Source organism: Alosa sapidissima, chromosome 21 (genome assembly GCF_018492685.1).
Source record: "Alosa sapidissima isolate fAloSap1 chromosome 21, fAloSap1.pri, whole genome shotgun sequence".
NCBI classification, from domain to species: Eukaryota; Metazoa; Chordata; class Actinopteri; order Clupeiformes; family Clupeidae; genus Alosa; species Alosa sapidissima.
In genome coordinates, this window is record NC_055977.1 from 7071401 (window position 1) to 7214297 (window position 142897).

General features: G+C 43.4%; 8 protein-coding genes and 3 long non-coding RNA genes across 24 annotated transcripts in view; 5 read left to right on the forward strand and 6 right to left on the reverse strand.

Annotated features, from left to right (window-relative positions):
• Positions 1-2609: 2609 nt before the first annotated feature.
• LOC121696057 (mucin-1-like) lies at positions 2610-4765 on the reverse strand. Its single transcript, XM_042077371.1, has 6 exons — positions 4691-4765; positions 4444-4522; positions 3889-4034; positions 3523-3596; positions 3164-3300; positions 2610-3052 (listed from the first exon to the last, which is right to left on the reverse strand). The coding sequence occupies exons 2-6, from the start codon at positions 4511-4513 to the stop codon at positions 3021-3023; spliced, it is 459 nt and encodes a 152-aa protein (XP_041933305.1). The 5' UTR covers positions 4514-4522; positions 4691-4765; the 3' UTR covers positions 2610-3020.
• Positions 4766-21022: 16257 nt separating this feature from the next.
• LOC121695913 lies at positions 21023-21304 on the forward strand. Its single transcript, XR_006026201.1, has 2 exons — positions 21023-21095; positions 21184-21304. It is a non-coding gene; the product is annotated as an uncharacterized LOC121695913 (long non-coding RNA).
• Positions 21305-30368: 9064 nt separating this feature from the next.
• LOC121695914 lies at positions 30369-35170 on the forward strand. Its single transcript, XR_006026202.1, has 2 exons — positions 30369-31037; positions 34131-35170. It is a non-coding gene; the product is annotated as an uncharacterized LOC121695914 (long non-coding RNA).
• A 15852-nt stretch (positions 35171-51022) lies between these two features.
• Positions 51023-53661, reverse strand: LOC121695915. Its single transcript, XR_006026203.1, has 2 exons — positions 53547-53661; positions 51023-51630 (listed from the first exon to the last, which is right to left on the reverse strand). It is a non-coding gene; the product is annotated as an uncharacterized LOC121695915 (long non-coding RNA).
• Positions 53662-60375: 6714 nt separating this feature from the next.
• txnipa (thioredoxin interacting protein a) lies at positions 60376-64646 on the reverse strand. The gene is made up of 6 exons (XM_042076595.1): positions 64139-64646; positions 63622-63697; positions 63360-63507; positions 62565-62924; positions 62033-62341; positions 60376-61847 (listed from the first exon to the last, which is right to left on the reverse strand). Exons 1-6 carry the CDS (start codon positions 64392-64394, stop codon positions 61800-61802), a joined length of 1197 nt encoding a protein of 398 aa, XP_041932529.1. The 5' UTR covers positions 64395-64646; the 3' UTR covers positions 60376-61799.
• Positions 64647-67419: 2773 nt separating this feature from the next.
• mtx1b (metaxin 1b) lies at positions 67420-83249 on the forward strand. The gene is made up of 8 exons (XM_042077336.1): positions 67420-67556; positions 72293-72362; positions 73240-73319; positions 75545-75637; positions 80070-80252; positions 81586-81662; positions 81838-81995; positions 82481-83249. Exons 1-8 carry the CDS (start codon positions 67476-67478, stop codon positions 82720-82722), a joined length of 984 nt encoding a protein of 327 aa, XP_041933270.1. The 5' UTR covers positions 67420-67475; the 3' UTR covers positions 82723-83249.
• A 1393-nt stretch (positions 83250-84642) lies between these two features.
• LOC121695503 (thrombospondin-3b-like) lies at positions 84643-102109 on the forward strand. The gene is made up of 23 exons (XM_042076401.1): positions 84643-85090; positions 88347-88553; positions 89160-89413; positions 91494-91596; positions 91737-91763; positions 91890-91972; positions 92082-92133; positions 92342-92490; positions 92858-92998; positions 93671-93745; positions 94116-94268; positions 94873-94983; positions 95230-95337; positions 95914-96073; positions 96463-96581; positions 97049-97101; positions 97232-97425; positions 97886-98064; positions 98189-98237; positions 98628-98824; positions 99536-99708; positions 100938-101077; positions 101944-102109. The coding sequence occupies exons 1-23, from the start codon at positions 84985-84987 to the stop codon at positions 102003-102005; spliced, it is 2895 nt and encodes a 964-aa protein (XP_041932335.1). The 5' UTR covers positions 84643-84984; the 3' UTR covers positions 102006-102109.
• Positions 102110-104288: 2179 nt separating this feature from the next.
• Positions 104289-120914, forward strand: znf687b (zinc finger protein 687b). Of its 3 annotated transcripts, none has more exons than XM_042076215.1 (10): positions 104289-104359; positions 105710-108197; positions 109390-109703; positions 110424-110608; positions 113661-113837; positions 115154-115316; positions 116196-116552; positions 117570-117682; positions 118264-118366; positions 120123-120914. In XM_042076215.1, exons 2-10 carry the CDS (start codon positions 105731-105733, stop codon positions 120813-120815), a joined length of 4572 nt encoding a protein of 1523 aa, XP_041932149.1. In that variant the 5' UTR covers positions 104289-104359; positions 105710-105730; the 3' UTR covers positions 120816-120914. The 3 variants fall into 3 exon arrangements, with proteins under 3 accessions (XP_041932149.1, XP_041932151.1, XP_041932152.1); XM_042076217.1 differs by having other exon boundaries at positions 104316-104435; XM_042076218.1 differs by lacking the exon at positions 104289-104359 and adding an exon at positions 104826-104922.
• Positions 120915-123113: 2199 nt separating this feature from the next.
• aqp10b (aquaporin 10b) lies at positions 123114-130081 on the reverse strand. The gene is made up of 6 exons (XM_042076219.1): positions 129514-130081; positions 126878-127004; positions 125951-126088; positions 125362-125474; positions 124817-125034; positions 123114-124519 (listed from the first exon to the last, which is right to left on the reverse strand). The coding sequence occupies exons 1-6, from the start codon at positions 129598-129600 to the stop codon at positions 124300-124302; spliced, it is 903 nt and encodes a 300-aa protein (XP_041932153.1). The 5' UTR covers positions 129601-130081; the 3' UTR covers positions 123114-124299.
• A 2617-nt stretch (positions 130082-132698) lies between these two features.
• hax1 (HCLS1 associated protein X-1) lies at positions 132699-137793 on the reverse strand. Its single transcript, XM_042075945.1, has 7 exons — positions 137620-137793; positions 136741-136991; positions 136064-136272; positions 135348-135411; positions 134022-134143; positions 133302-133407; positions 132699-133188 (listed from the first exon to the last, which is right to left on the reverse strand). Exons 1-7 carry the CDS (start codon positions 137688-137690, stop codon positions 133112-133114), a joined length of 900 nt encoding a protein of 299 aa, XP_041931879.1. The 5' UTR covers positions 137691-137793; the 3' UTR covers positions 132699-133111.
• A 1136-nt stretch (positions 137794-138929) lies between these two features.
• Positions 138930-142897, reverse strand: part of ubap2l (ubiquitin associated protein 2-like) — a 39493-nt gene continuing 35525 nt past the window's right edge. For 8 of the 12 annotated variants that reach the window (XM_042075933.1, XM_042075944.1, XM_042075939.1 and 5 more), the window contains 2 exons: positions 142652-142849; positions 138930-140553 (listed from right to left, as the gene is read on the reverse strand). In XM_042075933.1, coding sequence (XP_041931867.1) covers positions 140458-140553; positions 142652-142849 — 294 coding nt within the window. In that variant the 3' untranslated portion in view covers positions 138930-140457. The remainder of the gene's footprint in view (positions 140554-142651; positions 142850-142897) is intronic. The other 4 variants (XM_042075943.1, XM_042075942.1, XM_042075941.1 and 1 more) reach the window with 1 other exon arrangement.

Consider the following 142897-nt stretch of genomic DNA (forward strand, 5'->3'; position numbering starts at 1 on the left):
CTTAAGTCTAGATTTAAAACTGGCTACAGTTGGGGCCTTTTTAATGTCATCCGAAAGTTGGTTCCACAGCTGAGCCGCATAGCAGCTAAAAGCTGCTTCACCATGTTTAGTTCTAACTGTAGGTTTTACTAGCAGGTTTTTCACCTGGGACCTGAGAGGACGAGAAGGTGTGTACACTGCTGAAGCATGTCTGACAAGTATTTAGGTCCTGCTCCATTTACTGATTTATAAACAAGCAATAGTGCTTTAAAGTCAATTCTGTGACTTACTGGAAGCCAGTGCAAGGACTTAAGAATTGGAGTAATGTGGTCAGTTCTTTTAGTTTTTGTTAGAGTCCTAGCTGCAGCATTTTGTATCACCTGAAGCTGTTTAATAGTCTTTTTAGGAAGGCCTGTGAACAGTCCATTGCAGTAATCAACCCTGCTGGAGATAAATGCATGAATGAGTTTTTCTAAGTCATGTTTTGACATCAGCCCTCTGAGTTTGACAATATTTTTGAGGTGGTAAAAAGCTGATTTAGTTATCGCTTTCATGTGGCTGTTGAAATTTAGATCACTGTCAATTAATACACCAAGGTTTTTAACAGTATCCTTTGCCTTCAACCCTTTTGTGTCAAGGAGAGTGGCAACCCTAAGTCTTTCCTCATTTTTACCAAATATAATTACTTCAGTTTTTTCTTTGTTCAGCTGAAGAAATTTTGAGACATCCAGGTGTTGATTTGTTCTATACACTGACACATAGATTCAAGAGGACCATAGTTGTTTGGTGATAGAGCTAAGTAAATTTGTGTGTCATCTGCATAGCTATGATATGAAATCAAATTATTTTGAATGATTTGTCCAAGTGGGAGCATATAGAGGTTGAATAATAGTGGCCCCAAGATCGACCCCTGGGGAACACCACAGGTCAAGGACGTTGGTGTTGAGGTACAGTTTCCGATGGCAACAAAGAAGCTCCTTTCTTGTAGATATGATTTTAGCCAGCTGATAACTATGCCTGTAAATCCAACCCAGTGTTCTAGTCTGTGTAGTAAAATATTGTGATCAACAGTGTCAAATGCTGCACTAAGGTCCAGTAGCACTAGGACTGATGTTTTACCTGAATCTGTGTTGAGGCGTATGTCATTGGAAACTTTAATGAGAGCTGTTTCAGTGCTGTGATTTGCCCGAAAACCAGACTGAAAGTAATCAAAATAAAAAAAAAAACTACAGGCTAGTAACTAGCCTGGCTAATAACTAGCCTGGCTTATGCCAGACCTTTAGTTATTTATTTCTCTTTTTTTTCACTTATTTATTGCTTTTAACTTTGTTGGGTTTTTTTTGTTTGTTTGTTTTCCTGCTTACTCTATTTTACCTGTTTTACTCCATTTATTTTATGTTCTTATTTTATATTTATTTTTAACTTTATGTATTCTACTGATCTAATTATTATTATTATTATTTATTTTATTTTTTTAAAAATGTACTACTTCTTAATTCTACTCATGTAATATTGTTTTTCTTTTACTTATTTTTTACATTACTTTAGTCAGACCTGTGTATCCCTGGGTCCCTTTTTATGTTTCAGCTGTTTGCCTAACCTCTCATTGCCATGTAAAGCACTTTGGGTCAACTCCTGTTGTTTTTAAATCTGAGTCTGGGAACTACACATTAATTTTTTCATATTTGAGACATGGTTTACGAATGCCCAGAGCCGCTTATTGGGCGCTACGAATGTCTATCAAATGCGTCTGTATGTAGCTCATAACCACTTCGGTGTGTCATCATCGTCTTGCTGTCCCCCCTCCGTTCTGTGATTGGTTCCTTCGTTGCGGTGAAAATTGGGTCCATGGAATCCAGGCTGCCTACCAGCACGCATAAGGCAGCATGGGGGAACCCAGGCTAGCTAATAACGTGCTAACAACTATGATGGCCTAACATGCAGGTGATTATATGCAGGTTTAGACTACTGAAAATTAGATGAGCAGCCGGGACATGTTTTAAAAAGCCCCAGTAATATTTAACATCCCACTCCGCCCCTGTGCATCAGAACAAAATTCTGTTGATGCCTTGCCCAGTTGACCTCTGACCTCACAAGCCAATGAGACAGGCAAAAGACTTTTTGACAACACTTTATTATTTTGCCGGAGAAACCCTGCCAAATCACAACAGTAATGTGTACAATGCCTTCCTCTTTTCATGCTCCCATGGGTAGGATTGGTTGGTCACCAGGGAAGACTCATTTAAAGACCAGGAAGTAACCTGCTTTTTACATGTATTCATTTGGCAGACACTTTTATCCAAAGCAACTTACAGTAATAGAATAACAGGTAACACTTTACGGTAACACTTTACTTGACAGTATCGACATAAGAGTGACATGACACTGTCATGAACACATAACACTGTCATGACACATGAACCCTAACCCTAACCCTGATCCTAACCTCTAACCCTAACTTGTTATGACAAAAACGAATGACACTTAATGACAGAAGCGTTATGTCATAAATGTTTATGACTTGTTTATGACACGTTCATGACAGTGTCATGTCACTCTTGTATCGATACTGTCAAGTAAAGTGTAATAGGAATAGGAATAACATTTAAGATACAGTGGAGAGGTGACCTAGGAATTACCACTGCTTCAGTCAATAGTAATAGTACAAGAGGATATAGTGCCTACATTGTGGTGGCAAGGTTTTGGTTATAGCCATTATGATACTGGATCACGTGTACGTTCAATATAGGGGTTACATTCGGCCTTTATAGTTGCCAGTTGTAAAAAGGGGTTTAAAGAGGCTTTCAGGGAAAGACATGCTATATATTACATTACAATGGTCAGATATTTTTATCAATCAATTCATTATTTATCTATCTACCTATCAATCTATAAGTCCATGCATATATCTATTGCTAAACAACAACTTAATGGATCCAGTTCTAGAAACACACCATACAGAACCCTCTAGTTTGGTTTGAGTACAGCACACTCGGCTGGTTTGAATGTGTGGCTGTTGCTGGCATCAGGGAAGTCCATGATTAGGCTGTTGGGCTCTGGTCCACACGCTCAACTGTCAGAACAAAACACTTTTCAGAACTAAGCTGTTTCAATGGTCTTGGCAGTGGCAGTCACAACAAATTCTAGATGTAAGAAATTAGATGATTGTCTTAGAAATACTCACCTCTTATGTTCTGAATGTTAGGTTTCTTTGGAGACTGTACAAAGGCATCAATGAAGACGAATTTGACCAGAATGCTATTTATGGTTTGTGTGCGAAATCCAAGCGTCATTCTAACAACTGTTGACAACCCAGATTTGCTGCAAGAGAGGATATTACATATAGCACATCCACTTTCATCTAATATACATTTAGTGCATTACGTATACACATTATAGCATTATGAATGTTACCTGGATATAGCCTCTGATCTTTGGTGTCAATAGATACTCTAGCTGAGGAACTGATATGATCCGTGTTTAAAGTTGGATTGTAACCATATGGTTTAGATTAGAATGACGTAGATAATGAAAAATTGATACCTGAAGGTAACGTCTGTGGCTCCGCCATAGAAAGATTTTGTGGGACAATCAGGGCACCAGTATACATCTTCCATCTAAATAGGAGAATAATAGAGTATTAGCCTCTCTTACCTGTGGCTCCTCTCCAGAAAATCTCTCGCTCTTATGTTACGTTAAGATCTTTGAGTGAGGACCTCTGACCAAAGCAACAAAGGTGTATTGTAGCTAATACATCCTTATCAGTACTTGCACATTGCGCTATATACATAAAATACTTTCATACTTACTTATGTCAGGTCAAGAATGTGAACAGCCCACTATGCTGACCACTGAAACTTAATTTCTTCATATATAGGACGGGCATACGTTTCACCATAAATTACTCACCAACTGCACAAAATCAGACTTCAGGCTTTTATAGTAGTCTGAAGAAGGATCAAGGAGTGATTCTTCAAAAGGTGGGGTGTTGAACTCCATGTAGATGTAAAAGTCATGTGAGATGGCAGACTGTTGAATGTTAGCTGAAATGCCTGCTGAGTAAAGGGGTAGGAAGGATAGAAGATTCATGATTCTGCTCTCATTTCATATCCTCATGAATCATGATATTTGGTGTGTGTGCAAAATGTCTAACAGAAAAGCTTCACTATCTGAAATTAATAACACGATTTTAACATTCAGCCCATTTTTACGCTCAGTAAGTGGAGGAAGCCCGTCATAGATCTGGATAGTTTGACACTTTGGTTCCACTCAAGACCATACAAGCATGATTTCGCTCAGGGATTAGGTAAGTTTAGGGCTTTTGATTATGTGTTGACCGCTAGCCCAGCTCCTTAACCACTGCACTACCACCGCCTCCATCTACCCGACTGTCAAAAGCCGGAACAGACCATTGACTGTATATATAAGGAACAGACATTATGAACATGAATGAGAGGAACTCGCCTGAGACCTGAAATGGGGCAGCAAACACAACGCCAACAACACACAGGATCAGACTTGTAGGCTGCGCCATCTTCCTCACCTTCAGAGAGACTTACAGGTAGATCAAAACCACACAAAATAATCTTTCTAGCCCAATGCTATATATACAAATGGGAGCTTCAGCGTAAGTTGCCACGTCACTCATTCATTCATTAACCTCGAACAATCACTGGCTTTCAATAGCTTTATAATGACTTGTCTAACATACCTGCTTTGCTGCCTCAAGTACCGTACCGCCCAGATGTCTCCACCTTCTTCCCCAACACCACCAGTTTGGTCTGTCAACCTGCTTTCAACAGGCAGGATTTGCCGGGTCAAGTGAAGCCACTTCAAGACCTGGACTAAATATACTCCTATACTAAATATTGTACATTCATGTTATGTAAATAAACCTGTTGGTTATTTTCAACGCATTTTGTGTAACACATAAAAAAGGAAACAACACAAACTGTTGAAACAACACTATTGAAAACAACACAACGGACATTGTGTTGTTTAACACATTCATTTTAAGAGTGTGGTGAAAACGAAACACTAATGTTTCTTGTGTGTGGTACAGCCTCTTTTATGTCAAAGATTGAATACATGTGCTTTAGCACCATTGTGAATGGGAGCAGGTATTGGTGAGATAAGATAAGAACACTTTAGCTTAGAGGGATTTGGGAACCTTATCTTTAGACAGATAACTTTGGATTAATATCTTATTGTAGATATCTAAAGGATAAAGGATATATAAATAGGTATGCAGTAAATACCTTTGGGACAATAGCATACTGTAGATCAATGTTTCTTAACTGGTCTGGCCTTAGGACCCTTCATTTCCCATGGTCATTAAGGCGCAACCCATATTTTAGTGTTCAAACCTACTGATACGGGTCTTTGTCCAAGCATGTTTGTCACATTTCCAGATGATTAGAACCATAGGCGCCGATTTATGTTTCCGTCGGTGGGTGCTCAAACAATTAAATGCCCGATACCAACGCCCATGTGTATTGTTACGGTTTTTGAGAAGTAATGTACTGTATACACTTCAACAGGAAATCTTTCAGGAAATCAACAGAGGCCGACAGTAAACCTTTTAATCATTGTTTTAACTGTAAATATAGGCATTTTCATTTTACCTAGTTTTCATAGACATTCTCTGACTTACAAATGTCAGCACACTTTCTTTTTATTTAAGTTTAGTGTATTATCTTGTCTTTCCAATGTTGAAAAATGACTAGAGGATTTAGCCTCTGTGTGACTTTATTTTCATACCATAGTGAAAAAGAAAGCCATGAACTTCTAAAAGTTCACAGACACTCTAATTAACTTGAATAAATTGAAATTAGATAGGAAAATGCTTCTGTTAGGTTTTGTATATACTGTAAGATTTTTTAGGGGTGCCTATAATTGTGAGCAATGTGTTTTTGTTAAAAAATATTTATTTCTTGAAGAGATTTTCCTTGTGAACTCTGGTCGAGCACATAGAGTGCCTATGCGCTGCTGTTAAGCCACGAGACAGACAATAACACTTGCGATACCATGAAATTCTTCTAGGGCCTAGGCTATATATTTTTTCAACATAGATATTTAACACAAATAATGACACATATTGGTCTGCTTAAGTAAACTGTTTTATATGCTGGCAATAGGTCTAGGTTTTTGCTGAAGGCAAATTAATCACTTTTAATTTAAATTACAAAAATGTCAACATAGGCTGTGGCAGAGAATTTCTAGGGGGTGGGGTATTACACGTTACCACTGTTTCCACCAATGATATCGCTGCATCATCAACAACGTTGTTTGAACTAGGGTTTTCAAACACCGGAGGTAGCAAATTGCGACACAGGTACGATGCTTTCTGTGTACCTCGTGTATATCTCGAGAACCATAGGGTTTAGGAGGACCACCTTTTTTTGTATGTTGATCTTAGTGCCACCTAGTTAAAAATTAAAAATTAAAAATGAGGTGTTGTAATCGCAGGTATGTGACCTGACATGATCAAAACTGCATAAAATTGGAAGTGTAGGATCGTTATGACACCCTCTGAATGCATGCCAAGTTTCGTGGACTTTCGTCCATGGGGGGCCATACAATAAATTAATTTATGTTACTGTACACCAACTGGCCTGTAGGTGGCCGGACACAGTTTTCTGTTAATATCTCGAGAACCGTAGGGCCTAGGAAGTCCACCTTTTTTTTGTATGTTGGTCTTAAAGAAGCCCTATGCAACAATTTTAGCAAAAATGACCTGACCTTGATTATGCAGGTTGAGAGTCGTTCTGATGGTTCTACAACACTTTTTGGGTCGTTTGTTGGGTGCTTTGTCTCCCCCTAGTGCTTCTCCGCGGAAAAACCGAATATGCAACTTTCTGGTCGTGGTCCGAATACATCCGGATGTGACTCAGCGGAAGTATCCAATCGCGCCTCGAAAATGTATCAGATTGTAGTTTCTAAGAAGACTGCAAAACGGACTCCAACTTGACTTTGTTGCTGTTGAAATTGTAAGTAGCCTACCCTTGGGTGAACTTCGTTTTTGTAATGTGATTTGATAGTCTCTTGAACAATGTGTTTGCTCGACCGTTTTATTGTGAGCCCTGTATGTGTTTAGCTTGGTTTCTTGATGGCTAGCTCGCTAGCTAGTGGGGGTTTGGCGTAGCAGTCACTTCTACTGAAGCTGCAGGGGGAGCTATGTTGTGAAAAATGCGAGCCCAAATCAGGCGAAAACCCAGAAACAGCGAAGGAATAACCAGACCTGCATAGGGCTTCTTTAAGGGGCCATGTCAACCCATCCCATAACCACTCATTTCATGTATAGCGCCACCTAGTTAAAAATGAAAAAGCAAACAATTAGATGTTGTAATCACAATATCTCTGGCTGACATGGTCAAAACTGCACAAAATTGAAAGTGTAGGATCATTATGACACCCTCTGAATGCATACCAAGTTTTGTGGACTTTCGTACATGGGGGGGCCATACAATAAATTAATTTATGTGTACATTTAGTGACTAACAGAGTTTTCTGTGAATATCTTGAGAACCGTAGGGCCTTGGATGACCATTTTTTTGCGTATGTTTGCCTCCATGTGCATAAACAGATACATACGCACACACATACATTCACAGTAATCATACATATGACACATACACACACAGTAGACATATGTATGCATGCATGCACAATGCACACACAAAGACACACACACAAGCACATGCACGCACACACACATACATGCAGAGATGCAAACAATTCAAGTATTTTTCAGAATTATGAACAGGCAAGATGGGGATGGGGTTGTATAAAATGTATTTTACATGTGAAATCTATGAACTAAACATGTTTTGTTACTTTGGTCTAGCAGATTCCAGTGAGAATTGAGTGTGCATAATGCAATTCAGTGAGACAGTTAGAATCATATATGCCTTTCACCTTTTGTTTTAGCCAGCAGCCAGACCAGCAGATAACCTGACTTTGCTGAATTACTGAAGCTAAGCAGGCCTAGTTAGTACTTGCATAAGAAACCTCCTTGGAAGAGTAGGTTCCTGCTGGATGTGGTGTTGGTGACTGGCCAGTAGGTGGCACTCTTTCCTCTGGCCAAAAGCCACCAAACAAATATCAATCCCTATTGCAGTAACAGGGACACTGTACTGCAGGAGATGTTTTCCTTTGCATGAATGTTAAATTGAGGACCTGACTCACCATGGTTGTTAAAGATCCCATGGCACTTATCGCAAAAGGTTCCCTGATTTGCTGGCTAAAATATTCAATTTGTCCTTGTAATCATCCCCCCAGTGTGTAATTGGTTCATTCACTCCTTCACTCTCCACCTGAAACTAGTGTGTGGTGAACATTCTGGCACATAATGGCTGTTGTGCATCACTCAGATGGGTGCTACACATTGGTGGTGCTTAGTGAGATTCCGCCTCTCCTGTGAAGCACTTTGAGTGTCAAGAAAAGTGCTATAACTGTAATATGTTGTTGTTACATTAACCCTTCTCACCCCACCCTGGTTATGGTGATGCACTAGTCCCCTACAGTATTTTGAAGGAAGGAAACAGTTTTGTATGCATTATTGTAACAGATGGGCTAGGTTATTGGTAAAATGGTTTAATAGCACACTACATGCACTATGGGGCGCCAAATGTAACATGCCTTATTTCGTGGACAAAATGACTTTCGTGTGACGAAATACATATATTCATTACGAAACCATGTTACATCGTAACGCCTTTTGTCCACGGAATGCACAAATTGCATTGTGTCCACGAAACACTGAAGAGAGCACATCATTTCGTGGACGAAATTGACTGGTGGCCTTTTCCTTTCGTGGACATAATGCTGAATGCAGTATTCACTGTCGTAGACGAAATGTTTGGTCAAAAGTAATTCTGTCTACGTAAATACGGAATGCACCTACACGCATCATTCTGTGCATCCTATTTTAATTTCGTCCACATAATTATTGTGTTGTGTTACAGAAGGCATTCCGTCCACGCAATAGTAACTTAACAACTTACGAAATGCATTCAGTGACATATGCTTTCATTCTGTGGACGAAATGCATAAAAGAATCACGAAATCAGTTTTGTGACCTGCTACAATACATTTCGTGAGTCAGCAGTTTACGTAATGAATTATGTGTCACGATACTTTCATTACGTGGATGAAATGCATAAGAGAATCACAAAATCAGTTTTGTGACCTGCTACAATACATTTCGTGAGTCAGCAGTTTACGGAATGAATTATGTGTCACGTAATAGTAACTTGATAACTTACGAAATGCATTCAGTGGACGAAATGCTTTACTGAATCACGACATAAGTTTCATGACCTGCTGCAATACATTTCGTGAGTCAGCAATTTACGGAATTAATTATGTGTCACGTAATAGTAATTTGGTAACTTACGAAATGCATTCAGTGACATTGCTTGCATTTCGTGGACGAAAGGCTTTTTATAGAATCACAAAATCAGTTTCGTTACTTTGTGACCCAAGAAATTCAACTTCGCATTGGCATATTTTCAATGACCAGTAGGTGGCACTGTGACACAAAGGACGGTCCGTGTAACAGAATTCACATGAAAAATATAAAAATAGGCTTAAAAATCCGTTATCTATTCTTTAGGACGGCACAGTAAATGGGTTATTGTTGCTTATTTTGATTTTCAATTGAGCACAGTTACGGTTTTCTGTTCAGAAGTTAAAAATTGAAATGATGCGTCAATTTTCTAATTTTTCCTTTTTTGTGCTTGTGGTTGGAGTGAACCACGAGCCGGGGGGAGAAAACCATCTAGCTAAGCCAGGCTTCATGGTGGAGCGCCGCCTGAAGTTGTTCGTGATTTTGACTCATTACTTTAGAGATTAATAACTAAAACTTCGCCGATTTTTGGGAGATGGCACGTTAAACATAACTTTCAGCCTATGTTGAACATATCTACAGTAGGCCTATATTTGAAAACCATGCCATGCCATATCATACCAAATAATTCCCCAAGCACTGTTTGACATGGTACATGTCTGCTTATTTAACACTTTACGCTAGACTAGGTTTCGGCTAAACAAAGACACAACAGTAGGCCTAATTTATCAGTTTATCCATTTATTAATTTCAACAGCAAATAGCCTACATTGCTGTAGGTTACTATGGCTCAAGTCCATTGGTAATGCTCATGTAGGTCTCCAAAGCCTCCCAGAACATAGGCCTAGAACACGTAGGGTACTCATACGTTTTAGGATGCAGCAATGTCTCCCTCTGCATCTGAAGTTCTGATCTCGAGCTGACATAATCAATCTTGATACAAGGTGAACTGTGTTTGATAGCCCTCAAAACGCGCGCCAATATGTATCAGGTCACCCCCCCCTACGATTGTAGTTCAGCCCAACAAAAACAGTAAAAAAAAGGCAAAAATCCAATATTAACTGAATTTTACTTTTGTTTCCAGTCCAGTTTCTGTTTTTTTCTTTATCTTGAGTGACTAATGACACATTTACAAAATAGCAGCAATGATCTATTTGCTGACCAGTTAAAAAAATTGAAAATTGGATTATTGAACACATTTTTTATTTGGATCAGATGGATGGAGCAAATAAAACAAAGCACTGCAAAGCGTTACACGGACCCAGTCCACAAAGCTTTTCCCTTTCATTGCTGTATTGGCTGTACAAATGTGCTAATGTTCTGTAGACTTTACTGGATTGCATATGTTACAAATAAACACGTGAACTATTTCTTAGGAAATTGATTATGAATATTATATTGAATATTAATTATGTAATTGTTGAATGTATAATTTAGGCTATTATTGTGAACGCATCAAAGGTCATAGTTCACCCATTGGCACCAAATATTTTACTATATAGGTGGGGTGCGCATGTAGTGTGCTATAGTGTGGCATGGCAAGCCATGTTGCTCCCAACATCGCTATCCAGCAAGTCATTGCTAACCTCAATGTCTTGCTGGAGTCATTGAACAGCAGTGGCGTTGCCGCAAGTGGTGGTGACGTTACTACAGACCCATCGCCCGCACCATTATCTCCATTGGGTCGGCAGCTGCGGAATGACGACGTTAACGTTAACGTTAATCCCGGACCCAGTGGTCAGCATGCTATGATAAGTTACACTTTTGTTGCAATCAAATGTAATAGTGCTGTGTTGTATTTTAGTTATTTGGATAAGTATAACAATATATTAATACAAATGAATGTATTTAAAATGGATTTTTACATCAAAGTTCAGACGCACAATTAACGTTATTTATTTTAGGCTAGCAGCTAACACTCCTCTAACGTTAACGTTACACAACTCATTAGAGACCACATAGTCTGGAATTGTATTTGTGAATAATAATAATAATAGGCTAATAATGGCAATTACAAAAAAAGCTGCATTGCATACACTTGGGGGAAAATTAAAGTAACGTTACAAATGTATTCACACCAAGAACGATAACGATAACTATAAATAAATATCGTTCTCGTTGATATGAATGACGACGTTCACACATAAACTATAACGATAACGACATGAAGAACGATATCGTTGGGGGTCACTTTCAGAGCGATTTTCACAACGATAAAATGCTAATAGCCAATCAGAACCCATCGAATTTTAGCCTCACATTCATTAACACAAGGAGAGACTTTATCGTTGTTCAGTGTGAATGCTTTTATCGTTATGGATATAGTTATCGTTATCGTTCTTGGTGTGAATGGGCCTTAAGTTCGGTGTGATATTGACCTAAAGTGTGTTGAAACATGATACCGAGTGTGAACTTTCGTCTCATAGCTCATCTCGGCTTGTCCCCTGCACTCCGAAATCTGGCGCTAGTTAGCCAATGCTACCAACAGGTTTTCGATGGGGGTGCCTCCTGCATCGGCCTAGCCATGCAAATAAATCACTGTTTTACACCATTTACGAGGCTCAAAGTAGCTCCACACTTCATTGGTAGACTTCCGAGGGCCCCGACATTTAAAACGAGACATTGAGAACTGGTAGTTTATTTACAAGACGATTTATACAGACAGTACCTTAAGGAAGTTTACCATTCGCTGCCATCTTGAATTTAGTCACGATAAGTCGAGTGACGAGCAGGAGCGAAACTACAGCTGATAAGTCACGTGAATAGTTTTGGACTGGAGTTAGTGCAAACAGTTGGCAACTATTGCAAGGATGTCAGATGATGAAGCTACAGAGTTTTATGAAGACTTTGAAGACGAGGAGGAAACATTTGAGTTTGATGGGCGTCCTTATTTATTTGAGCCTGACTATACACAAATCCGCCGCAAACTCTATGGGCGCTGCCATCTTGCCTGCCACCATTACTGCGTGCCTGCGGAGTGTCGGTGTAACGATCCTGTGTTCCCTGTCCCTCCTTTGTTTAACTCCTGTGCCATGTGCTCCTGTGTTTACTTCCTGTCCCTGTGTTTTAGTTCCTGTCAGCCATGTGCTCCTGTGTTTACTTCCTGTCCCTGTGTTTTAGTTCCTGTCAGCCATGTGCTCCTTTGTTTGTCTTGCCATGTCTCAGTTCCCTGTGTCTCCGCCCCTCACCTGTTCCTCATTATTAGTCTGCTAGTTTAATTATAATTTCCAGCCCTGTGTTCACCTGTCTCTTGTTTCTTGTCCACTTGTGCCTTGTTAGCCTTGTGTAAATACACCCCTGTGTATTTAAACCCTCTGTCTCCCTCAGTCCCCTGTCGGTCATTGATGTTGTTTTGTGGTTGTAGTGTGCATTCGCATTAAAGATTCCTGGTTTCAAGTTTAAGTGTGCCTCGTTCTCAACTTGCCCTGCGCCTCGGTCCAGCTCTCCATACTGCAACCCTGACAGTCGGTGTGACACTTGCCTGTGCCTTCTAATGAAGGTGAAAGGGAATATTGAGTACATGTAGATGATGTCAGGCAGTGGCCAAAATTTACCGATGAAGGTCATTTATTGACAACATAATGTATTAAGACGTATATTAATTAATGACAGCAATAAAAACGCTGTCATTACTAGCTGTGTTGCTAATATGTTCACAAGCTTCAGAAGTTGCAAATAACTATTAGCCACGGCCAGCTGTAGCAGTAAAATACATGTTCTTACAGGTATTCAGGATTATTTTATTAATCGTATGTATTTCATCCACTTGATGCATATCTTGGTCCTCCGCTCGACCAGGAACTCTGCAATCCGTAAGGCCGTAAACATGGTCAATGTGCAACAAAGGTTTGTGAATTTCACAAACGATTTAATTCTAGGCCTATATTTTCGTACTGTTGTTAAAACAGCCGACCACACAACATGCTCTTCCCGGCATCACTGAACAGCAAATGTACTAAAAAAAACTAAAGAAAAAGAAGAAAATTTTGCTACTACAGCTAACGTCTGCTACAGCCGCCTACGGGACCAACATGTTACTTCGCTACTTCCTTAGCAGCGAGGCAACGCAGTAATGGCGGCGCTGCTTTACTTCCGTGTTTTCGCCGGATTTGTGTATACGGAGGAAGAGCTGCGTGAGCGCCGTGAAAGGAGAGAGATTGAGAGACAGCGTGCGGAGAAAGCAGCTGCAAGCACAGCCACAACACAGCCGGTGCTGTGAGACAATGCCTACTGACGTGGAGTGTTTTTGTTGCAAAGAGTGGGACCTTTTGCACCATCGCACTCAAGACGCACGCTGCGTGACATTAGCGCAAGGCTTTTCTTCCGTTCTGGACTCGGGGGTTCCAGGAGGCAGAAGACGCCTCCAGGATCATCTAGTTACCAATTACTAAAATTTGTTACTTTGTTGATATTATTTGTATTGCGATGTGAAAGGGTAATATAAATATTGTTCATACTCATTTGAAATAACAATATAAAATCAACACATTTTGTTTGTTTTCATTCCAAACTACAATATTTATTTATAGACAAACAACAAAGACGTAGACCACACATAGAATATGAAATCAACACAAAAGGAAAAACAAACTATGTACATTATAAATAAAAAAAATACAAAGAAAACTATATACAAAAAAGAACAAAAGAAATGTCACTACAAAGTCAGAGTTGCTTGAACCGCGACAGCCTTTGGGCCACCAACTCAGACGGGTCTGGCCTCGGCACTGGTGCGATGTTTTGCAGCAACCTTCTTGGGCGAGGAGGAGGACGGGGCCAAGGTTCCAGGCTTTTCTCCTCCCTCAACTTCAAGACGTCCTCCATCAGGTCTTTTCGAAAGTCCTGAGAGGTGGCCTCATACACCGGCTTAGCCACCCACTGCTGTGTCGTCTTTGAGTACATGTACTTCTACTGCGGATTTCCTATCCCACAGACAAAAGTAAAAATAAGTCGTTGATTATGTAGGCTACTATAACTATGTTTAGCTATGTGTGTCATGGTAAAATAAGTCCGAAATCAAGTTTGTTATTCTACTAATTACTGTACTGTTCAGAACACACAAAATTTGGAGGCAAAGCCGTTTCCTTACCCTCAAGCGTTGTTTTTTGTTCCCTTCCTATATTCATATTGTGATCTATGACGGCCAACTCTGTGCAGGCTCTCATCGAGTCGTATGTAAAGTGAAGTCGCTTTGGAGCGTACTTCAGGGTGACGTTATGAAAGACTTCAAGAGATCCTGCAAAATATATCAATCAATATCAGTCATGTAAAGTGATAATAGCTGGTGTTGAAAAGTTTAGATGTATCAGGAATGCTGACAGTCTTATGCTGTCTGAGGTTACAAATGACAACAGTGTGACTAGATAATAAACAGCTGTTCGCTTCCTCTTTTTAATAACAAAGATAATGCAATTCTAAGAAACTCATTTCAATGACTGTGAAGGCATACCAGTGTGCTTGAAGAGAGCCATCTGTCTCAGGTCACGCAGGAGAGTTTTTTCCTCAACCAACTCTGTGAGAGCACGGAAAGCTGGGGAGTCATGTTCCAGCCACCTTTTTTTCTCCTGATAGAGGTGGATGAGCACATTGGTACTCCCGCCCATTCTCTTCCCATCTGTGGATGCCACAAATATGGTGAAGTACAGATGTCCACCGTCGCACACACTCCTAAAAAACGATATAACATACAACCCTTAGAAATTATGGAGAATATACTTTTGTGAAAGTCCATGTGTCAACCATGTCTTGGCTCTTGGGCCATACATTTTTAAACTGTAAAATATTCTTCCTAATGTAGGTCATAAAATAATGATTCATAACTTCATGGTTACCTGTTCATCACCGTGGCTGGAACTGCATGCCCAGTATAAGTGATTGCGGATAGACCTCAGCCATGGTCGAAGCTCTCTGTAATTTATTTTGTTATAGAGACAGACACCAATTTCTTCTTAAGACCTATGGAGAGTCCAAAAACAACATGAGCTTCCATTTCACCAGCAACAACCAGTCACACACGGATATGTGGATATCTAGTAAATATGATGCATACTCTTGTTCACATGCCATGGATCATATTCGTGACGAATGTTGCCATAGCTTTCCCTCATTAGTTTTCTTATTGATGGCGATCTGTCGGTCACCATCACCCCAATGTCCAGTCCGAGATCGAGGAGGTGATTTAGGCCTCTCTGAAAGCCCATTGCCTCCATTGCCACGGAACTCGATGCTTCTGTAACCTAGTAACATAGTAAGAGTACCAGGGCATGTGCATGTACATAGTCCTAACTCATTGCCTTGACAGCAATTGTACACTTATTTCACATAATAATAACAGGTATCTATGCTTGTTTACCTGTACTAGTTCAAAATGAAGAATCTCTTTTGTTGCATCATCTTGAAAAGAACAGATAAACATAATTGTGTTCACAGTATTATTGTCTATAATCATGTATGATACCAATGAATCATTCTTTAGGACATGATATGAATAATTTAATTAGTCATGTGAACTGAGCTAGCTAGCTAGCTAACGCTAGCTTAAAATGCTATACAAGTGGATGGGAGTAGCTATGGCAATACAGCTATGCGCTAACAAGTGACTAGTAGTTGAAGGACTTCGCTTAAACTTAATATACTGTTGCAAATTCACTTGAGTATAAACTATCCACTTAACTAATGTCAGTAATGTTATTAAGCTAGTTGTCATTTCAAAGAAATTACACTTCTCCGTTTAAAATGTTACCTTAGCTAAGAGGCTAGCTAGCATGCTAACAACCGGACAGTAACTGGCAGCAGCATGGTCTGATATTAAGTTATTTTATTACAAATCCGAACGCTAAAACTTGCAGCTCTGGACCCTTTCAAGAGAGTTCCATTATCAGCATCATAGTTGGCCCCACAAGACTTCCGTTTTAACATTCCATATGTTATCTTAATGCAGAGGAAGTAGATTGGGGCCCAAATAGAACGTTCAAGCATTGTTTTTGTTTACCTTGTTGAAAGGGTCCATAGCCTTTTGGAAAAACAAACATGTCTGTGATTTTGAAAAAAAAAAAGAATTGTGTATATTTGAAAGTCAACCAAAATCTGATGAATAACAGTGCTTACCAGGGCTATCACACCTCGCACCACCACACATTTCCAGTTTTTGCCCTGAAGCAGAAAGTTGAGAAATCCTCTCCAGAATTTTTTGTTGTTGTCCCTTGTATGTGTGATTTATCACAGGGATGAAGTATTTGGATTGAATGGTGTAAAACTGAGTCTTGTTTGGTAGCTGCAGGTTGATTAGTTCTGCCCATTCTTTGATGTCCGAGTAGGTGGCTCCGGTGAAAAATGTTGCACCACATGCCAAGAGGTTATTGCGGCCCATATTCCTTTGATCGGTGCATGATGCCCATTCCCCAGTGTGTCCCTTCAAACACGTCCAGTGTATTCTGATCTGGCTCGCACATTTTACAGAAAATGTCTTTTGTCTCCAAAGAATGTATGAAGATTATATGATTAAAAATGTTTTAACTTCACATGCGTGTAGTTCTAGGAATCGTGCTACTCTGCGTCACTTATGTTCGGTGGTGGTGTAACGTGCAGCGAGACGGATGAATTACATTCTTGCGTGTTCGCAGGTTCGCTTCCCATAAGTATTAAGGCTACATTGTGTATCACCTTGATAATGACATATGTCTACTGCTGATAAAGGGTCATGCACATTTGGTAGGCTGTTCAGTGACAGCTTTGCCAGTGGGCTATATTATATCTGATGCAAGCCAAAGGATAATTATTCTGTAGCCTAGGCAGCTAATAATTAAAACTGCTTCATGTGTCGACGATTGTTCATGAATGTCAAATCGACTGTGTGCTACACAGATCAAAAACTAGGCATAAATTGAATTGAAAGCCATTGCATTTCAGCATTTCAAACATTTTGGGACTTATGGGAGACAATAGGCTATGTTGATACTAATTTATTTTATGACCACCTACACCTAGACAATCATTTGGAGTGAACTCTTTTAATATAAGAACGTAGGCTGTTTGAATATTTGGCAAAGTTGTTTTTGAGTTACTATTTATTCATTCACTCGTTTTGTTCAAGCATAGACTGTAGGCTATAGTCTATGTGTTCAAGAGTGAAGCCAATCAAACTCGCAATTGATTTCAAACCATTAGCATTGTTGTTTTAAATGTGTGCTTTCATTATTCTCCAATTTCTGTAGGCAATCTATTTTTTTCTCTCGATGTTAAATTTGATGACTTTCGATGAAAATCCTGTAGATGGCGCTTGCCTATCAAACAGAAATCATCTAGTATTGTCTTAATTTTACGACATATATCGTCTTTTCGTCAATCTACTGTTTTGGTCTACTTTTCTACCTCGTGCACGAGCAGAGATGAAGCTGAACTAAACCTCGCTTGAATAAACGAGGCCAAGATGCCGCTAACTTGAGTTAATGGAACGGCTTCAGCTAGTTCAAGCCAGGCTATTTCTGTTAAGCGCCGCCTTCATTAGCGAGGTTGCCACCCGGAGCCACCCCTCTGGCTCCGCCCCTGAACGTCACATATTACCAACCGTCCCGTATGTCCAACCTCTTACGTGTGTCACTTAATATTCATTTCTATACAAACCAAGACGGCGGATTCCTAAAGAAACGCAAGCACCCACACCATAAGTGTATCTAAATTAGCTATGTACCAAAAATTACATTTTACCGTGACTCGAAGAGCTGTAAACAGTCTTGCAAGGCTGCGTGTAGCCTACAAATCCGCTTGGAACTTCAGTGGAATTTTGAATTGCGACCGAGTTTATTTTTAACCTATCAATTTTCTATCATTGTTATAACGCACCCATCCTTGTAACCTGTATGCAAAATAGGTTAGTAGCCGTGTTGTTGATTAGCCTAGGCCTATATATATTTTTTTTTTTTTTTTTTAAATTTAGCAACCTTTATAGGTTTATCAAAAAGCAGGGGTGGAGACAGAGGGGTGGCTCCGTGTGGCACAGGCCACCCTTAAGATTCGATTGGCCACCCCAGGTGCCACCCCCAAATCTTAGTCTACGATTGGGCATTAACATGGTCTAAGGCAGGACCTTTCTTGATGCTCTTGCAGCAGTTTTAAGTATCAGACTTCAGAAATGTAAGTGGCAAACACGCTTGCCTTTATTGGCCTACAGGCTACTGCTTGTGCTAACACGCAAAGCTATCACACACTTAAGTCGCCGACATTTGCTAGGTCATTAAGTGTTAACTGTAGGCTAGGCCTATACTTTTGTAAAAGTGTTTAATGGCAATAATGTCCTAATGTAATGTTAAAGGAGAATTCCGGTGTGATATTGACCTAAAGTGTATCGAAACATGATACCGAGTGTGAACGTATGTCTCATAGCCCATCTCGGCTTGTCCCCTGCACTCCAAAATCTGGCGCTAGTTAGCCGATGCTACCAACATCTTTTTCAATAGTGGTGCTTCGGCATCGGGCTAGCCATGCAAATAAATCACTGTTTTACACCCATTTACGAGGCTCAATGTATCTCCACACTTCATTGGTAGACTTCCGAGGGCCCTGACATTTAAAACGAGACATTGAGAACTTTGAAAAAGCACTGGTAGTTTACTTACAAGACGATTTATACAGACAGTATCTTCACGAAGTTTGGCGTTTGCAGCCATCTTGAATTTAGTCACGATAAGTCGAGCAACGAGTAAGAATGAACAGCTATGATAAGGGATCAGATTCCAAAAATAATTCAGTGGAAATGCATGGATTCCAGTTGCTGCTACTGGAAGAAACTGGAATCCATGCACCACTACTGAAAAAGTTGTTGGTAGCATCGGCTAACTAGCGCCAGATTTTGGAGTGCAGGGGACAAGTCGAGATGGGCTATGAGACATACGTTCACACTCGGTATCATGTTTCAATACACTTTAGGTCAATATCACACCGGAATTCTCCTTTAAGAAAACTTTTCATTTATGGTTCACCAAGCTTAGGCCTACTCACAAAACACTTGTCGCATCTTGTCACATAGCTTAGGCTAAACTGTATGTTTCTTTCGTCCCCCATGCCTGTTTTATTCGTCCCGATCAGGAGGGATAAATAAACATTGTGCACGTTCCACTTTTGCTTAAATAATTCCTGAACGCAGGGCTGGACTGGCCATCTGGCACACTTTTTTTCTTCTTTTTTTTTTTGGCCGAGCCGGTCTTTATAAAGTTAATTTTCCATAGTAGCGTGTGACAACAAAATCATACGCCTGCGTTCTGTTCCCAGAGCTTTCTCTGTCTATGATCTGCAGCGTTTCTCAAATTATGAGCCTCCTCGACGAGTAGATTGCTGGTCTACGGAGCCATGAATTTAAATTACGCCCCACTTCTGTCTGTTCATTTGCGGCACAATTGAATTATATTATAGAACCACGGACCGAAAGGTTTCCCCGATCAGGAAATACTCCTTAATTCGCAACTTTTTGTAGGCCTAACAGAGGTAGCCTAAATATTGTGCCTATGGCGATGCCCGCTTAAAAAAACCCCATTTATTTCACTTCTCTCGCTGAATTGAACGCAGAATGTGGGCTGTTGCGCAAATAGATGAATGAGGGAGGGAGATTCCGTTAACAAAAACCTAAAGTTTTGCTAACATTTTCTAGGCTAGGCTACTATATTTGGGTGGGCTGGTAGAAATTTTGGGTGGGCAACATAGCAAAGCTGTCAAATTGGATCAAAATAAACATAAACACAAAACAATCAGTACTACCTAGCTTGAGTTGCTGCAGCCAACAGCCAGGTACAGACATGTCTGATACATGTATTTAAAATACAAAATAGTATGTTGTCATTTGTATTTTATTTAGTTGTAAAAATTGCATCATATTTTGTATCAAAATACTTTATAGGTTTGTAGTTTAAAAATACTGTCGAATACTTTTGATAAAACCAATAACCTAGTTTTGGTGATTATAAAAGTGCAAAACAATGAATGCAGCACTGGTGCTGACTTGTAATTTGCCCAGAGTTGTGATCAGAATATTGAGATTCAGGCAGATAAGTAACATGTAGGTTACTCACACACACAATACTCTCCCTCATACCAACCTCAAGTTTCTTGAGAACTTTAGTCATCCCATTCGAACACATGGAACCGGTTATGTGTTTGCCCTGCAACAAGCTGACCCATGTGCAACGTGAACAATATTTGCTTACATACACAATACACACCTTCATACCAACCTCAAGTTTCTTGAGAACTTTAAAGTTCACAGTAATCACAGACATCTTGGAGACTATTTTTTCTTTTCATTTTTAGGTGGATAACATATATGCATGCCCTGATTGCTTGACAAAGTCTTTCTACAGTGGAGCCTCAGACATTGCCTTTGGGTATTAATCCTTGCCACACAGCCTTGTTCCATCAACATTAAGCCATTCCAAACTGTGTGACTGATTACAATCCAACAGTAGATATGTTCTTGTATATCATTTACTGTAGCCAAATAAGTAGGATGAGGAATTTATCAAGTAGGATAAGGAATGTATAAATAACTCTTGAATTTCCCCTTGGGGATCAATAAAGTATCTATCTATCTATCTATCTATAAGGAGACAACCAAAGAAAGCCTCATATTTGTACTTAAAAGTTCATCTGTATTATCCTGTTACTTTGGATGGCTGTGTGTCTGTTGTATGTAAATGCCCAGTTGTGGTTAAAGATATCTTCAGCCGCAGATATTCTCAACATCTAACACAACTTAAAGTTGACATTCCCAAAACAAGAGGTGAGAATTTAAAAGTCTCATCCTGCCACTGTCCTAATTCAATACAGAATGCACTGTTACATTGACAAGACAATATTTTTTTTCACAGTTATACCTATGGAGGACAGGACAGTCTAACGGTCGACTTCTGATGACAGCATGACATAACCGTGTCACTAGAGGGCGCTGCATCAACACAACTGAATGTATCAACTGGATATTTGATGGACCAATTTTTTTTTTATTGTACAGGATATATTAGTGCAACTAATATTACTAAACACAGCCAATAAATTGCAGATAGTAATTTCCTGTGTATTATCTGTATTGTGTATAAACCGCAGGAAAGTGTTTGGCCAGCAGCCAGACCAATGGATACCTTCTCTTAGCTGAATTACTGAAGCTAAGCATGTGTGGGCCTGGTTAGTACTTGGATGGGAGACCTCCTTGGAAAACTAGGTTGCTGCTGGAAGTGGTGTTGGTGGGTGGCCAGTAGGTGGCACTCTTCCCTCTGGCCAAAAAAGATCGATCCCAGTGCCGTGACGGGGACACTGCACTGTAGGAGATGCCGTCCTTTGAATGAGACGTTAAACCGAGGTCCTGACTCACTGTGGTCATTAAAGATCCCATGGCACTTATCGCAAAGAGTAGGGGTTTCCCTGGTGTCCTGGCTAAATTCCCAATCTGGCCCCCTAATCATCCTCCACTGTAATTGGCTCATTCACTCCCTCACTCTCCACCTCAAGCTGGTGTGTGGTGAGCGTTCTGGCGCATAATGGCTGTCGTGCATCACCCAGGTGGGTGCTACACATTGGTGGTGGTTACTAGTGAGGTCCCCCCATCCATGTGATGCGCTTTGAGTATCGAGAAAAGTGCTATATAAATGTAATGTGTTGTTGTTGTTCAAGCAAAATAACTCTGTATTAACCACACATAGGCTATATTAACCGCAGTACTTAATAGCCCAAATACAAGACTCAGAATCCGATTGTGCTTTTATCATAAAGAAGAATGAAGAAAATAAATGCATCCCCATGTACAGGCCGCCCCCATTGACCTCATATCTGAAATAATTTAGCAAAATCAATGTATAAATCTCAGGTAATAGTTGGGAAATTACGGGTAAATTTGATTTGATTGATTTTTTCACTGTGCAAAGGATTATGGGAATCCATTTCAGTTGCTCTAAATGACATTCGGCTACACTGTCCTTGTACAAAACAAAAGAGTGCAGGGTACACACATCCAAAGATTTTTTCAGGTGCTCGATCAAAACTAAACTTGAAGATAAAAATCTAAAGAATAATCTGCACACTGTGCAATGCTTCCATAAAATGTATTAGGCAATGTTTCTATCAGCACACTGTTGCACACAATGCCTGACGAAGATCTGTGATTGAAACATTGCATAATAACTTGTATGGGAGCCTTGAACAGTGTGCAGACCTTTCTTTGATTTGATTTTTTTTACACACATCCTTTTGCATTATCTAAATAGATTAATGGCTTTATCATTGAATCACTTGGTCAGATAACTGGTTAAATGGAATGTCTCGTATCTGGTTTAAAAGGTTTGCACAGCCCGCAGTGGTGTGGAGGGTGGGGCTATGGCAGTTCTAAGAATTTTGCTTATTTTCAATGAAGAAAGTTTAAACTGTAAAGGTGTACACTGTTTGGTATGACATGAAACGTCTTGATTATTTTAATGAGGTTATAACTTTGGTGGATTTGGGCATTTTATTTATCTAGCTGTTGGTGACATTACATAAAAAATGCTATTTTTTGACTTCAAACTTGAAAAATGCCATGTAGCCCTTTAAACAAAGTAAATATTTATTGTTGTGACCTAACATAATGTAGAAGATGTAGAAGAGTTGTATTGCTCATGTATTGCCTCATCACCACTAGATGGCATGCTAGGACCTAGACCACACCAATGTATAGCTCTCAAATTCAGACAATCAGGACGTTTTCATGCCGGGAATAAACTGTTTTGAATCAGTTTATTGCCCAAATTCCGTCAATATTCTGTTTTCTGTTAACAAGCAAGCAATGAATGTCACATTTTGAGCATATTCTTGTTTACATAGCAATCAACATTATTCCGAATAAGTCAGCAATGCAGGCTACAAATAGGCTCCCAACGTCATGACATAAATCTCCACTGGTGGAATTCCCTCTTTGGGCTGAATAATACAACGTCTTCAGGGTCTTCCACCTGTATTTCACTTGTTCAGGCGTATACCGATAGCCAGTTTTTCACAAATCTTTTTAAAAACGTTGCTATTGCGACATTTTCCATTTGCGTTGTTTCGCCATGATTAGGAAAGTGTGTGAGAGACAATTGGTTCCTTTTATCCTAATTCTGTGCGAATTGAGCATGCATAGGCCTATAACACTCTTCTCCTCTGGGAGCATATGCTAGGGTGTGCAAATGGTTTATTAGTAAACTGAATATGGCCTTTTTTGGATAATTTCAATCAGAATGAGGTGTTTACAAGACACACAGAGATTTGTTTTATTCCCAGTAAACTGATTCGAAACTGTTTATTGGCTGCAACTGTGCTGACTTGTCCAACATCAGTTCACTAGTTCGCCCTTCTATATGATTGCTTCAGCTAGACTAGAATGTATGGGAGAAGTGCGTGTTTGGCAAGGTAGCTGTCCGTGGTCCTGGAGTGCCTGGAGCGGACATCGCGATAGAGCGATGACCGCTTGCACCCCCCTGTGTAAGGAGGATGAGTAACAGGGCAATTGGTGAAATGGAGGAGTAGGGGGAGGAGGGGGGATGATTTCTCTAACGTCGGAGCGTGTGACGTATGGAAAAGGAGGTTGGCTTCAATAGGCCTACCCTGCGGCGGCAGTGGGTGAGTTAATTGCTGTCAATCATCCCGAAGGCTCCACCCGAACTTTGTTTATAAAACATAATTTCACTAGTTCGCCCTTCTATATGATTGCTTCAGCTAGACTAGAATGTATGGGAGAAGTGCGTGTTTGGCAAGGTAGCTGTCCGTGGTCCTGGAGTGCCTGGAGCGGACATCGCGATAGAGCGATGACCGCTTGCACCCCAAAAGATCACAGAGAAAGGCCGCTACCAACTACATAAGTGCTTGCTGAGCGAGTCGTAAATCCGCTAGATTGGAGCGGATGTAAGACTGGTAGGCATCCGAGGACCAACGGCCCAGTATTTTAATTTGTTGCTCCGATAAGCCGTTGAGCGCAGCTGTTGTGGCAGCTCCTATCCTGAAGGAGTGTGCGGAGTAGCGATCCGCGGGAAAACCAGATTCGACTAGAATGTTTTTTAAGAGAGTCTGGAATCTGTGGCGAGTGATGGGTAGCCCTTCGTCTGACACGAAGAGCGGGCTAGTAGACGAAGCTTGAGCTGACCGGTATGAGATGTAGTGAGACAGGTATTGGAAAGGCTGAAGATCTGAGGCGGAGTTAAAAATGAATATGGAGTGTCCTTTTCGGAACTGATCGGTTTTACTCTGTTTGATGGTAAATCGAATGGTGTCTTGGTCTAGCTGCTCTAGATCTGCGATGCACGGGTGGACATCGGGGATGAAGAGAGACGAAGGGCATGTAAACTCGCTACATCTCAGCAGCCCAAAAAAGGCCAGTATAAACATAACGGAGATGGTGAAATCGGAATGTGGTGATATGAACCCTTTGCGAAGGGTAGCAAGGCAGGTGGCGAGAATGCTTGAGGTAATGGGAAGGCGGGAGTCTTGGGGGACTGGCTGTTGCCTACGGATACCTTTGATTAACAAGCCTATCCTGGTGTCGGAGAAGGAAGGGCATTCGGAGCCGTGGAGGAGTTTGTAGAAGAAATGAATGCCAGCTAGGTAGACTCTAATGGAAGAGACTTTGATCCCGAGTGAAGTGTGGGCGTAGGTGATAAATGATGATATGGTGACTGCATCGAAACTGGGAAATTGTAGTGAGTGCTTTGCATGGAACTGTTTGAAGCACGACCAAGCAGTCCAGTAGGACTGCATGGTCCTGGGTGCGAGGGCTTGGAGGGCTAGGTCGGCCGTGATGGGCTGAAGATAACTGAGGGGGTGGTTTATAGGAAGATGGTCTCCGAAAAGCTGGGGCGTGGAGTAGGGTACGGGTCCGCCTCTGGAGCCAAGCTTCTGAATCTCTGGAAATTAAGACGAGAAAGAGAGTCAGCAATTTCATTGTGGCAACCGGGGACGTGCGCGGCTCTTATAATGAACTGGTAGCTGGCTGCTATCCAGATTAGACGCCTAATAAGAGGGGAAAGCGCAGGCGATTTTGAGCGCGAGTTATTTATGACGTGCACTACGGCTTCGTTGTCGCTGTGGATTAGCACGCTCTTGGAGGTCCACTCCTTCCCCCAGAGTAGGGCCGCAATGACTACGGGGTAGAGTTCGAACACGGCTGACGATTCGTTTTCCGTTATTAGCTCTCTGAACTCTAGTGGCCAAGGGGATGCAAACCAGCGCCCTTTGAAAAAGCCTCCGAAGCCTATTGAGGGGGCTGCGTCTGTGTACAACTGGAGGTCTTCTGGAGATGATTGGCAGTCGTCGTAGAACATGCACAGACCATTCCATTCGTCTAAAAACATCCTCCAGAGGTTGAGATCGGCCAGGAACTGGGCATCTAGATATACTACGTCTTCGAGAGATGGGGTTGCTGAGGCGCAGTTTAGGAGATGCGAGATGAAAGGGCGGCCCTGGGGAATGATTCGCATGGCGAAATTGAGGTGGCCTAGAAGGGAGAGAACTTCTTGTTTGGTGTGAGATGGTGAGGTTATAAACTCGTTCAACAGTAAAGAGATTCTGTCTTTTTTCTCTTTGGGGAGAGATGAAGAGAATTCTTCGGTATCTAAAATGATGCCGAGGAATTCGAGTCTGGATAAGGGACCGCACGTCTTCTCTTCTGAGAGTGGGACTCCCAGTTTGTAGAATACGTCAATTAGCGTAGAGATGCCTAGGGCCGGTGGGTAGGAATGGGGGATAACTACTAGAAAGTCGTCCAGAAGATGAACGAGAAATGGGAGCTTATAGTTATTTAGGAGAATCCAGCACAGGGCTTCTGATAGCGTATCGAAAATTTTGGGACTGCTGCGGCAGCCGAAGGTGAGGCGAACTGCAAAATAGTATCTCCTATGCCATTTGACTCCGAAGAGGTGCCAGAATTCGAGATCAATGGGCATGACTTTGAAGGCTGAGGTGATGTCCGCTTTAGCTAGCCAGCAACGTCTACCTGCCTTTTTGATCAGAGCGATAGCGTCGTCGACAGAGTGGTAGTGCAGCGAGAACTCTTCTAGTGGAATCAGACTGTTAATGCTGGGAGTGGTACTATTGTGTGGAGCTGAGAGGTCGATGATAAGTCTCTTTTTCCCTGAGTATTTGCGCGTAACTACGCCTATGGGGTTGATCCTGTAGACTGGGAATGGAGGCTTGGTGAACGGACCGATCATAAAACCAGATTCGACCTCTTTGCTTAGGAGTGAGGTGACTACCTCCGGATCTTTGACGGCAGATTGTAGGTTTTTACAAACGAAAGACTCTGTAGGTCTTGCTAAAACACCTGGATGGAACCCGTGCTTCAACCCCAAAGTCAAATAGTCGCAAAATTCCCTATTTGGATTGGACTGAAGTTCTGAATGGAGAGCAGAAACAATGATTGGAGAGATACTTTTTAAACTTTTTATTTATGTTCTTGAGTGCGGAACAGACTGACTTGGCATGGGCGCCTGCGCAGTAGCTGCAAACGTGGAGGTAACGGCAGGAGGATTGGCGACACTGAGCGAAGTTAAATTTTCGGCAGATCTCTCGACCTTTCCAGGAACGCTCGTCCTCTTCCCTGGCTTCTCTTGCCGTAGCATCGGGGATGCGGGGAACATAGGATGAGGATTTAGGGGCTGTGGAGCTGGTGCTGGGGAGTTGATGGTCGGGGTTGACTAGAGGACACTCGGCCGCGCCGTGACTGGGGCTATTGCAGAGGGGACAAGATGGCTTAAGTCCTAGAAAAACGCGGTTATGGAGCTCCATATCGAGCGCGCCCCAGTAGGGGTTTTGGTTCCAGAGGCCGACTCTGGCAGCGCATTTAGCTGAAAACAGGCGGTGATAAGTGTAGAAATGAGCTCCCCCGTAGGATACGGCTAGACCGGCGATGATGGCCAGGTAGTCGTTCAGCTCTTTGCGTCGGCTGGGGAACGCGAAACAGATGACTTCCGTGTAGTAAGTAAACGCTACGGTGAACTCGGGAAATGACAGGGTTTTTGATGCTGGGCCAGAATTTTTAAGAGAAAAAACCAGTTCGCCGCAGACTAGATCCCGGTTATGAGAGGGAATAGGAAGGGAGGGAAGAATGGTAGAAAGGTCTACGTCTGCACCTGACAAGATGAGGTTCCTGGTGGACGCTGTGACGGGTGGTGGTTCGAATGCTGCAGCGTGAGGAGGCGGTGGCAGGGCCTGTGCTGTGGCTAAAGAATAGTTATGCAGCCGGAACGGGACGTCGTGGTCCGGAGCACTCGCTGAGTGCTGATGATGACCCGCTGCTGCGGGCTGGTCTAGCGCGGGGCTGGGGAAGAAATGGGAAGGGAGAAAAGGAGGGAGGGAGGGAGCGGTCGCTGACGCGACCGGAAGTGGAGCAACCTGGGACAGGGTCGTGGGAAGTGGGACGGGGAGGGAGAGAGGGTTAGGGGGAATAGTGACGCTGTCGCTATCGGCGCCGGCTGAGACCAGGTGCTCGCTAACTCGTAAGGGAGATGGGGAGCTAGCGAGGTGAATCTTCTAACTGACGCTTGGTGAGTTGGGGCGTGCAGTACAGACGTGGCTCCCGGAATGGAAAGGGAAGGGGGGAGGGAGGGAGCAGTTGTCGGAACGACTGGAGGTGGGGCAGCCCTGGACCGAGTCCTGGCTAGGGGAGGTGGATGGGGGAGGGAAAGAAGGGGTGGGGGGAGTAGCGACGCTGTCGCTACCGGGGCCGTCTGGAGAAGTGGGGTTGGCCCCGGAACTACGGCGGAGATGCGGCGGGAAGAAAGTCGGCGGGAATGGGCCTGAGCCGCTGACGTGGCAGTGGCTGTGGCTGAAGCAGCGGAATGGTGCGCTCTGAAGCGTGTGGTGCCGGAAGGTTCTGTCGGCGGGCCCGGTTCGCGGGGTGGCTGGTGGTGTGTGCTTCGTCCAGCTGAATGGCCGGCGGAAAGAACCGCGCCGGGATGCCAGAAAGAGCAGCCTGCTTCCTGGTCCGGGGAGGAAAACAAAGTGAGGGAGCGGGAGGGCGAAAGGACCGGGCTATCCGACTGCGTTAGAAGGCGGAGGAGATGGAACTTCCTATCCAACCTACGGAACGCGATGCCGCGGGAATGGAGGGTGCTGCGGATGCGAGCCACTGTCCAGTGGGTAGGGTCGTCGCCTTGCTGGCGCTGGGTCCTGGTGCTGCCGCGAGTTGAGGCTGCTGAGCGGGAAATACTGCCCCGCACGGGGGCAGGAGAGGAGCACCTTCTGCGACCCTGTGTCCTGGGTTCCCTACGCTGGCGGCGAGGGGAACGATAAGGATTATTTTCGCCCGGTGGAGGGCCCTGGGTGTCGGGTGTTGGCGGGACGAAGTTGTCCTCCAGATCGCTGGAAGAGGCGTGGATTTCTAGTTCCATGTTTGTCTTTGGCAAACGATACGCGGACAGGTTGATTTCTCTAACGTCGGAGCGTGTGACGTATGGAAAAGGAGGTCGGCTTAAATAGGCCTACCCTGCGGCGGCAGTGGGTGAGTTAATTGCTGTCAATCATCCCGAAGGCTCCACCCGAACTTTGTTTATAAAACATCATTTAATTCCATGATTATAACGGTTATATAAAGCATTACACCACAGTCAAATCTCCATCTGTCTGTGTCCAGGGGAATGCTTTGTTTTATTGCCAGGTTGATGTGATAAGGACCTATAACCTGGATGTAGTTAGCCTGGGTGCCAGCCGAACTTAGCCCTGACCACAACATTTGAGGCCGGGAAGTTCAGTCTGGCATTGCTCTGTTGTGCAGCAACTATGCTTGAACCAGAGCTGTTAGGACCAATCAAATTGGGCTTTACGATGATGGACAGGTGAGCAGCAGTGCCTCGTCTATCTCGTCATCTGAACACCTTAGGTTGATTTTGTTTGAGACAAAAACACTGTGGCTAGAAGGACATAGATGGCTTCTAAGACCCCACATGGAAAAATGTATATTATTTCCATGAGGTTTCCTCATCGAAAACGATTACGGTATTTCTGAAAACTTTGGTCAAAGTTGAAATGTGGGAAAACTCATGTTTCACTTTCATTAAGGGAAGGCATGTTTGCAATTGTGACATGTTGTTCTCTCGTTTGTTTGAAATCTCTGATTGGCCACCTATTTGCTCGAGGGGTTTGCGACACCAGTCGCCAGCTGTTTTATACTGTAACATGTTTGTAGCATCAGTGTTCAACTGAATCATTTTTAAAACGAAGGAGGGGAAATATCCGTTTTTCCTAATAGCCTATACCCTGCTACATATTTAGTTGTCTTAGATTTCGCTATCGGGTGTCGTAGGAGATATTGACAGCACAAGGACTTTTACAAAAGACCAGAAAACAATGTTAATTAGGCATTTGTGGAGAAGAAGGATGGTTTGTGTGTTCTTCCTACAGCTCACAGTAAGCTATTTCATTGCTCTGATTGGTTAAGGTCTATTCAATTGAGTGTAGAGCCATTCACCGCTGAAACAAGCCCCATAATTACGTCCCAATGGAGCAATATCGGACTCATATTCTGACTAGAATCTGAGTATGACGGGCGTCAAGCTAGGGTGTAGTTACTCTGTTGTAGTATCTCTAAAACTGATTGACTTTGCTGTTGTCAATTCTGGCCATACACTAGCTGCACTGTCTGGCTGCTGTAAGTCAAGTCTCTCTCTCTCTCTCTCTCTCTTTCTCTCTCTCTTGTGCATGAGCTTGTTCGCTCCAGATTTAGGGATATTGCATCTTATTTGTAGGAGCTGCTAAACCTGGGAGACTTGGGATGTTTGCTTTACCTTCAGCCTGTGTGTGTGTGTGTGCCTTTTAAGGATCGTAGAGCATTCCAGCAATGCTTCTCAATGTTTGAAATATAGGGAGTGTTTTCTCTGATGGTTTGCCTGACTAGTTTGACATCTTCACACTTCACACGTGAATGTCATTGCATCTTACGTAAACTGCTTCAGCTACATCTTCCTCACCACAGGATGCGCAGGTACACCACAGTTCTCAGTGTTCACTCAGTTTTGATGGCTTATGGTGTGAGAAGCTTGTCCACAAGACCTGCTTTTTTAAAAAGTATATTGCATCCACCCAAGGAGCTATGCTTGCAGAATCGGAAAAAACGGAAAGAGCACAACTGAAATCACAAATAAAAAAAGGGTAGTATACTGTCCCTCAAATACTTGCAACCTGCATCCCCACCCAAGGAACCATCACACTTAATGAATTGGAGATTTCTCTGTATGCACATATCAGTGTGTATTATGATCGTGCAAAAAGTCGCAGAGTGCCTTATACCTCACACTCTCTATAGTAGACAAAACTCTTGGTGTCAAACAGAAATTAACTCAGTTGTACACCACACACTGTTGAATGTATCTTACTGTAATGTTTCACATAAGCAATGACTACATTAAACCTGTTCCACATTAAACATTATGTAGTCTGCATACTAGTGTTTATCTGAATACGAGAAGCTAGTGACATAAAGTGGAAAAAAACTGTGACTAAGGACACTTAGATGATGAATGGAATTGTAACTCTGTACTGTTTGTGCCATAACATATTTGTGTGTGTGTGTGTGCGTGCGTGCGTGTGTGTATGTGTGTGTGCTGCAGCAGGCGGAATGCAGGCAGCATGCATACAGCACGGTACATTTCTGTCTCTAGTGAGAAAACAAGTTACACAACAGCCATGTGCCACTAAGGAAAAGTTGTATGAAGGTGACTAAACAAACAAGGTGAACGCATGCGGAGGAACACGTAGGCTATGGTACAGGGTTGTATGTGTGTGTTATTGTGAATTGGAAAGTGCACCTATGGCTATTATTGTTCACTCGCAATAAAACCATAGTCATGTTGTGAAAGTTCCTGCAATGGATGCCAGATAGTCAACAGAAAACAAAATAAATTTTGAGTCAGTGAATTTATGGATCTCGACAACCAACACATTAAAAGGATGTTAGTAATGTGTGCAAGCCTTTTCTGGTGTAGATGCCGTACATTTCTAACATGTTCTCAAACAACATGAGAGGTTTTTAATAAATCACAGTACATTCTTCAGTGAGACAATATTTACAAAAGCCTGTGTAAAGGTATGATGAATCCTCTGATTTGTGCTGTTATTCAGTGATTTACCACAAGGTGGCAGTGTGCATCGCAAAAGACCAGTTACGGCTCTGCAAAAGACCAGTGACATACTGTAAAAGGAGATAAGAAATCGGGTAAACGTCCCGTCCGCTTGTTTACCTCTTTCCCGCCCCAAAGAGGAACAACAACATTACGTAATCATCTTGGTGCCTCTGCTTTTTTAAACTTTGTGTTATGGCTGCGTGTATAGCCTATGTACTGCAGTTTCTCTTATAGCATACACTAACAGAGATCTAAAGGAAGCAACAGAATATTATAAATGCTTTTATTCAAGAACGATTAGGTCTAACTAGCCTTTCTTTATCATATTGCATCAACTCCACAGCTGTCTCTATTGCAAAAACTAGGCTACAGACTCAAAAATGTGGAGTGGCCTTCACACAGATAATAATAACTATAGGATTATAGTTGTTTTCTTTTAACTATGATCCAGGTAATTTAAGGAAATGTTAACATCCAAATCTTTTGACAAATACTGCTGTGCATGCCAAACATGATAGCTTTTCCTAAGTTTACGGAACACCGCTGTATATTATGCATATTGGCTCAGCACGTCTTACAAACATTTACATGTTTGCCAACAATGTAACTTGAGTGTAAATTGTATAGGCCGACAACAGGAAAGGTTATGCTTGGTATTTGTAGGTGACTTCTATGGTTTTCTGGATAGTAGCCTACACCAGGTGCACAACTGAAGCGTTCCATTAGCTGAGTGTAAAAATAGTTTTAGAAGACTAGTCTATTTATTTTTTCAAAAAGCCTCTTTCACATCTGGTGAAGCCACATCCATTGATGATAGTGGAAGCTAATTGTTGCAGCACACGCTGTCTGTGCATGCACAGAGCGCATCAGTTTACTGTCTGGTGTGGCCTGCCTGTCGGCCTCTTCTTTCAAAGCTGCCTCTTTCATGTCAAATGCATGTTACAGTCACTACAGTGGAATGAAAGGGTGAAGTGATGACTATGCATCCCATAATAGTAGAAAAAGTAGTGCTATGGTGGTTGCTAGGTTGACATAGTGGTGGTTGCTAGGTTGTTGCTAGGGTAATTAAGATGGCTGCTAGGGTGTTGCTAATAGTAGAGAAAGTAGAGAGGATAGAGTAAGAGTAGAGAGAGAAGAGTAAGAGTGAATACACCAAGGTTAAAGGTCAGATTAAAAGCAAGGTCAAAGGTCACACATCATTTCCACCATGTCAGAGTTGTGATGGGATTGCTATGACGACTTGGTCCACACAGCGTTGGTGTGTGCCTGGGCGCCCTGTGTGCTGACGTCATCACCTGCACTCAGCCAATCATGTCTCTCCTATCAGTGGCAGGGCACCCAATCCCTTGAGGCGGCCATTGGAGGTTAATCACTAGCCTGGAAAGGGTGTGTGTGTGTGTGTGTGGGTGGAGGGAGGGATAAGCGTGATGGAAATGTGTTGTGTCATGTCGCTCCAGCCCACCTGAAGTCAGCACATTCTAAGCAGCCGGCACCCCGAGCTCACACCCACCGTGCCACACAGAGTTCCGGCTCCACGCCAGAACGAGCACACGAGCGCTTAATGAGCCAGGGAAGAGGATGAGAGAGGGATAGCTCTTTCTTGTGCTTGTGTGTGTGTGTGTGTGTGTGCTTGTGTGTGTGTGTGTGTGCGTGTGTGTGTGTGTGTGTGTGTGTGTGTGTGAGTAATCCAGACAGAGGATTTCAGCCCAAATGGAATAAAGGAAAGTATTGAGGTGAGACCAGAGTGCCACGTGCAGTACGGAGCGCCAGCCAGGTTAAAGATCAGAGAGAGGGTGAGAGAGGGGAGAAGAGAGGGATAGAGAGTCAATCATCGGAGGATAAAGAGAGTAAGAGCCTAATCCCCAGGAGAGCAACTGACAGCTTTGAGACACTACAGGTGGCGATGGACAGAGAAAGAGAGAGAGAAAGAGAGTGGAGGAGAGAGAAACTTGAGAGAGAGAAAGAGAGTGGAGGAGAGAGAAACTTGAGAGAGAGAAAGAGAGTGGAGGAGAGAGAAACTTGTTGGTTCATAATCCGAGGGGGGCTAATGCAGCTCTCTGACGCCACTGTAGGGTCTGTTGATAACAGATCTAAGTCAGTGCATCTGTCAGATGTATGGTCCCATGCTGATCTTCTGGTTATCCAGCTGTAACCTGGCGTCACAACGCTAATCACCAATTAGTCGTGATTCGTCATGCGCATTAAAGATCCACATTCGATCAGAAAAATATGATTTGCAGAAAAATTTCGATCAGAAAAATATGATTTGCCACTATATGTAAATATTTCATATTTGATCATAAGTGCTTCATTTCTCAGGAGATGGTGGCTGAAGGCTGGAAGAGTGACAGTGCAAACTCTATGTATAATCCCCTTAACACCTTTAGGCTGTGACTCCCATGTGCTTTTCACAGCACTGACTGCATGTGGGGACTATTCCTTTAGTCAGCATTCTCAGTAGCCTGACCTCTGGGAGGAACGCCGGAGGCAGCACACCCCACACAGTTATGGGCCGACACCCTAATGCTCAGAGTCAGAGTCCATCGCGGGAAAAGGCCAGGTCAGCCATTTTGAGCACACCAGCCTTGAGCAGAAGTGACCTGAAAGGTTTAAGGGTTTGACTTCTGGGAACCCAGGGAAATAAAATCTCAGGAATGTTTTTTGGGAATGAGTAGGTGTCACATTGTTTGTTGATCTGGCAGGAGTTGAGATGTGGACCCAGCCAGTGGTGAGTGATTCAGAGCCTCAGAACTCCATAAGTGGTTAGATTTGGTAGCACGAGGAGGAGGATGCTGAAATCCTGTTGAAAACACTGCTGCTCTTGCAAAACTACTGTCTCTTTCCCTGAGCTCAACATGCCACTGATGCGTGTCATGTGATGACTTCTAAGTTGAAGATGTATGAAATTTAATTTTTGCTGAGCCTTATTGCTGTAATTACTGTACTCTACCGTTTTTAAATTGTTCTACAACAAGTAGAACTTTAAAACTTAAACTTGTACCATGTTGTTAGTCGCTTTGGTTAAAAATACGTCAGCCAAATGTAATGTAATGTAATTAGCTCCATGCTACTGGCAGTGTAATCTCTGTTGTCTCTGCTGTCTTAGACATTGGTTGGATGTGACCTTGTTGACTAGAGACAAGGCCTTTGGCACAGTGAAATCTGATTATCTCCCAGTATGCTTCATGCTTCACAACATTACAACCACAAAACATCACTGGTTATTAGTGGTGTGAAGAAAATCCAAAAGAGAACCAAACAAAACAACATTGGGCACAATTTATCTTATTTTATCAGTTTATCTTATTTTATTTTATTGTTATCCTCTGCTGACTTTATAATTCTCAGACCCCTCCATGCTAATTCGCCGCCAACAACTTTCCAGCGTGACACCCACAAGACACACCACTTCCTCCCAGCCAGCTAAGAAGAGAGCTCTGTATTCAGAGTTTCCTCTGCAAAGAGGCTCTCGGCCGTGGGAGGAGTTCACTCTGCACATCCTCTGTTTGTTCCATTTTACAGCTTTCACTTCCTGTCCACTCCCAGTCTCAAGCCGAGGGCCTGCGTAGTTGTATTATCTCAGTAAACACCTAGGGGGTCTCTATAACACCAATACAAAATTCAGTTTCCCTCCATCAACAAACAGTGATGTGATATCCAGTGTGCTTTTGTCAAAGCCATTGTGCCTTTGAGAGGCTTACTCTAGATGGTATCAGTTCATTATAAAGACTTTATTTGATTATACCATTGTCTGCTTTTTATTAGAAATGGTGTTTGTTCCTGTTTGTTTTCTATAAGCGGTTTTGTTTTCTGTATTCTTAGACAAACCAGACCAGAATTGAGAATGGGTTTGTTTTCCTTGCAGTTTGTTTGAGATCCTTTGTGTCTGTGTCACAACTTACAACATTCAGATGTTTATGGCCCTTCAGAGATTTTTGTCTGTAAACTCACCTATGGATACAAAGGGCTCTTGAGTCAAACGCCGCATTTATGTTCCCATAACTGGGGTAGTTTTATTACTGTATTGTGTTATCCATGGGGTGGTGTTGTGTGCTTTAGACCGTGTGTGTGTGTATGTGTATGTGTGTGTGTGCATGTTTGTGTGTGTGTGTGTGTGTGTGTGTGTGTGTGTGTGCGTGTGTGCATGTGTGTATTTCTGTGTGTGTGTGTGCATGTTTGTGTTTGTGTGTGTGTGTGTGTGTATTTCTGTGTGTGTGTGCATGTTTGTGTGTGTTTGTGTATGTGTGTATGTGTGTGCATGTTTGTGTGTGTGTGTGTGTATGTGTGTGCATGTTTGTGCATGTTTGTGTGTGTGTGTGTGTGTGTATGTTTGTGTGTGTGTGTATGTTTGTGTGTGTGTGTATTTGTGTGTGTGTGTGTATTTGTGAGTGTGTATGTTTGTGAGTGTGTGTATTTGTTTGTGTGTGAGTGTGTGTGTCTGTGTGTATTTGTGTGAGTGTGTGTGTGTAGGTGTTTGCTCCCTCTCATGTCCTCTCTTTTTCGCAACGTTTCGGTATTGTTCCTCGTAGACTTAGTCATATGATAGGAGTCAAAGGAGTGGTCTGTTTTTGAGACAGTGCAAACATGCAGCTGCTATGATTGAGGCCCTAAAAAAGGAAAGGTCCTGCAGGCTGTAAACAAGGTACTGAAGCTTCAGCACGTAGCCAAGATCAAGTAAATCCCATTCATATACATTGTATTCATATACATTGTATTCATATACATTGTATTTGTTGTATTCATACATTGTATTCATATACTGCAACACTGTTTTAATTCCTGTCCACCCCGAGATCCTTGACTCTTGTCCCTTATCCACCGTGTCACCCTCAGCACTGTGAGAGCCAGTCTTGGGAACGTCTGAGACGTACATGTAGGCGCCTCACTGCAGCAGGCAGCTGGGCTCTGCATGCTACCTGAGAGTGTAGAGAGAGAGGACACCCCAAGGCCAGTGTTTGTGTTGACGACCTTGGTGACGTATTGGTCTTCATTATGAGGTGCCTAAAATACTCCTGCAGTCCCCAGAGACTGTTGGTCCTGGTTTGTTATATATATATATATGGTTATATATATTGCTTCCCACCCTCTGCAACCTCCGACACCGTTTCCCATGGGGTTCCTCGAGTATGGAGAGGTGCCATGTCTCCATACCGCACAACAGCCAGCGTGCTGTCAGTACATAATCAGGGGCCCGTCCTGTCAGTGCCCGGAATGTGAAGGAGAGGAAGAGGGCGAGAGACGGGGCCAGAGGACCGCCGGGGGCAGTGCCAGCTCACCTCAGCAGGTCATAACTTATAGACGCTACGCTACCAGTATACCCGTTACTCAGTATAGCACATTGTGAATGAAGAGAACGTACTGTGTCAGCTGTCTGCCGCCAACACAGCACTTGCAGGCCGGGCAATAGGTTTGAACCCACCACAGTTCACTTCAAAGCGCACTCGCAACATGACAAATTGCAGGTTTGTTTTGTTTACTTGCTGTGTGACAGTGAGTCAAATGAAGGTTGATTCCTATAGCATATCAGTTGCCTCATCATACTTCTGTGGTAAAAATAAATCTGGATCATGACTAAGACTTAATGTTTGTGCCAGGTAGCTCAGGGTGTTTGCGACATTCATAGAGACATGTGCGTGTTTATCAATAAAAAATGACATATAGCCACAATTTGCACCACTGATATAATCTATCATTTGTTACAAAATTGGTAGCTTCACAAAGCTCCGAGATCCAAAATAAAGTATTCTGCTGTGGTCTGACAAGGTTGTAAACACAGACCTGTCCTTGCCAATTGTTTTTGTACAGGCCAGCAGTTGGTTACAGTGTAAGCAGGTCAGAGGCAGGAGGTAGTCAAAGGCGTGTTTACTTCCTCTGTTTTTGGAGAAGTGGCGAGAGGCACATTCTGATCTCGAGCGGCAGTGAGGAGGCGGAGTAGGGCCCTGTTGTTTACCCAGCAGCCTGTGCAAGACTCCACTCGCGCTCTAGAGGAGAAGGCGGGTGGAGACACAAAAAAGCTCCCACTCTACACCCAACCCACTGGCTCGCTTGCGCTGTGCATTCCTGCACGTTGCGCACCGCTTCAGGTTGTTTTGGTTTTCTCTCACACTGCGGGAGAGTAAGGTGAACTGAATGGGGTGACCTTCTACAGTAGGTGAACAACAAGACATGAGGCAATCGGAAGCAATACACACATGATAAGGGCTTCCAATAGAAAACAGATCATTTTCATTTTGATAAGAGGGGCATGTCATTAAAAAAAATGTTTATTGGCTCCAGAGTGAAGTAGTAGTATGTGGTTGGACGTTGTGCATGTGACTTCAGACAGGATTATATGAGAGTAAACATGTTATGCTCAACTCACACAGCAGGAAATTTCCATGCATGGTTATGTAGATTTCCAGTGTGCTGCATCAAAAGACCATAACCATCTTTTGCTTTATTCACATTGTACATAGTTTATGCGTTTGTTATTATTTATCTATTTATTTATTTGTCACAAAATATCTGGTCTGAATATTAGTAACACTTTATTTAGATGACATTAGATGACATACCTGTACAGTGTGCTTTCTTTCCAGGCTAGGTACTTTGACATCATAGATTCAGTAGCTATTGCAAAGAGAAATGTGAGGCAATGCGTGAGAAGATTCAATACATTTTACTCGTGCTCTTACAAAACCTGAGACATTTATGCAACGTTCTCTCACACATGGTCTGTCTCATGTAAATGTCCAAACTGTCCTGAGTGTCATGTTGAGGCTTATGACACGCTTGCATGACAGGGTTACTTACGGCCTGAGACGTGATCTGTCAGGTGCGTAAGTTTCATGTCAGATGTGGGTCAGAGACACATTCCTATAGACCGAGGGGGGGGGTGTAATGACCTACAAAGATTCAGACAGACCTCCGTTTCATAAGGAGTATGTTTTGGGGTGTGAGGGCAAATTGAGGGGAAGTGGGGTCTAGACGCTAAAATCATTATATCCTAGCACTACACAGGGACACTGGAATATCCCTGACTTTAGACATTTTTGACATTTACACTTCTCGACATTAAAAGCCAGTTTGCTGTGCATGGATTAAATCTAGTCCTGCACTAAAAGAGAACTTCAATGGACATTCAATGGACATAAAAAAGCTTTTAAACCTAGTCTAGTATTAGTTTTAATCCACGTAAGGGAAACTGGCCCTTAGAGTTTTCAGGATTAAAGTAACAGTTAGAGCTAGGCTAACCATTTCTACAGACTCTTCTGAAAGTGCTAATAGGCTACATATAAAGTATGTGTCATCAATGAACTCTCCAGGACAATGTGTGCCCTCTAAAGGCTGTCCAGCTTAATGTTAGCATCTATTGAGGGCTACACATGGCGAGGGAGGAAAAGCAGCCGTGAGCATTTGTCCTCAGAAACTCCCTGAAACACTCCTCTCAAGTAAGTCACATCAAGTCCCAGACCAGCCCACGGAGTGTGTGTGTGTGTGTGTGTGTGTGTGTGAGCCAGACTTGTTCATGCATCCAGTGAGTGCTCACCTCATGCACAGGCCCAGCTAGCCAATCAGGCGCCAAGCTGCCTCTCTTACAGCCAATCGCATCGCGGTGCTGTTGTGGAGACAGGATGTTCAGATATGAGAGGGAAAAGAAGTGGAGACTGGCGCTGCTCTTATGTGGGATGGATGGGGAGGAATGTTCCGGCGTTCTCAGAAAACGTATGAAAGGAAAACGGCAGGATGAGTCACCCAGGACGAGACTGGACCTCCGGGGCCCATTGGAAACGTGAAGAGCTCCCGAGGAGCAAGTATAAGTATATATACTCTTTTGATCCCGTGAGGGAAATTTGGTCTCTGCATTTATCCCAGTCCATGAATTAGTGAAACACACTCAGCACTCAGTGAACACACAGTGAGGTGAAGTACACACTAATCCCGGCGCAGTGAGCTGTCTGCAACAACAGCGGCGCTCGGGGAGCAGTGAGGGGTTAGGTGCCTTGCTCAAGGGCACTTCAGCCGTGCCTACTGATCGGGGTTTGAACCGGCAACCCTCCGGTTACAAGTCCGAAGCGCTAACCAGTAGGCCACGGCAACCCTCCGGTCACAAGTCCGAAGCGCTAACCAGTAGGCCACGGCTGCCCCAAGCAGGGGACCTTTCCTGAGTCGACGTATATAAGAAATTGTTTATTCATGAAAGGTCTCCCTTGAGGTTGTCTATAAATAGGCTCAATTAAATAGGCTCTATATACGGCTGTGTTCTTTTTTTTTTTAATTTGCCGATGCCCTTGACATAATTTAGCCTCTGGAATTAAAGCGGACAGCCCAATCTCTCAAATCTCAGCTCTGTTAAAGGAGAGAGCTAATGGTGTTTCAATAAATGAATAAAGAATGACTGACTACTCTGTGATTATATTCCACTCCAGCTATACATACACATATTTTGATCTTATTTATTGTAAAGGCCTATTGGAAAGGCCTATATCATATGACTTATTACAAATTATGCCCACCTCATGGTTCACAACTGATCTCAGTCAGGTTCTGTCAGTGGTAAGAGAGAAAACATTTAGACTCCCTCAGGGTAACCTGTTCAACCTCCAGAAATTAGTCTGCAATCTCCTATACCTGACAGACTGGTTGCCTTGGAGCAACAACAGCCTGACATGTTATTGAGTCAATCGGTCCTCCTCGTGGGAACTTCATGTAATGTTATCTTATATGATCAAGGTCAGGCACTGGTGTGACTCGGTGATGTAATGTTAGTGCTATTTAATCATTTAGATGATACACCTGCGTCCCAACCAGTATCAGAGTACCCACTTGAGCAACAGAGTGGCTCAGACTCAGTGAGTGCCAGAAATTCTCATCACATTCACACAAATTGTGAAAATCAATTCAGAAAGTGAGACTCATACTGTATATCAGACTTGATCAAACTCTTAATTCTGAGTCCTGAAAGTACAACATGCCCTTCTATGGCACACCCCTTTTCTCTCTTTAAGGGCATGTAGTACAGCATAGCCAGGGCATGAGAAAGAGAGAGAGAGAGAGAGAGAGAGAGAGAGAGAGAGAGAGAGACGAAGGGAGAACGTTCCAACTAGAGGAAAGGCGAGTGAATGGGAGCAGTGTGCACGCGGTGGATGAATGTGAGCTCTCGTGGAACACTGGCTGGACCAATCACGGCGCGCGTGATCACGCTTGCAAGCCAATCAGACGGCACTCTGCACTGGTTGTCAGCCAAGGCGCAGGTTTCATGTTTGGAAAATGAGAATGAGGTAATGCTAGGGTTTTTCAGTGTGTCAGAGCAACCAACTGACAGATAAGTCAGACAAGTGGGGACTTTTTCCAGCACGCTGTTCGCTTAGATGGCTACATTACTGGAAGCTCTGAAAATGTGAAACAGAAAGTAAAAGAGAAAAATGTACACAGAAACTTTAGCCGTGTCTTTCGCTGTTGAAGTGATCCTTCAGAAAAATGCAAACAGAAGTGGTGATACGGTACTGTCAAAAGTTGCCGTCTATGATAGGAGCATTTGAGTGTAGTGCTTCTTGTAGACAAGGAGAGGGAGTGTTTGCTGTCAGAAATCTGACATTGCTGCGGTTTGTCATAAAATGAGGATGATGCTGATTAGAGAGAGAGAGAGAGAGAGAGGCAGATAGAGAGAATCAAGAGAAAGAAAAGAGAGGTATAGCATGCAAACCCAGAGGACATAAGACAGAGAGAGAGAATACACAAGAGAGAAAGAAAGGAAGACAGAGAGAGGGATGGTCAGAGAGAAAGAAAGAGAGATGAAGAAAGAGACAGACAGAGACGGGGATGGTCAGAGAGAGAGAAAGGAGATAGCCTACAAACCCAGGGGACAAGAGAAAGAGGGAGAGCGAGATTATTAGGGAGAAAGAAAGGGAGACAGAGAGAGGGGATAGTCAGAGAGAGAGAGGAAGAGACAGACAGACAAAGGAAGAGAGAGAGAGAGAAAGAAATGAGGACAGCGAGAGGGAAGGGCTGAGAAAGAGAGAGAGACAGACAGACAGAGAGAGAGAGAAAGAGAAAGAAAGATAGAGGGAGAGAGAGAGAAAGAACGGGGGACAGAGAGAGGGATGGTCAGAGAGAGAGGAAGAGAGACAGACAGAGGAAGAGAGAGAGAAAGGGGGACAGAGAGAGGGATGGTGGTCTGAGAAAGAGAGAGACAGAGGGAGAGACAGACAGACAGAGAGAGGGAGAGACAGACAGAGAGAGAGAGAGAGAGAGAGAAAGGGGGACAGAGAGAGGGATGGTCCGAGAAAGGGAGAGACAGACAGAGAGAGAAAGAGAGAGAGAAAGACTGCAAGCCAAGAGACCTGAGAGCCCACATACCAAGGCCTTACTGAGAGTAGAGGGTCACAGAACGCAAACGCCTTGTTTGGTCAGGAAGGGCTGTCTGAGAAAACAGGGTCTGTTCTTCAAAAGCCTCCCATCCCCCATCACTCTACATCTGCGTCTATGCTCTCTTGCTCTACATGCTCATTGCTCTGCACTGCAGTGCTTCGATCTGTCAATCAAGCTCCATAGCTTGATTGACAGATTGAAGCGTTGATAAGCAGTGACAAGACCAATTAACATTATACAGATATATTGAATGTGATTTCACTTCATTTTTAAGTGAATCAGCCCACTATTGTTTCTGATTGAAGAGTGTTTACTTGTTCTCAATACAGTGCTGTTAAACGTGCTACGCAGTACGCTGCTTTTAATGGCTTTTGTAGGTAAAGCTGTTTTGGTATATGGAGCTGGGAACAAAATCTAGATGCAGAAATGCTGAACTTTTACATTTAAGACGGAAGCTGTAGTATAGAGTCAGGCGTCTTTTGTTGGAAAAATCGACTCAGTCATTGTGTAACAGCCTGCCATTACAATGAGAGTTAACCAACCGCTGCCTTTAGTCATCACCAGACTTCCTCTTTTGATGCTGACACATGCCCTTTCTCATTGGTCCCCAGCTGTGATCACTCACAATCTGATTGGTGGACGGTGGTGTTCATACAGCTGTACATGCACTCTCTGCATGTGTAGAGCAGTGTCATTGTTTCTGGTGAACTGTGCTAGTGATCATGGCATTTTTCATGTGGTCATCCATCATTAGTCATGGGTCGAGGAAGAACTCTTCGCAACAACTGACATCCCACCGTGGTTGTGGCACACACAGCAGTAACAAAATAATGGCTAAGTCGAGCTTTCATAATCAGCATAATTTAGTAATAATAAGTAATTTCATATGAGAATGTTTCGATATGTAGATTTTCTGAACTCTGACTCACATTTGTGATGCCGGGTAGTAATGTTCTCTTTTATATCTAACAAAAACAAGGACGTTTCCCTGAATCCTTGTTTTGAAAAACACTGGCAAAAAAACAATGTTGTTTTCAATGAATGAACATTGAGGATAAACAACGATAGAGAGAGAGGACAATGTGAGACGAGCGTTTCTGGCGGCCAGGTTTCTAAGAAAGCTTCGGAATCTCCTATCTGCCAAGTTTGATGCCAGGACAAGAGCTGGCACAAAGGTGCTTTTAGGACAAGTCACCAAGAGCCCCATGAAGTAAAGCCTACACGTGTGTCTCGTGTTGTGTGTCTGCTCGCATGTTCTGTCCGCATAGTCTGTCTGCCTCTTCACCACCTCCATGTCTTGAACTGTCTGTCCACTAGCCACTTTACCATTGTCTTCTGTCTCACTGTTTGCGTGCTTTATTAGCACATATGCACAACCCCTCCCTCCATGCCACAGCCGAACTGTGACCACACTTATACCCTTCTGAATATAGTTATTTATATATAGACTTTATTCTTGCACTGTTGCACTGTTTGACTTACTCGTTTGACTTACTCATTTGCACCATCACCATGACACTCATTCACAAAGAGCACCTTACCTTACCTAATGCACAGAGGACCACAGGCTCAGTCCCTGCTTCAGTCATTGCAAGCGCACCTGATTGATTAATCACCCACTATGTGGATACTGTTTTTAAGAATTGATTTAGATTAAGTTTTATTTAGTATAATTTGTATTTTAGTATATTTAGTATATTCTTTATCTTCTACAGTCCTTATTGCTTAGTTGTGTTTTTTTATATTATATACTTTTAATTACTTTTTCTGCTGTTAGTGAATGTGTGTGTGTATGTTGTCTGTATGCTACTGTGACCTTGAATTTCCCCTAGGGATCAATAAAGTATCTATCTATCTATCTATCTATCTATCTATCTATGTTCCCCTCTGTCTCTCTGCACATGAAGTCAGTTACGATGAGACTTAATCACGAACAGAATGAGTGATCAAGGCATGACAGCCAATAGGAACGTTCATGCACACAGGGCTGTAGCCAATCAGATTTGAGGAAAGGCACATGAGAAGAGTGCATTCTTGGGTGAGTGCAATAGTGGAATGACATTGCCGTTTATAGAGGCAAGTCTGAACATTTACAGTACGTAGTGAAGCTGTGATACAGATCAGGAAGAGGTATGTGTATGTGCATGCCATAATTTGTCTTATATGTCACTATGCCTGCATAGAGAAAATTGCAGTTTTTTTAATTGAATTGAATTTAATTGAATTGAATTGAATTGACTACACCCTAAAGGGACGTATATACAGATCTGTGTCTGATATACAGGTCTGTGTATGATTCATTCATTTGATATTCAATTGAGATTCCAAAATGAAAAAAATACAAGTTATTTCATTATGTATTTATGAATGTGATACAAACAAACAAATAATGCTTTGTCAGACTTTTGATTTTAACATTAAAAAGAATGTTTAAAAAAAACGGCCTCAGGGCCAAAAATGATTTTGATATTTAATTTTTTCCGATTTCTGTGACCTGGAAGTCCATCCGAAGTCACTTTCTTGGTCTTTTAGGCCTGTCAGTGCTCAGTGTTGCCAATTTAGTGACTTTGTTGCAAGATTTAGCAACTTTTGGCAATCCCTAGCGACAGACAATATTGTCTAGCAACTAACGAGAAATAGGGTGACTTGCCCAACAATGGCAAACTCGGCTTAGTTGTTGAATAGTCAGAAAATCATCTCCCTTCTCATGCCTGTTTCATTTAAGAACATTGCGTTCTCCCAAAGCGTTGCCCCATGATTATAGAAGTAATAACTTGCCTTTGTCAGCCCATGTTATTGCACAGAAGATGTTCTATAGATCTCAGGTCAGATCTGTTGTCGACAACGTCATTGGAAGGCAGCTAGCTGCAGTAGCCTTACTTCTGGTGAGATTACACCAGAGGTATGGCATGACAGGGAAACTAGGGACACGCTTGCCAGCATCGTTCAACAAGTACATTGATCAAAGGAAGTAATTTTTTTATGTTTTCATTTTGGATTCTCAATTGAATATCAAATGGACGAATCACAGACCATATCTACCCATGTAGACACAGAGATGTGAACAATTCAATAGACACAGACACACAAACCTACTTTATGAAACAGTTATTTTTAAGTAATGTCACACACACACAGACACACACACACACACACACACACACACACATACACACACACACACACACACACACGCACACACTACTATTACTACTATATGTACATACAGGATAAGTGGGAAAACTAGAACAAGTTTAGTTGTTGCTGTGTAGCGTAGAGTTCTCTCTCTTTCTCTATCTCTCTCTCTCTCTCTCTCTCTCTCTCTTTGCTGACTCGAGTCTTTAGTCCAACGTTCCTCAAAATTAGGCCTCTAATCCAGGGATTTCAGAGGCTTACTCTCCTCGGCTCCTCTGGGAAGCACACACACATTTCCATGGTGTTAAAGACCAGCACACAAATGGCAGATCAGACACTCAGGAGTTAAAGTCAAATTTAACTTGACTTCAAATAAAGTTGAGTTAAATATAGACTGAAGAATAGAAATAGAAAGAAAGAAGCCTTACATAATTATGTCCAGCTAACTTTCTGTTGCTGTTTCTTCTGATGGTATTTTGCATTTTTACAGTTTGTAAAGGCCTCTTATAGCCTGGGCTCAGTGCCTCATCGGTCAAGTAGGGCGACTGTCTACATACATACATACGTACATACATCTCACAATAGCCCTTTTCAAATGAAAAGTCCCCATAAAGAATATAGCCCAACGTGTAACCAGGTAATTTACATGTTATAAGGGGTTATTTGCAGTGAGCTACCCCTGCCTTTCCTACAGACTAGAGGTAAAACAGGCCTGACAGTGTTGCTTTGTTTAGGCTATAAACTATTTCCCTACTCAGTAAATGTCATGTTAAGGTGAGTTTAACAGCTGTGACCTTTACCTTAATGTAGTAGCCTATGTGATTAGATCAAACTTCCAATAGACTTGCTTAAAATCAGTTGAATATATAACAACCTGTGTAGGTTTTTATAGACCGTATTATGCTTTCAATGCATGTAATATATTTCAAGTCAATTTATCAATTTTTGTTTCCCCAAAATTCACCAGAAGTCATCATTTAAGGGGTTATTTTTCAACGTTTTCGTCACGGGGGAGCATGCCCCCGAACCCCCCTAGCATGTGGGAGGCCCAAAAGTATTTTACCGGTATGTTTGGCCAAATTCTCCAGCAGCAAATAATTAGCATTTTTGTAAATTGTGACCACCTATTTTATTTTTGAATGACAAAGTATGTGAGACAGCAAGGGACAAATTGTGTATGTGCGTGTGTACTGTGTATGGAAATGGGCCTATTTGGAAGAAAGTCCAGGGCATTTTTTTAGTCCCAGTCCGTCTGTGGCTACAGCCATATTTCACAACCATCTTTTTGGTCTTTTCACTGGCTCTGCTGAACATCTAAAAAAAATGAAGCCATCTAATAGCTAGCCAGCATGGGGGGCATGTGTATGTCCAGAGAATTTTAAGCATTTTGTTTTTCTCGCTCATTGTTTTTCTCGCTTCTCACGGGAGTTCCTGATTCAGACACTGCCGGGACGCTAGTGCAGATCTTGCAAGGCTGGTTTTCCGTTATAGGACACAGTAGGGGGAGCAGGGAAAGCCACCATTCTTGCCACAGCAGGTCATTTAACCATCACAATGATTTCTAAACTGTTTTATTAAGTTGAAAATGTTGCATAGGGGGCCTTTTAAAATAATGTTTACAAAATTACATTGATGGCACATCAAACTCGTAATACATACTGTACACATCACGGTTGTTCCAAAGTTCTAACATAAACAGGTCTTATGAGTGTGGGTGAGCAAGTAGCATGTGTTTGAGTGAGTGGGTTGGTGTAAGAGAGGGAATGTATTGTGTGTGTCAAGGGCATAGGTTTGCATATGAACCATAGAGTCATGACCATACCAATATTTTGGGATGACAAAATTGTTCAGACCAATATTTTAGCAAACTAAGTAAGTAATATTATTTTGTTGTGAAGTCGTATTCATTCGAACGTGTCCTCATGTGTGCATCTCCAGGACAACTGGTTTATGTCTCTACCAAACTTGAGATCCAACCTACACCCTTGGGCCCCAGCCTGCACCATACGCCGGCGACCCGGGTTCGATTCCCGCCCCGTGGTCCTTTCTGGATCCCACCCCGACTCTCTCTCCCAATCACTTCTTGTCATTCTCTATTATCCTGTCAATTAAAGGCATAAAAGGCCAAAAAATATCTTAATTTTTTTTTTTTTAAAAACTACGCCCTTGGTGTATGTGAGCAACACGTTACTCACCTTGCACTGGATCATCTTCCTGAATCTCAATATTCTGATCACAACAAGTCTGGACAAATTAGCACCTGTCAGAGGCTACATTAAACTACAATAATACACGCCTAAAGTATTTTGATATAAAATATGCATCCATTTTCTTCAACCCAATAAAATACAAATGACAAAATACTATTTTGTATTTGAAATACGTATTTGAAATATCATAAATATTGCCCATCCCTGCCTGTTCTGCTAGCTTTAAATTAACTGACATTATTTTGAAAAGGTGTCAAATGTTTTTTGAAGTTAATTGACTAGACTGACGTATGGTTTGCCACTTAATTGTGTGGGAACTTGAATTTGAAACATGGTCGGCACACAAAAAAGCCTACTGTTGATTACTGCATGCATTCAGTACATTTGGTACACATCTAGCCTAACGTCTTGCACCTAAACGGTTCAGTATGAATAAGTGTACCTTTGCATCCCTACAGTGGCGATTCTAGACATTTTTAACAAGGGTGGCACTGGTGAGGCACTGATTAATTCAAGGGTGGCATGAGGCAAAAAAAATGTATTTGTATTTGAATAAAATAATACAATAATAGGGCAACCACATAACCGGTTCCATGTCTTCCTATTGGATGATTAATGATCAGTTTCTTGAGAACTTTAAAGTTCTCTCCATCTTGAATTTAGTCATCTTGAATAAGTCGAGCAACGAGTAAGAATGAACAGGTATGATAAGGGATCAGATTCCAAAAATAATTCCGTGGAAATGCATGGATTCCAGTTGCTGCTACTGGAAGTGTGTAAGAGCATTACATCAACTTTAACATGACCAACACAGTACATATGCAAAAAAATACATGTCATCTCATCTCAACTATGGGCGCAGCCAGGTTTGTTTTAAGGTCGTACGTCCACCTCGGGGTACCCTCAAGTGGGCGTGCCTGCCCAAAATGCCGCAAGAAAGCTGGGTAATTTACACTTTCCAACTCGGGCGGCGGATTTACGAGACATTTACGAGATATCTCGAAAGCAGCCTAAGGCTCTGTTTTCGGTCAAATATCCCCAGGCAGTACTACATTTCCCATGACCACTGTGCCGTAATGCTACGTCGGCTGCACGCAGTTTGCAGTAAAACCAACACGAGAGACCATGGAAACGAACGGAGCATCTACCAGAAAACACAAGGAATTAGAAGAACGAACGGAGCCAGAGCAGGGAGCATAGACTGAAAGAGGAGGGAGTTAGCCAGTAAAGTAAAGTAAAAAGTACCTAACACATGTACATAACACAAATGCATAATGCATTACGAAATATTAACGCAATTAACACATTTTGTTTACGCATTTCCTTTGTGGGGGGCTGATGTCATGTAGCCTAACGGAGGCCGCAAAACCTGAAGCAGCAAGATCGTATATTTTATTGTCTATGGAGTTAGCTGAAGATGTAACGTGAGGAGATTGTAGGTGAAAATGTTCAGTTTTAAAAAGGTAGCCTGATCAGTTATCACCACCACCACACGCATCACGCACTGTGCATATAGGGCACCAAGAGAGAGGATCGGGACCAACATTTAGCCAATAAATAGTAGCTGTACTGCAAACTGTTTTTTACTCTTGTTAGAGAAAGTATACAATGTCAACATGCACCAACAGCATGTTACAGAAAGATGATAGTTTTCGGGTCCTCTCTATAAAGATCCAACTTGAACATAGGCCCTATGCTACTTCATTTAATTGAGAGTGTCTGAGTCTAAGTGTGCAGGAGAGGGAGAGAAAACGAGTGGCAGGTTCTAGCTGGCTTTTCATTGTTGATGATGATTGATATCTCCTTTTTATTAAGTTAAGATTAAACTAAATGCGGCAGTGGTTGGGACAGACTTATGGGGGCGAGAATAGGAATGAAGCAGGGGATGAGGATATCGACAGAGAAATAGATAGATAGAGATCCCAAACATGAAATGAAGTGAAGTGCACTTTCTGTGTATATTTTGTGGTATGTATTCATGCCAACAATGTTAATACAATGACCAAATGCATTCAGTGACACTCATCTCATAAACTCATAATTCTCTTATTTTCACCGGAAAAAATGGCTAATAGAAATTCTGATTGGCTAGTAACTTTAGAAAGTTACCAGCCACATTGGCTAGTGATCAAAAAAGTTAATTTAGAACCCTGTAACTAATTCTGAATGTACAGTGATCACATACATTCTGCACATTCCCTTCAAAACACTGCATTGTATTACAAACATTGAAAGCTATTTTTAACTGGACATAAATGATCCTTTTATTATTAAACAGACTAATCCTAAACTAATACAAGAACACCACCAGTACAGAATGTTCTCCTGAGCTCTCCTGTAGTTTTTCCTTAACTAAGCATGATAAAACAATTCTGTCCCGAGACCTGTACAAGTCAGGTATCTGACCTGTTCTACTGCTGCCATTCTGGTACATGCAGAAACGGTTAATGTACGTGTGTGTACGTGTGTGTGTATGTGTGTGTGTGTGTGTGTGTGTGTGTGTGTGTATGGGTGTGTGTGTAGGTGTGTGTGTGTGTGTGTGTGTGTGTGTGTGTGTGTATGGGTGTGTGTGTAGGTGTGTGTGTATGTGTACAGGGTAATAGTTTGACCTTGTTTGTGTCACAAACTCCTCTGAAAGTTCCAAAACAAAATGTGCTCAAGTACCAGCACCCGTAAGCATTCCCCTCTGACAGCTGTGCGGGTGAGGGCGCTTAATGCCCACTTCCTGACACTGGGTGCCCGGTGCCCGGCACCTGGGGCGGCATTACCTAACGGCACCGTAAAACGTCCTGCCGGTCATTCTGTGCCCTGCAGTGTGGAGATGGAAACTAGATAACGAACCTCCTCCCACCACCTTTGTCCTACATGGGTCATGCTTATGTAAGGCAGCACCAGTGTGGGTCCACTGAGACATCTATTACTGGGCTAATGTTTCCACAGACAATATATCAGAGCCGTCGCTGCATTTCCATGGTAGTCCGCTGTATTTTGGTGTAAATTATGTATTATTGTGTAAATTATGTATTTACCCCTACATACCTTAAGCATTTAATATATTAGCACAGGTAATTAGGTCACACCACTTAGAAAATTGCTACATCATGTTCGGTATGCGATGGACAGATTTTTGGCTGGCATCAGGTCTCATGGAATATCATAAAATGAATGACAGTGTGAGAGTAGCCATGTTGTAGAGATTAAGATTAATAGCCAGTTGATTGTCTGGCCAGAACAAACTCAACAAACTGTTGAGCTGGTCTAAATCGATCAGCTCAGAGATTTCAGGTAATGTGCCAAAATAACAAGCATGATCACCTCTCCGCTACCGCCATCTATTTTAGGGGCAACACAAGCAAACATGGTCGCTATAGCAACATCTGGGCACGGCGTGTGTGGAACAGTGTGGAGTGGAGGGGTATGCAGAAAGAGGAACCATGAAGACAAACATGGCAACGCGGCACATGTAGAGGAGCGAGACGCAGAGAGGAACCGTGAGACAAACATGGCAACGCGGCACATGTAGCGGAGTGAGACGCAGAGAGGAACCGTGAGACAAACATGGCAACGCGGCACATGTAGCGGAGGAGGAGAGACACGCCGGACAGAGAAGGGACTGACCTGAGCACACTTGGCAGCCTACCTCGCGCACCCATCCTCTTCTCTGGTTTCCTGTCACCAGTCACTTGAGCCATGACATGGAGGATGCCGTGGAGATAGAGAAGGGGACTCTCTCTCTCTTCTCTCTCTCTCTCTCTTCTCCTCTCTCTCTCTCTCTCTCTCTCTGTATTTTCACTCTCTTTTTTATTATTTCTGTCTAATTCATGTGCACTCCCGGTGGCCATATGTCTATTTTATTTCCTCTTTTCCACATCTCTCTCAAATTCTCTCTTCACTCTAGATAGATAGATAGACTACTTTATTCATCCCCAAAGGAAAATGATGGTGTTATATAAAGTAATCAGCAATCAGCAGTCAAAAATAAATAGCATTTAGAATGTTAAGTCTCTGTGCAATTGCATGTAAACTGAGCATTGTCTCTCAGAATATCATTATCCTATCCCTGCACATAGGGGAGTCATTGTAAACTGTTAGACTGTAGAGAGAGGGAATTACTTTCTATAACGGTCCTTGTCACAGCGAAGTTGAAACAGCATCCAGCTAAAAACACTCTGTTGTCTGACATCCATGGTGGTGAATGTGAGGTGTTGTCCACAACATCCCTCTCTCAACCACAACTCCAAGGGCTCCAGTGCACTTCCAAGCACAGAGCCAGCTCTTCTATCAGTGTCTATATTTTCTCCCCCCCTCTGTGGTTGGTCCCAGCTGTTGCAGCACAAATAAACACCAGTATTAGGTTTCTGACAGTGGGCTCCGGGCGCATTAGAATGATCACCCGTGATCTCTAGGACCAGGGATACATACAGGACGACGCTCGACATGCCAAAAAGGGGGAACTGGCCGCAAGGGAGGTCTGTGTTTAGCTGTGGCAGCTGCCATCGTTTCCTTCCTAAAAAAAACAAACAGCTGAATGTGCCATTGTTAACTCAAAAAAGTTATTTTCCCCCTTTACGTTTTTACATGCATTAGGAAGTGTTAAAAATGGAGTTTGTACACCCGGGAATTTGCGAACAAAACATTTGCGACGTTTTCTTGTTTCTGTGGAATCCAAAACAAAATGGTGAAGTTCCTGGTATCAATTATTGGGTCTGTTTACTCCACTGAACACTTCAAATGAAACAACACAGCGGAAAGGAGATCAGGAGGAGCTGTTTTGTCACTGCGAGACTTACAGTAAGAATAAAAAATAGGGCCTAAGAATAGAGCAGTGTCCTTAGGAGGCTGATGTCACACAACCCAGAGAGAGATAGAGAGACAAAGAGAGAGAGAGAGAGAGAGAGTTGGGGTTGTGTGAAAGAAAGAGAGAGGAGGGGGGGTGGGAGAGAGAGAGACAGAGAGAGAGAGGTGGGTGTGTGTGGGGGTGTGAGGCCTTCAAAGTCACCCTCTCTATATTTCTAACAGGCTATGGCACTGGTCAGATAAAGAGTGGAAAATCTTCCTATAACTTTCTCTCAGCTCTCAGTAGTAGTCACATTGCTATGTCATCCCTGCAGGCCTGAATTTATAGTCATACAATCTACTTCAAAGTCAGCCAGCATGCAGGTATTCGGATGCCCTGAGGGGAAAAATCACACAGTTGTGGTGCCCTAACATAAGATATGCAGTACATGTTATGTTCGAGAGCTGTGTTGTCATGTATACAGGGCAGGCATGTACGCACAGATTTGTATGTTATGCCAACACCCTGAACCTAAACATAGATTGTTATCATGTGCAGTCCACATAAGGCCATCACATGTTGCATAACATGCTGACTGGTCCCCGTTTGACCTGACAGAACGTTTACGACTGCGACACCCCTTCTTCACCAAACTCTATTGTATAACACACACACACACACACTCACAGACACATGCAGACACACACACATGCACACACACACGAACACATACACATTGACACACACACATGCACACACACATACACACACAGACACACACACACACAGACACACACTCTTTTCTTTCTGAGTATACATGGAACAAATGTGTAAATGTTTCGATTTCACCAAACTGTTACTTTTGCCTTCTTTGGGATGGCTGAACGTCTTATAGGGACAGGGGTCATCCCTCCCTGTAATTCACACCATGCCGACTGCCCTGTCCCCATTTTTCCACTTCAAATCCACACGTAGCCAGCCACACATAGCCATGGAATACCTCCAGTGCGTGCCACTGCTACTGTAACTCCATGTGAAGCCCCCTCACCATCACCAAACACTAGACAGCTCGCCATCTGGCCAATCGGCTTGAGGTAAACAAGCTTGGCCCCGCTGGCCTGTGGCAGTATGGGTCACCATTCCTATGGTCTTACTTCATGACACCCAACGTAATGACATTTCTGTTGTGCAAAACACATACTCATAAATCTTGCCTTGATGGGGCACAAAACATTTCCATTGGTTATGGGTATGGGCGTGTTTGCTGCCCTGAGAGAAGTCCTGAGCTAAGTCTGTTAGCATGCTTGCCTCTATACACACTCAGATTTAGTGATAGCTATTTAGTTTTTCCATCGCAGGTTTTTTTTTTGCAGGTAGCAAGCAAAAGCGTTATACTGCACCACTCATGCATACCTCAAAGTGATGTATAGGCCCCAGCCGTGGCGCAACTGGCTGAGGCACCTGCACCGTACGCCGGTGACTCAGGTTCGATTCCCGCCCTTTCCGGCTCCCACCCCGACTCTCTCTCCCACTCACTTCCTGTCATTCTCCACTGTCCTGTCAATTAAAGGCATAAAAGCCCAAAACATATACTGTTGTATTCATACAAAAACACTGAAACATAAAACAATTTATATCAAACATACTCTCCATTTGTAAATCCCTCCTGATCCATATCGATATGCCCAGGCTCCCCTGGACCCCTCTGGAGGACTGTGATAACAAACTCATGAGTCCTCTCCTGACTGATGGCATCGGAAAGAAATAGCTGTGAAATGAGTCCTACGGTAGGGCATCTTCAACAGCATGCCTCATGGCATCCAGGGGGATTACGGCTTCAGTTGCGTTCCATCAACGCATGCCAGTGGGTGCTCCCGACGGTAGCTATGCAAAATAATGACTTGAAGTATAACTGTAATTTGATTGGTTGGTGCTGTCCATCGATTGGCTTGATTGGCCGGTGCCCACTGTCGGTGCAGCAACAGCTGAACTTCTCAACGCGAGCGATGGGAGAAACGCGACGCAACGGACCCACAATTCAGTTCGGCAACGGATGACGTGAGCCCATGTAAAGTGAATGGGCACTCCAGCACGGCAACGCACGCAACTGTGTGTAGGAGCCGTTAGTCATGGCAGTTAGTCATTTACTGTAGCAGACGATTCCTCATCAGTGTATTACCACCCTGCGGGCATTCTGTTGGGCACTGGTGAGTTCACAATGGTGAACCATGACAAACCACAGGTTCTGCCAAATCATGCCACCGCAGCATCACTCATCTGCTTCTGGGCAGATTGGTGTGCCAATCTTTTCCACACCTCAAATGTAACGTCACAAAATAGACTGAACAACAGAAAACGTCAGCATTGCAACACACGCATGTTCTTACTCATAAAAAGGACTCTGTTAAGCATTCGTTCATCAAAGACTTTGCATAAGTATTAAAAAAAAGATTCAGTTTCAAAACATTCAAACTAAGAAATCTCTGGATTTATAGAATTTATTAGGACTTAGAACCTAGTATCATTTTGATCAGATCTATAGGTGTGTTTGTTTACATGATGACATTCAGTTCAATATCGCTGGCAGCATAATTTCCGGGATTTCCTAACACACCCAGACAGGCTGAGACAAGCAAGACTTTCACTGAGACAAACACACCTAAATTTTGATCTCTGCTAGACATATTTTCCTTCCTTTATGACATTTAATGTGGAAACCAAAGATTGTTTTGCTCATTGGTTGAATTGTATGGCTGCTCCAAAACCCAATCCCAGGCAAAATCTTACTTGGATAGTCCAACCACAGAGACTTAACAGATCATCTGTTAAGATTCAGAGTCTGTATGTAAAATTGTTGTTGAACAATTACTAAACATTAAATCCAACCCCTGACCTTAACCTTAAACATAAATTGCAGTAAACAATCAACAAGTTTGTTGATAATCTGAGCATCTGATAGTGTGTGACTCAGTCCCCTTTTCTCTCTTGTTTCTAATGGATTTGAGGCAGCATAAAGAAGTAGGCTAAATCATCTGGTTCCCTAAACTATCCACAGCTGTTCAGATTTTAACAAACTATTTGTTGAAACGGGGAACTGCAATTTATTGGGTTAGAGATTGGGTTTTAAGGTAACGTTCAGTGAACAAACTCTTGTATAGATAACCAACTACCAATACGGTTCCAGCATTCGCTAATTGGAAACACTTAAGGCCTATGTTTTACCTGCCATAATATTCCAATCTCTGAAGTCAGTTTACTTTCACTTCAGAAAGTAAAGGGTTATTGATTACTGTGGGACTTTTTGGGCTCAACAAGTAGATCAAGTACTGAATTAGTTAGCCGATTAATTGGTTACCTGATTAATTAATTAGCTGCTGTATAGATTTATCATAAATATAGGTGTCGATTGTAAATCCTGAAAGTTGCTGGACCAGCCACTCTCTTCAGTTTCCAGGGTTGTCCATATTCAGCCCTGCTCATATGGGGTTGTCTCATGTCACACGCTGGGGATCTGGTCAGCTATTTGTGGGGAAGGAGGTCAGGGCCCTTTCCTGAAATCTGCCTATGTGTGTTTGGTGTGGTAATAACAAACCATTATCGATTACTGTGGGACTGGTTATTGATTACTGTGGGACTTTTTGGGCTCCTCAGTAGCCAAGCTCTCAGTGGTTTAGAGTAGTGTGTCAGTGGTCATCTCATGCACAAGGGCTCAGCTCTGGGCCAAGACATTCCAGGCTTCTGAGAGGTCAAAGGTCAGAGTTGTGTTCAAAATTGGCAAACATTGGTGAATGTTTGTGGTGAAATTGTTCCATTCATTCATTTTGAACGATTTTGAACATTCCATTGTAACGGTATTGCATTGTTACCTTTGTCAAGCCCATGTCCAGGTCCACTGTCCACATGTTCGTGGAGAACAACCTCAGAATGTTCGCGAATTTTAACGCACCTCAGGTCAGAGTTGAATATCACAGCATAGTCCGACCAGGGAACACATGTTTATTTTGCAGCTCAGGATCATGACTTTTTTTTTTACTTTAGCTTGGACAAACAGCACAATACATCAGTCAGTGATATAATTATAATAGCAACATAATAGCAACTATAATAGCAACAGGGATATAATTATAATTCATTATCAAAGTCAAGCAGTTGTGTCTCCAAGGCAACAGAGATAAGATAAGTTTATTAAGCTACTGTTGGAAAGAAGATCTAGAGGGGGAGAAGCAAGAAACTCAAACAATTGTGACCTGGTGATATTGTATGAACAACGATTACCACCCATTGCATTATTTTTAATGACTAATGAAAGTTAAATAAACCATCAATGACCTAAATGGAAAATATGTGAGACTTCTGTGGGTCAATCTGATCTGTCTAACAATCAGCTATCTCTGTTTCTCTGTTTACAACAAGGAGTGTGTCCTAATCTCTCCATCAAAAAAGTAAACAATCAAATCACTTAAAAAGCATCTAAAACATAAAATGGTGTCCACTCATTCATGTATACTGTGGGACTCACTATCAGCCTCAAAGTCGAAACAACTGTTACAAGCCTTGTAACTGTTAACATGCTACAAGTTGCAACAAACTCTTGGCAGAGCTTCGCAGAGCTGATTTTAAATGTTGTGGGGGAAAAATACTTATAACAATGTAGACCTTTCTTGTCTACATGTTGGCATTCCCTCACAGAGGAAATGCTGGGAAAACACAGATTTCCCATGCAGTCTTGTTTTTGTCAACTAAACAGTGTAAAAAAAACAAAACACCTACCGTAACTACATATTATCCAGACAATAGGAAGATTAGGGCATGCAACCTCTAACACTGTCTTAAGCATGGGATTCACACTTATTGTCAGAATGACTTGAGCAGATCCTCTCACAAGCTGGTGATATAATGAGGCCTACAATCTTTCAAATCTTTAGGCGTCTTATGGGAAAGAGAGGAGCACAATAATCCATTTGCATCTGTTGCAAATCAGTTTGATAGAAATAGTGCTGCTTTAAAGGAGAAATCCTGTAAACAATCGGTTTTAGCTTGAGTTGCTAGTTCCAACAGCTAAAGCTGCCAGGCAGCTAGCGCTACGCTCTGGGAGCATGTCCGTGAGCCCCCATGTTCATGCCCCCAGGGTAGCACTGTAGCTGCTTGGCTGCTTTAGTTACTAGCAACTAAAGCTTGGTAAAATTCGATTGTTTTTAGTTTTTTTTCCCCACCAACAGTTCAGTTCTCTGTGACTTCGAGAGATGGATATCTATATGTGAAAAATCGCCAGATTTATCCTTTAACAGTGCAAATGTATTGACAAAAAGCATCCTGTTGTGTCTTGATCATAAACTCTCTGGTTAAATTTCCCTGTGTTCCATGCTCACTGTTTTTCTGATAACCCTTTACCTTTGCCATCTCTTTTCAGTCATGGTTGTTGACATTCACCTTCCACTCTTTACAGAATTACTACTCTGCTGGCATTGTGCTGCAATGATGTGTTACAAAAAGGTCAGACAGACTTGGAAACTACACCTTAATGGAGTGGAACAACCCTAGAGAAAGAGTCATTAGATAAGCTTGGAGAGTCATGAGTGCTTAGTTCTGCATTTGCAGCACTTCTGGGTTGTTCATTAACCCAAAGAGGCTGTAGCTAGTATATGCAAGGCTATGGAGAGAGAGATAGAACGTTCCCTTCTAAAAAAAAAGAACATATCTGTACGGCAAAGGAGAGCTGGTTTGCCTGTCTGGACAACTATAAAGTAATATAAAGTATATACAAAATATAAAGTTTATTGCAAGTACTCTCAGATGTGAATGCAATATGCCTGCAGACCTACTTTAGTCTTTTCTATAGGGCAGATTGAAAGAATTTTAAAGAGGGGATGAGTAATTCAGAGTGTGTCTGGTAGTCATCCACAAGCAATGGTCATCCACAAGCAAGTGCTGCATTTATGTAGACACTGATGGATTATACAAATCTTTGGAAAGTCCATAACTTTTCAAGGTCCATAACTGAGCAGAGCATATTTTACACAGCAGAGGTAATGCAGCTTAAGTCTTATACTTTGTGGCTCAACAAGTAGATCAAGTACTGAATTAGTTAGCCGATTAATTGGTAATTAGCGGCTGTATAGATTTATCATCAATATAGGTGTCGATTGTAAATCCTGAAAGTTCATAGGCTGTCCATATTCAGCCCTGCTCATATGGGGTTGTCTCATGTCACACGCTGGGGATCTGGTCAGCTATTTGTGGGGAAGGAGGCCAAGGCCCTTTCCTGAAATCTGCCTATGTGTGTTTGGTGTGGTAATAACAAACCATTATCTCTCTGGTTAGATTAAGGAGGTTTCCCGTTCACCTGTAGAAATGTCTGTGGTAGGTAAGTGATGAATGATTCCGTTATGCATTTCTGTTTGGTCAGGTCTGGAGAGTTAACTTCCAGTTTCTCCTTTTTCTCTTTTTCTCTGTGTTCTTTTTTCTCCGAAAAATGAATACTGAAGCTGTGAAAAGAGAGATGGTCTGATGTGTCAAGAGAAAAACAACAAAAGTTCCCTTGATAAGCCTCCAACTCTTCAGCATAACTAAAGAAAAATGAGTAAGAAATATACAATAAATTCATACTTGGGTTCACACATGGAAGTGAGTGTTGTATCTGTCCTTGTGTGTGTGTGTGTGTGTGTGTGTGTGTGTGTGTGTGTGTGTGTTTGTTTTAGTGTCCTCTGTCTCACTTGTGTCAGCATCTGTTCACCCAGTTCAGCTGCTAATCTTATAACCTCTCTGTTGAGAGGGACAGTGAGAGACAAAGCATTGGGACCCTGGCAGAGAAGGGGTGTAACATTTGCCAGGGGAAGGCGCAGCTACAGATGGAGAGAGGGAAAGAAGCTCCACTCACGTCATCACACATGAGAACGGTGCAGAGGAGCCAAGCTAACAGTGCCCGGTATGAGAGGGGAATGGGCGTGGAATGTTCCGGTCTGTTTCAGGACAGATAAACAATTTACGGCCTTATCAGCACATAAGGCACGTCCACAGGATGTTCAACTCTCAAATCAGTTTCTGCGTAGATGTAGAGAGCAACGACATGAAGTTAAGGATGGCTTCAGTTCTGAGGTCTGGGTTGAGGTGTCAAGCAATGCCAATTTTGCTAAAGACTAAAAATGTGAAGGTCTTCTGGTCTGCTGACTGGACCAAGACAAACTGATCACACAGATACAGAAATAGACCCTTAGTCATGGGCCTGACCTACTGTAGAAACAGCTCCATTACCATAGACTATCCAACAACTTCGATGGATTTGTATTCCTGAATAATCTACCAGCCCTTTTGCATCTTCATCAGATGGCAAAACAAAGTCCCTGAGAATGAATAGTCAAATCCCACCAATCTTAGATATTGAATATTTTGACATGCATACAGGTGCAAAAATTTGAATATTGAAAGTTTAATATTTTCCTGTAATTTATTTCAAAAAATGAAACTGACATACAATCTACATTCATGACACATAAAGGGAAATATTTCAATCATTTTGTTTGTTTGTTTTAATCTTGATCATTCTAATGTTGATGATAACGGTTTACAACTCATGGAAATCAAAAATCCAGAATCTCAAAATTTTAGAATAAATAGTTTATAATGTCGACTTGAGAAAAGCTCTAATCAATTCAATTATGTCAAAACATTGACAATGGTTTCCTGAACCTTTAATCTCTAAGTCTGGACTGAAATGGACTTTTCCACAATATTCCAATTATTTTAAATGCACTTATATAGATCCTATGAGCTAACAATTATAACTGTCCTGTCCTATGTTGATCAATCGAGCAAATAATCTTTTGAGATAAGGCTATCTGAAGTCGATAGCTACCAGCGATTATCTTTATTTAAACGGTCTGACTATGTTCTCACTTACTAAGTGGAGACTGGCAAATGGCCATCGATTTTCCTGGATTGAATGTGGTAGAAAGATACGATTGATGATCTTGACTTTGAGGAGACCAAATGCACTGACCATAACTCACACTTCATGATCAACTAGAGGAAAATCAGATGGGCATATTTTCCATATCCCCTTTTTACACATCCTGCAAATGACCAAGTACCAAGTACTGTTGAAGTGCACAATCTGTTTTGGGGTGCAGGCAGCATACCGTACATGCATCCTTCCTGCTGCCTTCAACTAAAGATTCTTTGGACGTCTCTGGTTCAACTCCCACTGATTAAAGTCAGCTGTCGGTATCCTAGCAATTGCGCTCTGTATTGTTATCTTGCTAGGCCATCCAAAACAAATAGGTGCTACCTTGATGCCTGCTATATACGGCAAGTGACTTGTTAGTTAACGCAGCGAGGCAGCTGCCTTCTGTTTTAGACACAACTAATATTTTCTTCATCTTTCATCTCTTGGTTATTTTAGCTAAGTCTATAAGGATCACAAGCATTTATGTACCGTAGAAATATCGTTAAACATAAAAGTCAACAAACAAAGTCAAGTGCATTTGAAACTTTTTATTTATTTTATACAAAACTAACCCATAGGGTCTCAAATACAAAAAACACTTTCCAAGACACGTATACAAAAACATGTGCATTTCACAGATCAGTCTTTGAAAGCTTTTCAAGCAGTTAAGTTTGAAGAAAACGTAGCACAAGTAAATAAACTTAACATTCACCATCAGAATACATGATGGTGTCCTGAGTGAAATGATACATTTGTTTTCCCCACAAATTACATTTCTTTTTATTGTGGAGGCGTCATTCCGAATTTATCACCATTTACACCACCACCAGACACTTTGGCACTTCGTAGTGTCAACTTTTTTCTTTTGGCCTAGTGATTCAGCCCTTGTTCAGAACCAGATACAACCACTTGTTTTAGCCCTTGCAAATAAGAGGTTTCTGCCCACCATACAGTGACAGGTCATGGGGTAGATCACAACAATGTGCTTTTTGCTTCGACTAATCTACGCATACAGTGTATGGAAAGAAATAAAATGGAAGACTGGTGGGTCAAACATAGAAGATGAACTAAAACATTTACAGAAAATCCTCTCTATAGGCGACAAGAGAATCCAAAGTACATTACAAAAAAAAAGTGCATCATGATCATGAAGGAAAATAAGAGCTTATTGAAGACAACACTGGTCTGCCATATAATGTGGTCTAAAATCTGCATTATTTTCCCCTTCGTTATAGGCAGGGGACTCACATCACCTTATGGAGTATATGTCATAATTGCAACCAATGTTCCACAATGTTCCATTAAAATACAGAAAAGAATTGAACAAAGGAGGTGCTAAGATGGTTCCTCAAAATGAAATGCCCCATAATATTACAAATGGAATGACAACAAAGGCTATGAAGGACGGACACAAGTCCCAAACGAAGAGAAAGTCATGGAGTGTCGATGTCATCAACAACTATTACAGACAAGACATGCTTCTGATTCTCAGCAGTACACTTGGACTCATCCAAATTCTGAAAGTTCACAGGGGTAGCAGCGTAAGAACAGCGAACTTTAGCGCTCCGCTCGACTGTTGCAGGGCCTCCGTTCAAGCACTGACACCTTAACAGCAATATAAGGTTGGAAATGGGAGTGCTAGTGTTCAGCTCAGATGGCGTTGCGAAAATAATAACTAACTTGCTGACAGTGCAGGCACAGGGTAGCACCGACTTCCTTTTTCTCTCTGTGCTCTTTGCGAAAAAAAAAACTTTCTTGTTCCCCTTCTCGACTGGTCTCCAGGACCCTGGTGACCACGAACAATCACACCTCCAACAGCTCTTTTTCCAAAGGCCTCAAAATGGGCTCTTTGAGCCTATTTCTTTCCTGAGTTCGTTCTGGTGAACTAGTTCAAGTGCCATGAGTGGAAGGAAAGCGACCCCCACCACGAATCCAGTGGGGGGTTTTAGAAGGCAGTTCAGCAGACTTGTAGCATACGGACATTGCCATTGAACTCCTCATCCACCTGCAGGACACAGCAAAGGGAGAAGGGAAGCATGTTAGAAAACCCATTGACCTGCTCATCCAGAACAAATATGACTCAATTATACTATATTTATTGCAGAACAGTAAACCATTGGTCCCATTCCCTTGATTACCCCTTGTGACTTAGTGATTTGAGAGGTCAAAGGCCTTTGTGTGGAGTCTCACCTCTGTGTAAGCAGGTGGGGGGAAGGTGAACTGGGGCATGTTCATGAAGATCGGGCTGTCGTCGCCGTCGTAGTCGTCCAGCAGGGGCGTGAGCGGCTGGTCGAGGCGCACGTCGCGGGTCACGTCGCAGTAGCTGGGGGGCGCGCTGGGCATGCGCAGGGACACCCAGCTGTTGGAGGCGTTGCTCACCGAGCCGTCCTGGCTGCTCATGCTGTTGGTGCGGCTGCCGAAGCCGTTGTAGGGCACGGTTCCGATGACCAGGGGCAGCTCAAGGATCAGTTTGTCACTGCCAGGGATGTGCATGTAGATCTGGATGAGGAGGGAGGGAAGGAAGGAAGGTAGAGTTAGGCAGGGTTGGGCGGCACTAGCAGTGGTTTAACTGTAGTGATGGAAGTAGCGCATCAGCATCCACATTGGGAATGCCAATTCATTTACCCAGCACATTGGCACTGAGACCTGAGGCCTCTAGGGCTTACATCTATGTTTAGAGGTGTTTAATGGAGAGGTGTCAAGCTCAATTACAGACACTTACCATGAGAGCATACTCCACGCGGATGATGTTACAGCCCAGCATGGAGGGCTTGATCTTGGGCACGCGAATGGTCTTGCCCTGCCAGGCGTCGCACATGCCCGAGATGATGTGATTGCCGCGGACGGACGAGAGCTTCTGGCGGAAGACCTTGGTGCGGCCGTTGGCCTGGTAGGTCTGCTTGGCCACGATGGCTGCCTTGGGCACCACGATGCGCGAGCAGGTGTTCTCGAACTTGGCGTTGATGCTGATCTCCTCGCCCTCACAGTAGCCTCGCCTGTCGATCTTGGCATTCAGGGACACCTGGCCGTCGGGGATGAACATGCAGGTGACCTTCTTCTCCTTCATGCCGCCAGTGGGTGACTGCCCAGGGAAGAGGGGGAAGATGGAGGTTACTCACACATCAATTCACACAGTTTTCCCCCCATTAAAGCCCATCTATTGACAGCTAGCTATCACAATTAGAGAGGATTATTGCTAGACATCAAGGAGACATTCACCATTCACTTTACATAATCTTTCCAGTGAGGCTGCCATCTCCACTAATTGTAGCTAGGGATCATGGCAGTGCCATTTTTATCCAGGCCCATTCAGTTTTTCCCGAGAGCTCTGCTGAGCAGGATGTGACACAGCTAAAACTCACTGCAGCCTCCTGTGTAATCCCACTAAAGCCATCTAGGCTGATAACCCCAAGGGCAGTCAAGTGCATTTCTACTACCAACTGCACTAATGCCATTGCCACTGTCACTACTAAAGACCATGCTGCCTGCCTGACCATGTAGCAGTGTAGATGCTCACCAGCAAGTCAGGAGTGTTGACATCCAGGGGCTCCTCCACCTCAAAGCTCTTCCTGCACTCCTGAGGAGGCTGAGAGGGCCTCTCCATCACAGCCTTCACATAGTACTGCACAAAGCCAAACTTGCCCTTGTAGGAGGACACGATTTGCCTGAAAAACAAAAAGTAGCACAAAGGTTATTCCACTGAAGCTGCATGTTGTAGTCTACGTAGTAAAGAGCTCACTGTAGGTCACTGTTTGCTGCTGATGTTAGGGGACACTTACCCTTGCTGGGGAAGCTCGAAGCCAAACATGTACTCGTACTTGTTCCCAGGTCTCAGGATAACTGATCCATCAGTATCTATACATAGAAAAGGATCATAACATCAATGAGGATTCAGTCATTAGCATCTTCAACTGCAATACAAGCAGGGTTAAGAATGTTCTGCCTCCAAGTTCTGGTGTTAGGCACCAAGTTCAACAATTCTTCACTACCAAGTAAGGCATTTTCAATCAACTGTTCCTGATGAGGTCAATCATCTGAGGCAAATCATCTTTACAAGTGAGATTAATGTAAACGTTGGATGTCATCCACTACACTGTCCACAATGATTTCTTACTGCTTAGAGAATAGATTTACTCATTAATGTTTCAAAATAGCTAACAAGCTAACAGCTAACGTGAGCCATACTAATTGTATGCATTGGCTAGCAGCTAACACCAGAAAAAAAACAGGATGCAGTAGCATTTGTAGCCCCTCGTGACCCCTCAACTTTTACACAATTTGAATCCTGAATCTTACCAGCTGGCTGGTCATCAAGATGAACCACCTCTTCATACTTCAGATAATCAATTTCCTCTCGGCATCTCTGCTTTCCTTTGGCATATTCCACTTTTGCGCTTCCGACTCCGCACACTTTCATAGCCGAGACTCTTGTTACTTCGTTGACCTCAACCACGATCCTCCCGGCTACTTTGTCCCCACCACTGTAGAAAGCCTTGCTAGGATCGTTGAAGATGATTTCGAAGGTCTTCACTCTCTTGGTCATAGCAACCATGTTTGCTAATTGATGGATATCCAAGTCAAGATAACAAAAATACTTTTCCGATGTGTTAGCGAGCAACGAAGCTGGCTAAATTGTTGAATGATCAACGTTAGTGCATTCAACAAGTAAAAGCAATAATATCGATTGTCTTGTGAAGACAGTAATCAAAAGAGGCTATGAGCAACCGTGTGCTAAAAGCACTAAATTAGGTTGTCAGTTTAAGCGTATCCTTGTATCATTTCAGCTTGGAGTAGTTTCCTCCGCAATAGCTACACACAGTATATATATGCCGAGCCCCCAGCCAGTGATTCACGGGACATGTTTATCAGTTCCACTGTGCATGTGGTAGAGGAATGAACAGCATGGCTCAGCGCGTGTACAACGCTCCCATTGGTCGAAATCCCCTGTTTTTGCTAGGTTCAACCAATCGCCGTTGAGAAGCTGCGCGTGGACACCTCATGGCTTGTAGCACTAAGCGAGTGTGCAGCTGCTGTCGAGAGAGGAGGGGGAGTCAAAGGAGTGGCTTCTCGCGTAGTCTGGAGACTGGAACAAAGGCAGTGGGGAACACCCGTTCACCAATCACATTATTGCTTTCAATTACGTTTACCCCAACATAAACGAGCCTAGGACACACTGTACCGGAATCCCCCTATGAACCTGGGTGAAATAGGCTACCGGTCATACATTTATATTATATTGTTGTTCTTTGTGTTGGTCAGTTGATATTATTCATAGAGCAACATCTCTCATTCTCTAATTTCCATTAGACATTTACATTTTCATAGCTGGGAAATTACAGTAGGCCTATTACCATATGAATAAGTAAAAACCCAGGCATGCCCCTGTAACCTATTCATCAATAAATTCACCAAATTTCAGTTGGTTCTTTCTTTAACATGACATCTAAAAGGATGCATTTAAATAGTATTGTATTGTAATTTTATTTTATTTTAATTTCACTTCTTTTTGAAGTTTCTCTTCAAAGTAGAAGTAGTCCATTCAAGTAATGACGGGAAACTCCCGACAAACCACACCATTCTGTAGCCTGTATACCACTGATCATCTTATAGAAACATCCCATGTGTTCAGGGCATGTCTTTGCTATGTTCACATCTTGTAGTGATCTTTGTTCATAGAAGACCACATGGTCACAGACAGTAAATTTGTTATATTACATTATGTTACCCAGATCTAGCCATGGAAAGCATGTTAGAGTACAATGTGTCCAACAATTGATGCATTGACCTTGTGTGCACACAGACAATTTTGTCTGGGATAGATTCTAAAATTTCAAATCACATGTTAAATCATATATTAAATCCATAAACTGTATAAAATCAACACAATAATTACTGTATTCCTAACCACTTAATCCTAAGATGTAACACTGAATTAAGAGACAGATAAGCAAGAGACTAGCTCCCTGTCCTCAGAATGAGCATGGTCTGCCAATGCTCTAGTCTATCATGAATGCTGCAGCCTACATGAACAATATCATGGCTTGAGGTGAAAAGATGAGAGGGTGTATCCCCACACAGCTCAAAAGGCCTATGGTTAAGTAAAATATTTTATCAAAAGGTTCATCAACAGCTGACACAGCTGAACAGCTAGGCTTGGCTCCAATCAGCAGCAGGTGTGTCTCAGTAATATACTTACAGAATCAATTGTTTGATCAAGGTGGTGTTTGCCATAGATATTATAGAGCTTTATAATATCCATGGTGTTTACAAGCCTTCATATGCAGTAAACAAAACTAAGCAACTTGTTTATTTCTCCCCCCACATTTGTCCCTGTTGGATGAAGAGAGGTTTATCACCGCCTCTACCATGGTGTTAGATAGTACTTAATTCATGGTGTTACTTGTCACCTCTGTGTCTCGTAATGTTGTCTATGTTCAATATTACACCAGTGAAATTATAAACTAGGGAAAGAAATTCACACGCGACCACTGAATTTTCTAACCAGCAAACTTCCAACTAGGCCTCATGGCCTCAGCTCTGCTAGGCCCATCTCATTTGCGCCACCTAGTGGTATCAATGGAGGCCAACTAGTGAAAAAAAGAGGGAAGGATGCCTGAACTAGGAAAACATGTTTTGGTGATGTTGCATGTATTGCATTGTGTGAGATATGAAAATTACATAAGAAAAGCAAGAAAAGCCATACACATTTAATATTTTTAATAATCATTTCCCAAAAGGCTGTAACATGTTGTTTATGTAATTGTTGACACAGACAAACACAGACAAAGGTTCCTTATAATAAAACTACCCCAATAGATAACCTTATAAATACTTATTTACATATTTAAAGGTATAGGCCTAGAGCTAGAATTTTTTTCCACGGTCTTTTATGGGAGTGTCGCCACTCTATTTTTTCTACCGCTCTGGGCCTACCCATTCATCACTCTAGTGCTCAAATTAAGACAGAATGTCATATGAAGCTCATGTTGTAGTCTCTTTTCTCAAATCAGAGCCATAAATAAAACAGTTTGAGGCCATGCATAGACATATCCATTGTACTATGAATGAATACATAGGCCACACCATTGCAACTGCACACAAATGCATGAGCACACACACACACCATCACCATCATCATTGTTATCACCATCATTATCATCATCATCATCATCATCATCTTCAATCTCATCATCATCATCTTTGCCATCTTTACATTGTGCATGTATAGGCCTACTGTGTTTATTGCTATTGTTATGCTTTGGCAACTAAAAAAAATGTAATTCCCATAGACTATATACAGGGTCATTCCATAGCCCTCCTCAACTGAATTGAATTGCCTAGTCTAGTGTTTTGGCGCTACCCAGCGGCCGGAGTATGTGCATGGTAAAAACATGGTTCCTGTGTTGAACCTCCTGTTCTCGGCTGCCTGGGTGTTTAAAAACAAATCTTCATGCACGCTGACTTTCCCCCTACTGCTCTGACAGACATTTGTCCTGATCCATACAGTCAAAGATACCTAAACTGTTCTGATACAGTAGCACAGGTACAGAAATTGACAGAAACCATAGCAACAGCAACAGTGTGACTTCAGTGTGAAGTACTTCCGAGTGAAAAGTCATTCTGTCACTAAAACATGGCTGCCCCCTTGGAGTTGTACATTTGGAAAGGCGACTGGGGTTTACCCTCTGTAGACGCTGACTGTTTAACTGTCCTGGTAAGATCCACGGTCTGTGGTAATAATAATGGATCAGCGGTAGAATTGCTAAGCTTGGAAGCTAGTTTTGTCTTGAAGTACGCCAGATATATGAATTAGCTGTCTCGGTGAGGTGACCCACCCATCGTGTCATAGAAAAGCTGTCATAGCTAGGTGTGTTTTACGCTATGTGGAACACTTGTTATATTAGTGCTATTTTCTGTGACAACCTGAACGACAGTAGCAAGGAACAACACATACATCAGGCATTAGCATAAAAGCAACAGTGGATAAGTTAAGATAAGAGTTGCTAGTGTGGTTGAAATGTCAAATACATTATAATTGCCTAAGGGGATGTCATTCCCTATTTCAGGTCACTTTGTAAAGCGAAGGGCTCACTGGCTGCATCTATTGGGATTGGGATTTTTTTTTTTAAATTAATGTCATATATCGGACTTGGTCTCTGTAGATGCAGTTGTGCCAGGACGTGTTTAGAAGGTATTGATAAACACCTCTAAGGGCCCTAATTAATTTAGCCTTAGTCAAATAATTCAGAAGCAACCCAGAACTTCTTAAAAGTAATGCCTTTTCCAGCAGTATGGTAAACATGTTGTCAGCTGACTAATGATCTTGATAAATCAAACAGAGTTGCCTTATGCCATGGGGTCAAGTAACCAAAGGCCTAGTAACATTCCATCCTGCTCATGTATTAAAGCAACACCAAAGCACTTTCCCTCTGTCGCACGCACGCTATTTGTTCATCCAGCACCGGCTTTGCAAATAACGATGTCCACAGACAAGGTACAATATTTTGCATGACTTATAAAAGTACGATGTATTGCGACATCAGATGCAAGTCAAATTTGTAGTTTCTTATGTCTCATTCCATCGAACTACAGATCCGCTACCCGATCTGGCAAACTTACATAGTGCGGTTATAGCCGATAGAGTGCCGCGAATGCAGAATTGCCGTTCACCCTGTTACGAGTTGATGAACCACTGAAACGATTTTGAAAACATTATTTTAAGGTATAAAAAAACCTTTAAAACATTTCATCAAGGCAGGACACCTGTTTTGCAGCCAGTCTGTTCCTCATCTTTTGGGGTAAATATATTTAGTTTGGGTACTATTACATTTGAAGCATAAATAATATATAGCCCAACATTAACATTAAATTAATTGATATATTTATACATTGTAAGCATACATTACTGGAGCCAGTCAGTGAAGTCGGGTACTTGGATAATTGCTTTGCTGTTTTTGTAGAAATTGACCTGTTTTTAAATCATTTAGCTGTGTCGTTTGCTCCTGGGTGCCTGTTGTCTGAGAGAGGAGATTATCCAGCTTTCTGTCACAGCTGCCTAAATAGCAGCACTCCATTTCTAAGATAAAGATAAAGGAGCAACAAACAGAGGGAGGGGGCAACAAACAGGGAAAACAATGTAAATATACAAAGACCCATCCCCTCCTCCCAAAAATGTCTAGGCGTGCCTGGCTTCCTATGAACAATCCATCACTCAGGGGCACTGTTGAGTTTGAATGTTGATTTTACTGCTATTGTGTGTGTGTGTGTGTGTGTGTGTGTCTGTCTGTGTGTCTCTGGGTGTCTGTCTGTCTCTCACTCTCTCTCTCTCTCTCTTTCTGTGTGTGTGTGTGTGTGTCTCTCTCTCTCTCTCTCTCTCTCTCTCTCTCTCTCTCTGCATGTTACATCTGTTACTTCATGAGTTAATAGGCAGGATATAGGCCTAGCTTAGAGGTCCCCTCTCCAGAAATGTTAGCACTGTGACAGACGGCGGTGACGTAATCCCAGCCTGGGGCGAGAAGTGAGATTTCTTCTCCTGCCTCCCTTGTCCACTCAGAGTCTTCTGCTTTTACTGGACCAGATTAGCAGAGCAGTGGGTCAGTAGAACAACAGCTGTATGCAGCTGGCCTCGTGTTGCCATTAGGAGGGGATCACATTGGCAAGCGGCAGCGCACACAACGCTCAGACCATAACAAGTTCTATCTCGTTCCTAAGCAACACAAACGGCTTGCCTAAACTGACAATTGAATACGCTTGCGTTGCGCTTTGAAAAGTTGAACCAAGTTCAACGCTCAGCTTGTTCAACGCTAGCGCTGCCACCGTTCCGCTGCCAAACAATAGAGAACAATAGGAAACCTGCCGCTTGCCGCTGGTCAGTATGATCCCCGCCTTAGAGTTGCCTCAGTCCCTTAGGGTCACTTGAAAGGTGACCCTAAAAGGTTTTTACCCCTATTCTAGCTGAATAAACATATTCAATAAACCCCCCCCCCCTCCCTCCCCACTTCCCTCCTGCTGCCTTCACCAGACATGGGTAATCCTTGAGTTAATGGTAGGAAAATATTTAAACTTATTTCTTCACCCCAGCCTCTCTAATCTTTCTTTTACGCTGAGACATTTCCTGTCTCGGGAGTCGACCAGCAGAGAGGGAGCGACGGTTTACGGTTACCAAGCGCACTCAGGAGACTTGGGAGAGCAGGATACGGTGTCCCCTTACCATGGCTATACTTTTGGAAGGAGACACTGTCTTTGAGGGTGGTTTGGCGGGGGCGGGGGGGGGGGGGGGGGGGGGGGTTGGGAGTTGACTGACCTCTAATTATGAGAGCTAGACCCCATGTTGTATGCTGTCAGTGGTCCGTCTAAAGAGTGGTGGGCTTTTATCTCAGTGTTTGTATAGGGTAGCAGTACTATGTGCTGGGAGAAAGAATGTAGAGGTGCTTTGAAAAAATATAGAAAAGGTCACCTTGCAAAACTTAGGCCTACTTTTTGTTATGCTTTGCTTTGCATTGAACTCCAGGCTACACAAAACGTAAATAGTGGCAGGTCTCTTTAGTGCTATTGCTGTTCGAATGCCTCAAGGTGTTAGAGGCTAGCACTGCTGTGAAGTCTCTTAAATCCACAGAGAAGCGGCTGGGGGCTCCTGGCTGTGCAGCCATGTCATACGATCTCCCACTACAGCTCACACGACCACAAAATGTACCGCCATCATCTGGCTCTTTATGTGTTTGCTTATGTTTAGTGTGGAGAGTCGCTGAGGGCCCCACCATTACTCAACACATACACACACACACACACACACATATCTCTGTCTCTGTCTCTGTCACTCTCTCTCTCTCTGTCTCTCTATCTCTGTCTTTCACTCTCTCCGTTTTCATACTGCCTCGTCTGATGTCCAACTTTGTTGGCTTCTGGAGCTCTGGTTGCTCAGGCTCAGAGATTGGCATCCAGGGCCTCTTTTTACAGGCTCTACTGGAGTGTCCGCCTGAGTTTAAAACCTTGTTTGTGTCTTGAGTAATTTATCATTGGCTTGCCATCAAGTGAAATTTACCCTTTGTTTTCATATTGCCAGATAAACAAAAGCAATTAATACAAGATGGGTGCGGGGGCGCTGAGGGCTAGACAGACCTCAGAGACGCACTGGAATGTGCCAATGGGGATATTTTCATTTGATGTTTTTAATAGTGGTTTCCTGACTGTTAGGCAAACAGGGGTTGTACCTCAGACAAGCCTCATAAGATCCTTCAGCATCCTTCTCTGTTCTCTTTCACACACACACACACATGCATGCACACACACACACACATACACACACACTTTATTCTCTCTCTTTGTCATGCTCTCTTTTATATTATTTCTTATGTGTGTTCTCATTCTCTCTTTCTATTTCTCTCTATCGATCTATCTCCTTCTCTCTCTCTTTCTCCCTATCTCTCTCTCTCTCTGTTTAGTCTTCCTGCCACCCATGGAGGGGTAGCCAGCCTGTGCTGCTGTCAGATGATGCTGTTTCAGCCCCTATGGTTATGGATGTTGGTGCATTTTAATGAAATGCAGCTGTGATGCAGACTTAAACTTGTTTACAAATCTGACAAGCTTGGAGCTGGTCCAGACGCACCATTTTCCACTAAATGGCCTTCAGTTGTGTCTGCTGGTTGTTGTAGAAGAAAAGCAGGTCTTTTGTCCAGGCTACACTGACAATGCAAACTGAAGTGGACCATTCACTGAGTGCCTGTGCTGCACCAAAATAGAAATAGATAACTGGTCTACTTTCTTTCGAATGTCCAATGTGGTAAAAATCATAATCATGACTATTTTTGGTCAATATTGAGATCACAATTATTTAACACGATTATTCAGTGATTTTGGAAACAACAGCATTCAACAGCAAATAATCGTTATATTTCAACTACCGGTATGTTGTTTTCATATTCGAAAGTCATAACTGATCATTAATCAATGCTTTTGATTAATTGCAAAGCCCTAGTCCGCAGCTCATCCTCGCTGCTCTCGCGTCTGGTGTAGCCAGTTCCATTGATTATAGTGGAAGTTAATTGCAGTGCACACGGCGTACACACTGCTACAGTTGTACTTTCAGCCTAGCCCAGACCTTAGTCTTTAGCGAAGCCCAGACCTTAGTCTTCAGCATGGCTGCTGCTGCAGGGTTTTCTGGCGTGGTCTGCCTCACTCAGAATCGGACTAGCCTAATCCTCCGTTAATCTTCACTCGTCTTCTGATGAGATTAAACATTCTTTGATCACTCAGCATCAGCGGGATGGCGTGGGGTTTTGATGCTAAAAGGTTTAAAAAGATCTGAAAAGTGTTTGATCAGATGTGTTCAAGTTCAAGCATTTTCTTCCTCAGCAGCTCATCTCTTCTCACTCTCCTTCCTTCATTTTCTCTCCATCCCTTCTCTTTCTCTCTCTCTCTCTCTTTCTCTCTCTCTCTCTCATTCTCTCTCAGGCCTATGCCAAGTTTGCTGGGGCGCCACTCAAAGTTCACAAAATCACCAACCCTTGGAGGAGTCCCACCGGTGAGTCTGCATTGCACTAATACTGACAGTCTGGTGAGAGAAAGAGAACTTGATGAGTGGAAGTGGAAGTGGAAGTGGGGGGGGGGGGGGGGGGGGGCAATTGAAAGAGGTGAAAAACATTTCAACACTTTCCCCCTGACAGAGTAATGCGAGGGTCAAAGGTCACGGGATCATTACTGGGGAGGCCAGCGGGCGATGGAACCACTTGACTCCACTTTGAGTGAAACCTCAATAACCTACATACTTATCCGCGACCCCACCCCCAAAAAACCTACATACTTACTTTCCAGCGATCCCACCCCCCAAAAAAACCAGCGACGTCCCCGCCCCCCAAAAAAGGAAGTTGTGGTTGAGAGGAGATGCATGATATACGATGAGTGGAGGTCTTGCACCCCCACTCTCACTTTCACTGGGCCACAGGTCGTAGAGTCAAAAGGTCAAAAGAGGTCAAAAGGTCATTGATCACCTGACTTCCTCCACACTAGCTAACTAGTCCCTTGCTGTTTCTCACCCGCGTTTGTATTCTCCTTCTTTTCTTCTATGCTTTTCTATCACTCACTTTCTCTCTCATGAAAGCCATGAAAACTGTTAACTACTATAAGATCCCTCTACAGCATTACATTACATTACATTTAGCAGACACTTCTTGACCAAAGTGACTTACAAATGTCAGCTATATTACAAGGGATCACATTGTCCCTGGAGCAACTTGGGGTTAAGTGCCTTGCTCAAGGGCACAACGGTGGAAGCTGGGAATTGAACCGACAACTTTCAGGCTACTGCACGCTAGCCCAGCTCCTTAACCACTACACTACCACCGCCCTGCACATTATGTCTGGGTCCGTACTTTTCGTTTATGTGCTGTTCTCTTCATTAGGTATTCTTCCTGCTCTGAAGACCAGAGAAAATGGTAGTGTTTCACAGCCCAGTAAGATCATCATTAACCTCCGGAAACAGGTGAGTGACCTGAAGTCCTAAATGTCTAAGCCCTCCACCAGAAAATTGAACAGGTGAAGGCTCTGCTTGACTTCACTGCACACACACACACACACACACACACACACACACACAAATGCAGATAGAGGGAGAGAAAACAGGTGAAGAGGATAGTCAGTGTAAAATAAAAATAAGCGTACATTTCGAGTTCTGCTTTCCTGGAAACGGGGGATTGTTCCCCAGTTTATTCAAATGATGACTTAACCAAAACAGAAAGCTTACAAATAGAAATGCACAAAAGCCATGAAAAGAGCTGTGTTAGATACACGCATATGGATACTCGCTTGCTTGCACACGCACATAAGAACACGCACGCACGCACGCACGCACACGCGAACGCACGGACACTGTTAAATACAGGCATATGGACACAGACACACACACACACACACACACACAAGCAGGCACGTGCACACACACGCACGAACACGAACACACGGACACTGTTAAATACAGGCATATGGACACGCATAAACACACACATAAACAAACAGACACTATTAAATACAGGCATATGGACACACACACACACACACACACACACAGACACTGTTAAGTAAATGCATGCACACACACAGATACACATGCATATGGACACAGCAATTACAGCATGTATAGAACAGTGCAACTTTGACATCTGGAGGCATTTGATGGTCTCGTAGAGTCATCGTGGAACAGGATGTTACAGGGGCCTTCTGTCTCTGAGGTTGAAATTAACATGGTATGCCGTCAGCAAGGCTCCTGCAGACACCCTGTGTTCAGTGTGTGTGTGTGTGTGTGTACACGTGTGTTTAACCGAGACATGATCACAGTCTTAAAGCACAGAGGGCTTAGTGCAGCAGAAGCCAAACATTTTCATAATAAGGTACACTACTGTTTTATGACTTCTCGAGGAATCTCATAAACAGCGTTAGCGTCAGCGAAAACACACCTTGTGTTCCATGTCTGTATATGACACACGTGCTTCACCACCGTCAGATGTGGTCCGTTACGTAAGATGTAGTGAAGATATTGGGGACATTTAGGGGCTCTGTAAACTGTTATGTTTACTTATAATCGTTCACATCCACATTTCTATCACACAGCAATATGCTGTATAGAGGGAGGTGGGGGATGTGGTTGACACCATGCATGGTAGAAGGAAAAATTCAATTCCTCCACCACATTTATGTTATCTTTTAATATTGATATAAAATCTAAACACGTATAATTGACACCTTACCTTACCAGTCATTCCCAAAAGCATCATTAGCAATCAGAGAGACCACAGTTTGCCGTGTGTGTGTGTGTGTGTGTGTGTGTGTGTGTGTGTGTGTGTGTGTGTGTGTGTGTGTGTGTGTGTCTTCCTACTGGATTGAACACCTGTTGCTCTGAGAGGGCGCTTTACCTAAAGCCAGAGCTTGTCCTCTCACCTGCCCTTCTCCAAGCCCGTCCACCCCAATCCAATCCAATCCGCCACGTGTGACGCCCAGCTGGAAGGCATTACCCGCATTAGAAGCAGTTAGCACCCCTCTGTTTGGCATGAGACCACAACTAAGCGCAGTGCCTGGCCAACACGGGAGCCTGGCAGAGTTTGGACTGAGCCTTGATTGGCCTGCTTATTCGTAAATAAGGAAGCAGCGTGTTAATGAGGTGTGAAAAGGGCTCTTTTAGGTCTCTTTGTAAGTCGGGATCTGAGTCGTAGTGAGTTTAGTGTCTTTGCTTTTACATGCAGAGAGTAATGGCACTCGTTGCTGGCAGTATCAAACAGAGCAGAGCGGTGAGTACACGTCTGTGCCCGCTGTGGGCCTTGGCACATGGTTTTTATGGGTAGTGGGTACTACTGGCACAGACGTGTATGGGCCCCCGGGTCTCGTGGAGAGATGGTAGGCTTTGATACACAGCTGGTGTTTTTAAAAATGTCTTGCATTTTTGTTCTGTTCAAAAGTTTTGCTCTTTGCCTACCTAGCATGAAATGTAAAAATTAAGAACATGGTCTGATATGGAATTATGGATAATTAGAGCAGCTGATTGAAAGGGTAAACAATAACATTAATAATACATCAACATAAATTACAATATTTGCTAGAGCCAGAAACCATTATGTAATTTACAAGAAGACAAAGATAATATTTACTCACTTTTATATGTGATTGTGACTTAACACAAGGAGACTGAGTGCCATTTGGATCTTTCCCTCTTTGCAGAAGTATAATGCAGACTACGACCTTTCAGCCAAGGAAGGAGCCGACACACTGGCCTTCGTCTCGCTGCTGGAAGAAAAACTGCTCCCTGCACTGGTATGAGTAAAAAAGAAAAAAAAAGATAAAACAACCATTTTAATGGAGCTGTAATTTACTTACTTATGCATTCGGCACATGCTTTTATCCAAAGCGACTTATAGGGAGCCAGTCTTCCTGGAGCAACTTGGGGTTAAGTACCTTGAACCCATTAGCTTCTGAGACTACTGCATGCTAGCCAAGTCCCCTAGAACAGAGATTGCATCAGCTAAGGCCTCCATTAGTTATGCATCATATACTGTTATAAAGTTTAGTTCTTTGATGAAGATTTGAACTCAAAATGATGAAGAAATGTTCAAAGCAGTCCATTGTAAAGGTGATTTAAAGACCCCCCCCCCCCCCCCCATACTTACTCTATTGGCAAGTAAGCAATTTAAAGGTGCTCTAAGTGATGGCACGTGTTTTTTTAGGCTAAAACATTTTATGTCACTTACTGCAAACATCACCAAACCAACCGCTAGCTGTCTGTGTTCTGAATACAGTGTAAAAAAACCGCAATCTCTGTGGACAGCCTAGGCTCCAAAAACGGCAACAAAAACAACCTGGGCAAACCTAGCCCTTAAAAATTTAACAAACTGTTCCAGCAAATCACAGACGAAATGCGCGATTAGGAGAGTTTCAATTGCACGGGAGCAGCACAGGAGGGAGGGGGAGGAAGTAGCGAGCTAGCTCTCTGTTTTGTTTGAAAGTCAACAGAAGAGACATTACCCAGCATCGCTTAGAGCACCTTTAATATAGATTTGAATTCAACACATGGAAGAAATGTTCAAAGACAATTTAGTCAAGGGGTGCAATTAACTTATTTTCATAGTCGATTAACCTTAAATATTTTCTCCATTAGTCATTTAGTTGATTAGTTGTTTATTGATAACATGTCAGAAAATGGTGCAAGCCTTTTTCAAAAAGCGTAAGATTATGTTTTAAAATGCTTTGTTTTGTCCACATGCCAAAGATATTTGGTTTTCTGTTATGGAAGAATAAGTAAAGCTGAAAATATTAAAGTTTAGAAGGCTGCAATCAGAGAATTGTGAGGCATTTTCCTTAAAAAAAAATTACGAACCTTAAATTAACCAATTAACCGTTTACCAAGATAGTTGGAAATTGATTTAATAGGTGAAATGTTAAAAGCGAGTGACAGAAGCGTTATGTCATAAACGTTTATGACTTCTTTATAATGTTTATGATACGTTCATGACAGTGTCATGTCACTCTTATGTAGATACCTTCAGAGCCTTATAGATAGATCTCTCTCTATGGCTCTGGATACCTTCAAGTGAAGTGTAACCTAACGTTCTCTGTCCTCATCTCCTTCATGTCTTCCTCGTTGTCCTCAGCATCTGCCTCTCATTACCGGGCTACCTGCCCCCTAGACACACACAGTAGTCTGTCAGTGTTTCATAAAAGCTGTCCTGCCATGCCTTTTGATTGCTATCTAAATGTGAAAAGGCTGTTTGACTTTTAGGCTGTGCCAGAGATGGTGGAACCCTGAGGATTTAGGTACATTGGGCATCTTTAAAAATGAACCAAATGAACAATTCCCGACAAGCCAATCGGTAGGAGATATTGCTACTTCTGAGAAGTTGTCCCGACGTGACCTTTGAAGCTTGCTGTCTCATCGTACTCAGTCGAGTAGAACTGAACAGTGGGAAAATGCCTGGTAGCAGATGTATTTTCTCACTTTTTCACGAATTGTATCCTTATTTTTTTTTATGCAAAATCAAGTCATTTTCATAGATGCCGACTAACACATGTTTCTGTTGATGTATAAGAAGATAGCCGATCCGATTTCTCCACACTTACAAGGTTAGCCAGAATTGAAACCCAAACGGACATGCTAACAAAATTAGCCAGATCTTCAGTCTTCCCCATTATTTTATCTGAACCACCCTTGTATTTCGTATTAGCAATTTAAATTTGGCAAATTCCAACAGAGCTCATACCAGATTGAAGAAGTGATTAGGATTTAGGTCTTTCTCCTTGTGTTAATGACACCCACTGCCTGTATTGAAGCTTCCATTTCCTCTATAAAAGGAGACATAGTCATGTTGACACAGCAGGTAGAGGATGTCTAGTCAGAAGAGATGATGGCCTTGCAGCGGTTTGTCTCACTGGGTCTCGTCCTTGGCCTCACTGACTTGTCAGTGGGTTGAGGCTCTCCAAACTCTCGTGTCCCTGCAGAGTATGGAAGAGTAAGGCACTGAGCATCATCAGAAATGTTTTTTTTATGTTTTAAGTAGCCTCCATAATAAAGACCCTTTTCTTACAACAGCAGCAGAGCAGGTGTAATCTATTTTCTTGTGATGCAACTTTTTATTGGGGGATTGGGGTGGTAGAGGAAGGACAGTTGTAAACATTTATATGAACCATGTGTTAAGACCGGAACATTCAGTCCACAGATGAGGGTGAAGATGTAAAAGCGGAGCGTTCTACAATCTTTGCTTCAGGAAGAAGGGGGCAGTGAGATATAACATATGATTAGATATAGAAATGTACATATGTGCAAATGCAAAAGTATGATATACTTAAGCATACATATAGGGCTGAATTATCCCATTCGCTCGTAAATCGTGCGCTTCCAGTTATGCATTTTTCAGTTATGTGCATTCTCCCATTCCCGCATCTGTCACACCCAACAAGTTTGAAATCAAGGTGGCCTTATGAAAGAAGCGTGATTTATTTAAAATAGAACCAGAGTGATCCCCCCCACCTCGTTACTTTAGGCTGATATGAAAATGTGGAACATGGGCTTTCTTATTGACCTTCTGAATGGCATTTAATTCCAGAAAGAGCACAAACCAGTCTTTGAATAGCAAACAGCCTACAGCAAAATGATGAATGTCACTTTTGCTCTGAGGTTTGTTTATAAAGAGTCAAGATGTGCTTGAGGTGTGTAGATTCAAAATTTAAAACTCACTGTTGAGAAAGAAAGTTTCAATGGCAGCTGCTTCTTACAATTTTCGATGATAACGAAGCTGTAGACGGAGATCTGCCGTTACAAATACAGTAGAGAGGCTGGCAAAACAATACCAGCCACCCATAGAAACGAATCAGACAGGAGAATATAAACGATAATTGCTGCTCGACAGGCGTCGTAGTGCAGTTGTGTATGTACTGTATGGATGACTTTGGTCAAGTTGGAAAGAAATGGACAGATTCGAACGAAATAGGCCATGGAATGATGACTTCACGTCAAGTTAAAACTGAAGGTGCACAGTCGGTAAGCTCCAGTATCCAAACGGGGTGATTATGATAGGGTTTTCACTAAAAATATGCCACCTGTGTGACACTGTAATGGGGAAAAAACATAAAGGCATATCCAAAGTTCTGCGTAACCTACATGTATTTAGAACTAGGCCTACTGGCGACATCAAGCAGTATGCTGCTTCTCCTTGCAGCATCCAGCGCGAATGGGTTAATGCAGCCTTCAAAAGAGCTGAAGTCAGTGGCAGAATGCGCGTAAGAGTTGTATATAAAGAAATGCCGAGATTTTGGAGTAGCTCCTCCCAAAACGTGTAACTGGCTTCATGGCGCGTAAATGACAGACTTAAGTGAAGGGCAGAATGCATGAGGCAGGAAAAAAACTTAGTTGCGCGCTTTGACTTGCGCACCCTTACACATATGGGAGAAATTGTCCCATACTGTACAAGCCTGTAGAAAGATGAACGTGTTATATCTTTATGATACTCCAAGGCATCTCCCACCAGGACATGCACAAGGAATGCATCTCCGTTGACAGCGATGTAACTCTCTGTTTTAAACTCCAACACCTGACCTGGCCACTGACTGGTTGCGACCTTAGACCCCCAGCCCCTTTGACCTACATCCCTAACCGTGACCGATCGTAATTTATGTCCATGACCTTGCCATGTCCCTTTCCCAGCCTATTCTGTGTTTGTACACCAGTACAGTCCTACTGAATTCTAGCTCCTCAAACCTAATCTAAAACTGAAATGCTAACTGGTATTATACTAAAACCTAACTGCTGTTAACTATTTGTTGTTACCCTCAGAATGAATAGTATTTATTTCTGCCTTTGCTTGTCCTTTTATTTCCCTCTTGCTGACCCTTACAGGCCTGAGAGGTCTCAAGTTGGGACAAGTCAACCCTAACCTTTTAAACGCCTGCATGCCTGTAATGTTTTCTTCTTCAACATAATGTCCATTTAAATCCAAAACATGAGCGTTAATGAATAAATTCGAATGAAAGAATGACTGAATGTGTAAACAAGCATAAGTTGAGGAGCAATCACTCATTAAGAGCATAATTACTTGTTCTCTCCTTTTACCTTTCTCCTAACCCTCCATCTCTTCACACCTTTCTGCTTCTTTTCTCTTCCACCAGTACCCTTTGTTTTTCTTGGGTTCAGTATATGATTATGATTGTTGTGTTTGTTTGTTTTGTTTGTTTGTTTGTTTTGTATGATCCTCGTCAGATCTACACCCTGTGGGTGGATGCTAAGAACTACGTGGATGTGACGCGTCGCTGGTATGCGGAGAACATCACCTTCCCCCTCAACTTCCTGCTGCCCAACCGCATGCACAACCAGCAGATGGAGAGACTGCGGCTGGTCAGGGGAGACCCTTTCCTAGAGCCGGGAGAGGAGCTGGAGAAAGAGGTGAGGTTAGAGAGAGGGGGACCGCAGCAGTGATCGAGGAGAGGAGGAAAAGAAAGAATGAAAAAAAAAAAAGAATGGAAAAAGAAAAGCAAGGAAGGTAAGAAAGAAAGAGAAAAGAAAGAATGGAAGTAAAGGAGGAAAGAAAGACAAAAAAATGATAAATGAAAAGTAAGAAAGAAAGAATGAAAGAGAAGAAAAAGAGGAAAGAAAGGAAGAATTATAGAATGAAATAAATAAATAAAGAAAGCATAAAAAGGAAGGGGGGGGGGGGGTGGAGATTGCGGATGGTCATGACGGAGCCCACTGCAGGAGCCAGAGGAGCATCTGGAGAGAGAGGCGAGGCAGCGGTTGGAGAGCGCAGATCTCTGCCAGGACCAAATGCCACATCGTACAATTTTAGCGAAAGAGAAACAAAATCTGTTGAGGCTGCCCCATAAGTCAGGGCCACTTCAAAACAAACGTCAGTGGAGCCATAACCTTTCTGATGGAGGGAGAGACAAAGAGGAAGACAGATGGAGGGAGAGACAAAGAGGAAGACAGATGGAGGGAGAGACAAAGAGGAAGACAGATGGAGGGAGAGACAAAGAGGAAGACAGATGGAGGGAGAGAAAGTAACCGCAGATCGAAGATGATTATGATGTGACGTGAGAGAGAGGTCAAGTAAAGTGGTGGAGAAAGCAATGGCAAGAAAGGGGGAAGAAAAACAAGAAGAAAGAGAGAGAAAAAGAGGTCAGTCAAGGAGGAAAAGAAGAGGGGATAGAGAGGGGTAGGAAATGAATGATAGAATAATGGCGATAATGAAGCCGTGGAGATAGCTGCTATGATACGCCACGACTGCCTTACCAGGTGCTTCAGGACATCACTCATGGCCTGCTACTATAAACGGTCTCGACTTGATGAAAGGATCTTCTTCCATTCATAGTCCAATTTGGATGACCCTGGAGGTCAAGCAGGCTTCATAAAAAGTAGCCTAAGCACGGCCACTGTTTACAAAACACAGAGGTAATGGGGTTAACCGTTGGGTTACTGTGGCAACCACCCAACTGCATGAGTGTTTCTGGAACTGAAGGAGGGTAATGAAAAGATGAGAGGGAGCAAATAGCGGGCTTATTCACGTAACTTAACTAATGTCACGTAATTGCACATAACTACACTGCTTACATTGGTGCATTGGATCATCATGGTTATAGGGCTTTAAACGTTTTCAGTTTTAGCCATGATGTAGTGCTTGTACTGTATAAGCTAGATAAATAGATGGATGTATGTAAGCAGAAGATAGAAAGAGTGCATACTAATTGGTCAGCTTTGTAACCAAACTTCCATCTGTCTGTAGCTCTACCAGGATGCTCTGGAGTGCATGACTCTTCTCTCGCAGCGCCTGGGGTCACACAAGTTTTTCTTCGGAGATTCGTAAGTGACCTTCGATGGAGGGAAATACCCCGTTCCCACGTGTAATAAAAAAAAAACATTTATCAAATGTTGTTATAATGACCTATGGGAACGCAAGCTAAATGTTTAAGTGTGAACGTTTACTGAGAGACAGAGAGACGATGTGAATTGATGTCCATCTGGTGCGTGTCTCCAGGCCGTCGTCCCTGGACGCGTACGTCTTCGGCCACCTGGCTCCTCTGCTGAAGATCAAACTACCTAACGGAAAACTCCAGAACCATCTCACCTCTCTTGACAACCTGCGGCAATTCTGCACCAACATCCTCGTCCTCTACTTCCCCTCCGATGTCCGAGGTTAGTGACTGTTTTCACTTGCAACGCTTAGAGAATGTTAATGTTATGTTAAAAGTTAAAAGTTGACTGGACCTAAGCGGAACATTTTTATCCTAAGCGACATGGGCTCGTTATTCATTCCTGTATAGACGTTATTCAGTATATTTGTACTCTTCATTTTGTATTTACTTTGGAATAACAGTTTTATGTGTCATCCAAAACATATGCAAACTGACTTTCACACTCAAATGTAACAGCACTGTTGGCCAAATGCTTCAGTTCTCCACACCGTACACATCATGCACCACCTGTCCCTGTCAGAGCGAATTCGTTCTAGTTCCAGCTCGTCCTCAAAACAGGTCAATGCTACTCAATGCTACTAACACAATGCTACAGGCCTAATGTGACTCAAAAGTTACTCCAGTTCCTGTGTCTGACCTTCTGCATGTCTCGACAATATCAACTGACCCCCAACACCACCCCAAACCACCCTCTGTCCATTTCAGAGCCACCCACTCGCAAGATGTCCGTCCAGCCCGACGGCGGAGACTTTGACAACGAGCCCCACAAGAGACGCAACCAGTTCCTGTCTGCGCTGGTGGCCATCGGTGCTATGCTGGGCTACGCCATCCTGACAGGCATCGTCTCCCTCAAGGACATCCGCCCCCAGGGGGCGATAGAGAGCAGTCCTCTGAGAGAGGAAGAGGAGGAGGAGGAGGAGGAGGAGGAGGGCGAGGAAGATGAGTAGCGGAACCAGGAAGATGAAGATGGTGGAGACCGTAGGGGACGGCACAGTTAGAGGGGAACAGGTGCTTGTGTGACAGACTTTGACTCGAAGGGTGGGGACTGCAACTCTCTTCTCCCATTCCTTTTTTTTTTGTGTGTTTTTGTTTTTTAAGTTACTCTGCCAAAGAGCACCAATAACCTCACACATGAGTAATCACTGGTTAAACACTATGCCACATGTAGAACATGCCCTTTGTTAACTTAATATTAATGTTATTCATTTTTTATTTGTTAAATATTTTGCCATTATGGCTTCATTGCTACGCTGAAATAGGGAAACACTGATGTGATTGTGTATTGTACCAAGACGCTCCTCCAGATCTTCAAACCGTAATGGTACTGTATACCTCTTTTTCAGAGTTTATGTGATTATTTTTCGGTTCAGGTCTCAAAACACATTGACTTATGTTTTGTCCGGTTTTTACTCAGGCAAACAGAATTGATTGACTTGATTTCAGGTCATTAAAAATGAAGTCATCTTTCACAGACTGAAGGCTCCTGACTCAGTGTTTAGTGTGTTTAATCTCTGAACCCGTTGTTACTCCCTCCAGACCTTCAACCACAACAGACTGTGAGTGGTGGTAGCATAGTGTTTAAGGAGCTGGGCTAGCATGCAGTAGTCTGAAAACTTGTGGGTTCAATTCCCGGATCCCACTGTTGTGCCCTTGAGCCAGGCACTTAACCCCGAGTTGCTCCAGGGACAGTGTAGTCCCTTGTAATATAGTTGACATACTGTATGTAAGTCACTTTGGATGAAAAGTGTCTGCTAAATGAATACATGTAAATTAATAATGTATATGTAAAGATTTTCTGTATCTAACAAAATATTAAAAGGACATTGGAGGTTGTTTTAGACAAGCTCCACCTACCTCTATAACTTGGAAATTGAATATAAGTACGAGTCACAAGCAAGAAATAAACTAGGAACATTACAACATTATAATGTGCATTCAATGGTTTAAGTTTAGCAAAACTAGCCGCCTTTTACTTAAGGCCACGGTCGGACGTTTGACTAGAATTGTGGTTTGTGTGTCACCATGGTCCCATGTACTAAGAGTCTCTAAAAATGGGATATGGACAGAGCTACATGTTGGTAGTGTCCTAGTCCAAAGGCACTTACAAAAAAAAAGTGCATAAAAAAAGCCATTTGGTGCGGTTCATGGTCCCTGTCTTCTTTCCAGTAACAGCTTTCTGAGCGATTGGCTGCCTTGGTGATGCACTGAATGAGCTAAGGCAGACAGTAATTTGTATATGCGAGCCATAACATGTTATCGTTATGTCCATAAATTAGGAATAAATGTTTATCTGAGGGGTGAGCTGTACAGGCCTCAGAACTGATGTCCAGCTTGCGGCCATGCATCTCCCCTGTGATGATACTGTGTGTCTAGCCACAGTGAAAGAAAGAACAGAGTATATAAATGATAAGAAATGAATTCTTAAAAGCAATTAAACTAGACAAATGTGCTTTATCAGACGAGAGTGAAAGCTATTTTGTGAATAAACTTGGCCAGAGAACTGAACGATCATATATTTTTGTTTGGCCTACTGCATTAACATAGTGCTCTAAACAAAACAAAAAAAGTTAATCAAACAAATAACTGAAACCGCACTGTTAAATACATGGATGTTTGAGGTTATAGGAGACGTGTTGCAAAGGAGAAATAAGTAGTGGAGGAAGGGACTGAATCTAGGCTGAATCATCCAGTATAATTGTATCTATCAGCAATTTGTTAGTAATTTTACGGTACATCATCAAACAATGAGATCTGCTTGACAAACGTCCATTAGGCTATTGTAAGAAAGACGCGTGCTTTAAAGAGGGGGTATCGAGTTTCACAGAAGTGTGGTTCAGAGACGGATCGTAGGACGGACAGCAGCTGGATTTTCAATTTCCAAGATTTCCAATAGCCTGATGATAGATCTCTCTTCTCCTCCTACACAGTAATTGTCGCCTGCGGTCCAACTGTTTCTCATTAGCACGAGGAACGTGTTCGGCGCTGGGTACCCCAAGCGGAGTGAATCGGCGTCAAGACATCCGTTGAACATTCTTCAGCCAAGCGCGCAGGTCAGCGCACTAACTCAGCCGGCCAACTGTGTAGAAGCCCGCATTATCACGAGCGCACATTGCAGACGTCTACAGCAAACACGCAAACCATTTTTTTGTAAAGCATTTTTAAGGGTTTTTCCCCCACTGCGCGTAAAGGTGTCTAGGATAGCACTATCAATGGGAGAAGGAACGCGCAGAGTGGAGTTTCGCGGACTGCAGGAAAAATTGCTTATTCTGCTCGTGGCACTGCAATGCCATCTCACCTACTCATCAGAAATGCAAGGTAATCAAAATAAGCTATTTATATAGGATGCTGTTGACCAATTAATGTCCCTAGTAGCCTACATTGTATTCTTGTGATTTGATATTCCTCATTTTTTCACATAACTCACGCGATTAGTCCCAAGTTTGGAGTGACATTCCAAGAGAGTTTTGTGTAGGTTAATATTTAACCCCATTGTCTCTTTGTGGACACGTCTTCTCGCTTAACTTCTTCAATGTTTACAAGAAATGGGTATGCAAATGTAGCGTGAGTTTCTAGAGTTCACGAAGGTGTGTGTGTGTGTGTATGTTTAACTTTTTAAAAATGTTTTGCATGTCATGAGATGTTATTCATTTTCACTCAGTGACAAGACGTACATAATATTCTATTTAAGTATTTAGTTGATGCCTTTGCTCTTGGAAGAACCACTACAGTGCCATCCAGCAACTAAAGTTCCCAAACGTCTTTTCTAAGTAGCCTTCACTCACCTCAGTCAGTGGTATGTGACAATCGACTTTATTTTGTATAATTGGAGAATTTGGGTGTCTCCAGTCCAGATAGAAAAAAAACTGCCACAGGTAGTTAATGACACAGTCAAATAGGCTGATAGTTATGACAAAGTGTCAGCACTGAAAAAGAGTTGTTATAGAGTCACACATTCACTAGCCTATATATAGTGCCCATAAGGGCACCATGACTAAAGCACTAGGACAGTTGAGTGACGGGAGTTCATTGAATGGGTGTGGAAAGTGATGGGCGGCAGCAATCTTTACAAAACTCAGGAGGGATAAAAGGATCCTAAAAGAGAAGTGAAAAGAGTGTGTGTGTGTTTGTGAGAGAGAGTGAGTAAGAGGGAATGTGTGAGTGTGTGTGTGAGAGAGAGAGAGAGAGAGAGAGAGAGAGAGTAAGAGGGAGTGTGAGAGATTATGAGAGTGTGTGAGAGAGAGACAAAGAGAGTGTGTGTGAGTGTAAAAGAGAGAGCAAGAGGAAGTGTGTGAGAGAATAAGAGAGTGTAAGAGAGTGTGTGTGTGTGTGTGGGTGAGAGAGAGAGAGAGAGAGAGAGAGAGGGAGAGCATCGGACAAAGCCATGTTTTCCTTTGGGCGAGACAGCGGCGACGAGGTGGTTGCCCCCAGGAGTGTTGATCTTTCCCCCTGGCCTGACGCTGCCACCCTGCGCTTTGATTTTCTGCCATGTGTCAGAGCGAATGAATATGACCTGCCCAGGAGCTGGGCAGGGCGACCCACAGAACACGCCGGGGCACATTGGAGAGGGGCAGTTAAAGCTGAAGGGTAGCAGAGAGGGTACATTGGAGAGGGGCAGTTAAAGCTGAAGGGTAGCAGAGAGGGTACATTGGAGAGGGGCAGTTAAAGCTGAAGGGTAGCAGAGAGGGTACATTGGAGAGGGGCAGAGAGGAAGAGGGAGAGACACTTGGGTTTATTGTGTACTTATCAGCTGTGAGAGGGTCAGAATCACATAATTAAAAACATCCAGATATATGTAGTGGTGTTGTATATAAAAAAAAACAGCCAGAGAAAGAGAGAGAAGGAGAGGGAGTGAGAGAGAGAGAGAGAGAGAGAGAGAGAGGGAGAGAGAGATGGAGAGGGAGAAGGAGGTGAGTAAAGCAAGAGATGTAATGAGTGAAGCAAGGGATGTAAGGGACTTCTGAACTAATGGAGTGGGGCAAAGGGGGAAGGTGGTGGGGGGGGTAAATCCAGACTTGTAAAGCCAGAAACTGCTTATTGCCAGCTGAGCTGAGAGAGCTTTCAGTGAGGTGTGTGTGTGTGTGTGTGTGTGTGTGTGTGTGTGTGTGTGTGTGTGTGTGTGTGTGTGTGTGTGTGTGTGTGAGAGAGAGAGAGAGAGAGAGAGACAGGAGCTCTGCATGCTGCAGCCAGACTGCAGGGGCGGGGATGGATTTCACAAAGGTGCGGACAGACCACCAGCATATCTGGGACATTCACAACCTCTCCATTTTAACCTCAGAGAACCTACTGCATACTATACACAATCTAGCAGCTTTAAAGTACAGTATTTCATAATGTATTTCATATAATTTATAGCATTTTCATTATGATGTAGTGAATAGCATTCATATTTTTGGAAGAAACGTAAACTAGGCAGACAGAAACAAATAATGTGTTGCTATGGACCCTTTCAACAAGGTAAACACAAACAATGCTTGAACATTTTATTTGGGCCCCAAGTCTTGTGGGGCCAACTATGATGCTGATAATGTAACTCTCCTGAAAGGGTCCATAGCTATAGTTATTGTTATGATTATGAGACTTGGCAGACACTTTTGTCCAAAGCTACATACAAATAACAAATGCTATAATATACAAGGCTTAAGAAACACTTATAGTGACCAGAGATAACTTTTTCATTTTTATGTCTAGTGTATACACGTCCAATTGATTAAAAAACAGAAAATAAGTTGCCTGGGTGAGCCCAGACAAACCTGTTAGCAAATTTAAATTTGCTCTGCGGGTTGGTCTGGAAAAGAGCCCATTGACGTCCGTTTCCAAATCACCATAAACCCAGTAAGATATAATCCTTTTTTACTCAATATTTAAAACCTTTCTTTGCGAGAAAGATGTTTGCCGCCTTTCTGAAACGATTTGGTACATTTTTAATGCACAAATTTAATTTCGCTTCTGGTTGTGGAAACAGTAAAAGCCCAAGTTCAGAAATGGGTGTCAATGGGCTTCTTTCCAGGTGGACCTGCAGAACAAATTCAAATGTGCTAACAGGTTCCTCTGGGTTCACCCAGACTACATAATAGTGATTTGGCTAATGCTATCTTTATTAGGCCATTATTGTTGGCTCATATATTATTTAATTTATAAACAAGGCTGTTTTAGGTGACACTTTAGGTGTAGAGGATCTGAGTGAGTCTGCTACTTGAGGAGTCACAGGGTGACAGTAAAGGGTTGAATATAGGGTTGTCTTTGAGCCGTTTTATATGGCAAGGTCAAGAGACCTTTGACACTGAGAAAGCTGTGTTTCCTTGGCTATCTTTTCTTCTCATTTAAATGTTCACCCTGTTTCATCTTTCACAGACATCCAGTGACTTGGTCAGTCAACTCAGTTCACATGTCACACATAGATTTATCTTTTTCATGTTTTCAGAAATATCCATTCTTTCACTAGTCACAGATCTTTTCACTTTGTTGCATCTCTCACCACGTCTTCTTTATTTTTAATTATCATGTCGCTCCATGTTTCTTTCTTTGTGCTGTTCTCTCTCTCTCTCTCTCTCTCTCTCTTTCTTTCCTCTAGTGATTGACGTTCTGGACCTGCACGACTCTAAGCAGTCCGCCTCGGCTGCGAAGAGTCTGGTGGGCGCTCTGGGCTCTGCCTCTGACCTCTACCTGACCTCCACGTTCCGCCTTCCTGCCAAGATGGGCGGGATGCTGATGGGCTTCTATGACAGGCAGGACAACAGGAAGTACCTGGAGGTGTCCCTCGTGGGAAAGATCAACAAACGTAAGAAAGCTCGCAAATGATGTCAGAGATATCAGATTTACACAAAAAGCTCAAGTAAAGGTGAAAAAGCTTTAGTAAAGGTAAACAAACGTTTTTGTAAAGGTTTTTTTTTTATAAATCTCTCGTTTTTATAAAGGCTCTTTTTATTACGCTTGCTTTATTCCTACCAAGTTCACCCTGAGTAGAATGCACAAGTGGCGATGGCAAATAGACTGCATTTACTATATTTCATGTTTTTCTGCTCGTCCGAGCACTCAAAGCACTATTTCACGCCACACACACACACACACACACTTATACACAGAGGCCGCCATGCAAGGAGCAAACCTGCACATAGGGGAGCAGTTTGGGGTTCATTGTCTTACTCAAGGACACTTGGACAGGGTTAGGAGAAGCCAGCCTTGAATCTGCAACCCCCTCCCGTGTGTGTGTGTATATGTGTGTGTGTGTGTGTGTGTGTGTGCATGTGTGTGTGTGTGTGTGTGTGTGTGTGTGTGTGTGTGTGTGTGTGTGTGTGTGTCTGTGCATGTGTGTGTGTGTGTGTGTGTGTGCGCACCTTGACCTCGACCTGTTCTCTGATCTCTCCATCTCCCTTGTCTGGTCCAGTGCTGGTGCGGTACGTGCGTCCAGATGGGAAGATCCATACAGTGAACCTGCAGAACCCGACTCTGGCCGAGGGACGCACACAGTCGGTCATCTTGCGAGTGGGCGGCCTCCGCCGAAGCCATCTCTTCCTGGAACTCTATGTCAACTGCCGATTGGCCGACTCGGCTCAGGGATTGCCCCAATTGATTGGCCTACCAGAGGAGGTGGAGTCTGTGGAATTCCGTCACGGGCAGAAGTTGTACACCAGATTGCAGGTGATGTTTGCTGACCACTGTATATGATTGTCAGCAGTAAAATAACTACATTCACATTCCGCATGTTGTTGTTGGTAATTTGAAATAGGATGTTTCTCTATAATATCCTTTACAACCTTTTTTTCTGACATGTGCTAGTCAATCTTATTTAGCTTTAACTATCCACCTTATTCTGTCCGGTTTTCATCTTCCATCGATTTTGTTTACATTATAACTTATAACTTTTTCTTTCACGGATCTACTTTACTAGCCTAGAAATCTAGACGCACCCTAGCGGCAGCAAATTACATTTGCTTCCAGGGCTAGTCTAGCAACTCTCCGTTGGCTTGTGAGCTCGAAAAATTAAACTTCTATCAGGCCAATCAAATTGTGCATAGAGTCGTTAGGCGGGCTATAACATAATGATTGATGGCAGAGTTGCAACGGTTTGGCTTGAATTCCCTACTACTTGAAAACAAAGAAGATGGATGTTGCTGTTGGCCAACAGTGTGAGAGTTGAGCTTTTTTTAAGTTGGCAAAAGTTTAAACTAGCCAACTAGCTCCGCTGGTGGGAAACCGCATGGGACTCATAGCGCTGTCCTATTGCGTGCAGAGGGAATTTGAAAGACAACCGATTATCCCGCCCCTCAGACTGAGCACTGCGAACGGTGAGTGCCCAGACCCTACATTTTAATGTGGGTCTGGCTCGTCAGGCTACTACTTTACCCTACACCTGTACTAAGTTGGATGTGCGTGCACCTTCTGCTACTTTACATTATAACTTAGTGCAGTCTCAGCAGGCTAACTAGAAAATGCTTCAATTTATATTTCTTTCAAAATGTTGACAATTCTGCACTCACACACTGCCACATTAAAATCAATACAACACAGCTTCGGCCCGAAACAGAAAAACATATTTCTAAATACTGAGGTGTCATGGCGACGCCCATTGTTGGCTGGAGGATATTGTGGATATGCAAATTGTTATATGAGTTAATTCTATAACCATATTTACAACACTGTTTATGACATTTATTTTAATATTGTTCACTGTTGAAATAGAAAAGGTTGATTAAAAGGAATCAACTCAATTACTCTAATCTTGTTACCTGTGTGTCCTTTGAAGAAGCAAACCACACTAAATAACCTATTTAGGCATAAGTTAATGATCTAACCCAGATGTACAGTAGTTTATTTGAGTGCAGTCCTCAGTGTGGTTTGGCACGACTTGAGTTGCCTCTGCTTTATAGCGCTCCAAGTACGTAACACAGCTCCACTTAAAGACACATGGAGAAAACACCAGTTTACTCCAACAGATACTTTACATTGTTCATTTGGCCACATGTTGCCAGCACCTGTTTACTGGTACTAACATTGTTTTCATTCCTGTAATTATGTGTCGGAGAGACTTAAATCCTTCAGTGAGTACCATGAGAGAGAGAGAGAGAGAGAGAGAGAGAGAGAGAGAGTGTGTATAAAACAGAGAGAAGAAGTGTATGTGTGTGACTGTGTCTGAAAAGAAAGGGTCCTGAAACATGGTTGTTCTCAGTTTGTCTGTCTTTAGTCTGATAGATCGAGCCTGTTTAAACTAGCTCCAGTTTAATGAGAAGCCTGTAACTCTCTGGCAGGTCTTTGGTCTGGGGGACTCTGCTTTCACTTTTTCAGCCCTCAGAGGTGCTTAACCATGCTTAACCATAGTCTGCTGTCAGGGTTCATCTGGCCATGAAAGATTATTACTGTTTTCACTGGTGTGTGTGTGTGAGTGTGAGTGCGTGCGTGCGTAAGTGTGTATGCGCGTGCGCGCATTATTTGTTTGTGCGCCATGACTTTCTTTTAACTACATACTTGTGCAGTTTGCCTGCAGGTTTTTGCATTGTGCATGTGTGTATGTGTGAGGCAGAACGAGAATGAGCAACTTAATTGTATATCTTCACTCTTGTGATTTGGTGGCCACAGCATCTGGATGTATGAATGGACAGTTCATGGTACATGAAGATGATTCTGATTCTAGTACATTCTGATTGTGATTCTGATTCTGATTCCGATTCTGATATGCCCATAGCTCATGGTACATGTTGCATCCCCTCTTTTGTTGTCACAGGGGTCTCTAGATTCACTCAAGCTGGCTCTTGGCGGCTCTCTGGCCAAAGCTGGACTTCTCATTCACTGTCCATTCCAGGGAGATTCCTCTGTGGAAAATACAGGTACTGTCAGTGAGCAATACACGCTGTATACTGCAGTGTACATTTCTACACTGCCCTCTAGTGGTCCATTGTTGCAAGTGCAAGTAATGGAAACATCCATTTGATATTTTGTTGAGGTTGCTTTGTCTGTTCCTTTGCAGTGAACAGTGATGTGAATGCTATCTTAGGTGAGTCACACACACACACACACACACACGCACACACACACGCACACACACACAAAAGACATAAAGGGCTTCCTTACCAATTATTTTTTTCATGTTAAGAATTTGCCATCTGTCATTGGTCACCAGGCGATCACACCAAGGCTCTGATTGGCCAGCTTATTATCTTCAACCAGATCATGGGGGAGTTAAGAGAGGACATTAGAGAACAGGTGAGACAACAACAGTGTCAAAACCGTTTAATAAACACCAATGAGAGATTATAATTGGAATGTAAAAAGCTTTCTGCTGAAATGTTTTTTGTGCCTTTCTTTCTGATAGACCAAAGAGATGTCCCTGATCAGGAATACTATTCTGGAATGCCAAGCATGTGGTGAGCATTTACACTGTGGGTGTGTGTGTGTGTGTGTGTGTGTGTGTGTGTTGGACATTCATGAAGAGAGGGGAGAGAGACAGAGAGAAAGAGAAAGAAAGAGAGAGAGGGAGAGAATGGAAAGAGAGAGAGAGAGAGAGAGAGCATGAGTACCGGTATGTTTGTGACTGTGTTTGTGACTTTGACTACCCATCATGCCTCTTGCCAGGCTTCCTTGAGCCTCAGTCCCGCTGCCAGCCCAACCCCTGCTATAAGGACGTGGCCTGCATGGAGAGCATGGAGTACCCAGGGTACCGCTGTGGGCCCTGCCCCGAGGGCATGATGGGAAATGGAACGCACTGCCAGGACATAGATGAGGTAGTAGAGCAGGCCTTCTCACTCCCACCACACGCCACATTCTGTTGGTGACCAGCGCCAAACACACACACAAGCATGTCTGCATTTATACCTGTTAAATATCTGGGGTTTATTTCACCTGTACATAGCAACTGAGTTAAAGGATCAAAGGGAACATTTCCTAAAATATAGACGATCTCTTGCACAGGTCCTCTTCCCCTATATGTAAATGAATCCTTCTCTCTTTCTTTTTCATCTCTTTCTTCCTTTCTTTTTTTCTTTCTCTCCCATCCTTTCTTTTTCTTCTCTTACTTTCTTTCTATTTCTTTCCCTCTTCCTTCCTCTTCTCCTCTTTTATTCCACCCCACTTTCTCTCTGTCTCTCCCAGTGTGCCCTGGCTCAGCCCTGCTTCTCTGCGGAGGGGTGTGTGAACACCGCCCGGGGTTTCTCCTGTGAGCCGTGTCCCCGCGGCTTCTCTGGCCAGGTGGTCAGCGGGGTCGGGGTGGAGTACGCCAAGAGCCACAAGCAGGTCAGTGGGGTCGGGGTGGAGTACGCCATGAGCCACAAGCAGGTCAGCACAGCAGCCCTCGCCGCCGCTGTTATCCACTCATATCAGCACTCACACCTGCAATCGCACCCTTATCTGTAATGGCAGGGCAGCGGCCTTCACTTCCGCTATTCACTTTAGCAAAACTGTGGTGCCTGATTCCTGACGCTTTCTCGCTGATCCCGGCTTCCAGCTAGTCCATCCTGCTTCTGATCCGGACGTGCTGTACGTGCACCAGTTAGAAAAAGAGTTGTGCACAAGCTCACATTGTGACCTTAAAAGGCCATGTGCCCCAGTGGGCCTGACATCCTTTTCATTATCCACTGCTATCAGCGTTCAGACCTGCAATAGCACCCTTATCAGTGATGGCGGCAGTCAGTGGCTACTAGTAGAGGTTAATGAATAGCTATCGCAAGGTTAGCTATTAATATCACTCCTGTGGAAGAGTTTGGGTTTGGTAAGTTGTTGATGTGTTGTTTATACGCATATAAACATGTTATGCGTAAGGCTTGAAAAATGCAGTCTAATTGACTAAATGTGGGCCATAAAACAAATGGTGATGGATAGACGCACATGGACAGTTCAAACAAAAATGCACACTAGTGTATTCAGCAGTCTTCTGAACTGAATGGGCATTCTGTTTGTCTTTCCCAGGTGTGTGTGGACATTGATGAGTGTGCTGACCTCTCTAGTACATGCGTGCCCAACTCAGTGTGCACCAACACAGTGGTGAGTCCCATCCACATTTATCAGAGATCAGACCTTGACACAGGCAGCTGAGATTATTATTATTATTATTATTATTATTAATAATAATAATAATAATAATAATAATAATACATTAATTTGACACTCAAAGACGCTGATATGCACATGTGACGACTCCATTGTTTTTGTTTGTAGAGGCTCTAATGATACCTTTGCTAATATGAGATTTTTGTCAAAGGCAAATTGCTCTGCAAGATCCAATTCTAGTCTAGTCTAGAGTCTAGTCAAACACACTCACTAAATATGACTTTTTCTTTTATCTAATTAATGTCGAGTCGACTTAATGTCTCTCTCTCTCTTTCTCTCTCTCTGCATATTCTTTGATTCTCAGGGGTCATTCTCTTGTGGGGCATGTAAAGGTGGATTCGAGGGCAACCAGTCGGTGGGCTGTTTCGTGCGGCGGACTTGTGACGCGCTAGGCTACAACCCATGTGACGTGAATGGCCACTGTGTGATGGAGCGGAACGGAGAAGTGTCCTGCGTGGTGAGTGCCACTCACGTAGAGCAAAGATCTTAGCGAGTAGCGCAAAGATCTTAGAGCATAGTGCTTTACAATCTTTGGTATAGATGCTACCTGTCCCATCCTCACACACTTCACCGCTGCCAGTGCCTCTCAGAGAAACTCTCTCTGCCTCACAGTTTCTGTCTCTCAATGGCTGATATTCATGCTTGTTTCTAGTTTTTACTCATTGCATAGTACTTTCACTCCCATCTGGTAGTGGGGATTAACCACATAAAAAATCTGCAATCTGGTTCATCCACTGTCCATGCCCACTGCCTGCCACAGAATGAAAAGAATTTATGGAACCCCATAAAATGCATTAGGGGCAAATTGTCAGCTAAAACTGAAGAAGCTCATGTCTTGTTTAAGGATTTCCAGTGGTTGTGTTTCTGTCAGGGATCAGGGCTACTCACAGTGCTATTGCCTTGAAGCAGTATTTGTGTCTGTATTCTATGTTCTGTGTTCTATGTTGTGTGTCTGTGTTCTATGTTCTGTGTTCTGTGTTCTATGTTCTGTGTTCTGTGTTCTATGTTCTGTGTTCTCTGTTCTGAAAGATGTGTCCTTTTCTCTGTCCTCTCTGTCATAGTGTAATGTTGGCTGGGCAGGAAATGGACACATGTGTGCTCCGGACTCTGACATCGATGGATACCCGGACGAGTCTCTGCCATGCATTGACAATGATAAGCACTGTCGAGCTGTAAGATCTCTCTTTCTTTCTCTCTCTCTCTCTCTCTCTCTCTCTCATACACATGCATTCCCATATATGCACACATATCTCATCCCATCACATATCACACACATCACTCATAGTCCTAAATAGATGCAGAACACTCACACACATCTACACACACACACACACACACACACACACACAATACATCCATATAATACTTCAGTTGGCACTGTAAGCTGTTTATCACTGTCCTCTTGACTGCCCCCTCAGGACAACTGTGTCAACACCCCCAACTCAGGGCAGGAGGATGCCGATGGCGATGGCATCGGTGACCAGTGTGACGAGGACGCAGACGGAGACGGCATCAAAAACGTTGAGGTAACCGGTGTCTCTGGGCCTCTGTGTGGGGTTGAGTACAGTACAGCAGGCTCGACCAGCCTCCATGTCTGAATCTGAGTAGAATAGGCACTCAGTGCTAGCTGGATGTGGGCTCTCTTGGATACTCAAACACTCTTAGGTATGAGCTACACCAGGCGTGTAATTGAAGCGTTCCGTTCGCGTAGCGTCTGCTGCAACAATTAGCTGCCACTATAATTAATAGAAGTAGCTACACCAGACATGATAGTGGCGCGTACGTTTAAAAAAAATAGACCAGTCTTTTAAAATGGATTTTACGCTTTGCGAACAGAACGCTTCAGTTACTCGCCTGGTGTAGCTCATACCTTACAGTATATGTGATCTTTCTTGAACACTGTAGCGCTTCCTGGACACAAGCCAGTACTTGATTGTTGAAAGGCACGAAACACCCAGTGACTCCAGGAAACATCACTGATGATGTGTCCAGGTGCATCACAAGATGGTGTACTGTATGTGAAAAAGACTCCTGTTTGCATGTGTATATCTAGTGTCCATTCATGTTATTATTGATTCAGCCATATCACACTTCTTTTTCAGGATAACTGTCGACTGGTGCCAAATAAAGACCAACAGAACTCAGACAACGACTCCTTCGGCGATGCCTGCGACAACTGCCCCAACGTGCCAAACAGATACCAGCTGGACACTGATGGAAACGGGGCTGGCGACACGTGTGACAACGACATTGATGGAGATGGTGAGGAATGCCTTCCTGTCTCACACATCTGAGACGGTGTCTGGTGGTAGTGGGCAATTCCATGGAAAATTACGTTTTTTGTAACATCCATAACGCCAATAAAATGTGATGGTATGGTATGATGTGAATGATTACATGAAATTTGAGCATTTGCTATTTTTGGCTGAAGAATGTACATTAGAAAAAATGCACAAAAAATGGATTTTATCATTCACATCATACAAATGCCAAGGCATTTCACTGGCGTTATGGATGTGACAAAAAGTCAAATTTCCGTGGAATTGCCCTAGTGTACTGGCTAAGGAGCAGTCCTCCATCCTCCTTCTCCTTTTCTCCTCCTCCTCCTCCTCATTATTATTTCCAACATCCTGTGTCTTACTGACTCTCAGGCATCCCTAATATGTTGGACAACTGCCCCAAAATCCCAAATCCCATGCAGAACGATCGAGATGGTGACGGAGTCGGGGATGAATGTGACAACTGCCCAGAAGCCAACGATCCGTTGCAGGTGTGTGTGTGTGTGCGTGTGCGTGTGCGTGTGGGTATAAGTATATACTCTTTTGATCCCGTGAGGGAAATTTGGTCTCTGCATTTATCCCAATCCGTGAATTAGTGAAGTACACACAGTGAGGTGAAGCACACACTAATCCCGGCGCAGTGAGCTGCCTGCATCAACAGCGGCGCTCAGGGAGCAGTGAGGGGTTAAGTGCCCTGCTCAAGGGCACTTCAGCCGTGCCTACTGGTCGGGGTTCGAACCGGCAACCCTCTGGTTACAAGTCTGAAGTGCTAACCAGTAGGCCACGGCTGCCCCCTGGGCGTGCGTGTGCGTGTGCGTGTGCGTGTGCGTGAATAAATGTGAATATGAGCATGTTTAATATATGGCTGTAGATATGAGCTGCAGGTTTTGATGATAGCATGCTAAGGTCTGTTTTGGTTTTGGTGTGGTATAATCTTCCAATCTCTTTTCTTGTACAGTCAGATTCAGATGATGACTTGGTGGGGGATGTATGTGACACCGACCAGGATCGGTGAGTTTACACACACACACATACACACACTTACACACAGATACACACACACACACATACACACACTCACACAAATCGTTTACTTTTGATAAAAATTAATTAAGGTTTTTTCCCGATTTGTCCTTTTAAGGGATGGGGATGGTCTTCAGGACACCAGAGACAACTGCCCAGACGTCCCCAACAGCTCTCAGGTGGACTCAGACAATGACGGCATCGGTGATGAGTGTGATGAAGATGATGATAACGATGGCATTCCGGACACACAGCCCCCCGGCCCGGATAACTGCCGCCTAATTCCCAACCCCAGTCAGATAGACTCGGATGGTGGGTGAACTGGTCTTACAACTACGGCGGGTGTGCTATTTAAGCGTTCCATTTGCGGTTTCCTTGATTATATAATGCTTCAGTTACATGTGGTAATAATGGTGTAGCCTGCCTGTTAACCCAAAGAAACAAGTCATGCAGTGCAACTTATTAAAAAACTGTTGAACTATTTCCACAACATTTATAAGAAAGTCAGATCAAATTATGAAAGGATTAGGTCTGATAAATGATTGAACAAGATTGCATAAACAGTGTAAATTTCTAACTTTAAACTTAGATAGATAGATACAGTAGATAGATAGATAGATAGATAGATAGATAGATAGATAGATAGATAGATAGATAGATAGATACTTTATTGATCCCCAAGGGAAATTCAAGTGATGAAATTCAAGTGAGTCAACTTAAAATATAATAAGAGAACTTGAACCATTAAAAGTTTTTGTTGCTACCTGTGCAGGCAATGGAGTTGGCGACGTATGCGAGACGGACTTTGACAATGACAAGGTAGTGGACCTGATAGATGTGTGTCCAGAGAACGCGGAGGTCACCATGACTGACTTCAGGGCTTACCAGACAGTCATCTTGGACCCAGAGGGCGAAGCCCAGATCGACCCCAACTGGGTAGTACTCAACCAGGTGAGATCAATGAGCGTAGCTCACCTCACTACATTCATGTTAATGGTTAATGACTATATTTGGGGCTGTTGAATGATTGATTTACAATGACTGACCATTGTTGAATGATCTGACTGACTTTTAGGGCATGGAGATTGTGCAGACCATGAATAGTGACCCTGGGCTGGCCGTGGGTACGTGAATCTATGAAACTCATATTAATCTATGAAACTCATATTAATCTATGTATCTCATATCTATGTATCTCATATTAATCGATGTGTCTCATATCAAGTGAGGCAGCATAGCTAACCAATTGTATATTTTGTGCGTCATAAAATATGGGACACATATAATACATTATAGAAGGGACATTTTGAAATATTAGTAAATGTCCAATCCCCGACATATAGAGTAGTTGTATATGCAGTATAGAAATGTTTGCTTCTATTTGGTGTAACATCTTTGTTGTCATAAAGGCACAGACATGTTTTTTTACCAGTGCAACCTGTTGGACTGTAATGTTAGCTTTGTAACAATGCTGCAGTAACTATAGTAACTTTGGGACCTCTGTCTTCGTCCAGGTTATACGGCCTTCAACGGCGTTGACTTTGAGGGCACGTTCCACGTCAACACAGCCACAGATGACGACTACGTGGGCTTCATCTTTGGGTACCAGGACTCGTCCAGCTTCTATGTGGTGATGTGGAAGCAGACGGAACAGACCTACTGGCAGTCTCTCCCCTTCAGAGCCTCTGCAGAGCCTGGCCTGCAGCTCAAAGTAAGAGGCAGGGAGCTCTGCTAATACTAATATACTATATATATAATATAATATAATATATAATACTACTAATAATAGGGGCAGCCGTGGCCTACTGGTTAGCGCTTCGCTTAATTTCCCTCACTGGATCAAAAGAGTATATATACTTGTACTTAATACACCATGGCACCATGGCAGTGTGTACGGTTGAAGTTTTAGGATGACACATTTATGCAACATGATTTAATGAGTGCTCTTGTTGTTTTAAATGTGCCATACATCTGACTTGACTTGACTTGAGTGAGTAATAGAGATCAAAGAAGTCATTTATTCTCTTTTTTTACTGCCAACACTGATAAAAGTAGTTGTTTTCTTTAAGCTTTACAGTTGCCACAGGGCAAACAGTTTGGCAAGTTATAGTACATCTGTTGTTGTCTATAACAGACTTTCTAAAGATTAAAAATGTGTATCAGCGGGGCGCTGTGGCGCAACTGGCTACAGGGCTCATACCATCTACGTGTCCAAGTGCCTGCAGGGACCTGGGTTCGATTGTGACCCGGGTCATATCCTGATCCCATCCCATCTCTCTCTCTCCCACTCACTTCCTGTCTGCCTCTTCACTGTTCTGTCATAATAAAGTTAAAGGACAAAAAATACACTTAAAAAAATGTGTATCTGGACATGAACTATGATAGCTGGGAAACAAGCTGACTCGGCTCTTTACGCTTCCAGGCGGTGAAGTCAAGCACCGGCCCTGGGGAGTATCTCCGTAACGCCTTGTGGCACACTGGCAGCACCCAGGACGAAGTGACCCTGCTCTGGAAAGACCCCCGGAATGTTGGCTGGAGGGACCGAACCTCCTACCGTTGGCATCTCCGCCACCGCCCTCAGGTGGGCTACATCAGGTGAGACGAGAGCGCCCTCTTAAGGCTTCTTCATGTAGTGCCAGTGAGGCCACTTTTGCACCTGGCTGGCATGATATACTGTAGATAGATAGATAGATAGATAGATAGATAGATAGATAGATACTTTATTGATCCCCAGGGGAAATTCAAGGTCTCAGCAGCATACATACAGCACAAACACATTATTTAACAGTAGAAAGAGTAATTAAAGTATATAATATGAAAACACAACTAAGCAATAAGGACAGTAGAAGATAAAGTATATGCTAAATATACTAAAATACAAATTATACTAATTAACACTTAATACAATATATAAAAATATACTAAAATACAAATTACAAAAATACAAATTATACTAACTAACACTTAATCTAAATCAATTATAAAAACAGTATCCACATAGTGGTGATTAATCAATCAGAGGCGCTTGCAATGACTGAGGCAGGGACTGAGCCTGTGATTCTCTGTGCATAGTAAGGTATGGTAAGGTGCTCTAAGGTGCTCTGTGTGAATGAGTGTCATGGTGGTAGTGCAGTGGTGATAGTGGTCATGGTGATAGTGCAAATGAGTAAGTGCAACAGTGCAACAATGCAGAAGTAAAGTCTATATATCTATATATTTAACTATTTAAGAAAATGTATAAGTGTGGCCACAGTTCAGCTGTGGCATGGAGGGGGGGGGGGGGTTATGCATATGTGCTAATGTGCTAATATAGCACGCAAACAGTGAGGCATAAAGACAGTGGTACAAGTGGCTAGTGGACAGACAGTACCAAACATCATAACAGACTATGCAGAGAAGTCTATCTCTCCTCTTCCCTTAAGTGAGGCATTGAACAGTTCAATGGCTCTGGGGACAAAGGACTTTCTCAGTCTGTCCGTTGTGCAAGGCAGTGAGCGAAGTTATATTGCAATGTTTACCATACATTGACTTATTTGTGGCGGCCCACCACAATATCAACATCAACATACAATATAACTAATTTGTTAAAAACTGTTGCATTCAAGTTAATTCTGCAAACCTACCACCACAAATAGAATTCAATTCTGTGGGCAACACTGTATTGACTTGCTTAACACATACTGTTACTTGTAAAATTATGTTTTACAAGTGTTGTTCACGGTCATAGTCATGCCAAGTGGTCGCTAAAATTGCTAATACCAAAAATAAATAATCAGTCACTATAATTATTTGTTGTTATTTTGCCGTCTGTGTTCTTCTGACAGAGTGCAGCTCTTTGAGGGAACCTCCCTAGTGGCCGACTCTGGCGTGGTGATTGACACAACTATGAGAGGTGGCCGTCTGGGAGTCTTCTGCTTCTCTCAAGAAAACATCATCTGGTCTAATCTACAGTACCGCTGCAATGGTAAGACTGCACGTGGATCACCTTCCAGACCATGTAGCAGTCAGGCGATGACCACGCTACAGTTGTACATGTTGTATATGAGATAAGTAAATAAGCAAATGAGCAGATAAGCAAATGTAATGTTTGCGTTTCATTTGCTCTCTTTCGTGCTTTGTTTGGCTCAGTTAGAATACCCTGCTCATCTCACTAACTATACAATGGCCAGTAGGTATTTATTTTTAACTGGTAAATTGTAAAACGACATGTGTGTGTGTGTGTGTGTGTGTGTGTGTGTGTGTGTGTGTGTGTGTGTGTATGTAGGGGGGGTGTTGGGGTCACCATTGATTAGAGCCTGAAAAGGATTAGATCAACCTGCAACTCCCTACAGTTAACTGATTGCTTGTTTTGGCAGATGGTGATCCCAATTGATCATATGCATGGAACACACTTAAGCCAGCTAATTTATTTCCGATGGAGCCAGGGTGTGTTGTAGCTAGACTCGGTTGAGTGTAACACCTAGTGAATCAGCATGTTACGATATTGAAGCATTTATGCAAGTGTTAGAAATGTAATTATTGGACAAACAAGATATTCAGTGTCGGAGTGAATATGTAGGAGCAGAATATAACAGAAGATGCCGTTACAACAGAGCTGACGCTCCACCAGAAATTAAACACTGGCTAAAGAGCCTTCTGTGCATAATGTCCATTGTCACCAGGGTACTTCTAAGCAGTTGATGAACAATTCAGCCTCCACCTCTTTATTGTGTTTGGGTTAATCATCACCTGTGGATGACTGTTGAGTGGCCTTGTTTTCTTCATTTCAAAGCTGTTGGTTTATCTTTTTGTATTTTCTGGTAACATGGTTCCGTGTTTTTCTCTCACCAGATTCCATACCAGATGAATTTGAGCTCCACCACAGGCAAATGAACATTAGGGTGGGTGTGTAGGATATGGTGTTTCCTTGAAGACCTCTTCGTATATATATATATATTCCTTTTGGTTTCTAGTGTCTGTGTCTTTTCATGTTTTTGTGTGTGTATGTGTGTGTATGAGAGAGAGAGAGTATGTGTGTGTGTGTGTGTGTGTGTGTGTGTGTGTATAACTGTGGTTTAAATAAACAACCATTGTTTGTATCGCTGGCTCTGTTGATGTCTTACACAATTCAATGCAGTGGTCAATGCAGTGGTCAAAGGGGGGAAAATTTACTTCCAAATAATGGAGGGATTTGAATGTAATTACATGACACATGTTCTAGAGTAAATGCAACCACCTGTATATTGTATTGGTGGCATTTTCAGAAGATTTACTGTATCAGTAAAACTACAATACAGTCCAAAAGATTAGGCATTTTGTGAGACAAAGAACAGGGGGCATAATTTCTTTCAGGCCTTGAACATGGTGAGGAACATAAGTAGGCTAGTAGTAGTAGTAGTAATAGTACCGTATTTTCCGGACTATAAGCCGCACCGGAGTATAACTCGCACCAGTCAAAAAATGTGTCATGAAGAGGAAAAAAACATATATATAAATATATGTTGCACCTGAATCGCAGGACCAGCCAAACTATGAAAACAAGTGTGACTTATAGTCCGGAAAATACGGTAGTAGTAATAGTAGTAGCAGTTTGACAGACCATAGATAGATAGATAGATAGATAGATACTTTATTGATCCCCAGGGGAAATTCAAGGTCTCAGTAGCATACAGACAACACACACACACATTCACTAACAGCAGAAAAAGTAATTAAAAGTATATAATATAAAAAACACAACTAAGCAATAAGGACAGTAGAAGATAAAGAATATACTAAATATACTAAAATACAAATTATACTAACTAACACTTAATCTACATCAATTCTAAAAACAGTATCCACTAGTGGTGATTAATCAATCAAGAGGCGCTTGCAATGACTGAGGCAGGGACTGAGCCTGTGATTGTCTGTGCATAGTAAGGTAAGGTAAGGTGCTCTGTGTGACCATTCATAGACCATTTACACAATAAGAGCTCCAGTCGTCCGCCTAATCAAATATGAATAGATAATGACTAAATACTGTAAAAAGATAAATGCCGTAAGTAACACATTTAAAGTATACACCAAAATATTGCCAACCTGTAGCCTTAGTCGCGAATAACCATTTAGAATGATAATATTACCATAGGAACATTAATAAAAAAAAAGAGAGATCTGTGTTTCAGCAGATCCCAAAGGTGTGCCATTTCTGCACCAGCACCTCTAAACTCACTCTGATAATATCTTTATCATATGCAAAACATGCAGACAGCCTTCAGATGTAAATATGTAAAGTGAATTTGCAATCTGTTAAAGCATGTTGTTGAAACATTGCCAGGTTTGAGCAACAAGAAATCACTGCACCCATTATGGAAATAGCAGTAGCCTATGTATTGAAAGGAAAGTTCTTGCGACATGAAAACCTAGCAGCCTTATTCATGTAATGAACCATTCAGCATTCACATTAACAGAGCATGGCAGTATTTTCTGCATTTTATGTTTGAAAAGAAACTCACAAAAGCATACAAAGCATAAGCATCTGCAAAGCTACCTGAAGCTCACTATAGCCTAGGCCCTATCTATCTATAATAGGCCTAGCCTACAATACTTGAAAAGAGATGGATTGTGGAATACATTCACAAATATAGGCCTTTTGGCATTGTTTTAATATGCACTAGCTCACATGCAAAATATGATTGGCAAAATATGCAAAGGCAGTCGAGCTAGATGTAAATTCGCCAAAGGTATTTGCGATTTTTTATGATTTATTATAAGATGCAGGGTATAACAAACTTTGACAGACCCATTTGAACCATTGCCAGGTTTTAACCATGTCCATTGTGCAATATTGCCTTTTAGTGCTGAAAATAAGATAGGCCTAATAATAGTAATAATTTGATAATAATTGAGGGGCAATATATTCGCGTGGAATTAGCAATAAATGGGAAGGGCAGATTTATTATAAGGGAATTACACAGTCAGACAATATCAAAGTCTCCAATAAAATTCACGATTACGAATAGGAAGAGGTCCAGGAAGGTGGAAAACACAGCAAAAACTATAAAGTTAAATTGGCTGTCTTGACATTACATTCATGTTTATGTGTTTATCAGTGTAATTATCCTTCTAGTTTTATTGGTATGTTTCGGATATAAATATATCAGACGTAGTTATATATGGAAATTTTGCTTTACACACAAAGCATCTGATAGGACCTCCTTCCGATTGATGACGGGATTCAAGGCGCTTCTACGGGAGCGAGGATAGTTGGGAATCTCGGAATCAGGTAAACAAATAAATTATTTCCCCAAGGAACGTCAAAAACATGCTATTGGGATAGCCAAGGTCTAACGGTACAATTTGTAAGTGACATTACACAACCAACTATTGTAATTGCATTTCATATCCAAAACGCGTTGGTAGAACATGCGATGGCCTTCATTTAAATGACCCTTCGCTTGGCTTGGTCTCACAGCGGCCAGCTAGCAAGCTGATCTTGCTGTTATGGAGGATTGTGAACATAAACAAGCTTTATTGCTAGCACTGACGTTATATCTTTTACGAGGCCAATGGAAAATACCTTTATTTACGTCATGTATTGTACATTTGTATTTTGAGCACATTGCAAGAATAAGACCTATAATGGTGATATTAAAATAACCAAGTAAGTTTATAGCTTGCTACTGCTAGCTTGTTAGCAAAATCGTGTGGTCTAATGGAGAGGTGGATTGTGGGCTAGAATCTAGTCAGCGAGGGTAGCTAGCTCATAGTGAAAACAGTAGCCGTCAGAGGCAGATATTCTTCAGGCGTCGTCTTATCAAACGTGATAGATGCGACTTACTATTTATTGTAGGTCTGCTCTGAATGTATCATTTGCCAGTCCAGACAGGGATGTAGCATTTGATTAAACACTGTTTTTGTCAATTACAGCCCATTTACACTAGCTGGCTAGCCTACTAGCTTGTTGTTTAACATTTGTCTGTGATGTGGTTGCTAGGTTAGCTAGCTTTAGCTGTGTCGCTTGGGTTGGCCCTGTTATTATAGCATGTATCATAAGCAATACCCATGTCCTGCCTTAGGGAAGAAACGAGTAATTTTGGATCTTACGGTGTCTGTGTCGATGACTGAATAACACACAAACACACACACACAAACTTTAGTTATGTTTAATCACCAAAGGAGGTCTTGACCACAAGACACCTCAGGCAGGTTGGCAGGTTTGTCTGACTAAAAAGCTTTTAGCAGATCATACCATACCTACCTTTATGCCGAAATTTCTAACATTACTGTGAGTACAGGCTGTTTAACAGCAATTTATAAGATATACGTTGTAATTACCAAGCGATTTGCTTCAGGGTCACCCCTGATATGAGATTTTAAGCTAAGCTTATGCATTGGCTGATTTCTCTTTGATGGTTTGTAGGTGTGTCTTTGAGTCATACTCTAGTGATTGACAAGTTGATTTACAATATACTCTAGTGATTGACTATTGATTTCCTTACTCCTCACCTAGCCCGTGCTTATATGTGACAAATACAAATACGTTTAAGGTGACCACTTGCTTGGTCTAGCAGAGGTTTGAAAGTGACCGGTCTTGTTGTGGGTGTTCTAATAAGGTTGTTTCTGTGTCTTTCAGGACTGTGTCGACTGTCCCGGCATGGGGGACATGAAGACCCCCGATTTTGATGACTTGCTGGCTGCATTTGACATTCCTGACATTGATGCCAAAGAAGCCATTCAGTCTGCCCGTGATGAAGCTGAAAGCCACCATGGGTCAGGCAGTGGGGCCCTGGGGAAGCCCGGGGATGATGGGGCTGAAGGGGGTCACGCAATGAGACCCACAAGTCCCCCCGGAACGGACTCGCACGGAGACCCACCCATCGTCAGCGTGATCGTGAAGAACCGCGTCCGCGCTGAAACCCTGGACGGGGGAGAGGGTACGGTCTCCGAGAGGGAGCCTGCAGACGGAACGCCCGGTATCGGACTCGTACCACGGCTCGGAACACGGAGCCCCGGTCTGGCGCCACCGGAATCGCTCAATCACAACGGGTTTGTGTCCTCGAGCGCGTCGGGTCACCTCCCTCAGAGCCAGGGTCAGTCCAACGGGGACTCGTGGCCCCTCTGCGCCCCAAAGGCGACCCCGGACAGTACCGAGTTCCTGTCGGGCTCTGCCAGCTCCTCCAAGCAGGGCGGAGGCAACATCTTCAACAAGCTGAAACCGCTGATGGCGCAGGGCTCAGGAGACCCCATCGGCAGGGCCCGCAAGATGCAGCTCCTGCAGCAGCAGAAGCACCTTCACATGCAGCAGCAGGAGGCCCCTGGTCCGGAGGCCAAACCATCCAAAGCGCCCGCGGCGGCTGCTGCTGCTGGCGCAAGCTCGGGGACCCTGGCGTCGTCTCCGTTCTTTCCCCCTTCTAAAGCCATGCATTTGCCTTCCTCTGCGTCCTCTTCATCGTCATCCTCTTCCTCCTCATCCTCCTCCTCACATGCTAACAATCCCCGTGTGTCTGGGCCACTGGGTTCGTCGGTGCCGCTTCAGTCGTTCAACGGAACCTCGAGGTCGGGTGGCCCGGCGGGTTTCCGACGCTTGGACTCGGACGAGGAGGACTCGGACCCTGATCTGGGAGCACCGCTGGTGATCCAGGAGAGCCCAGGCTCGCCGGCGTGCACCACTCCCAAGATGGCCCGCCGCGTGCGCTCGCCCGCCGGGAGTTTCGAGTCGCCCTCGCTGCCGCCGTCGTCCGGCTCGTCGTCGTCCTTCCCCAAGCCCGGCGACGTGCCCTCCGCCTCGCCGGCCTCCCCACAGGGCCAGCAGAACTGGCTCTCGTCGCCCTCCTCCTCCCAGACCTCCGCCGCCAGCAAGAGCTCCCCACAGGAGGAGAGGCACCCCGAGCACGTGGTGGAGGAGAGGGACTCCCCCGAGAGCCCAGAACCGGAGGCCCCCAAGCCGGCCTCGTCCTCGTCCGCGCCCAAGAGAAGCTCCAGTCCGGCGGCCGCCTCCGCCGCGGCCACCAAGACGCCCTCCCCTGCGCTGCGGGAGCCGAAGGAGGAAGAGGAGGAGATGGAGGTGGCGAAGGGAGTCGTGGAGAAGACGGAGGAGAGGAAGGAACAGGAGAGCAAAGGGGCAGAGGAGGAGAAGATGGAGGTGCAGGAGGAGGGGGAGAAGGTGGAGGGGAAAGCGCAGTCGGCGGAAGGAGGGGCGGCGCCACCCGTCGCCGTGGGAACGGCCACTCCGGCTGGGTCCGCCCCGTCGCGACCACTCAAGGTTCGCATCAAGACCATCAAGACGCCCACCGGCAGCATCACCAGGACGGTGGTGGCGTCCAAAGGAGGCGGCGCGGGCAAAGGGTTGGAGGTCATCAAGGCCCAGCAGGGGAACGCGGCGCCCGGCAGCCGAGCTCGGCGGACGAACGCGGCCGTGGCACGCGTGGCCAAGAGCTCGGCCGCACTGCCCGTGTCCACGCTCGAGGCCAGCAGCGCCATGTTGGCCGCGGCCACCAAGGCGCAGAGCAAGATGGCCTCCCCGTCCGACAAGGGCAAGGTGACCGCCACGGCGGTCAGCATCACCAAAACGGCCGCTCTGCCCGCCACCTCTGTGGTCAGCGGCATCAGCGTCCGGCCCGTCGCCAAGGCAACCAACGGGGGCACATCGGCCGCGGGCGGCGGCGGCGGTGGTGGTGGTGTCGTCCACCAGCCCTGCAAGCCCGCGTCCATCGTCAACAGCACGGGCGCCGTCATCTCGCGCTCGCAGTCCAGCCTGGTCGAGGCCTTCAACAAGATCCTCAACAGCAAGAACCTGCTGCCCAGCTACAAGCCGGACCTTTCTGCCCCTCCGCCGCCCGAGTGGGGGCTCGGCATGCCCGCCGCCGGCTACCGCTGCCTGGAGTGCGGCGACTCGTTCGCGCTGGAACGCAGCCTGGTGCGCCACTACGACCGGCGCTCGCTGCGCATCGAGGTGACGTGCAACCACTGCGCCAAGCGGCTGGCCTTCTTCAACAAGTGCAGCCTGCTGCTCCACGCGCGCGAGCACAAGGAACGCGGCCTGGTCATGCAGTGCTCGCACCTCGTCATGCGGCCGGTCACCGTGGAGCAGATGATCAGCCAGCAGGACAACGCGCCCATCGGTACCTCGGCCACCCCACACTGAAATACACACACACACACACACACACACACACACACACACACACACACACACACACACACACACACACACTGGCCCATCGGTACCCCAGTCACCCCACACTGAAACACACACACATACACACACACACACCACACTGAAACTCACTCACTCACTTACACTCGCCCACTCACTCACTCACTCACTCACTCACTCACTTACTCACTTACTCACTTACTCACTCACTCACTCACTCACTCACTCACTCACTCTGTGTGCTGATAATGTGCCTTTGTTGATTAGTAATGACATGCTGCTTTAACTTTATTATGAGGACTAATTTATTTCATTAATTAATTCTAATTCTGAATTAGATTTGTATGGCATGGTTGTGAATATAATGGTGGTGATGACACTGTCCTGATTATCACAGTAACTGAATTGACTTGGAATTGCATTTTATATAAATGTCCAAATAAAATATATTTGAAATCAGTTGCAAGATGCCAACACCATGCCCCCATTACATGAATAAAGCATGTGTAATTCATAATGCATAAAACCAGCACCTTCTGGGATATATAATATATATATATATATATATATATATATATATATATTAAAAATTATCAGTTGAATTGAAATTCTACTTGATATTGCACAGACACCCATTAATCGACACTTGACAAAATATGAACAATTATTCAACTGTCAACCGATAAGGTACTGTAAATGGGCATGAAGTGGGCATATGCATTTAAAGTCAAAATGACTAACAGTTTGTATAAATAGTTTTCATTACACATGTCAATAGAAGAATGCACTTATTAGCAAGGGTCAGGTTTAATGGCAGGTTTGACAAAAATGCATTATAATCACGCACATGTCCATCATATACTTTATCATTATACCATATCATTTATTCTTGGTAATTATGGACCACAATTTAAATGGCGGTCTCATGCATGAACTGAAGATATCGTGTGGCATGATATGGGAGCATTGAGCTCACCCACTAATGTTTGCACTAAGGGTCTTGGATCATGGGATAGGATTAGTACATTGATTTTGCCTAGTCATTAAATTAGCTTTAGCTAGGCTTTAGCCTTTAGAGTTTAGAGAGTGCACTTTGCTGGTCAAACTGCTGTTAAGAAGATGTGATAAAAGTGCAATGTTTTCTCTCGTACCCCCAGGAATGCTCTCTCCCTCTCCGTCTCTCTCGTCCACACCAGCTGCCCCTCAGGGCGCCCCCTCTGTCTCCACCGCCACCCCCAGCCCCCAGAAGGACTCGCCGTCGCCCTCGGCAACAGCAGCAGCAGCAGCAGCCACCCAGCCCTCCGCTCCGCGCCGACTACCCAGCAGCCCCCAGGCCATCATGCCCCTGCCCTGCAAGAAGGTGGACGTGCTCCAGTACAACAACTTCAAGTGCCCGGAGTGCCAGGCTCAGTTCGGGGGCAAGGCGGAGTTGGTCGCCCACTTCCAGCAGATCAGAGCCACCCCCAACTCTGTGAGTGACCTTGGACTTCTGACCCAGATGAAACCAGTTTTTTTCTCCTTTTTTTATCCATCTAAGTCCTGTTTTAATAAGGTAAAGCGTGAATTGTTCATTTGATTAATGGTTAATTGTTGCTTTGGACAAAAGGATCTGCCAAATACCATAAACATGAGTATAAACATAAACATTGTCTTTGTATGCACATATGTGTTATTTTGTGTTTTTAAGCTTTCCTTGAACTAATTACATGTATTACAGATTGTATTAAAGTGATTGGTATATCAGGAATAGGATACTGATGCTGTTGTCTCTGTATCCCTCTATCTTTCTGTCCTCTTCTCTCTTTTTTTTTCTTTTCTTCTAATTTCTTCTCTTCTCATCTTTCTATCTCTGTCCTCTTCTCTTTCTCGCTCTCTCTGTTCTGTTCTCTTTTCACCTTTCTCTCTCTGTCATCTTCTCTTCTCTTTTCTTCTCTCTCTCTTTCTCTCTCTCTGTCCTCTTCTCTCTCTCTCTTCTCTTCTCCTCTCTCTCTCTCTCTTCTCTTCTCTTATCCTCTCTTCTCTCTCTGTCCTCTTCTCTTTTCTTCTCTCTCTCTTTCTCTCTCTATGTCCTCTTCTCTCTCTCTCTGTCCTCTTCTCTTTTCTTCTCTCTCTCTTTCTCTCTCTCTGTCCTCTTCTCCTCTCTCTCTTCTCTTCTCTTCTCTTCTCTTCTCTCTCTTCTCTTCTCTTCCAGACGTGTATGCTGTGCACTCCGCCCATGATGCTGCCCAACTGGTGCAGCGTGGCGGCCCACCAGCGCATCCACAAGCACCGCGCGCCGCACGTCTGCCCCGAGTGTGGCGGCGTGGCCCGGCAGGCCAGCTTCCAAGCGCACCTGGAGGAGTCCTGCCTGCACTTCGCCCGACGCATCGGATACAGGTGGGCACCGCACCGCACGCCTCGTCTCGTCTCGACCGCCACCCCAGATGTTCCAGAGACGTTGCGAGGCTCTAATTGGTTGTGGTGTTCTAATAGGTTTGGGGTGGAGGGTTTGCCCAAACGCGCAGTTCTCCCCGAAATAGAAGCCCGATAAGTGCCCAAAGTGTATTGCAATATGGCCGCCGACTGGAGGGACTTGCTTAAAAGGACTTTGGAAGAACTGGAACGGCTGTTGTGAACACTTGAGGTTGCCTAATTTAGCAGTGCCTGTGTGTGTGTGTGTGTGTGTGTGTGTGTGTGTGTGTGTGTGTGTGTGTGTGTGTTGGCATTGCCCAGTGGTCAGGGCCGCCCTCTCGGCCTCGCCAATGTAGTCCAAAGGAGAGCAGAGCAACACATTTGGCACCGACTTGGCTGAAGGAGCACTGTGAACAGGGAACAGTGCAAGTGCACACAGTCAAACTGAGTAATATGGCATCAAATGTGGTTTCAGGGTTCTAATTCCAGGGGGTTCTTCTGGTGTGTGTTTTATAGGGAGTGATTGACTCTCAGTCATTGGCTTGATGTTCCAGGAATCAGGGTGGATCGTCTCGATTCCCAGAAACGAGTGCGGGCTGGCAGTTAATCAGCGGTGTACTCTAATTATAGTATCATTTGGATTTCAATAGACCTCTCCAGAATAAGTCCCGCCTCCGTAACTTCCGTATCCATCCAACTTCCGGGCGTGGATTGTCTATGGGAAATAACATGGCGTTTCGAAATATCATACCGGTAAAACATCTGTAGGTAGCGAAGTTGAAAAAGCTGGTGGGCAGATTGTCGGTGCTGTTTAAGTAGTATACTATAGACTATACTACTTAAACTAGTATACTATAGACTATACTACTTAAACGGCACCGAAAATCAAAAAATCCAGTGGAAACTAGATGGCAGAAGTGTGTAGGCCATCTGCCCAGCAGCTTTTTCTACTTTGTCACCTACAGAGTTTGACAGGTACGATCTTTCAAAACGCCATTTAGACATTTGACGACTGAAGGTTGGATGGATACGGAAGTTAGGAGGCGGGACTTATTCTGGAGAGGTCTATGCAGCGCAGAAGAAGACATGTTATCATCAGTAGACACAAGCCTTGCTAAGGACAGCTTGTACACATGGGCAATAACAGGACTAAACCCTAATCTTTTCATAAAGATTTGACGAGCTGTAACAGGGTAAATCATTTTTCATTTTCCATTTTCATAGAACCCAGAGCAGAAACAACACAACAGTTATTGATGAATCCATCTTTCTACCATATTTTGCTATAGAAATGTCAGTGGCTAATATAAACAAAGAAAATAATCAAATGGTGTGTGTGTGTGAGAGAGAGAGAAAGAGAGAGAGAGAGACTAGGCACGAGGCCACTCTTGTAGGTACTTCTCTATACTGTAATGTTATAGAGCCCTTGCTATAACAAGGCGTATAGTGTCATTGTTAATATCTCGGATTGTGCAGCTCAAACTATTGATTAGCATAATGCACTTGTTAGTCTGCCCACCAAGTATTACCACCAGCCATAACCGGTCTTTACAATAACCTCCAGAGTAGAGCATTAATGAACTATTATTAAAATGTCTGTTGAGCTACATGGCATCATTGCATCTGTGTAAATGTGATGCCTCCCTGGCTGTGACATTGATCAGAGATGAGTTGGCGCTGCTTGATGTTTTTTTTTCCTCAGGTCAGTGTGTGTAGACGCCCGTGATGAGATCGGGGAGTAAGTGGCTTACTCAGCAGGCAGGCCCTTAATGATGAATTAACTGTATCAACTGCATGAACTATCTAACTAACGAGTATACTGTAGTGTGACCCAGTCTATGAGCGCAATTAAGTAGGATAATTAAGTGAAGGGAAGAGATGACCATTCACCATAGACAGTAAAAGAAATGGACAAACTGACACAGTTGTTTTTAATGTGAGGGCACTGACACAAATTTGTGTGAAAAGTTTTTTTCTCAGTTGGCATCCCATTGAACTGCACAGACTCAAACTTAACTTTGTGACGTCGCCATCGAGCTGAATCTTGTAACTCGTTTGGTAAATGGTTCACACAGAAATTCTTCTCACACTTCCTTTGCCTTCAAAGTCACTTACTTGAGGGGTCCCTCTGCACAGCATGTAATGCAGCGGTCTCTGTGTGGCTAAGTATAGCGAAGTGAAAACTGCATGCCGAGCTGTATGTCTGACCATGCTGATCGAGTAGGCTGTGTATTGGAGGAGTAGAATCTGCCGTGCAGACAATGGGAGTTCTAATGAATGTGATGTTGGCAACAGCGGAATCTACGCACAAGTGGTCAGTGGCATACAGCTCTGGCTGTACACCATGGACACGTGTAAGCAGTGTATGTGTATCAGCCAGAGGTGGACATCCTGGCTCCAGAAAGTAAAAGTCCTGCCCTATATTCTTTCTACCTGTGCACTTAACCAAAGTCCTTTTAGGCAAGTCCCTCCACTCGCGGCCATATAGCAATGCTTTTTGGGCACTCATCGGGCATCCTATTCAGCAGAAATACGCGTGCGCAAGGCTTCACGACACCAATCTTGCTCCAGCGGCGAGTTCACAACACATGATTGGCACGATGTCTTCACAACACACCATATGATTGGCTCAATGTATTCACATCACACCACATGATTGGCTCACTATTCACATGTCGACGTTTTGCCGAGGAAGGGGTGGGATATGTGTAGACAACGGCTATATTGGCGTTACAAACTAACCCCATGCATTTCTATGGAGGATTTTTTGAGTGCTGTGATAGGTGATAGGTGAGATCACTAATTATCTGATCGACCAGGCTGCTAATTAGGATGAGCTGGTTTGCTAAATGGTTGGATCAAATACTTGGCAGGACTTTTACTTTCTGAACCCGGGCTGTCTGCCTCTGGTCTCAGCTGACCACTTATGATCAGATCATTCAAGACGCAGTTTTATAACAAATGTAAGCAGGCCCATTTTGTTATACTGAGCATGTAGTAATGTCATACACTGTGACTTCCTGTTTTCGCCCTCCAGGTGCTCCATCTGCCAGGTGGTGTTTGGGGGCCTGAACTCCATCAAGTCCCACATCCAGACGGCCCACTGCGAGGTCTTCCACAAGTGCCCCAACTGCCCCATGGCCTTCAAATCTGCCCCCAGTGCCCAGTCCCACATCAGCACCCAGCACCCCACGCTCACCACCACCCAGCCCAAGTACGTCTGCCCGTCGTCATGCCAGCAGGCTGCAGCAGCCGTGGCAACGCCAACGCTGACAGGCCACGCTCAATGGGCTTCACTAGAGTCAGAATTCAAATCAGTTTTTGTATATACACACAGGAATTTGTTCTCTACATTAAGAGATAAGATGAAATGAGATGAGAGAAAACTTGATCCCACGAGAGGAAATTACAGTGAGAAAAAAAAAAAAACACAAATCAGATAGACACCATGTAGCCAGTAGGCAGGAACCGTAGTATCCACAAGTAAGACCTGAGCTGTACCTGCCCTGAACGGCTCTTTTGAAGGATACGTGCACTCAGACACTGAATACACACACGCACACATGCTAGGACTAAACTAGCAGACTGAAATACAGCGTTTATCATGTAAGCCTGAAGTGTTGTTTTTTAAGGTCAGTTTCCCAGGCATGCATTAACTCTAGTACTAGACTAAAAGAGACCTTTAATGAAGATCTCTACTGAAAATTAACTAACTAGGCCTAATCCATGTCCAGGAAACTGGCCCTTTGAGTTTGGAATGGACAACAAGGTCAGACTATGACGAGACTATTTGTAATAAGTGCAACAAAGAGATTGATTGCAATAGCTATTATAGCTGCAGTATTTTCTCACGTCTATTTTAGGTCTCTGTCATTTAAAATAGAAACACATGGTGTGATTAGAAAATTATGACTATGCAGTCACTCAGTCAGACATCTTTTTATAGCAAGAGTAAGCATGAACGAAAGCCATATTACTGCAGCTGTCTCCTGCTGGTGATATTATGGCCCTGCTAATTAGCTAATTAGCATGTCCGTTTGTTCATTTCAGTGCACGTTTCCCTGGCAACAGATTTAATGTCATGCTAATTTAGTCTGACAGATTTCAGTCCTCTCAAACATCCTACAACTGCTGTATTCTCACAAGCTTACTACAGATTTCTCGCCCGTGGGCTGTGAATTGCGACTGCATCAAGATCCTAGAGAGATGCAGCAGTCTTGGTAATAAATGCTATCGGCCCTGTCCTTGAATGACATTGCAGTCGCTGGTGTTTGAAGTGCCGGGGGAAAAGATCAGAAGTGTGATGCTGCTTATTTCTGTGTCAGTACGGAGTTGGTGTCTCATTAAGGGTTTAGTGCCACACCATACCACTCAAACACTCGTGGAGATACGTGTCTTTTTAATAGAAGTGCTAAGTTTTTTGTTCTTTTCTTTTTTAATGTATGTTGTATGTCAAGTCTGTTTTCTGAATGGTCCCTGAAACTGGCAATAACAGTGATGATGATGATGATTTCTCTGTTCCTTCCTCAGGATGATCTACAAGTGTGTCATGTGCGACACGGTCTTTACCCAGAAGCCCCTGCTCTACGTGCATTTCGACACTCACCTGGCCAAGCAGAAGGTGCATGTGTTCAAGTGTCCTGACTGCACCAAGCTCTACGCCCAGAAGGCCTCCATGATGGAGCACATGAAGGTGGGTGCATTGCTGCTCCTGCATCCCTTGTTGTGATCATTTTGTTGTGATGGTTTAAAGGTTCTGACAAAGTCGTTGTTGTTAGTTAAACTCTACTCTCAAATTACATAAGTATAAGTATATATACTCTTTTGATCCCGTGAGGGAAATTTGGTCTCTGCATTTATCCCAATCCGTGAATTAGTAAAACACACTCAGCACACAGTGAACACACAGTGAGGTAAGGCTCGGGGAGCAGTGAAGGGGTTAGGTGCCTTGCTCAAGGGCACTTCAGCCGTGCCTACTGGTCGGGGTTCGAACCAGCAACCCTCCGGTTTCAAGTCCGAAGCGCTAACCAGTAGGACTCGCCGTCGCCCTCGGCAACAGCAGCAGCAGCAGCTGCCCTTTTGTTTCTTCTCCCTTCTCCGCTCCTGGTGCTTGAAGCTTGAAGACGAGCAACATGCTTGAAACGTCACACACGTTAAAATTGTTAACAGCAGCTGTTTTGGTGTGCAAGTTGTTTTTTATTGTCTCTTAGCCACTTCACTAACCGTTTACAGAGGTGGGACTGTGTACACATACAACTGAATTCCACTTAGCGAGCAATATACTGATTTAAACAAAATAAGCACTGGAATTGAATCCCTGACCTCACCTTTGATGGAACAAATTGGCAGATGATGTTATTGATAGATAGATAGATCGATAGATACTTTATTGATCCCCAAGGGGAAATTCAAGGTCTCAGTAGCATACAGACATCACACACAACATTCACTAACAGCAGAAAAAGTAATAAAAGTATATAATATTAAAAAAAAATAATAAAGAAATAAAAAAAAGTTGTTGAAGGTCGCCTGTGTCACCTTAGTTAACCTCCTCTCACGTTCCTCCAATCAGACCGTCCACAGAGGCCTGTCTGTCAAGCCAGAGACCCCGCCCACAACCACTACTACCACCACCACCACCACCTCCACCACCCCAGGCACCATGCCCCTCACGGTGCAGCCAATCCCCAAAGCCCGAGGGCAGGAAGGGGAGGAGTGGAGTGGAGAGCCCGGGGAGGAAGAGGGGGACCGAGAGGGGGAGGGCGGGGAGAAGGAGGAGGAAGAGGAGGATGAGGAGGAGAACGAGGAGGAAGAGGAGCCCGAGAGCTCGCCGGAGAGTTCCTCCATGGAGTGGAAGTGCCGCGAGTGCCGCACTCGCTACTCTGAGAAAGAGGACTACATCTCCCACATGAGGAAGGAGCACGGCAAGGTACACACACACACACACACACACACACACGCTACTCTGAGAAAGAGGACTACATCTCCCACATGAGGAAGGAGCACTGCAAGGTACACACACACACACACACACACACACGCTACTCTGAGAAAGAGGACTACATCTCTCACATGAGGAAGGAGCACGGCAAGGTACACACATACATACACACACACACACGCGCTACTCTGAGAAAGAGGACTACATCTCCCACATGAGGAAGGAGCACGGCAAGGTACACACACACACACACACACACACACACACACACACACTCGCTACTCTGAGAAAGAGGACTACATCTCCCATATGAGGAAGGAGCACGGCAAGGTACACACACACACGCTACTCTGAGAAAGAGGACTACATCTCCCACATGAGGAAGGAGCACGGCAAGGTACACACACACACGCTACTCTGAGAAAGAGGACTACATGTAATGGTACATAAACATTACGGTTTGGGGTACCCCGGTTTTGAAGTCCCGGTTTGGTTCATTTTCGGTACAGTAATGAAGTTACTACAGGAAAAGTATTTTGAAAAGGTGTCAAATATTTTTTGACGCTAATTGACCCAATTACATATGGTCTGCCACTTAAGATGTTTGCGTGGGAACTCAAATTGGAAACAAGGTCCGCAAGCAAAAAAGCCTGCTCTTGATCACTGTTAAAGACTGCATGCGGTACACATCTGTATTGAACCTAACGTCCTGTTTCTAAACTAATGGTGCGCCGATATTGAAATTCTGGGCCGATACCAATATTTTTATTGACATTGTTTTTGATACACCTTTGCTGGCAAAAAAGTATTCAACATACTTGAAATGGCATTTGAAATGGGACCAGCACTCCTCAATAGCACTGTACACACCTTTTCATCTAGAGGTCACGGGTCTCGGTCAGCAAGCCAGTCCGAGTGTGTTCACACTCGTTTGGGAGAGTGTGAGATTTTGCTTGGGACGCCTGGACTCTAACGTGCCCTATTCTCTTCCCCTGCCCGCTGCAGCCCATGAAGAAGTTCCCGTGCCGCATGTGCGAGCGCTCCTTCAGCTCGGCCAACAGCCTGCGGCGCCACGTGCGGGTCATCCACGAGGGCATCCGCAGAGTCTTCCACTGCCAGTGAGTAACCAGATGCTAAATATGTTTATGTATATGTTTATGTTTTAGCAAGTATATGTTTTTGGGCTTTTTGCCTTTATTTCGACTGGACAGGGAAGAGCGACAGGAAGCAAGTGGGAGAGAGAAACGGGACAGGAACGTGTGTGTGTGTGTGTGTGTGTGTGTGTGTATGCATGCAAATGTGTTGCGCTACACTACACTGCTTTAATCCCAGTGACAATCCCAGCACTGTCCAGCCTGTGTGCCATCATCCCCATCCATCCAAGGAGCTCCCATTTAATTTGTATTTATTTATTTTTTTTAAATATATATATTTGCAGTGATGTTTCGAGCCCCACAGCTCTTCCTCAGATGTAAGATGAGATCATGTCTTATTTCTTGTATCATAATCATGCCTACATCAGTGTTTGGGAATTGGCATGGATGGGGTGTTGAGGAAGAGTATGGACAGACAGAAACAGCAGGAGGGATTATAAACTCCTGTACTGAAAGCAATATAGGAGTCTGGTGTGTGTGTTATTAGCATAGCGTGTCCTCACAACGAGTGTGATCTCTTGCTCTGTGTGTGTGTGTGTGTGTAGGTACTGCTCTGAGGGGAAGCGCACGTTCAGCAGTCGTCTGATTCTGGAGAAACACATCCGGGTCAGACACGGCATCCGCTCCAGACAACCAGTGGACAGACAGGTCAGTCCCACCGTCCGCTTCCAACCTCTCTCTCTCTCTCTCCCTCCCTTTCTATCCCTCTACCTTTTTATCTCTCTCCAACTCTCCCTTTCTATCCCTCTACCTCTTTATCTCTCTCTCCACCTCTCCCTTTCTATCCCTCTACCTCTTTCTATGTCTCTCTTTCCACCTCTCCCTTTCTATCCCTCTACCTCTTTCCATCTCTCTCTCTCTCCACCTCTCCCTTTCTTTCCCTCTACCTTTTTCCCTCTCTCTACCTCTCCCCACCTCCTTCTCCTTCTTTCTCCCTCCCTCTTTCTCCTTCTCCCCCCTCCTTCTCTCGTTTCTCCCCCCTCCTTCTCTCGTTTCTCCCTCCCTCTTTCTTTATTTCTCTCTCTACCTCTCCCTCTCCATCTCCCCCCACATCTTTCTTTATCCCTCTACAGATATTTCTCCTTCTCTCTCTCTCTCTCTCTCTCTCTCTCTCTTTCTTTCTCTCTCTCTCTCTCTCTCTCCCCAACATGCTACATTTATATAGGGCTTTCCTCCACACTCAAAGCACTTCTCAGTGAAGGGGGAACCTCACTAACCACCATCAGTGTGTAGCACAGCAGCCATGATGCGCCAGAGCGCTCACCACCCACCAGCTGGAGGGAGTGAATGAGCCAATTACACTAGGGGATGATTAGGGGGCCAGATTGTATGAGCCAGTATCTTGTAGGTAGAAGATATAAATTAGACATGCATTAAACATACATATGTACATTAAATAGTATGCTGCAAGTAGAGGTGATAGTGAACAGCAGTAGTGTAGAAGGAGCTGGGCTAGCGTGCAGCAGTAGTGTAGAAGGAGCTGGGCTAGTGTGCAGTAGTAGTGTAGAAGGAGCTGGGCTAGTGTGCAGTAGTAGTGGTTAAGGAGCTGGGCTAGTGTGCAGTAGCAGTGTAGAAGGAGCTGGGCTAGCGTGCAGTAGTAGTGTAGAAGGAGCTGGGCTAGCGTGCAGCAGTAGTAGTGTAGAAGGAGCTGGGCTAGCGTGCAGTAGCAGTGTAGAAGGAGCTGGGCTAGCGTGCAGCAGTAGTAGTGTAGAAGGAGCTGGGCTAGCGTGCAGCAGTAGTAGTGTAGAAGGAGCTGGGCTAGCGTGCAGCAGTAGTGTAGAAGGAGCTGGGCTAGCGTGCAGCAGTAGTACAGAAGGAGCTGGGCTAGCGTGCAGTAGTAGTCTAGAAGGAGCTGGGCTAGCGTGCAGTAGCTGGGCTAGTGTGCAGCAGTAGTGCAGTAGAAGTGTAGAAGGAGCTGGGCTAGCGTGCAGTAGTAGTGTAGAAGGAGCTGGGCTAGCGTGCAGCAGCCTGAAAGTTGTGGCTTCCATTCCCGGCTTCCACCGTTGTGCCCTTGAGATGGACACTCCATGGTCTCCAGGGACAATGTAATCACTTGTAATATAGCTGACATAATGTAAGTCACTTTGGACAACAGTGGCTGCTACATGTAAAGTAGAGGATATCATTTGATTTTAGTAGTAGATCATTTTTATGGTCTTTTCTGATGACTTTTTTTTGTTCTCTCTTTCTATCTCTCTCTGCCTCTCCATCTCTCTCTTTCTCCATCTCTCTCTCTTCATCTCATCTCTCTTCCTCTCTCTTCATCTCTCTCCCTCTTTCTTCATCTCTCTCTTCATCTCATCTCTCTTTATCTCTCTTCATCTCATCTCTCTTCATCTCCCTCTCTTCATCTGTCTCTCTTCACCTCTCTCTCCATCTCTCTCTCTCCCTTTCTCTCCCACAGGGTCCTCCCAACACCAGGAAGCGCTCTGCTCCGGCGGAGGGTGTGGGCAGCTCGTCCGAGCAGGAGGGGGACGGCGCGTTTGAGGAGGCGTCAGAGGGCCCCGCCAGCGGCGGCGGGGGGGGCGGTGAAGCGCTGGCGTCCCGCGGCAACCGGCGGCGCAGGCGAGGCCTCGGCGCCGCACGACCGGGACGAAGGAGTCCGCCAGGAAGCCGAGGAGTCCGGCAGCGGCGAGGGGGGGGGAGGAGACCACCGGCGCCGCCACTCCAGCCGGCTCCGCCCCCGTTGCCGCCGGCTACAAGTGCACGCCGTGCGGCTTCGTCACGGAGGACTGGGCGGAGTTCCAGCAACACATCCCGCAGCACCAGGCGGAGGGTGGCGTGGGCAGTGCGGGCTCTCTGCAGTGCACCCAGTGCGGCGCCTGCTTCGCCTCGGCCGGCTCGCTGGCCCGCCACCGCTTCATCACACACCGGCTGCGCAACGAGACCCGCGGCCACGGCAAAAACGCCGCCTCCTCCTCCTCCTCCTCCTCCTCCTCGGCTGCCGCCGGCGCCGCCTCCTCCTCCTCGCCCGACAACGGCGCCGCCGGGGCCACGCCCCCCGACGACGGCTCCCCGACATCGCCACTCCGGGGAGAGGACGGGAGCTACGGCTGCCGCGTGTGCGGGCGACGCTTCGACAAGCAGCCCGACCTGAACACGCACTTCCGCACGCACGGCATGGCCTTCATCACCGCACACAAGAACGACAAACCCACATAGAAGAGGAGGAGGAGGAGGAGGAGAGAGGGAGGGAGGGAGGACAGACAGAAAGAATGAAGAACAAAGAAGCGCCAGTGAACGGAGTCAGAAGTGGACTGGAGAAAATGGCCGACCAATCCCAGTACATCACCAACAGTGGACGTTAGAACAAGGCAGCGTGTGTGTGTGTGCTACCCTCTACAAACTACAAACCTGTGCCATCCGCCAATCCACCACAGGCCACTGCTCCTCATTCGTGGAGAGGAGTGGTCATAGGACACCTATGCGATTGGACACACAGTGAAGACACTTGATCTAATCCCAGTGCTGATTGGCTACTTGTTTGGGTCGTCTTGATGAGCAGAGAGAGAGTCGTGTGAGGTCAAAAAGAAAAGGAAACGAGATGACCACGAGGTGAATGAAGCTCAGGCTTGCAGACCAACTGGACACTAACCCAACAACCTCCTCCTTCGTCCTGATTGGCTAAGGAGAGACTGGGAGACCAGGATGGATCAGGAAACTGCAGCAGAAAGCCACAGGTCCCATCCAGAGGCTTCATGTCGAGTGGACGTTGACCAGTGCTTTCTACTCCTATTGGTTGTAACGATGCCAGCTCAGTGTTCCCTTTTGTTCCGTTCTCAGCTGCATACACACGCAGAGGCCCCTGGTGAGCTCTGTCTCCTGCAGGAGATACAAGACGAGTCATTCTGTGTCAAATCAGACAGAATCCAGGGAAATGGTGGCTGCCTGTCTCAGATTTTGCTTTTGTCCTTTATGCTCATTGATTATATGTAAGGCCCTAGATTTGGAACAAAGTGGGCCATGCAAGCAAAATCCACAATAGAAACTTTTAATGGTTCAGTTATATTAGGCTGAATAATACTTAATGCCCAAACATTGCTTCCAAGATTACCGGTATGTGTTTTTCAAGTTGTCAAACTGAAGAAATATCTCAAGGAAAAACATGAAAACATAGGATTGAAATATCTAAATATTTTCCAGGCCTTGGTTTTGAAACCCGTTCATGATATATAGACACGATTTGAACAAAATCTGAGATGGTGCAGCAAACAACCTTATCGGATTTGAGACAAGAAGACACAGGGCTTATCTACAGAATCTCATTTTAACTCCATGTAGTACAGAGGTACGGTTCTGCGACCGGTTCTAAATCAGTTCTAGTGTTTGGGGAACGTCTCTGTGGTCACATTCAGATTTGCCTAAAGGCTGTTGTCTGGTCAGTGTTATTTGGGGGGGTGAGGTTTGATTATCGACTGCAAAAAAAAAAAAAGAGGTGCTATCGAAGGTGTTTCTAAATGAACAGAAGTAATATTAAAATTGTATTGACATTGTACTGATCTATTTATTTATATGTCACACGTATTGTGTCTTTTTTGAACTGTCTGATTAAGGAATGGTAGAAAAGTGATCTTTATATTACCTAGGAGGAGAGTCTACTGAACTATGTGGCAGATTTGCGTTTCCAGCTCTTTGCATGACAGATGTGTGATGTTTGAGGTGTTACAGAAATTAAAAAAAAAAAACTTATTGTGAAAAACAAACAAAAAAAATAACATGGTTACGCACTTCTTGCAAGAGCACATTTGTATGTGTGTGTGTTTGTGTGTGTGTGCGTGTCTACGTGTGTGTGTGTGTGTGTGTGTATATACTGTACAACGCAGTAATTTTGAAAAACACTTAGGTGGGGTTAGTAGACAATGTGAAGTGTGAATTCTACTTACTGTAATAGTATAAACTTGTTTTGTCTTTTTTTATTCAGCTGATTCTAAGCTGACTGAATCATGAATGGATATTTGGATATAAGTTACATATTTTTTACAAAAGAATCACAAAACGGAAACAACAACAAAAAAAAGCTGACAAGTGAGAAGGCTTTTGATGGGAGTGTTTTCCGAGGCGCGTGTACAAATTTGTTGTTTGTTGGTTTGTTTAGTTTGTTTATTTCCCCCCTCTTTGATATGAGTCTTTTCTACCTGCACAGGGACACTAGTAAGCGAGCATCACCCTTCTGTAAGAACTGCAGCTCAATGACATTTGTGACTCTGTGAAAGCCTGTGTATATCCTTTTTTTAAGAAACAAAAATGTGTGTCTTATGTACATCCCTTACATATAAATACATCTTATCATTTTATTTTTCTGTGATTGCTGCTTGCAACACTGCCATACCCTTTTATGTCAACTCCTACTCTCCTGTTTGAAATAATAATAAATATGACAACCGTACGGCATGGATGTGACAGTCTACTTTGTGTTTTATTGTAAGTGTAAAGAGTTTATGAGTTTCTCTTTGCATGAGACTATTCTTGACGAGATGCATACATGGCCAAAGACTGATAATGGTTAAATTCTCCCATCTGGTGGTGAGATGGTATATTGCAACAGACACCAATCAGAATCAACTCAAGAAATTACACAATGTTAGCTTTAAATACCAAGTATTTTCCAAACTCATCCGTGGGTGTGGGCACTGTAGTTATTATCTAAACAATGTTTTATGGTGATCAACAAAACTACACCATCTAAATAAGATATTAACCAACGAGTCATTGTTTTCACAAGCAAATCAAAATCCACCCTTACTGGTAGTCAAGCCAAAACCATGAATATTTTAGTAATGGGATACAGTAGATCTTATGCAGCTTCATGCATTGAACCTGTTGAAACTTCCAGGGCAAACTGATTAGTAGGATATTTGAGTCCAATTTAAGTCCCATGAAATGTATGTATCAAATATCAGTGCAGTACAGTATCCTCAGACATCTGACAGACCCAGTCTGTGTAAGTTCTACCTCTAATCGTTTTAAAACTGCGATTACCATAATCTTGAATAGAAAAGTGTTAGAAGTCCCTGCGTAGTCAGAATCCTACAGCAAGATTGGATCAGGAGGACTGTGGTAAGACTTCATCAGCATTATCACTCTGAAGCTTCATCAGATCTGTCATGGCACCCTGAGCACTAAGCATCCCACCACATTTGGGAGAAGAGTCCTTAAAGGTGCAGTCAGCGATCACACGCGATTTCAAGCCCATAACATTTTTTGTCCTGTTCAGAAATCATCTCCCCATGATCCACTAGCTGCCCATTCCGTGAGTACACTGTAAACTAAACAGTCTCTGTGGGCAGCCTAGGCTCCAAAAACTGGGAACAAACAAAGTAGGGGCAGTCTGTCCCCCAAACAAAAACAAAACCCTGTGTGGAGTTTTCTCTGGGAATACTGAAAAGAGGGGTGGACTACCTCTGTGGTGTGTTTGTTTGGTCCTTGGTTCAAATATAATGTACGTTGTTTTGGACAAAAGCATCTGCTAATAAATATAAACATAAACATAAACAAACGTGACTTCCTGCGCAATCGCTGACTGCACCTAATCTCCGCCTCACTCTCCATACACAGCCTCAGGTGGGTTTCTCCGGCCACTCCTAGGAGGTCAGAGGGTTTGCCGGTTTAGGAATGTCCCGGTCCGGTTGTTTGCCCCCGAGCTCCAGCGCAGGGTGGTTGGTGAGGACGAGTCCATCCGTGAGGGCGTCTGCGTCTGCATCAGGGAAGTGTGCCCCAACCAGCAGCTCATACAGCAGCGATCCCACCACAGCACCCAGCGAAGTGGCCACCACCGGAACCCACCACCACGACCGCCCCGCACTGCAGAGAGATGAGTGAGTGAGTGAGTGTGTGTGTGTGTGTGTGTGTGTGTGTGTGTGAGTGTGTGAGTGTGTAAGAGAGAGAGAGAGAGAAAATGTGTTTTGAGTAGGTGAGAGGTGTATGTGTATGAGAGAGAGAGAAAATGTGTGTGAGTAGGTGTGTGTGTGAGTGAGTGAGTGAGTGAGAGATGATTTTTTAAATGATTGAATATGCTAACATGATTCAGGATCTATGAAGATTTTACACAGTACTGCTGATAATTGGATGATTAGCCTCATTTGCTGTTGGGCAACTCACCTGAACACCTCCTCCCCCCACCCGGCTATGTAGGTGTAGACCCTGGGCCCCAGGTCTCGTGCGGGATTGATGGCGTAACCGCTGTTCGATCCCATGGACACGCCGATCACCATGACGATGGCCCCCACCAGGATCGGCTCCAGGCCCCGAGGGGCCGGTGTGTTCCGTTGGTCTCCGATCGCCAGGACACACAGTAGCAGAGCTGCCGTGCCAACCACCTATGAAAGACACAACGCTGTGGGCAAAGGTGCTCTAATATAGCGGAAGGTGTTCATCATGAGAACTGTTTAGAACAGTGGATCTTAAGCTGCATTCCAAACAACTCAGACTTGTCAACTTACCATAATGTCCTGACTATTAACCAAAGATTATACATTGATTTTGCAAATGGGAGTATAAAACCTGCTGGTGGGCCATATCTGCCCCCCTGGTTGTATCTTTGCACCCTTGCGCTACACGTGTTTCCGTTGTCATAACTGTGCTGTCCATTGTGACTGGGCAATTGTATTAAGATAAAAGCCAGCAGAGGGTGGTGGGGGGCTGACCTGGTCCAGGACTCCAGAGGCCAGAGAGAGGTAGTCCGCTGGGTAGGTGGCAAAGATGCCAGCTGTGCCGTTGGGTCCTGTCACTTTGAGTCCACCAAAGGTTGAAATGGCATCTGTGAGTATGCAAATTTCACACACAATCACATCAACAACACTGTGTGTATACAAAACATGGACTTAAAAAAGCAAAAAAAGTACACAAAAAAGGCAATATGTTGATGTGCAATGTTGCTGATGTTCATCACACAAAGTTAAGTTAATCACACAATATATTCTTTAAAATGTAGTATGCAAACACTGGAGGTGTTGCAGGATAAAAGTGATATACGTTAAACCGTAGACTTAAGACTACACCTGAGAAGTTAGAGGCAGTAAAAAAACAGTAAAAAGGGCCGTTAGACATGCCGCTTGCTCTGTTACAGTTCATAAATCTTACCCCGCAGCACTTTAACAGGGTTTTTACAATACATTTCAAACTGGACATAACCTCAAACTCTTGCAAACTGCGGCGAACAGCATCAGAGAAAACCACTAGGTTAGGTTATATCATAACTAAGCTGGTCTGTTTGTCACTGATGTGCCTCCCTACCATGGTACTGGAGGTGGACAGTGGCTGCAGCCAGGAAGGCCCCTAAGAACTGCGAGACGATGTAGAAAGGCAGACGCATCCAAGGGTGTCGGCCCAGCAGACAGAGGCTGAGAGACACTGCTGGGTTCAGGTGAGCACCTGGAAGACAAGGGCTGTGTTTTATTTGTCGAATTAAAACTGAAAATGCTGATCTCCAGGTGTTTGCGAAGAAACAGATATATGAGACAGAGTCTTTGTTAAGTTATTTGTTTCTATATAAAAGTGAGTTGTTTAAATTCAGTTGTTCAATTAAGTTGTTTTTATGTCAGATTGATATCGTCCCCTTAGGGTTATAGGTTCTATAATTTTTGTAAAAATTGAGTTATTGACCTATTCTTATTCTGTGACAACTTCATGAGGTGAGGTGAGGTGAGGTGTAGTTGTATGCATTATATCTACAGAGGCTTGTTCAACTGATCAATATAACTCTTTGGAATTCTAAAACTTTGAAGCTCAATATCTCATTACATTACATTACATTACATTTAGCAGACACTTCTTGACCAAAGTGACTTACATATGTCAGCTATTACAAGGGATCACATTGTCCCCGGAGCAACTTAAGTGCCTTGCTCAAGGGCACAGCGGTGGAAGCCGGGAATTGAACCGACAACTTTCAGGCTACTGCACGCTAGCCCAGCTCCTTAACCACTACACTACCACCACCCCCAGAACCATCTCAGAACTAAGAATACAGACAGACAGACAGACAGACAGACACTTTATTGATCCCCAGGGGAAATTTAAGATTTTTTAAGAAGAACCATATAATTCTAAAAGGACGATAAATAAGGGTATTTTATTGTATCACATTAAAAAATACATTTTAAAAAAAGGTTGTGTGTTGGTGCAAATTAATGATGCACAAAATACAACACAGCCACTCACCTGAAACCCCTTTAGAGATGTACACGCCAAAAGTGGTCCCAAGGGCAAAGCCCAGGTTGATTGACAGGTACTGTCCTTTGGTGTCCCTTGAGGTCGTGACCTGGGCAACTGAGCCACAGCCAAACAGCTGTGAAAAACACAGCAAGAGGAAAACAGAGACTTTAAAGGTGAAATATCACAATGATCTACACTTGACATTATACAAGTACAGCCAGGAAAATAATAGTGCTTCACATTCACAATATTTATGGATTCTATGTATTCAGATGTGTTCCAGATGTGCATTTGTATTTGTCATAGTAATGTCATGCAATCTAATCAAAATTGATGGCAAGATGAATGCAGCATGTTATCAGAAAATATTGGAGGACAATCAGTCCAAAAACTGCATTGAACGCACTTGGACTTTCCAACATGACAATGACTTGAAGCACAAGCCCAAGTCGACCCTACAAGGGCTACAGCAGGAAAAAAGTGAGGGTTCTGCCGGGTATGTTACTTATAAGCTCAACTGGACATGGAACCATGGTACAGGATAATACGTGCTACATGGTCAAAACAATCACTCACAAAATAGAACAGCAAAGTCTGCTCTTGCCTGTTGTACACTGGCTAAGAGCTAAATAACCCACTGTGATAAAATTTCCATCATCACATTAGAGACGGGCCTGAAAAAGGCACCTGTAATTAATCTGGAATTGACCCATGGTTCCTGGGAACTGTTATCTCCCTCTTCAAGTTAATTTTGTTTCAAAGTCCTCAGATAGTGGCAGCTCATATTTCCTGAAGGACATGCCAAGGATACCTGCACGGTTTTGAATCTTATTGCAAAAGCAATCGGAAGGGTGGTGTTTATAGACAGTGGAAACCTGATAAAAGTTGTCTGAAGACCAAAATTGATGTATTAAACTATGAAGATGTGAAGCATAGGCTATAGTCAGGATATCAAGTTGGATAATCATCAGCACGTTGAAGATTTATCCATGACACAAAATCAAACGTCAATTGCACTGCGATTCATTGCAATTGCGTATGAAATGCTATGTTGTGTAAGTATTCACCATATTTACATTCTTCACTATATAGAAAGTATGGGGACGCCTGCCACCACAGGACAACCCATTCTAAATCCATAGGCACCCAGTCTAAATCCATAGGCACCCATTCTAAATCTATAGGCACCCATTCTAAATCCATTGGCACCCATTCTAAATCTATAGGTCCCGTCTCCCCTTTGCAGCTGTAACAGCTTCCATTGTTTTGGGAAGGATTTCCACAAGATTTTTGCCTATACATTCAGAAGAGAACACACATTTTGGACAAGAAAGCCTGGCTCACAATCTTGAGCTTGGGTTAGTGAAGGGATTGTATGTAAACATTATACCGGTATGCTTCCAATTTTTTGGGAACAGTTCGGGGAATAGAAGCCCTTTCCAGTTTCAGCATGACTGTACCTGGGCATTCCTGCACAAAGCAAGGTCCATTAAGACATTGTTGGTTGAGATAAGTGTGATAGAACCGACTGACCCATAGAGAACAGGTTTCTCTAGTCTAAGCAATCAAACACCTTTGGGATGAACAAGCAGAGAAATTGCAAGCCAGGTCTTCTTGTCCAACATCAGTGCCATCACAAATACACTTCTGAATGGATGAATGAATGAATGGGAAAAAACTTCGACAGACACTAAAATTATGTGGAAATTCTTCTCAAGAGTGCAGCGGCAAAGGGGAGGCGCAACTCCATATCAAGGCCTGTGGATTTAAAATGGGATGTCATTGAAGTTCCTGTGGGTGTAATGGCAGGCGTCCCAATACTTTTGTCTAGTTTACGATAGATAGAAGATATGACAAGTAAAAATGTCAGCTTTATTACTTCTCCCTTATCAGTAGAGATGGTGGACGAGATTTCCATGCACACATCCACCTAATGCACTCGATCATGCAAATATGCACTCAAACATGTACCCTGCTGAAAAAAGAGCTAGAAACCAGCTTATGCTGGTAGCTGATTTAAGCTGGTTTTAGCTCGTCTTTGCTGGTTTTCTTCCAGCTCTTACTTTTTTTTGCTGGTGTACCTGGTTGGGCCACCAGGTGGACATGCTGGCGTGACCATCTGAAGAAGCTGGTCATGGTGGTGTGACCAGCCTGTCATATGGGATAGCTGGTATAAGATGCATGCTGGTGACCAGCCTGCCAAGCTTGACATTGTGTACATTGACAGTGGTACGACAAGCAAAACCAGCTGAATTACCAACATAAGCTGGGTAGCTGGTCTAGCTGGTCAACCCATAGACTGTATATGGGTCAACCATCATAGGATGGTCAAACAAGCTGGTTAACACGCGGGTCAACCAGCAAACCACCCTAAGCTGGTCAGGCTGTATTTTTCAGCAGAATACACATGGACACAAACCTCAAATTATTTGACACCTCATCAATCTCATATTGAACAAATTTCAGACCTGTCTGACAAATAAAGTATTATCAACCTCATTCACTACAATCTCATAATGTTGCAACTGGAAATCTTTAGCTCAACTAAAACCTTCATTTGCCATCTGTCCTTTGACTAGCTGTTGTCTGCAGCTATGAGATAAAAGAAGCATATGCGTGCACACACACACACACACACTTACAATCATGATGTAGACCCCCAGGCCTTCTGCCAGGCACTCTCTAGCCAGTGAGCTTCTAATGCGACACCTCCTCAAAAGCCGGTCCATCCTGGCAGCTGCCTATGTTCTGGGATCGGTCTAATATGGGGAGCGCCTAGGAGCTGACCAGTGGGTTCCCCAGGAGTGACAGTGACGTCCAGGATCCAGGGAAAGAGAGAGAGAGAGAAGCAACCCGTGCAGCAAAACAACTGTGTTATGAGACAGTACCGCAGGGCCTTGTGTACTTTTGTACTCCAAGACTTCAACATCACAGTTAATGAGTGATGGCCTGTGGTGCGTGTGTGTATGTGTATGTGTGTGTCAGTGTTTGTGTGATTATGTGTTGTTAGGGATGGTCTTTTTTTTATTGTATGATTTTATGTAGCGCATATTCTTGTGCAAAGGTCTCACGAAAACCGATGCAGTTATGCGATAGTGTGATAAGCTGTGATTGGAGTTCAGAGGAATTCTGTTATGCAACTGCATCTAACCAATCTTTTTTTAAAAGCCACGTAGATATCTGACGTATAAGTATATATACTCTTTTGATCCCGTGAGGGAAATTTGGCCTCTGCATTTATCCCAATCCGTGAATTAGTGAAACACACTGCACACAGTGAACACACAGTGAGGTGAAGCACACACTAATCCCAGCGCAGTGAGCTGCCTGCAACAACAGCAGCGCTCGGGGAGCAGGGGGGGGTTAGGTGCCTTGCTCAAGGGCACTTTAGCCGTGACCTACTGGTCGGGGTTCGAACCAGCAACCCTCCGGTTACAAGTCCGAAGCGCTAACCAGTAGGCCACGGCTTCTCCAAAATACCAACGTAGGTAACTTTTTTTAAAACGTGTAGGGCTTCAACTAACGGTTATTTTCATAGTCGATTAATCTGACGATTATTTTCTCAATTAATTGATTGTTTGATTGATAAGATGCCAAAATGGTGAAAAAATGTCAACCATTGTTTTCCAAAGTTCAAGATTGTCTTTAAACGCCTTGTTTTGTCCACACACCAAAGATATTTATGTCACTTTCATAGAGGAGTAAGCAAAGCTGAAAGTATTCGAGTGTAAGAAGCTTCAATCAAAGAATTTTGATCTATTTCATGAATAATCAATTATCAAAATAGTTGGCGATTAATTTAATAGTCAATAACTTATTTATTTATTTAAGGTTGATTTAGACATACAAAGTGCACATTAATGAACATAAAAATGTAAATGCGCCAGAATTAGTTTAATTTGTTTTCACAAACTGATTTAAAACAGGAAGAGCCAGTCTATTGATAAGCTTGTACAATAAGCAGGAGTTAGTGTATTTCACCATATTTTCCCAGCTTAATATTTTGAAATTTGGCAGATTGAACTTGACTCGTTGACAAACCTTTTTTTTATTTAAAGGTTTAAATGATAGCTGATTATCAATAAGCACTCCAAGATACTTAAACTCTGAGACTACTTGCAATCTCTCCCCTGCCACAATCAGGTTCTGTAAAATGTTTTTTTGACTTGCTAAAAAACATGCACACGACTTTGGACACATTCAATTGTAAACAATGCACAAATGTGCCATGCACAAAGATCACTGTATTATCTGCATACATTTGAGTGTTGACATCGGGGCAGACATTTGGCAGATCATTTACATATAGTGAAAATAAGAGTGGACCCAATATGGAGCCTTGTGGGACACCTGTGGGTATGCCAAGAGATTGTGATTGATGGTTTTTCACTTGAACAAACTGTGACCTATTTAATAAGTATGATTCAATCCAATTAATGGCACAGGAGGAAAAATGAAAAGTAGATAATTTGGAAAAGCATCCCATGATTAATGGTATCAAATGCCTTCTTTAAGTCTAAAAATAGCTCCTATTACCCCTCCTTGGTCTAATAAAAATGTAACTTTTTCTAAAAAAAAAGCAATGAGCTGTCTCAGTTGAGTACTTAGCGCAGAAGTCAATTTGCATTTGGTGCAGAGGGGTGTAATATGTGTTTAGAAATGCAACAATTTGTTCAGCTATAAGCTTTTCAGCAACATTAGATACCACAGGAAGGATGCTGATTGGCTTATAGTTACAGGCAGAGAAGCTGTCTCCACCTTTAAAAAAATGGAGAGATAGCTGCCAGTTTCCAAACCTTTGGAAAGATTCCTTCTGTAAATCAGTGGTTCACAATGTTTGTGATGGGATGGACGTGGACCAAAGACGTAGAGAGCTCTTTAAGCATTACTGTGTTCATACCAATTACATCCTTCACTCTTGATTTGATTTGAGAGATCCTACCACTCATGACATCTGCCTCAGTAATAAGTTTTATATTGAATATATGTCCTGTTGGTATGGATTTCAAGATATTAAAACTGTCTGGAGTACCAAAAGACCTTCCAATCGTAGCTACTGAATGAACAAAATAGTTAAGTGCATGGGCTACCTCAACTGGATTGTTTGTAGTCTTGCCATCAACAATAAGTTCAAGAGTTTTTAATTCCTTGTCATTTTGTCTGATTAGTTTTTTCCAGTTGGCTCCAAATATTTTTTGCATTTCCTTTTGCTTTATTATATGGTTAAAAATATTGATTACTTATCAATTAATCATTGCAGCTATGCACAGAAAATAGATAACCCTATACATCTATCACAGCCCCAAGATGGTCTACCTAAATGACCCTGACATGCAGGAGTCCAAAAAACATTAATCTGTCTTCTGGCTGTAAACTCACACCAGAGTAAACACACAATCCACTGAGTATCATAGTGTTTCTTGGTGTTTTATGACCCCAACATTGTCTTCAAGGCAACGCTGCCTGAAAGGCACTAGGGTTATGCATGGGTTAAGGTTGGGGTTAGGTTTAGGATTAGGTGCCTTTAAGTCAGCGGTGGCAGCACTGCCTACAAGACGACGTTGGGGGCATAAAACACCATCGAGTGTTTCATAGTACACTGTAGCAATTAGACATGTGAATGCTGAACACTTAAAGGAAGATCGGACATTAAGGCTGTGATGTCTCAGAACTAAAAAAAAAAAAAAAACCTCACAAAAAAACCTCACACATGCCGTCACATAAGGGGATTTTACTTACACAATCTGCCTGTTTCTGAGCAGAATCCGCTTTACAGTAGATTAAGATGAAAGCTTTACAGTCAATAATGAGTATGTGGGAAGCTTGCTCTTGTATCAGTCTTTTATTCTCCTTTCTCCAGTCTATTCAAAGACATGTCAGCAGGAGGCTCTTTACAAAAATAATCTTTTGTACAGACTCTGGTTAGGTCTCACACAAAATCAACTATGTATTAAACAACGCTCAGTTCAGAACAGATTACACTAATACCTACTAAATAAAATAACCTTATTCTTATAAACATTCTTTGGGGTTAATTATCTACATATATCCATATGGAAATCACACCATTTTGCAATTTACTGTTGTTTATTGTTTACTATTCCTGGCAACAAACAAACAGACATCATCATATCACTCACTCACTGCACTCATTCGCAGAATTAATCTCAATCCCAATTAATGCGGAAATAAATAAAGGGAAGTGAAACCGTGAGCAGATGGACGAAAGCAGGAGATGATTCACCCTCTGAAGCCTCCGAAGAACTTGGAGAACAGGTCCATGTTGTCCTGCAGGTCAGTGGAGGACTCTGGACCACCTGTGAGGGAAACCAGAGGGGAAACTTAGTGCCCGCGACCTCCATCACCTTCAGTGACCAACTTAATTAGGACCTGTTTTGTGGGGGTTCACTGTTTCCGTGGGGATACTGACCGTTGGGGCCCCTTGACCCCTCAGGGCCTCCTGAACCACCAGAGCGAGTGACCGTGGTCTCCTCGTTGCCCTGCCCGTCCCTCACCGTACGAGTCTCCTCCACTGACTGTGGGCAGGTACAGTACAGACAAGAAACACACATGAAGGCCACCCTAACATCTAATGCACAACTGCTCCGGTGATGTGCTATTACTGCAGAGAGGAATTAGACCACCAAGCTTTTGATGTCATTGTAAGTCGTTTTGGATAAAAACGTCTGCTAAGATACATAAATATAAACAAAGCTATACAGTACAAAAAAAAAATAGTAGTCTGACAGTGCCTTATACAACCTAAGCCGTTTAAAAGTAAACTTATACATTTTCTGTCAGTCATATATTATATAAAATATCCCCATTGAGTGCAAAATTGTCAACATTTCCATAGAAATAAAGGATGAAGAATATTCATTCAGCCCACAGAGACGGCACTAATATGTAAGGGATAATAGACGACACGGTGGTCTGTTCACAGAAATTAAAGCACGGTCGAGTTTGTAAAACGGCCCCGATGCGAAGCGGAGGGCCATTTAAACCTCGTAAAACCAGAACAGAAGTAGGTTTCAGGAATAAGGTGGTTGAACTATAAACATGGTACTATAGTTGTTGCATAGGGAGGTGCCTGTGTTTCCTATAGAGCCTTAATCTCTGTCTACTGGACGTGGGGCTGCTGGACACCTACCCCGTCTGGCTTCACAATCTTCTTGACCGTGACGGACTGGAAGAAGCTGCGTGTTCTGGGCTGAGCTGGTGCAGGCGTCAGAATCTGGTCCAGGCCGCCTGAGGACACCTGGGAGTCCAAATCTGACGAGGAAGAGGAGAGGTTGAGAGAACAGGAGGAAGAAAGTCTGGGTTCACTCCCATACATAAACGACATGGGTCAAACAGATGGTCATTTTACAATTAAATAAAATTAAATTATGTTCTATTACTTGATTTCATACTAAAACAATTACCGGTAACTTCCACCATAATCAGTGGAACTGGCTACACCAGACGTGATGGTGGCACCGTGGCATGTATGTAAAAAAAAATATAGAAAAAAATATAGAGAAATAGAGCAGTCTTCTAAAACTATTTTTTCACCTACGCGAACGGAGCACTTCAGTTTCGGACATGACATAATTGCAAAATGTCCTGATAAACACATGTGACCTGTCATGCCCTCTGGTATCATCTCAATGGGCCTTCTGTTTTCCCTCTCCACAACACGCCAAACAATCACAATAAATTACAGCACTAATCCAAAATCTGACTTTAACGAGTTGAGAGAGTGAGAGACCATGAATAGATTTTAAATCTGACCCCCTACTGGACCCAGCTGGTCATCTTCATGGCTGAGTAGACAGTAGTAAGCTGCTTGGCTGGTTTTTCCCATGGCAGGCCCTAAGCCATGGCAGTGCCAACAGGAGAGAGGGTGATGATCTCTCACCAAACATGAGACTTTAAATCATCAACACTTTACTTGAAGGTATCTACATAAGAATGACATGACACCGTCATAACTTGTTATGACAAAAACCAAATGACACTAAACCTAACCCTACCTTGTCATGACAAAAACCGAATGACACTTGACAGAAGCGAGTGACAGAAGCGTTATGTCATAAACGTTTATGACTTGTTCATAATGTTTATGACATGTTCATGACAGTGTCATGTCACTCTTACGTAGATATCCTCAAGTAAAGCATAACCCAAGAGACTTTCTAATGAGACACAGCACTAAAAGAAGACTCCGTAGAAATGCATGGGGTTAGTCCGTAATGGCAATATGGCAGTTGCCTAAACATACAATCCACCCCTTCCTGTATGCCTTCCCATTCACTTAAATAGGAAAATAGCTGCCCGACAACTGCCGAAAGTGTGTTACCAAGATGGCCGCGTCTCGATCAGCTTTATCATCTGATGGGAGGCAAGAACCTGCTGTGCTTTATCCTCCTAGTCCACTGGCTCTGTTATTAGTTTAATATTTCAGTTATTCATTCAGTGTGTCATTGGGTCTCACCTCCATCTTCTTTTTTGGTATCCAGAGGAGCGCCAAACAGACCATCACGCCAGCTGTCATGAAACTGATAAGAAGAACAATCAACGATCGTCAATGACAAGCATCGACTAAACACTGGTCAAACTAAACACAATTATACTGTTTTCTTTAGCATGTAATAGGAAAATTCTGCCGATTTTTCATAGATTTCCGTTTCTTGAGGTCACCAAGTACTGTCGATACAAAATAAAACGACTACCATGCGACTCGTGCTACCTAGCTCGAGTTGCTGCACCCAACAGCTATAGCAGCCTGTGCTACACTCTGGATTTAAAGATGCCTCCAGAGTGTAGCACTGTAGCTGCCTGGCCATGGCTGCTATAGCTCTGGGATGCAGCAACTTGAGCTAGGAAGCACCAATTTTTTTCCCCTTTTACTTCGTACCGACAGTACTCGGCGACCTCGAGAAACAGAGATCTATGGAAAAAATCTCCAGAATTCTCCTTTAAGAGCCTAACGCCCAACACACAGTGCATAGTGATGTGAACAACCAAATTAGAAGATTTAATGTAGCAAGCATGGACATGATCAAACCAAACACAATTCTACGTTTTTTTTCCGCAAGAGCGAAAGCCATGAATGTTTGCAACACACAGTGTACACTACTACCAGTGCATGCATGTTAGTGACAATATGTACTGTATGTGCGAAGCGAAGGCATCCAGGTGTGCTCCTACCTTTGAGAAAGGTGACCAGCGTTGGAATGGGGAGTCTGGAGAGGGTCCGTGGCTGTCTGGGGGGGCCCCTGGCGGTGGGGGGCCCGAGGGGGAGGGCCTATCGTCCGGGCACTTCAACATGAAATCCCGCAATGAGCTATTTTTATCCCCCGACTCTCCGCATGGACCTCTGCCCTGAGGTGGGTGAGGGGGCTCTAGACTGGGCATCCCTGGCACACAAGAACAGAGAGGAACATGTTGGTGCACTTGTGGGTATTGAAATGATATACGCTAGTTATTTCTTTTCCGTCTCCAGCGAAGCTCTGCGAGACGGAGTTGATTTACAGTGATCGAGCTAATCAGCATGCAAAATCAGCATGCTCATACATGACCGAAAAAACATCTTCTATTATTTAGGTCTGTCTGCACAACACTAGAAAGACTTCCCTGCAGACATATCTGATCAGTTTAAGATTGACCAGCTAGTATTGAGCATCTTAAGGGACGTTTCACATGATGGGGTATGTCTTAGTTGGTCATACCAATTAACAGCAGCTAAAACCATCTACCAGAATTAACTGGTTTTCAGCTGGGGTTTTCCCCCCATGAGGGTTGACCAATCTCATATAGTAACAGACTGAATCTAAGGGCACTTATATATTGGCTCTAATCCCTCCCAAGCGTGTAGTTTAACGCACCGAACGGTCCGTGACGGTCCTCCCAGCGCCCGAGCTCAGAGAAAATATCCTCCATCTCCCTGAGGATTTGTCCGAACATCGGAGGCTCGTGAAGGCGCATTCCGTTAGGTCCCATGCTGAAGCCGAATCGCCAGGCATCGTCCAACGGGTCGCGACCTCCTGGCCCTTCGAACGAGCCAGGGTAAAAACCCTCCCTTTCATCCTCCTCATCGTCGTCTTCATCATGGGTCATGCTATCGAAGAAGGGTTCCCTGTAGGAATAATTTGACAATTGTATAGGCGACTACACTGTAGGAACCTTCTAGCATTTCACTATTATTTTGGTAGGGTATGTGATTAAGTATTTATATTAATATTTCTGCAATGTAACTTTAAAACAATAAGTGGCAAACGTATTACTACTACACCATGCGTTGCATAACTGTTTACTAGTGGAAACTGAAAGTGGCTTCTTGCTGGACCCCAAACAAGCTTCACGAAGTCTCGATCATCTAAAAGTGACCACATTTCAATTTCGACTTACCGAGACGCTAGTTTTTAATGTATGATGCCTTGCTAATAAAAACAGCGTTTACAACCTTCAGCAACGCAGGTGTCACTTTAAAAATGACGCAGATAACCCTACCAGAGTTCCACAATCAAACCAAATAGATCGAAAAGATCAGACAAGGTCAACTTAATATGTGGTCAATTGAAGCCAACAATCACATTAGTTCTAAAAAGATTAATAAATCGTATGACTACACTGACAGCTGTTTACTAACGAGCTTGTTAGCATAAACTACACTAACGTTATAGGTGGCTAACGTTAGCGCTAAGTGATAAACAAACTGTACTAAAGGGCATTAGCAAAACGTTCTCCTCCAATCATTACTTTACCTTGGACCATACCGTCCGTATGTTCCTCCGGGAACCCCAAAAAATCCACGAAAAAGATCAAATATGCTCATTTAAGGCGAAACTTCAGGACGAATATGATTGCATTCCCTGGACAGAAGTGGAGGTGTAGGAGCTCGTGTCGTAAAAACACTGAACTTACGACATGACCATGATGCAACTGGCATGACCGACAGACCCGTTACCGTAAAACTGAATCGAAGTGGATATCAAAAGCGCTCCTGAACCCATCTTTTACTGTCTATGCCTGAACCCCACACCCTTACACAGCAAGTGTATAACTTCATAAAGAGCATGATTATACAACAATGATCTGACAAAATAAAGGTAAATCTCAAGTAAAATAGTATCCTCTACAGAAATCAGATGACGTATTGCTCTACTAACTGAAGTTACACCTGCCAGCCATGAGACACAGACAGACAACCCCCCCCCCCCCCCCAGGTAATCAGGGTAAAGCAAAGCACATTCCTGTGCCTTGAGACAATCATACAACCACCTATTTTCAAACCCCACAGACTAGACACACCTCCATTCCAACAGTTCCGGAGAACTTCAACTGAGCCTACATAATATTGTAGGCTACACATATAAATTCCTCTTTGACATCTTGAGGACCTCTGGCTATATAATAATAATAATCTAAAATGTCAGTCATTATAAAGTCCAGCAGCCACACTATAAGACTCAAATTGTTCTCTTACTGAATATTAAGACATTAAAAGCTGCAGTTGGCAAGATTTGTTGGATCATATTTACTGAAACCGACACCATGCGCCGTCAGAACATAAATCAGCCGGTTTTAGAAAAAACCTGCACTTCTACTTCCACCAAGAGCCTGTTATTTGTTTTGCAAAAACCCACAGCTGCTCGGTGATGGTGGGGCATGGGAGTTGTAAACATTCAGAATTTTGGCTAAGTCCCCTCAATCTATCAGACTTGCCAACTGCAGCTTTAAGATCAATTTCCAAAAGATGATTTTTTTTTTATTCCTCTTTTTAGTCAACTTTAGTATGGGTTCACATACTTTTTATTGCCACTGTATGATTGAGAGGAACAAACCTCTCTATCCACCTGTCAGTCCAAAACAGACTGTATGACGGCAATACCCATTACCCATTGGTTGGGTCAAAGGTAATACTTACAATATGGCTGAGCTGAGGAATGGTGTAGGAATTCTCGTTGATTATCCCAGTAGCATCACCGCAGTGATAAGCAACACATTCCTCATAGATCTTCATACAACACCAAACCATCAGAAAAATTCACCAAACTCAAATGATGTACAAGAATAAGTTTTTCTTAAAAAAGACATTCACATCCAAAATGATGAAAATGTCTTTTTCCTGTTTATTTACGTAATATTTATAGATATTTTACAAAATAAAAAACATATGAAACAAACAAAAAACCCTAACAAGTCTGTGAGAATCTGAGAAGGGGGTTTGGGAGGAAAGCCATCTAACAAACAAGGACTACAGTACTTGTGTTTTTATATATATATGTATATATATGTACAAGACAAGTTTATCCATTTTAATTATTTTTCTTTAAAACGCACAGTACAAAAAGAAATTCACTGACAAAAAAAGAAAAACGGAAGGAAAAAAAACATTTTGTCCATTGTAACTCAGCTTCAGGTTCCCAAATAATCACTTTAAATGATCCATTAGGAGCAGGTTGCCATGGAGAATGAAGGGAGGTTTCAGGAGGGAGGAGGAAGAATGGAGGAAAAAAAAAAAAAAAAAAAAAAAAAACACACCACAAGGGTGGCCTAGGATGAACTTTGATCTCTTCAGTGAATAGCATTGCTAGGCACCCTGGTTAATTTAGTTGCATGACACGCACACACGCAAAAAATCTGCGCATACAAGCAAAATGGGAAAGACTACAACTTGCAGAGACCAGATAAATGGCAGGGATGGGGATTGGGATTACAGTTAGGAAAATAAAGAGTTTTTATACATATGAAAGGTGCCTTAGAGGGCTAACAACATGCCCCACATTAACGAGTCCAAGATCAACACACAGGCCACCCTCCACCACGCACACACACGCAGGCAGGCACACACACACACACACACAGAGACAAAATACATACACTCTGCTTATATATCTTTCACTTTTATACATCTTTTATATTCATATTTGGTAAAAAATAAACTTCACAACTGCTTTGCCGATTTTTAAAGATCCTTTTAAACCAAAACGGAAAACCAGGTAAAAACTCAAAAAGTAACAAAGAGTGTGTGTTTGTGTGTGTGTGTGTGTGTCAAAATTAATCACCAAGCTCCAGTCACAACTGCCTCACTCTTCAACCACAGAGGAGAAGAAATAAACAAATACACAAAGAATCCGACACAGGCATACAGGAGCCGAGCTTATAGACATTCTTTAGAGGTGGGAATGGGGCAGGGTGGGGTGTAGATCTAGGTACACACAATAGAGAGCAGTTGGGGAGGAGAGCGGGACTTCTGAAACACGGAGGAGAGAAAAAAAATCAAATTAAAAGAAAAAAGCAGAAAAACAAAATAAAAGCAGAGGGGGGGGGGGGAGTCCAAACACTCAACGCTCGGCTCTGGAAGTGGCCATTTCCAACCATAAACAAACCCCCTCGGCCTTTAAGACGGCCCCCGTCTCACAGCGCCCCTCGGTGGCGAGTGTTGGACACTGCGGTGGGGCGACACAGGAAAGGGGGCAAGGGGAACTTCATCAGGTTAAAGGTCACACGAGAGGGTGTGTGTGTGTGTGGGTGGGTGAGTAAGTGTACATGTGTTAATGCGTGCGTCAGTTTGAGTGTGTGTACGTGGGAGGACGTTGTTAGTTTCCTCCCCAGTTGTAGCTGTTGTAAGCCGACTTGGTGATCTGGGATTTCTGTTGGATGGAGGCACCCTGACTGCGCTGTCCAGAGGCACTCTGAGGAAGAAAGAGAAAAAACAAGACGCGACACATGAGCAAATTGGACTAATCACCCAGGACACACTCAACCTAGCCTGGTCCTACCAGACTCTCGTACATTTCATAATGTACAGAGCCTGGCCACTTTCCATTGCCAAGCATTAACTTCCTAGAAGGCGAGTACTCTGTTGAAGTTTAAACTATTGGATCTGCCCAGAGGCACTCTGGATCTGCTAGAACCAATCGCTAACGTTTGGTTGTGGCGTATGTCTGGCTCAAACTAGCGCATGACCTCAACGTCATCGTTCTCAGCCACCCCCTCTGTTCGCTGATTGGACAGGTAAAATTTGGCCTGAGAAAACAGGGTATCTGCACATTTTCTAAGTCCAAATTTAAAGACTATTAAGACCTTTTTAAGACATCTAAATGGAAAAATTAAGACTATAATACGCCAAAAAAGATACATACGACAACTTAAAACTGTTACCAAATATATTTTGGCGAAAGACAATAATTGTGTATGAATTACCTTCACAGCTATAAATACTCAATTTTAGGGTCTGGGCTGCTTGCTTTTGAAACTGGCTATACATATCTGATTGTGCTACTGGCTGAGACTGACTGTTCTACACCTGTATCTGTAGTAGCCTAGGCTACTTACCAAACATGTTTACTGGACTGGATTCCCTTCAATATTTTTCTAAGGTAGACTTACTAAGCTATTTACATACTTTAATAGGCCTACTTTATATAATTTACTGTGTGCATCTATTGTCCCATTTGCAGCACAGCAAATCACACCAGTTGTATTTAAACCAACCAAAGCTTGACTGAAACATTGTAAACCCACCACAACCACAAAGTGAAACCACCCCATTAATTAAGAGACAGGTCCTCCTCGCATCCATGTTCCTGCTGAAAAACTGCTGGTTTCATCTCAAGCACGCACGTATATGCATTTTTTTTTTTTTATGTAGCCAACATTTTATGTAGTCGCCGACATAAAAAAAATGCTGTTATATTTCAGCAGACAGATATTACAGGTAGGCTATAGACATATATTTACTTAGGCTAGGCCAGCAACACACGCTGGAGAGATGCAAACAGATCAACTTCACGTGTATTTCCTCCCGATTGCGAAAACGTTTGTTTTCTTTTTCTGTTGGTCAGTGGTTCCTTCATAAATTGCCCAGCAAATTATCAGACGAGTGACAGAAGCACCGGTCCGCGCATAATTTGACCAGCAGTCTTCGTGTCCATAGTTTGTGAAACGATGCTGCGTCCGAGCAGAGATTCTAAGCCCAACGCAACTCCAAAAAGGAGGACAAATGAGCGTCCGTATGTTTATGTTTTATGTTTAAAATCCGTATGTCCGGCCTAAATCCGAACTTATGGCCACCCTATAGCTAACTGGCCTAACTCTCTCCCTCTCACTCTACCGCTCACGGCTACCTGCGTATCTCTCAGGCCTCGGCTACACCACGAAAACGTCAGGCATATTTTTACATATTCTTACCGTTTTCACACTTCTAATGACACCCGTGAAAAACATCTTCACTCTGCAACCACTACACTTCCTCCAGTAGCCTTATAGTCACTTATACAGTTGCGTTTAAAAAAATACACGAAACCGGGTGGAGACATTTCCCTCGCTGGAGGTCCCATAGACTACACACATTTAATACCTCCTTTTCGGAAATTCAAGACATTCCAGACCATTTAAGACTTTTTTAGGCCTTAAAAACCGAAAGTTGTATTCAAGACTTTTTAAGGATCCGTGAGAACCCTGGAAAACACGCGAATATACCGAAATCCCAGACGACGTACTGAAGGAAAATGAAAATTGAGCGGAAGTACGTAAGAGGGCGGAGCCAGGCTACACTCAACCCCCTCTTCCCCAACCACTGTGTTGGTATGTACCAGGCTTGTGCAAAATTCCAGAATTGAATTGAAACTGGCTCTTAAATTCCAATTCTTGAATCACTTGCATTTCAATTGAGGTAGCAAACAGGAAGCAGAATTGCAATTCGGAATTGTGCACAACCCTGGTATGTATGCTGCTGAGAAAGACATTAAAGAGAAGATGAACAGGAAGTGACATCTAGTGGCAACGCACCTGCCCATCCTGCTGCATGTGGTGGTGCAGGATCTGAGAGTGGGGCTGTTGGTGGGGGGTCAGGATGTGCATGAAGGGGGCCGGGGCGTAGCCGGCGGCAGCCTGGGCGTTGATGGGACCCCCACTGCCCAGGGCTGACGGCAGGCTAAAGGGGGCCGTAGGAGTGCCTGCGTGGAAACCCTGCTTCTCAAACGACTGCTGAGAGGTGGAAAAGAGAGGGCAGAGGTGGAGGGAGGGAAACCTTGT

Bases quoted from the DNA above. Each gene is read 5' to 3' on its own strand.
- LOC121696057 (XM_042077371.1), bottom strand. From the start codon at position 4,513: ATGGCGCAGCCTACAAGTCTGATCCTGTGTGTTGTTGGCGTTGTGTTT. The intron at 3,597-3,888 runs GTGAGTAATTTA...TCTCCTATTTAG, and splicing joins AGTCTGATTTTGTGCAGTTG to ATGGAAGATGTATACTGGTG. The intron at 3,053-3,163 runs GTGAGTATTTCT...TTGTTCTGACAG, and splicing joins TAACATTCAGAACATAAGAG to TTGAGCGTGTGGACCAGAGC.
- txnipa (XM_042076595.1), bottom strand. From the start codon at position 64,394: ATGGTTGCTATGACCAAGAGAGTGAAGACCTTCGAAATCATCTTCAAC. The intron at 63,698-64,138 runs GTAAGATTCAGG...TTCTATGTATAG, and splicing joins TCTTGATGACCAGCCAGCTG to ATACTGATGGATCAGTTATC. The intron at 61,848-62,032 runs GTGAGACTCCAC...TGTGTCCTGCAG, and splicing joins CCCCACCTGCTTACACAGAG to GTGGATGAGGAGTTCAATGG.
- mtx1b (XM_042077336.1), top strand. From the start codon at position 67,476: ATGGCTGCCCCCTTGGAGTTGTACATTTGGAAAGGCGACTGGGGTTTA. The intron at 80,253-81,585 runs GTGAGGTTAGAG...ATCTGTCTGTAG, and splicing joins GAGAGGAGCTGGAGAAAGAG to CTCTACCAGGATGCTCTGGA. The intron at 81,663-81,837 runs GTAAGTGACCTT...GCGTGTCTCCAG, and splicing joins AAGTTTTTCTTCGGAGATTC to GCCGTCGTCCCTGGACGCGT.
- LOC121695503 (XM_042076401.1), top strand. From the start codon at position 84,985: ATGGGAGAAGGAACGCGCAGAGTGGAGTTTCGCGGACTGCAGGAAAAA. The intron at 91,764-91,889 runs GTGAGTCACACA...ATTGGTCACCAG, and splicing joins TGATGTGAATGCTATCTTAG to GCGATCACACCAAGGCTCTG. The intron at 93,746-94,115 runs GTGAGTCCCATC...TTTGATTCTCAG, and splicing joins CAGTGTGCACCAACACAGTG to GGGTCATTCTCTTGTGGGGC.
- znf687b (XM_042076215.1), top strand. From the start codon at position 105,731: ATGGGGGACATGAAGACCCCCGATTTTGATGACTTGCTGGCTGCATTT. The intron at 109,704-110,423 runs GTGAGTGACCTT...CTTCTCTTCCAG, and splicing joins TCAGAGCCACCCCCAACTCT to ACGTGTATGCTGTGCACTCC. The intron at 115,317-116,195 runs GTGGGTGCATTG...TCCTCCAATCAG, and splicing joins CCATGATGGAGCACATGAAG to ACCGTCCACAGAGGCCTGTC.
- aqp10b (XM_042076219.1), bottom strand. From the start codon at position 129,600: ATGGACCGGCTTTTGAGGAGGTGTCGCATTAGAAGCTCACTGGCTAGA. The intron at 126,089-126,877 runs GTGAGTGGCTGT...CTTGTCTTCCAG, and splicing joins CATCTCTAAAGGGGTTTCAG to GTGCTCACCTGAACCCAGCA. The intron at 125,475-125,950 runs GTAGGGAGGCAC...GCATACTCACAG, and splicing joins TGTCCACCTCCAGTACCATG to ATGCCATTTCAACCTTTGGT.
- hax1 (XM_042075945.1), bottom strand. From the start codon at position 137,690: ATGAGCATATTTGATCTTTTTCGTGGATTTTTTGGGGTTCCCGGAGGA. The intron at 136,992-137,619 runs GTAAAGTAATGA...TTATTCCTACAG, and splicing joins TACGGACGGTATGGTCCAAG to GGAACCCTTCTTCGATAGCA. The intron at 136,273-136,740 runs GTGCGTTAAACT...CTTGTGTGCCAG, and splicing joins GGACCGTCACGGACCGTTCG to GGATGCCCAGTCTAGAGCCC.